Here is a 123,083-nt window from a genome sequence, read left to right on the forward strand (position 1 = left end):
CTTATTAAACTGTGCTACATTAATTATATATATATATATATATATATATATATATATATATATATATACATATATACATATATATATATATGCATCTAACTTTTTCTTTTACAAAAAATTACAAAATAAAATTATTGAGAAAACGTAAATTATGATCAATAATCCGCTTTTTTTTTTAATCTCTGATACGTGATATAACTAGATTTTGCTCTAATGATCTATAAATGCGGTTTGGAACATCTATGACAATTGTTATAACAAACGATAATGCAATTTATTATGTTTATTCTAGCGTTTGTAAGATCTGATATATCGAGAATGTAAAAAAAGTCATTTTGTTAGTGATAAAATTATTCTCACGTCAATCATTGTAATACTTTCTGTGAAAATAATAAAATCGGATAAAAAAGTTTGTTTTGTGGACTACACAGACTAAATTATTATGATCTGCAACGCGATCATAATAATCATCGCGATCATAGCTTTTATGTGTCGATAAACAAAAAATAATAAATCTCTCTGCTATGATTTTAGAATCTTTTCTGTAAATAGAATAGAGGAAAATAGAAATTTTTTTACAGCCCTTGATAAGATAACAGGACAACGTTCGATGGTCAATTTAAGCTTTAATTGTTATCTCTTTGATATTGAGAGAAAATATTTTTTTTCTCCCATATTATTTATTTATTTTTTCTTTACTTTTATTTTCCTACGTACTTTATTATCTTGTTATGATAAATATATTATAATATATCTATTAAATTTTCTGGAGATGTCAGCAAATGTTAAAATTATGCGTTTACGCTTCTATATAATTTTATATATTGCTATTATATTATCCGAGAACATCCAGACACAGCCAATTAGATATTTAGATTTCTAATCGGATCCCAAATCATATACTTTTTATGTTCTCCTGTTTTATGGCTCGTCTAACATAAAATCGTGGTAAACTAGAAATTCCTTCTGGCAATCGTTATTAGCTATGTATTAAAAGTTGACGTTTAGGACAACGATATAAGCCACATCCAAAGCTATAACATGGAATACATCTTAAGTAACAAAAATGATGTTTGGACGATTTTACACAGTAATTATGTAAATGTATAGTACATACCATTGTCATTTTCTCCGAGATGTTTCAAGAAATGTATTTTTTGAGTTATGTCAGCAAAATAAACTGAGTCCTGGAAGCATATTAAAGAATTCATATTTAATAAATTTATATATATTTGGAATTGATATTTCAAAAAATATAAAATATATTTTTACATTATTAAATAATTACATTATTAATAAAAATTTGAAATTTAAAATATATATAAAATATATATCTATATTAAAATTAATAGTAAAAGAATTTTTCAACATAAATATATTAATACATATAATATATATATATATATATATATATATATATATATATATATAAATAAAATTTTTGTACAAAAATAATTATTTAACAAAAAATATTAATAAACAGACAGTGCTCGCCATATTTTTCGCGCTCCCATATCCCGAATTTTAAACGCATTTCAGCAAAAGCAACTCACACGAATGACACACGTAATCCGCATATACTTCGCATTGTTATATTAATTATGTCTCTTAGAATGGAAAACTTAAAACACACTTTGATGTCTCTACTTCATCTCATACTCACGCCTTGTCTCTCTAGAAGAACTGCGTTCACAATTGAAATTCTCGTTGGTAAATTTTCGCGAAGATCCGAGCGGACGCGAACAAAGGATTTTTGCGCCTCGTTCTCGTCGGCGCTTCGCGTTTCTGCGCGCCAAGACGAGGAAAGGAGACCGTGGACCCGTAGAGCGGGGGACAAGAGCCGGTGCGGGACGCAAGAAGAAATCGAACCGCGGTCTCGCATGGTGGATCGACGACGCATCGAAAATTAATGTGAATACCACGAAACTGGTCCCCGCGGTATTCGCCCGCGGGAACGGTATTTCTGTATTTACCAATAGTATCGATAATATTTCTTCGTTCTCTGCTCTTTTTTCTCTCTCTCCCCCTCTTTCTCTCTTTCTCCGTCCGACGAGATAAGATCTCTCTCGTGGGAGACGCGATCTTCGGAAATTATAGGTTTTCGCGGTTTGAATTATTTCTTGCTCTCGACTCGCGCGAGTAAAACCATCGGTAAAGAACGCCGCACGATGGGTATGGGACTGATTGGGGCTCGTTATGGGCCTCTTCTTCTCCTCTTCCCCCCCCCCCTCCCTCTACGTTGCGCGAGTAAGATCATGCGAGGCTCAGGTGCTGATACCCTGAATTAATCCTTTCAATACCCGTTCGTGGATCATCTCTTAACTCTTCATATTAAAATGAACTCGAATAAGAAAGAGGATAAGAAGGATGTTTATTTATTTTTTTGCGCTATCGATTGTCAAAGATATATTTGATATTTTTAATTCCAGGTAGCAGTTTAATTGCTTTTTCTCCACATTTTTATTTTATGTGTCTTACTATGATAATTATTTGATTTTTTTATTTACTTATTTACTTACGTATTAGCTGTTATGGAGGATCATTCAGTTCTTTATTACGCTTGAGACATAAAATAAAATAGCTCGAAACGATAAATTGATAAACAAATGTTTTACGAGATAATTTATATTCGCGTTCTCTCTTTATAATTCACGACACAATATCATTTTTGCTAAAAACTTGCGATCTGCGATTGTCTGGCGAGAAGATGATGAGCGGTCACCTACGCGGCGAATCGCGATTAAGATTCGTGGAAAGCGTGTGAACGAACTTTAATTGTATCTCGCCGCGACAAACAAAAGAATCGAGAATATCTCGTCTCTCGGAGATGCCCCTCCCCCCTCTCCCCCTCGGCCCATCTTTTCTTCCCTCTCTACTCCTTTATCCCGCGCGTACCTTCCTGAACCCTTCATCTCGCACGTTCACGAATCGAATCCAGGAAGGGAGAAAAGAGGAGACGCAGGAGAGGAGGGGCGGGAGAATGCTCAAGGTTAAGGCAAATCGCGCCGCGAATGACGTCAGGATGCAGTTAAACTAGTTTTAGTTTTAGTCCAGCCGCGCGCTCTCCGGAACCAGGCCCGGACAAAGAAGAGGCTGTATGGGAACCATCGGTCCAGATAGAGTAGGGAGAGCGCGGATGATAGAGAAAGGGGAGAGAGAAGGAAACGCGGTGGAAACGCGCGATCTTTTCCGTCGCGGGACCGACGAGATCGCTCCGTTTTCCCTTCATCGATTTTTGGCTGCACGATGATACCGAGACGAGCGCGCGACGATAACGAAATCGAGAGACGAGAAGAAAAAGGCCGCGGGTAACCTTGAGACGTCAGCGTCCGGAGAACGCTTGATTAACTGGTTCTTTGTTGCTAACTAGACGCCGCCGTCGTAAAATGCCCGTTTGCTGAAATTACTATCGGGCGAGCGACTCTGCTTGCGACATATAAATATTAATGTATAAATGAGAAAGAGAGAGAAAAAGAGAAGAGAGTGCGTTTCGATGTGTTTTATCCTTTTGTCGGTTCGAAACTCATTGGATCGAAATCGCAAATGTAAAATCATCACATGTCCTGTTAAAATTATTACGTTAAACCGTCAAAGAGAGAAAGAAAGAAAGAGAGAGAGAGATTAGCATTTATTTTATGCTTGATATGTTACGATATATTAAAGCAAATTATTACGGTGAACTGTCAAAGGAAGAGAGAAAGAGAGAGAGAGAGAGAGATTAGCATTCATTTTATGCTTGATATGTCACGATATGCTAAAGCATTTTTACATGTAATGGGGCTTTGATATTTGATACAAATTCAATTCTCTTTCTTTGAAAAAATCTAAACATGTATTTTACATGAAGACACAATATATAATAAATCTGAAGGAAAAAACACATGTATATATATATATATATATATATATATATATATATATATATATATATAGGAAGATAAAGCTTTAAGTAGAATATTATTGGATTAAAAATTAAAAATTTGTATAACTAATTAAATTCTATTTTAGTAATAAGTTGAATACAAATATTAATATGATATTGCAAATATTAATCTTCGTTTGGAGCAGAAACGCCAATTGATTTTAATCTATGATCAAACTATTTGTAAATATGTATATATTCTGAATAACAAAAATCAATTCAAGGACTTCAAAACAATAACATGGTTACACAAAATCTAGTTATTCCATGATTCGATTATGATAGCGATGTAAAATTCATGACTTTTCTTATTGAATATGCTACGTTAGGCAATAATTTTTTCCAACATTTGTACGAAGGAGAATATCATATATTTTATTAACAAATCTGATTAATAATTGGATTTAATCAAATTGCTTAGCGCTTCCCTGAATTATGTATCCTATGATATAAGGAATCTTCGAGAATTGATCCTCGGCAAATTGAGATATCGTTAGACTTTAGACATTTAACAGCGATGGATTCTATATACATGGAGCGAAACGCCAATATTCAATTAGCACTGATCGACATTGATAGACTTTCTAGCTTACCATCGTGTTCCGAGTCCCTCGGCTATCATCCGTTCATGATGTACTTACGAAAAAGTCGAAGATTCCTTTCGACCACGAGATTCGGGAAAAAAAGGACGCAATGTGACACGTGCCTGAGCAACACCGGTCCCGGAGTCGTTGGCCGGCGCGCTAAGAGCAGCAGCGCGAGAATAGCCCGCGGTGTAAACCAGCAATCATACGGTGGTCCAATTACCATAAGAAGGGCTCTAATTTCACACAATGCTCCCTTTTTCCTCCTCAGGGCGGACCACGGCCGGTCGCGATCGGACGGGTTGCACGTGGCCGACAATAGCGTCCGAGGAAGGTCGCCTCCAGCCGATCGACTTCCACAATTTCTCAATAAGTTCTCGCGTCAAGGGAGAACGAGCCCTTCCTTCTTCGTATCCGGGTCGCGTCTTGTGTGACAAAAATTTGATACGGACGCGCGGAAAGATGAATCCTTCGGGATCCTCGCCGGTGATCAGCTTTACATTATTAGATGCGCGGGATCGGTGTCATACGTGACCCTATTCGCACCTTTTACGTGCCCTTTAAGAAATAAAACGGTACCTTTCTCTCAGCGAAAAGTCCGTTCGTCGTAATCGTGATCCGCGGACACTTTTGACAATAGCATTATACTTTATAATAATTTCTTTGAATCCAGATAGCTTTAATCCATTAACATAGAATACATTCTGACTATCCTCAATAAATGTTCAATTGAAAAATAAAACGATACATTGAATTGCCTAAATTACAAATCGCAAATTTTTTTTTTAATAATAATGATAGCTTTCAGCTTATATAATTTTCTCTCATATTTTTCACTACAATTAATATTCAATGGTGAACAATGATTTAAAATGCAAATTGTTTCAAAAATATTAATTTAAATACTCTTTAATTTAAATAAAATAGTATTTAAAAAATTATTTTCTGTTTCGTAAATATTGCCCATCATGTGTCTGTATTCACATCGAGTTAATATACGAGACAAGAAATGCGTGAGATTACATATTTACATTTTTTCATACATCCTCTGGTCTCCAATATTTTGATAAATCTCAAGCAACATGAAATGCACAAAGAAACTTTGAGTGGATTCTAAATTACAAATTGAACTTGTGAAGAAGTTGCACCTGATTAACGCGTTATACAATCTTTTCGGGGAACGCTGACGAGAAAAATGTCCAGCGTCAGTTGAAGAATAAACACGAGCTTGAAAACGAGGGAGGGAACATCGGCGGAACATAATAGCGACGCGCGTGAAAGCATTTAGCTCACTCTCTGAGAGAAAAAGAAAAATGAAAAAAAAAGGAAGGAAGACGGAAAAAAAGGACAGAGGTTAGCGAGGGTCGCATCGCAGGGGAGGCTGGGTTAGAGCTGGTAAGGTGGCATTGGGCGCATTTAACGCGGCGGGGTAGGGTGGACGATTAAAATTTCAATTCGTTTTCCGCGCGAACTGACTCAGCCCTTTTTCTATACATTCATCCTTCTTCAACTGCCGACCGCCACCCCGTTCTGCGAACTCTCGTCCGCACCGCCAAATGACAGTCCCGACATCGCGGAGAGAGGAACCACTTTGTTATAATTTCCTTTAATGAGACGCTCTCGGTATATTGTCGTCTCTCTCTCTCTCTCTCTCTCATTCTCTCTGTGTCTTCTCACTTTGCCGAACTCGCGAAATATTTTTGTAACTCTTGGCGATCTGGCGTTTTTTCAGCGAGGGGTCACCTTTCGCGAACTGCGGTTTGCGAATCCTCCTGTCATGTGCTAGAAAAAATATGCGAAGAAGTTTCATTCCGCTAGATGTTTTATTCCTATGTCTTTTTTGCGTTATTATCCTCGCCAACGAAGTTTTGTCGTATAATAAAATTTATGCTACGTTACGTCGACGATGTTATAAAAGCAATCTCTCTAATATGAGTTAAGCAATAACTCTCGTATGCAGTATTAGATCTCTTTGTGCAAAAAATACATGAGCTAATATAAATATGTAACGAGAAATATTACATATATATCAAAATTGTTAATTAGTAGTTTAATAATAATTACATAGATAAATATAAATCATAGATCATAGATTATCTACAATTTTTTAAAGTTTTTTAGATTAATGTCAGACTATTTTACTTGATATCAATTAATTTATTATTGATATTATATATTTCTCTTAAAGAAGTTTTGTAAATTGATAAATCAGAGACAAATCACGTCTCAATTTACAATCGATGAATCACCTCTAACACCTTCACTTTTCCATTCAACGCGAATAAAACTCTCGTTATACGTTTCGTTCTCATCGATATGCGTCACGCATTCATGGATTTGCGAACGAAGCCGCCGTCTTTTCCTCTCTTTCCTCGTATCACAAGAAAAATGCTCGGGAAAAACAATTCCGTCTGTTACGAAGAAGAGAGAGTGAAATCAAAGAGAGAGAAGAAGACAGCGTGCGGAAGGAAAAGCGAGGGAAAAAGACGAAAAAGCGCACGTCGTCGCACGTGTTACGAGAAGACTAACCCCTCTCCCGCATTTACTTCACACTGTAGGACTTCGTGACACAAGGGTCCGCGGGGACTGGGGGGTAGGGTGGGATTTCCTTAATAAAATGGGGCGCAAACGCCACGCCAGCGAATATCTAGCTGATAGTGGTTCGGTCAGCTCGGCGTCCACTTCGAAAATGCCGAGTGGAGACGAAGGAGAAAGATGCCGAGGAAAGGCCGGATGGGAGGGAGGGAGGGAGGAAGGGAGAAGGGAGTGGAATCCGTAGAAGGGTGGCTGCTGCTTAGGCTGATTCAATCTACCGCCACCCTCCCACTAACCGACGGCCTTTTCGCTGTATTTCGACGCGCTGGTGGATGAAAATTGTGAAACAAAAAAAGAAAAAAAATACGAGAGGTGATTCGATTAAGGAATTGAGAAATATAGGAATCTCGTAATTAACAGAGCCATTGAAGAAAGATAAATTTAGCCATAGAATGCTGCAGAATTATCGCGTTTTGTTTCTCGATCTCGAGTTTCTCCATTTATTCTTCCATTTAATTATTTCTTGACGTTTAATAAAATATTACAAAAACTGAAAATGTTTTTATAAAATTGGAAATTGTAATTAATCAATAAAGTTTTGTTTTGCGTTGAAATTAATTTTAAAGGTAATTCTTGTGCAAAATTTTTAACTACAATATGTTAAACCACTTTTCTGAAATTATCAACAAATAAATCAAAATAAGATGTTCAGATTATTAACTTTGAAAAATGATCTATAATTTGCAAAAATCAATATTCTATTTATAATTTCAACGTTGTATAATATAAAAAATATTTTTAAAAAAAATGAAATATCACATACATACAAAATACATATATCAGAATACATAAAAATATATTAGAGTATACGCAGCAGATAAAATTATAAACAAATTTCTGTCTTAATTTTTGTCCCGAATTATAGATCATCTAAAACAGACTTTACATATAATATTTATAATTATAATATTTCTTAAATTTTCATTAGTTTTGTATGCAAATCAGCATAATACAAAGTCTGAAATCTTAGTTAACTGCTTATTGCGATATTCTCGATTCTATCTAGAAGATTAATCGTTCACATTGTATGATTTTAATACCGATCGTTTATTTACTAGTTATGACACCACGTTCTGCCCACACACGCGGCAAGGTTGTCTCTCTCTCTCTCTCTCTCTTTTGCATCAGGTGGCCGCCGCGCAATGCACAATAAACATATTCATAGTTGGAGTAAAGGGTTAGGCAATGGTGGATGCGGCTGGTGTCGGGCATAAGAGGGCAGGATAGAGGGACTTGTCGCATTCCGTATGCAAAGTGCACGGACCGAGAAGCTGGACCACTCGCGTGTTGAGAAAAAAAGTTATCGTAAAAAAATGCAAGGTTACCCACATTTTTTTTCTCTTTTCTTTTTTTTTATTCCATTGGGTCGTTCCGCGAGCGAAGCCAGGTGAGAGGAGCGCGTAAAGGAAAGAGAGCGAAATGGTGAACAGGGGTGGAGAGGGCGAGAAAAAGAGTTTAGTTATCACCAGATAATACCCTCGCACATTTTTTTTTTACGCAAGCACTTACGAAGGGGCTCGTGGCTTGGCCTAATAAAAAGTTAGGCGAACTGCCGAGAGTTACGTTTATTACTTGGTGGAATTAGGTGATCTTCGAGCAATTCGAAGATTCAACCGAGGGGATTTTTTGGTGGAAATAAGTGGACCGGCCCGCACAATGATCCGTAACGCATTAAGTGCCACCAGAATTACATTTATTTCTTCGATGATGTGATATTTTTTATATATCAAAATACTCTCGAGTGTACTGTAAAAATCGATTAAAAATTTATGCTAATCAATTTTTTCCACAAATTTTAATCTTTGATATTATTTAGATAATAAAATCACAAAGTAAGATTTTATATTTCAAAGCACAATTCGTCAGAAAATTGTACAATTTTTAGAGATAAAAATAAAATTATATTTTAATTTTTTACAACGGAGAATTGTTTCATATCTGTAAAAAAAATAAAATCTTGCAACACACACACACACATACACACACACATGATAGATATAAAATACAAAATAATTTTTTAAAAACTTAAATTCAAAAATTTTAAAAGAGATCTCGCTGTAAAGTCTCGTCTGTGTAAAGACGATGCTGGCCGTTACGCGGGCGTGCAACAAACAAGGATTCTCATGCCATGCGCACGTCTGGTCCGATGGTGTTCTCTCTCTCTCTCTCTCTTTCTCTCTCTTTCTCTCTCTGAAGACGTATCACCATAGAGAATCGGGAGAGACGTGACGGGGGTGTCGTAATTGAAAAAGGACACATCGAGGCTAAAGAGAAAAGAACTAACAGAGAGACAAAACAACATAGCGTCTTGGAGAATTTGGAGTCTTATTGAGAGTGAATGAGAGAGATGGTAAGGTCGAAGGAAGAAAACAGCCAAAATACACGCTAGAAGGAGCGAGGAGGGAGGATGAAAGCCAGGAAGGGCAAGGAGGTCTCAAATTTGGTTGGCCGTCGTTTTCCACCGTTCTATCGTGCGTGCCTATCCCTCTTCAGTTCAGGCAGGGAATCAGAGGAGATCGACTATAGTCGAAAGTGGTGGGGTTGCTACGCAGGAGAGACGGGAGTAAGCAAGCGGCAAGAAAGAGAGAGAGAGAAGCAAGGCAGTTTCGTGTTTCTCTTGGTCAAACATTTGGATGAGAAAGAAGGGAGAAGTTTAAGCGAGAGGTAGGAGAAGAGAGAAGACAAGAGTTCTTCCAGCGAAGGGAGAGTGATGGAACGATGAAGTTTTCGTGAGAGAAAGAGAAAGTCTAAACATTAGACGAAGAGAACTGCTATTCGCCGGTGTTGCTGGATGAGAAGGAAGAAAGACGTTTGAGAGAACAACGATACGAGATAAAGAGAGATAGTAATAGAGAATGAGGGGAAGCGTGCTAAAGTCTGAGAGAGAAATATAGAGACAGAGAGAGAGAGAGAGAGACTCCAAAGAGGCAAGTGACGACGAAGAGGGGGTGGCGAGATTGCGAAGGAAGCGGTGAGGGGCGGGACACGGCAAGGGAGGGATGAGAGGAGGAGAAACGGTGCCTTGGCGCGAGCCCGAGGAGTCGAAACTACGGAATTCCAACCGACAGAGTAGTACCGGCGTTCGTACGACACGGTCACAGTTGTAGTGAGCGAGTGTAATCCGAGGTGAGAGAGTGAGAGAAAAGAGAGAGAAAGAAAAGGGAGAGGGGGGGGATTTGAACGGAGGGGTGACGCGAAGCTGAGGTGGTTGCGTCTCATTGTGTTCGCCGGCTCAGTTCCGCTGCTCTCGCAGTACCGGATACGCGACGTCAGGTGATCGATTCTCACCCACGATCAGTCCCGCGTAAAGAGAAAGAGAGACTCCACAAGTGAAAATTATTGCGATATATAGACATAGTTACAGTGAGCAAAGTGCGAAGTATATTTCGCGCTCGCAACAATCGTCGCGAAATTTTCAAAGTGACGATTCGAGGCGTCCCACCGGAAATCTTCTCTCAAAATCAAAGTGTCGATCATCGAAAGAGACTTTGCTAGAGAAACGACGAACGTAAATTTGAGCGTTATCGAACGCCAGCATGTAAATCATGGACTATATGCGCGTTTATTTTCATTTCGTTTTGTTCATCTTGGCGCCGACGTAACCGATAACGTCCGACGCTCATTATCGAGAGCCGTCTCTAGTTCTCACAGCCAAGGAGCCGGCAAGTGGTGGTACCGTCCCGCTGTCGTTGTCATCGTCGTCGACACGCCGTCGAACCGAGGTCAACAATGCCGTACGCGGTGACTGCGATTTATCGAGCAACATTGAATTGGATATTCGCGTCCGCAATCGGTGCGATCATATGATAAATGTAGAACACGTTGTATTCCCGGTTTCTTTTTGTTTTCTCCTTTCTTCTCTCTTTTTGTTTTAAACCCCTCCCTCTTCCTTCCCTTCTATACGGCTAGATCGAAGCGCATTGTTTCTCCCGTTGAACTAGTGAACCCTTGCACGTGACTCGCCACGGTGTCTTTTCGCGCTTTCACGTACGACGCGATTGTTCATGTGTTATTTCGCTACTTCGCGTGTAGTTTTGCTGCGTCATAGGACGCGATCCAAGAGGCGACTAAGTGAAACAACAGACCGGAAAGAAAGGAAGAAGGATCGTCACGTTATAGTTGCGCGCGCGCTCGGACGCGTGTAACGGGCGCTCATGTGTGTGTGTCGTCTAGTTTTATTCTGTTCGTGTTGTGTACGAGTTACTATTCGACGGCTGAAACACGTGACTTGACGATCGAGTGGAAAGAAGACAATATGAGTGAAATGACGAATGTTGTCGAGGCACAGCAACAACAGCAACAATACGTAGGTGGCAGTTCAAATACGAGGCATCGTTGTAAGGACTGCGGTGTGAATTTTGACGGCGAGAAGAGCCTGGAAGTACACATACAGTATAGTCATAAAGAGAATTTGTTAAATCAGTGGACTAATAAGGCACAACAGGAAGAGAGCAATAATAATCATAGTAAGACTGGTAATCATAATAGTCACGTGAATGTCAATCGGGATAGTGTGACTGTGCCGACGGACTCAAGTGAGCCGTCATCGATGTCGCCTTCTCAGGATCCAACATCCTCGCAGCAGCAACAGCAACAACAGCAACAGCAGCAGCAGCAGCAGCAGCAGTCACAACAACAATCTCAGCAACAACAGCAGCAGCAACAACAGCCTGCCATACATACACTTGTATGTCAGCCATATGATCATTTTCAAACATCAATGTTTAGCGACAGCAGCGGCTATTACATGCCAAACGAGCAGCCTTATATGTTAACTCATCATTTTACACCGTCACAGGAAGATGTTCAAGGCAATCGCGACGGTGGCGGCGGTTATCCGCGTTATCATCCATATCAGCATCATCAGCAGCACTATTCTGCGGATCGCGCGACGTCTAATTCTACTAGCCCGCAAAGTCCGCCGCTTCAATGTGACAAATGCGGAGCCGTTTACGAGGATGCAAATCAATTAGGCGAGCACATGAGAACGAATCATCTGGATTCGCCTTCTGCATATCCATCTGCGCCACAATATCAACAACTGGGCAATAGTCCTCAGCAGTTGCATCCATCACCGCCTCTTTCCAATCAACCGCAACAACAACCTAGTTACGATTACAACGGCGGACAAACGAGCAAGTCGGATATGAAACAGGAACCGCCTGAAGAGCAGGCTGAAATCCTCGACTTAGATTCTCATAAGGTGCAAACGCATCGATATGAAGAAGAGCTTGTAAGAATTCAACATCAGCAGCAGCAAGGACTTCAGATACAGATGCAGCAACGGCTGATACCGCAGCAGCAGCACAGAATAGGATCACATTCGGTGAGTTCTATGCTGGGTTGGCCACCGGCCGCCCAATCACATGATTATCATACTGGGCTTGGCTCTATGGGCCCCATAGACAATGTTCCTCCACCGATTGCTGATCAGGGTCAGTTCATACGCGGTCAGCATATGCCCATGGAGCATGGACATCAAAGTTCACCGATAATCACAAGCACGCAACCGATGGCAAGTCATCAGATGCCAGCTGGGTTCGCTCAACAACCACCAAAAGCGCCGTTAGCAAATCAATCCTGGAAAAGCAACGAGCCGCGCCGGCCAAAGACCTACAATTGCACCGCGTGCAACAAGTGGTTTACAAGCTCAGGCCATCTCAAAAGACACTATAATACAACGTTGCACAAGAACGCTGTGAAAAATGGCAAGGAACCTGATCCGGCAAACTTACCGATTAGCGCTCATCATCATCCTGCTAGAGAGAATAATCATTCAGGCAGTAGGGGCGGAGGGGCGCCCGCACGATCTCCGCCGGATTTATCATCTTCCAGGAGTCCCCCAAACTTGATGGCAGGTCCCTCGGGCGAGGCGACGAGGGGCCTGCTTCACACGCCCACCACGCACTGCAATTCCAACAGCAGCAACAGCAGCAGCGACTCTTCGGTAACAACTCTGCAGCAACAGTTGGTCCATCTGCCGCACTCGGGAATAATGCCGGTCAATTCTCCGATTCCATCGTCGCTGGCGGGACATCATCAGCAACAAATGGGTTCTGCGCCTCATCAGCTGGGCCTCCAGCAGCAGCAGCAACAACAGCAGCTTCACCTGCCAACGGATTCGCCGGGCCAGCCGGTGCATCATACCACGAGTTCGCCCATACCCCCACAGGCGGCATCGCACATGAATTGCCCTTCACCAATGGGTACATCCCCCCACCCGCATCACATGAACTCGCCACCAGGCTCGGTCCATCCGGCGATGACTTCGCCCACGGCAATGGGGGGTACTACGATGCCTCATCAGCCGTACCCAAACGCCTTGCCCCCCCACGTTACAATTACTACCAACACCCCGGCGGTCCTACTGGAGTCTACCCAACCAGTTACCACCATGCAACTAACTACTATTGGTAACGAGCAAAATGACCAACAACAACATCAGCTGCTGCCTAGTTTTACGATCTTCGATCAGAAGAATTTCACGCAAATCGGTGTACTAACTGGGTTTGTAGTAGAACAAAACCAGATACAAACCGTTAACGTGGGGGGGCTAAGCGCGGAGGAGATTGCTCCTCAAGAATCTTTTGAATCTTCCACAACGTCCTATGACCCGTATTCACCATCGCGCTATAAGTCGTTGACCGATATGGACGTAACAACGATACAAACAAACGAGGAACATGTATCTTCGCTTTCCTATCAGCTTGAGCAACAGCGTATTGATCTCGAAACAAATAATAATCATCTATCACACTCGAGGCAGGCGAAGGAGGATGTAGACCCGAACATCGGTTTGCAACCTAAGAAGGAACGTAAGAGTAAGACCAACTCGAGTAAGCAACGTCAGATCACCAGCACTGCAGCCAATTTTATTTCGAAGGATGGTGTCTTTATGTGCATTGATTGTAACAAGTCTTTCGTGAGAGGTTGCTATCTCACGCAGCATAACAAAAGCTTCCATTCGGGCGACAAGCCATTTAAATGTGCCCAATGCGGCAAGCGATTTCCGAACAAAGAAGTGTACGAAAAACATGTTCAGATGCATACCTGTGCGAGGAGGCATCAGTGCGACGCTTGCCCGAAAGTGTTCGCCCACAAGACCGACCTCAAGCGGCATATCTGCATCCATACCGGTAAACGGCCGTTTAAATGTGATACTTGCGGTAAGGGATTTATCCGACAAGATCACATGAAGAAGCATCAGGACACGCACAACAAGAAAGCACGATTGACCGCGCAACGGCAGAACGTCCAACGGCTAAATGCTCAGCGGCTCAACGGTTCGCGTTTCAACATTCAACGGTTCAATACTCAACGATGCAATGTTGAACGGCCCAACGATGTCCATAACAACTACGACAGAAAATTGTAAAGACGTGTGTCTCCGGGATGTCAAGCCCGATTGGGCTGCCCGACCACTGCGCGGCTTCGAGATCGTCTCGATGACAGAACGAAAGGTAATGTTCGTCGATCGACAAATATCGTTTTTGTCCGCCTTTTTCTTTTTCTGTTCGTTCAATCCAATATATATAAAAATACAATATACAATCATTTGCTAATGATTTGATATTTATTTTGTAATTCTCTATAAAATGCAGTATTCTTAATAAAATGAAGCAAATAACAAATTTTTTGTCTTTGACTTTCTGTGAATAAATACTATTTTTAAAAGCAGTTTTAATTAGAGATATGTACGTAGACGCTGTATGGTACTGTCAGCATTTTCTCCATTTTTTTTCTATTAAGGTAATATTTATTCAATTTTACTCTCAAACAAATTTAATGTTCTCCAAGTTTTTATCTAAAAATAATTTAATAAAAAATAATCAAGGCGAAACGGATTTCACAATGTATCGAAACTGTGTTTTTTTTAACACGTAATACAAAAAACTTATCTGCGAAACTTTCACGTGGTATCGACCAAAATCGTAGCGATAATTGAAAGAAATACTGCGAAATCTTTCTTTATCTTACTTTCGTCGCACCAATTCCTCAACTCAAGATCGCAAATTCCGTTAATGTTTTTGACGACGATCTCGAGAAAGTTGTATAAGCGTAACATTTTCAAATTGGCAATAAGTGATCGGAGACTAAGATATCGATGTTGTATTAAGTCGTCGAAGCTTATAACAATGTGTACAAAGTATTAAATATATATTAAAAAGTGTGTATATTATTATTATATTATAATTATTACAATTATATAATGACATAAACAAAAAAAGTTCTCTATAATATAAAATTTACAATCATAAGACAAAGGCCAATCAGCGCTAAAACGCAGAATTATTCAGCGTTTTTTTATACTTTTTTATGTATTTTTAGTATATTATAAATATATATAATTATGTTATAACTATGCCTTCTTTTCTATGTTTCTTCAATATACGTTTCCAAAATCATGGAAAATTGTTCTCATTTATCTCATCACACATTTTATAATTTGTAATTATATTTTTCTTCTTCTTCTCTCTCTCTCTCTCTCTCTTTCTCTCTCTCTTTCTCTCTCTGTCTCTGAGTAAATTACAATATTTATTACAAGGTATCATCTTACACACACTATACACACCTACAAACATACGTGTGTGAGATATAATAGCAATAAATTTGCAGATAATGTTGGTAATAATATAATTACATTAAATGTATGATAATTATTATAATAAAGTTATAAAACTGTAATATAATATTATTATAACAAAGAAATTTTATTGCTATTTAACTTAAATAAAGCACAAAAGATGAAGCATAATAATAGATTGTGAAATGAGATGAATAAAAATACAATTTAACCGATGTGAAAACGTATATGCTGAAGAAGCAAAAGTTCATTTTATCTTATTTTTAACAAATTTTTCTGTGTTTTTATTCTACAACTGAGCGATGTTTTGTCGTAAATATATTTTAAAATATTTATAAATAACTTTTTCCTTTTGTTATATGCGTTTATAAAAAATAAAAATAAAGTTTCTATTATATATATATATATATATATATATATATATATATATATATATATATATATATAAAATAAATAAACCAATAAAACACTCTCTATTGTGAAAACATGCCCAATATCGATTAATAATTGAAATATATGTAAAAGTCGAAAAGAATGTAAAAAATATATTTTTTATTTTAGATAAAACTTTGGTTTTAAATTCTCGCTACTTTATTGTGAAAATGTGCCCAATATTGATCAATAATTGTAATATTAAAGGGAATAATATTAAAGGAAAAGTAAAAAATATACTTTTTATTTTATATAAAACTTTGATTTTAGATTTGCTGAAAGTATCGCAATCGCGGCGATTTTACTCGTTTCGCTACAGTATTTAATCAAATATCGATTAATCAGTGCCATCAATATACAAAACGATTTGAGCTACACGAAAATAATTAACATTAACTGAGAAACTTCAATAGCAAGAACATATGAAATAAGAGTAAATGTCAATAGCAATCGCTGTGAGCAAACGGCAATGAATAATTAACATATCATATATTTTTAATGAGAAAATGTAATCTATTAATATCAAGACAGAAGTGTAATTCTTATTAATAAGAATGGCAATTAAGCATAACAATCCAAGGAACAAATAAAATATATAATTTATTATAATTAACTTAACTTATTACATTACTATATTCATTTTTTTTTACTTTATCTTATCAAATTTAAAAAATATGTTAAAAATATTCAATACATATATATATATATATATATATATATATATATATATATATATAATTAAGTTTTAATTTCAAATTATACTATTATATTACAATAATATACTATTATATCACAATAAATAAATATATGAGTTTTGTAAATAAAATTATAAAAAATGTATGATTATATTATAAATAGATCTCATTTATAGTGAAATGCAATTACAGAATAACAGAATAAATATTTTACTCTCATTTATTTATGTGTAGGATCAAGTACAATTAAATAAACTTGATCGAAAACATCATACACACAGTATGTCGACGTATGCGCATTAAAGATAATTCTTTATCAAAATCAAAGTTTTTATAAAGTGAAAAGTATGTCTTTTTGATATATGACATTTGATATAAATTTCAGGTAATTTTGATATATGACATTTGATATAAATTTCAGGTATTGATCAATGATGGGCACGTTTTTACAATAGTGCCTCATTTGTTTATTTAAAAGCTTAAGATAGTCTAAGTTACGGCGTGTTGCTCAAAGTGAACTTTGCTCGCACTTTTATATTGCTTATAAGATTTAAGTAAATCTTCTTATCAATCGTGCAAAATTGGTATAATTCGAAATTAAAACTCGGTTATATATAATACATGCTTATGTAAACGTGCACATCTAGTGAATTACATCTGAAATAATATAAGTTCTTACATCAATTTACACATATTTTTTAAAAATTGTTTAAATGTTTATTATACATTTTTAATATACTTATTACTGAAATTTACCAATAATAGTTTGCGCACCCCCGCCTTGACTTTTATTTGCCATTTTTTGGTTAATTGTTAAAATATTTACATTTTTAAAATAATATTTAAATTTTTAAGTATAAAAGTATTCTGGTTAATTAATTTTTTGAATGTTGAATTTGTGTATATTGTAAATATAATAATCTAATGAGTTAATTAAATTATATATTTTATTTGTTCTGCAGATTGTTATGCTTAATTATAAACATTTGTCACCCTTATCAATAAGAGTTAAACTGTTGATTGATTTAATATTGATAGATTCTCTCTTAAAGTTATTGATATGTTAATTATTAATTAATTGTTAACATTTACTCATTTACTTTGTATGTTCTCAATTTCCTATGTTATCAATTAATGTTAATTATTTTTGCTGCTCAATTCGTTCCGCATATTGACGGCACTAATTAATTGATGGCTGATTAATTACTGTGGCAAAACGAGCCAATCGCTGCGACTGCAATCCGAGCCCTTGCAGCGAATTTTCCTTCGAGCCACGCGTCGTTCAATGCAAATACACATTATGAGTAAACGTTCACCTTGCTATAACGAAATAACAGGTTATTGTTTTCATCGGTTCTAGTTCCACTCGAGCCATTGATTTTAGATGTGCGAATAGTTTCTCGCTCAATATTATATTAATTATCTAAACCCTGCATCGTGCGCGCGTACACACACACGTACAAAACACACACACACACACACACATTACTCCTCTCCGTGTTGTCATTTAGAAAGAATTATACAATTCATATACGTTGAGACACTGTATGTATGATATTTTGATCAAGTTTATTTAATTGTTCTCGATTCCCTTCCCTCCCCTTACACGTAAATAAATGAGTAATAAAAACATTTTGCTCCATAATTGCGTTTTACTATAAATGAGATCTGTTTATAATATAATTATATATATATTATATAATTGTATTCACAAGATTCATATGTTTGTTCATCGTGACAGTTTATTTCTATTTCTAGAAAGCATGTTTAATATTTAAATAAAAAAGGAAAAATCAGAATGCTATCAGATAATTCTTTGAAACTTCTTTATATTAGATAAAGCCGTTTTATATTATCTAGAATATTCTTTTCACGCGTATTAATTGACATATTATTAATGTAATAAATTAATTTGTCACAAGTGCCACAAAAATTGTACGTATCGTCATGATGAATATTACGTAGAATGTTTCTAAAATAGTAACATGACAAATATTAACATGACACTTACACCGGCAGTATTGTAAAGCTGGAAAGGCGAAAGATCCTGATAAGCACATGTGGATAAATCTAAGTTTTTAAGATATAGATCGCTTTAAGATATTGCGTATTATTTCGTAAGTGATTTTCGTCGTTAACCGCGAAATATAATGACATTTTAGATATATCCTATATAAAACAGTGCACGGATGTAAAGATATATTTTCAGATACACACAAGAAAATTGCGAGCGTATACACAATAGTACATCATAAACTTGGCGCGAACGTAAACACATGTACACACATCGTTTCATCAGCTCCGTTTTGTTTATTATATTAAGAAAGAGTAGATATCAATACACACGTAAACATTAATGCACGTAAATAATATCGATGTATAGCGTATAACACGGTAATACACGGTAAACGATATGTAGCACTCTTGCCATTTATACTACATAATGTCACACCCGGAACAGACTACCTCAGAGTTCAGGAATTTAACGATGAATAAATGGAGAAAAGAAAAACGATGAAAAAACCAATGCAATAATAATAATAATAATAATAATAATAATAATAATAATAATAATAATAATAATAATAATAATAATAATAATAGTAATAGTAATAGTAATAGTAATAATAATAGTAATAATAATAGTAATAATAATAGTAATAATAATAGTAATAATAATAATAATATAAATAATAATAATATAAATAATAATAATAATAATAATAATAATAATAATAATATTACTAAAGTAGCGAGAAGAGTGTCCGAGCGGACAAAACGATGTACTTTCATACATTGTAGTTTGACTTGTATTTTCTATGCGTTACGCTAATCATATTTCTTGCGCACGAGGTATAACACTATGAGAAAGAAAGGGAGAGACAGAGAGAGAGAGAGAGAGAGAGAGAGAGAGAGAGAGAGTAAGAGAGAGAGAGAGAGAGAGACAGACAGACAGAGAGAGGAGGCCAAAAAAGAGAGAGAAAGAAAGAGAGAAAGCGGAATTCGTTTAACGTAATATAAGATAATTTATACTGAGCACAAATTTTGAAATCTTTACGTGCATTACTAATATAAAATTCAACTAAATATCAGAACATATTTCTTCCCCTTTCTCTCTCTCCCTCTCTCTTTCTTTTTACATCTAGAATCTAATGTCAAGCCAAACAAATAAGAAAAAATGCAAAATATAGAAAACAAAGAGAGAGAGAGAGAGAGAGAGAAAAGGGGAAGGAAAGACAATGTAATCTGGTAGCATGTTCGGTTGGATGCTGCGTTAGTAATACGCGTGAAAATTTATACATAATTCATATTTCGGATTAATTATCATCAATGTCAATTTTTGATGGAATATGAATGTTGGGCATTTTTCGTTTCATCGATCAAAGCTACTATGTACGTTACGTTCCTATATCTAGTGGATTAGCGTACAATTGAATTGAGAAACGGAGAAAAAAAATTGACGTTTTCTAGAGACATATCAAACAGTGTTACTGCACGCGGTTTTATTATAAATAATAACGCGGCGATATTAGACGAGAAGGCTCCGATATTGCGCAATCGAATGTACTATATCTAGCCATATCATCGTTTTACGATCCAACGTCACGAGAAGAACGGGATACAGATGTTCGCGATTTTGTTCATCTCTGTATCCAAAGACGCGATGACGAAATAAATAAAAAAAGGAGAAAGATAGAGCGAAGCAAATGTACGTAACTAGAAAATTTCAGAGCGATGAGATTTTCTTAGTAGTCAATATGAAAATTTCGTGACGATTCCAGAGTATATAGTTGTTTGAAACATCAAGGCGCATTTTGCTTGTTTTTTTTTTTTATATTATTTTATATTATTAATATTAGGCCCCCCACTCTCCTCATTATTGACTATTATTATATTAATATTATTGATTATTATTATATTATATTAATATTATTATATTTTGTGACAAAACTATCGTATTAATTGTAATACGTAATTTTTGTACATTTTATTCACTTGGCGAATGTCTGTTGTGAGAAGAAACGATGATGATCCTGGCACATTCTACGTGCTACGTGTAACACTAACGCGTATGTATATGTATGTGCGTGTGTATATATACACTAGGGGATTATTTTTTTTCTCAAATGCGCGTCTCGTTACGACATCTTAGATCAATGGTATGATACATATCTTAGGTTTTCGATAGTTCTCTTTAGTAAAAGTTTTAGCTTCTTTAGACGATGGTGTTTGGGTCCATGTATAGATTTCTTTAAAAGAATGATCCCCTAATTGTTCTGAATAGTGTATGTCACAATGTAAAAATGATGATTCGCGACCAATAATTAGTGCGCGCGATTTTCCCGAGGTTTTCAAAATACATATTGACGCATTTACCTAATTTTATGACTGTAGTTTTTCACAAATTGCTTTACATACTCTGGAATATTTTGGAATATTGTTTCTATATATATATATATATGCATGTGCTGCTTTCTACTATAAATATATGTCTCACAAAAAAAAATCAGGTAGATACGTTGATGTATTTTGAGAATCTAGAAAAAATCGCGCGCACAAATTATTAATCGCGAATCATTAATTTTGAAGACGAAGAAGAAATGTATGGGTAAAGATAGCGGCATAAATTCATATTTGAAAATCTCTATACGCACTGAAAAATTTGAGGAGAGAATTGTACACATTCCGGGACATTGCATCTTCATATTATAAGGATATTGGTAAAATGTATATATATATATATGAACAGTCCCAAACACAATCGCGCGAAAGAAAGGTATCGATAATATTGTGACATTCCCTTTAAAAATGTGATTCTAATTTCATGGGCATTTTCTTCGAGAATATATTGAAAAGCAGTTAATTTTCGTGCGAGAGAAAAATAACTTGAGAGAAATTCTCTCATTTCACAACACATAATTCTATACACACACACACACACACACACACATACATACTCACACATACACATGTTTATATATTTCTCTTGTGCCATATAAATATATAAATATATATATATATATATATAGATATAGCCATGCGTGTCGACAAATTTATAAAGTTCCAGAGAAAGGAAGAGAGAGGAGAGAGAATGTATGTGACGATTATGACATAGTGATATTTCGATTATACATATATTTAATGATCATATACAATGATTACATACCGCACGCGTTTTCCGTTTTTCTTGAAGGGGCATACAAAATCCCGGAGAAAACATTGAGAAATTCGAAAAATGCGATAGTCCGTTAGAAATCAATAATTATATTAAAGATATTAATATAAGATTTATAAAGATGTATGGGTGTACACATTATGGATAAAGGCTTTTCGCCAGATTATCTTCGAGCATTTCTTTATATTAATGTCACGAGATTATAATTTTTTCCAGTACATTAATACATTTTTTTAATTTCGAAATAATAACTCTCCAGGATTTTGCATGCCCATACACTGCTGTTTTATCCTTGTTTTAAGAATACATGTAACCTAGGATGCATAATAGCATAATGAAGAACCACAAAAAGTGAATTAAGTAAGAGAAAAAATAATTTTGATACACAGATATCGCTTTTTTATTTTATTATCTTTCAAAAATTATCTACAGAGTAAGAAAAAATTTAATCAGCAAGATTAATTAACAAAATAAATTTAATTGAAAGCATAATATAAAAATAGATAAAAATAATTGTAAAAAAAGATATTCAATTCTATTTATGCATCTTATGGTTTCCACCGGTGTTGTGGACTTTTGTCCCATATCGCAACTAGTCAATGACTTTTAATGTTTTAATTCTTTGAAAAGCAGTTAATTTGCGCCAGAGTGCAAGAAAAATAACTTGAGTGAGATTCTTTGAAAAGGAACCGCTCTTGTATTTTTGTCCTCAGTATGTAAGATCTTATCTTTGCTTATAATTCTTTTCTTTTCTTAAACATGGAACAGCTAATTTATACCAATCTGTACCATATGGCAATGTCCTAAAGCTAGCAGACCGAGAATGAGAAGCAGGAGAAAGTATGGCACTCGAAAACTAGTTATATGTATCAGTTCTTGTTTTTTTATAAGTTACTTATAAAAATATACACATGTATAGTATTGTTTTTATAAATATATTTTATTTCTTCGTAAAATAAAACCTCTTGATTCTTAGAAAACATTTTTCATTTTATTTTCTTTCTGCGTTTCCTTCTTTCCTTACGTTTTACCTTATGTTTTATAGATTACGTATATTATTTTATCAGTATATCGTTAAAAAATGCATACGGATTTCGTTGATAAAATTATCTCATGGAAGAAACAAGAGGTGAAGAGGGAGATATTAGATGTGCGAACTATACTTTCTTCAAAATGCTTTATAAAAATATCTTTTTCATGTAATACAAAGTTAATTTAAGCAATTTAAGCTTGTTTCACGTGCATACCGTATATTCGATGAAATCACCGAGATACGGAGTATACGATACACGACGAGTATCTAACGAGTTAATGCACAGTTATGTTTACTCGCGTGTATTCGTGATCGGACTTCATTAATCTCGACGAGCAGAACATCTCCCCGGCCGTTTTGCGCTTTCGAAATCAACGGATATCTTCCGTTTCGTACGTTCTGTTTGCACTTTTTTTCCCCCTCTCCCTCCCCCGCTCCGCTCCCTATGCTCTTTTATCGGCGCAATTTAGTTAATGTCAGAGTATACGGACACACACGCGAGAGATTCCATGAAGTATCCCGATCGTGGCGAATCGCCCATCCTCCCGATCTGTACCATTACACCCACTATTCCCCTTTCTGCGATCCTCTCTCTCCCTTCCTCCCTACGGATCTCCCGCTCTCCCGCGCGTCGTCCTCTCGTCGCGTACTCGTAACCTTGGGCATTCTGTAATTTAGCAAATTGTTGCGGACTCGACGAAAGGAATCGCTCGATTCGCGAGTGCCTCGCCAATAGCGATGGTATCTCTCGCCGCGCTTCGACGACTCGAACGAAAAAAGGATAAATAAATAAATGATGGAATAATACATATCTTGAGAAGAGATAAGGAAGTTTCGTGCTAATAATTCTTGACTCTTCGAATTCGCGATCGAGAATTTAATTAAAGTTAAAATGGCAAATAAAATCATGAAAAAATTTGAACATTCACTCTTACACATATATTTCTCATACTTTTAGAATAAAATTATATATAATTACATTCCAATATATATCTTTATATATAAATTTGATTCGGAAAAATTCTTGGCTTTCAGAGGGAACGAAATTGCGAATATTATTCCACTTGTAATTTGCCAAATTGCGTATCCTTAATGTTAGTTTATCGTCGGACGAATTATACACCAATCTGCCGCTATTTAAAGATCTACAATCAGCTGATAGCGTACCGATAGGGAAAGCTAATCAACGTCGACGAGATTGAAAGGACTTGGCGAGGCATAAGCGCGAATCTAGAGAGAATCGCGTACACAGCGGCGGGGTAGAAAAATAAAGAGAACGAGCGGGCCAAGACGATCACGAACGAAGATCGATAGTCGCGTCGACTTAATTGCGGATTACGCGGCAATGATTACCGATCGCCCTTTCCTTGTTTCGCAGCAATAATAATTAATGATCGGCTCGTTGGACGCCAACCCCTCGCCGCTGCTATCAGCGAGTCCGCATCGTTGTTAGACTTAGGCAACATCTACCTGATGATGAAGCAATATATTTGTGCGATCTACTCGCGATTTATAAGACGAAGGTGGAAAGAGAAGAGCGAGGAGAGAGAAAGGAGTGGAGAGTAAAAGAGAAAATGCGAGTGAAAGAATATAGGAAACCGAATGTATCTTTTCGATAAGAAAAAAAGTAAGTCGAGAAGCGATATGTTAGGTATATAGTTCACTGTATTATGCGTCTCCTAGCTAAATTTTTATGTTTTCTAATTCGTTGTGAACGAATGTTTTTTAGTATATAAATATATAAATATATATATATATATATATATATATATATATATATATAAATAAAAATAAATCTATATATATTATATATTTAAATTCTAGATTATATATGAATTCTAAGTGAGAAAGAGAGAAAGAGAGAGAGAGAAATCAATCAAGGAGCTGCGTGGCGGCCGCCGTTATATCTCGCTGCGATAGCTCACGAGAGCGATTATCTTTAAGCGTGACAATCGAGATCCAAGAAGCGCGCGAGGTGCTCGCTTACATGTCCATATCCTGGGCGCACGTTCTATCGCTAAATGCGGCTAATTTGATAAATTTTACTTTTGTCACATAGATCGCAAAACTCGCGATAAATCCGATAGTCGCATCTAGCGATAACTGCGCGAGAGAGAGAATCAGAACTCTCCTCATACTTGTCTCGCAGAAGCGAATCATTCTCTGGAGATGAAAAAAAAAATCCGCCAAATTACCGTAACGTATATACACGTTCGTCTCGTTGTCCCGAAAGGCAGAGATCGAAAGGGAAAAAGCCATCCAACCGCGAGTCGCGCATATTCGACTCACTAAAAATTTACACAATTAGCTTTTCGTATAACTATATCTATGTCCTTTCGAGAGGAGCACACTGCCGCCACAGGAGGAATTTCGACTCGGAATTAAGAGAAAAGGGGAAGCAAGTGAAATGTACTCGAGTGGATCTCCCGCGGTCGTAAATAGGCCGCGTAATACAAGATCCGCGATATAAATATACGACGGCGCGTCCGCCACTGGTGGTACACGCGATGTACATCATGTACCGATTATGTATTTGACGCGAGAATACGCCATACACAAGTACCTCATGATACAAAACACATGTACAAATGTTCATACGTTTTCAGAATAATATTAGCTAATTAATAAATAAATATATCCAGGAGAGAAAATCGGCGATCGACTCTGTGCCTTCAATTCCTCCATTTATCTCCAGCCTTTCCTTTTCTCATATATGTTATGCGTCTTATTATTATATGTTTTTCTCATTACATTGAACGTCGGAAGGATAGTGATTTGCGAGGACAATCGTTGTACGCGCGAGCGTGAGACGATCGGCGAAAATATACGACGGTAAGTATTCGTGAGGAGGAAAATTATGGTATAATAACCGTAATAGAAGCTACAGTATCACACAATATGTGCTTGCATTATAACGCGCATAACAGAGTAATTTATTTAATGACTTGTGTCGCTGTTTATAACATTTAAGCGGCGCGGCGAGGCCGTTAAATAATTATCGGCGTTTAAGGGGCACGCAAGTCGATCCGTAATAAGCGACTCTCTCGTCGGCGCGATGAGTGAGAGAAGGGTGAGATAAATCTACATGGATCTTTTAAGGAAATGTAAGTATGTATTAGCGGAAAGTATACCGTTTCTCTTACAGGAGACAAAATTTTATTTGCGATGAATAATTGTGATCGATGTAAAAAAAATTAAAGAACTTATTGTTAGATGAGTTCAAATTAAATCTGGTAAATATATTTTAATTAAAAAAAAAAAAAATTATAATTCAAATTTTATAAAACCGAATATTTATTTATTTATTTATTTAGAATATAAGAAAGAATCCACTACACCAATAAAAGAAGAAAAAACATTTGATTAACATCATAGAAAAAAATAAAATAAAATATTGTAAAATAAAAGTTGAAGTAAAATAAAATAAAAATATAATAAAAAAATATAATTACAATTAAAATTTAGAATATTATAATTAAAATTAAAATTTAGAATATTGGTTTATCTATGTTGATAGAAAGTAATATTAAATTTATGAAATATAAAAATTAATGAATCATCATCGCTTACAACCATTTTCTCGGAATAATCGCTACTATTGTGCAGGAAAGGTGTCACACACGCAGTTTCAAATGGACGTTTCTCGTGTATTTATATATTTAGAGCAATTTTTCCGACGCGTCTTACCGGCGAAAAAAAATTATCCTCCCTTCCCGACTCGGACAACCCTCTCCACCATCGGCATTTTTCAACCGATTACCGCGACCGGCTTAACGCACCAAGATTACCGCCGCGCGCTCTCGCATCCCGTGATAAATAGCAAGATTACGAGTCTGCGTGTCGGCCAATGAACGATGCCCTCGGCCCGTGGACCATATGTTCCTCCAAGGCTGTGGGACCCTCGCCAGGACTTGAATCGCGTTAACGTACAACGAGTTTTGAGCGAGTCGCTTCATCGCATTGCATCGTATCGATGCGACATCACGTCACTAATAAAAAGCGTAAAAATCACAGAATTGTATATTTAATTAATTATTTAAAAATATTACTATATTCAATTACATTAAAAATGATGATCGGATTTTTTCTATTTTAAAAACTTTTAAGCAGCTGCAAGAGTATTGAAACAAAAAGTTTCATGTAAGAAAAGTTGTTTTTCTAAATAATTTATTTAGCAAACCAGAAACAAAACATATATTTTTATTTTGTTTTATCTCGTAGATATATTCAGATTTTACTACATCGATTTGCTTTTGTACAAATTTCAAAAAAAGGAAAAAAAAACATATTTAACGAAATATTTAATGGATCGTAATATCGAGAACTGTGCAAATTTATATTAATAATTTCAACTCATTCATATGAACCCCCGCGGTTCGGGGAACGGATATCCCAGTTTCCGATGCGAAAGATTTTTCCCACAGCGAAGACAGCTGTCGTAATGAGTTGCATCCTCACGTCAGCCTTCCTACCCGTCACCACTCTTCCTTCGAGCTTTATCTCGCTCCGTCGCTTCTCTATCTAACGCCGAGTTTTTCGTTAAGACGATATATGCTTCGCGTGACAATGCAGGTTTTCTTTTATCGGCCGCTGCAGTTCCCGCGGGAGAACGTGGAACAGCGTCCTTTAAAAGAAGGGCTCGACGAAATTTGAGAAACGATCCCTTCGACGGGCATAAATCGTGGCTGATAAGCCGCGGATAAGGACGAGGCAAAACCTTATGCCTTTTATACGATTCGCGACGCCATTTTTCTTCGTTCTCCTTTAGATTAGTCGCTTACCGCGTATCTCTCCTCGAGACTGGCTTCCGCCGATGAATACAAATTAATCGCATATTTAACGTATGTTGGGGAAGAGGGGGAGAGGGAGAGCAGGGCCCATCGATTCTAAACTTTGCAAAATTTATCGAGAATTTCCACAAAAGGATTAGGATACAATTTCAAGAGCGATATTTAATAAATCTGAAGAAAAAATGTGCAAACGGAAATTAAAATAGCAGAAAAATTTAAGTGATTATAATCTCTTGTATAGCGAGTAAACCCTTCGGCGTTTCAAGATATCGAAATGTATTCAGATTACGTAGGTCACGGACCGAATGGAGACTACGAGGAGGAAGAAGTTATGGGGAAATGCTTGAGGTAGGTCGCGCAGGATGAAAGTTACTGCATCAAGGTTCCCTTGAAAGTTCTCGGGGATACTTCTGGCACACGAGAGAGAAACCGAATTAATACGGCCCGTGTTACAGTCTCACGCTCACTTTCGTTTTGATCTCCTTACAGCGCCTCTCGTCTCGAAAGATTCTCGAAAATAAAGGGAGATAGGCTTCACGTACGCTTGCTTCTGTCCATGACCGTGACACACGTGACATTTTTTTATTAATTTTCCTTCCGATCATCTCTTCTCTCTTTCTCTCTTTTTCTCATAAATAATAATGTCAGAGAAAATTAGAATTTAAATATCATTAAATTAATAAATATCAATTTTGAAATAATTTTGATAAAAGTTGTATAGAAGTAGATAAAATGTAAATTCAAAAAACGTAGAATAGACACACAATATTTTTTCTATTCCTATATTTGCTCTTTATTCTCTCTGAAAAGTTTCATTTTTGACACTTTGGCTATTTTTTATGTCAAGACCTCAATTATCGCCTTTGCTGCATGAAAGGGGCACAATCTTAAAGTTTTTGCTTTCTATAAGAATATTATTGAAGTTTATGACTATTTCATTTTTTTATACGTATATATTTGTTACCAAATTTATTTAATTTTTGTTTTATTAATAAACAATATTACGTTCTAAATAAAACGGTTAGATAAGATAAATTACTTATTTAAAAAAATGTTGATATAGTAATTAAACTTCATCGATAAATATAAAATGGAAAAATATATAACACAAAGTTAACTTGGAGAGAGAAAAGGGGAAAGTATGATAAATTAGTATTACATTCAAGAAAAAAAAAGTGATCTTATGTCGAACATATGGCAAGTTTCGGTCGATCGCTCTTAAGTCACGCCGTCTGATTCGTCATCGTGTTGCTGGCTTCAAAATTTTTGGACGGCAGTCAAATACGACACATATGTTACTTCTAATTTCACGATACATTATATAAAGTAATAATCAGAAACTCATAAAAAATGAGACGTAGCGTATCTATTAAAAAATTTCGTGATCAAGAATCGTTACTTCTGTTTACAGTTAAGATGTGAGGCTCCATATACATATCTATTAAAAAAAATTTGACTTATAAAAATAAAATAAAATAATAGTATATGCATCAAATAAAACAAATACCAGTTGTCCTCAAAATTAACATTCCTTCTTTGATTAATGAAATATAATTAGATCCAGAAAATATTTATGATAACGTTATAGTTTTATTAGACGATTTTCCGTAAATTAAAAGTTAAATAATTAACTTAAAAAATTATGCGATGCATCATCGAAAGTTTTAAGATCTGTTTTTTCACACGCTATCTCGGTAGTCCACGTGGTGCCGTGAAAGCGTGCTCGAACGATTGCGTAACAGCACATGCTAGTATATAGCGCAAATAATAAAGACGATCGTTCGGCCGCGATTGTTCCCAATGGCCACGGTGAAAGTCACGGAGAAAGTACGAGGATATAAGCCGGCGTTCTCTGTGTAATAAGTGACGAAATGGCCGGACGTAATGCGAAAAGACACATTTATTTTCGCGTAACACTTTCGATCTTTGGAAAGAAAGAGAGAATATGATGGAAGAGAGAGAGAGAGAGAGAGAGAGAGAGAGAGAAAAAGATCTTGCCGGCCCATTAACGCAATCATCCCAGCGTAATGAGCGTTTCTTACACGCCTTTAACGATGTTTTTATCACTCAGAGATTTACTCGAGAGATCGATATAATTAATACCAAATATTTCACGGTATTTCTGTATCTCGATATGCACGAGCATATTTTTTGCTTTACAAAAAAAAAAAGATTCTTGTGCGCAACTTTCCGTTAATTCTGATGAAATTCTATTTAAAATTAACTGTTTCTGATGACTTTAAGAGACTGTTAGAATCTTAATAATATAATTAATTTCTATTCAGTTATAATAGAAAAAGAATGAATATAATAATAAGTAATCTATAAAAATGCAATACTTTTTAAATACAAATATAAATAAATATGAACACATCTTCAATATTTAAAAAACTACATATGAATGAACAAATGATCGTCCACATTATATAAAAACTATATACGATCTATATAACGCGAGAGAAAGAGACATAATTTCAAATAATTTAAGAACATACAAAACATCTATACAAAATTCTAATCTCTGTCGGGAAATAATTGAGATTTTTCACGATCGGTCGATTCGGTGACTCGAGAGGAGAAGAATCCGAATCTCCGGCGCTCGAGCGCGCCGACGCGACGCACTCGTGAGCAAACAAAGTCGGCGACGTGGACGGGATGCGCCTTGTTCATATATGGACGACGATGTGCGGAGGACCCGCTCGCGGCTTGGTAGCATCTGCCGGCGTTTTCATTCGCCGTAGTTTGCGCTTCCCAGGCTCCCGGGGATGCACCTGGTCCTTACTGGTGCCGGTGCATTCGTCTCCTCTCTCTCGCCTTCTCCCTCTCTTTCTCACTGTCGTTTCCTCTTTCGGATACTCGTTTCACGAGATCCGTGCCACGGACATGCTCCCGTGAACTTGAATAGATCGATGGAGATACGGCCCTGGAGATCGGCTCAATAGCAAGACACCCCGCCGTAGATGCTCCGGCTCGTCGTCCCGGAGATTTATCTACGTTCCTAGGTTTGTACGAGAGTCGAAAGGACGTTCTGGCGTGAAAGATACGAGATTGGTAATCCGCGGATATATCGATAGGCGTATCATGCTGATAATGCCGATCACGTTTGCTTGATATACTAATGTTAAAAAATATGTAGAATTTTGTATAGATAATGAGAGAGATGTTTGTTTGCACATGAAATGAAATGGGGAAAGTATTTCTAATAAATATGATTTACGTTGATTATTTAGGATTTATTCAAACGTCATTTAAATGTGCTTACGAAACAGGAGTTGCTTAATTTTTGTCATTAATCCGTTGTCAAACTACTATGTTCGACAGAGGTACTCGATTTTTGCCATTAAAATATTGCCTGCAGGCTCTGTCGACATAATAAATATAACCTGATGCGAATCTGTCGTAATATTCCGATCGCATCTGTTGTCAGTCTATTAAAAAATTATTTAACAATTTATTATCTCTCTCTCTCTCTTACAACCTTAATAAAATATATTATAAAGCCGAATAGTATGATTAATATATGTACATATGTCGGCATTAATTTTAAAAATAAAGTTAATACGTTAAATTAATTATATTAATATATTTATAAAATTTTAATTATATAAAATTACAAAATAAAATTAAAAAATTACGAGAGAAAGAAAGACGCTTTTATGATCTTTATAATATCTTTCGTAAAAATATTTATTCGTACAAAATGAATCAAAAAGAATTTACGCGTTAAATACACGGCTGCTTGACACGTGTGATCATTATAGCGCGAACGCGATGAATTCCGTGAATTCTGTCTTTGAATCATTTTTTTTAGCATGAATGAAAATGTCGCAAAAAAATCGTTATAATGATAAAAGTAAATTTAAATATATAATATATAAATACAATAATATCAATGTATAATATATTTAATAAAATTTTCAGCTTTGACAGAAATCCAAAAATAAAATAGAAATTTACACAAAATTAAAATTGAAAAGATTTTCAAGATTGAGAGAGAAAGAAATACGGATTAAGAATTACACGACCCGAATAAAAATATTTATCTGATGTAAATATAAAATATTTCCTTGTCAAGAAATCATCGAGTTTTATCACGCGCGAACGCACCGCCTAGCATATATATATATATATTATGATAATAAGGTAAATTGCGGAAATAAATACTAGAATGCAATATGATATTTTTCTTTCATCGATTTTTGTATTTCTGTAACTTACAATCAGTTTTAATAAAAAGAAGCTAGAAATGAATCTGTAGAAAGAAGATTAAATCGATATAAGAAATATATTGATTAAATGTTTTCATGGGATGTTGAAACAAATTACATTATTTATTTTTGTCTCTTAATTCCTCGCTACTTCTGTACAAAGATAAGCTTTCCACCCCGCGGATTTACAGGTATATTTCGGAGTTAATAATCCCAGACTCAATAATAATGATCCCGAATTGGGGCTGCGGGATCACGGCAAAAATGCGGCCACCCCCTCGATTCTCCGTGTCGGGACGACGATGTTGGCATTAGTAAAAACGCGATATTGTCTGACTCAACAGGTTGTCGCCACCCCCCGCGCCCACATCTGGCGGCAGCCGAGTGCCACCCCACACACCCCGCCCAGCTTTGTATTAAATAAACCTGACGATGGGGTGATTTCTCTCCCTTTTGTCGGACTTGTCGGAGGTGGGGAGAGTCAGCCACGTATATAGTTCATTAATATATTAGTGATGATATTATTAAGTACATGTCTAATTCAGTGTTTTTCTGCCAATCTCTCTAACACTTGGTATGTAACGAAATTCTACGAGAAAAAGTTTCTTTCCAATATTGTCATGAAAATATGAATACATCTTTACATTCGATAATTTAAATTATTTCGTAGAAATATTTAATTAGATTAATAATAAAAATAAAATTTATCTAGATATAAATGATGAATAAGCATATCAAAAAATGTATAATATCGATCTCTGTGAAACTTACATATTCAAATATATAATATTTTTCTCATAAAATCGAATTTATGCGAGTGAGATAAAGTAGCCTATGCAGTAAAAATATAATAAAACTACAGCGGTGGTGCATTTATTGAAGAGTCAATTTATTTAATTTTTATTTATTTCTCTCCTAAAAATTTTGTTATAAATAATCTCTCATTGTTTTTTAATAAATAATCTTAATAAAATAATTTTAATGAAATAAATAATTCAGAATAAAATTTTTTATTTATTTTATAACAATAAATATTAACTTTAATTTTCTTACTTTTCTTTAATAATAATAATATTATTATTTTATATATGGAACTATTACTGTATTTAAAGACAGAAAAATTTTATTCTACGATTATTAAATATAACTGAAACATAGCTTCACTTTGTTATTTTAATTGTATAAATATAAAATTTTAAACTATTAAATAAAAAATAATATTAATATCTCAAAGAGAAACCGTTCTCCAATCTACACTGTTTGTTCGTTTTCGAGTTTGCAAACACGAGAGCGTCATCATTACAAAAGGGACACACCATGTGTAATCTGCAGAGCTCGAGTTAGAAAATCCCAATCAGCTGTTCGCCAGATATTCGAGCAAACAAGGGATTCACTCTGACAATAGAATTGTGCACTTCATCGTCTACGCATGCTCGACTGCATATGCGTATATATTTTCCATATGTTCTCCGGAGTGCGTAGAAACCCTGAATGGAAATTTGAGAATAGTCGACTGTATTTCGTATTTTTACAACACGTGTCTTCACGATGTCTATATTTTAGTGTGAGTTTAGACAAAAAAATACAGATTTCCTATGTGCAATTTATATAAATACGTGATAACAACTTTTTATTGGTCTACTTTAATTAAAGATATTTAATCAGTCCAATTCTTATAAAACGTAAAAATTATTTGCATTTTATCATTATTTTTTTATTCTATATAAATATAAAATATAATTTTAATTATATAAATCTTTTAAAGTTAATTTATTTTATTAATTTTTTTTTGTAATGTTTAGTGTAGCATTGCTAATATCTCTTCTTATGCTTGACTTTATGTTCAAAAAGTTAAATTCTAAAGAAAATCTATTATTAAATTCTGATGCAGCTAAAAATAACAAAAAATATATGTGTTTAGTTATATATCTAGGTATATATTTATATTTAGTTATATATCTTCTACAAATAATTAAAAAATTTTGCACTTATATATTACTGAAAAATCAATAATTTTAAACTAAAAATGTGATTGAACGAAATTACTTATTCAATGAGTCAATAATTCGATTTGCTAACAGATGTAAAAATTTACTTCTAAAAAGTATTAAAAATTAGGTTTTTCCGAGAAAACTCTGCGTGACACCAGTAGAAAGAAATCAGAATTCAAAGAATTATCTACAGTTTTATCTCAAAGGATAAAGACATTTTTTAAAATAAAATTTTAAATTTCTTAAAGACTATATTATTATAGTGAATGAAATGAAAACTTTCTGTCAAATGTATCCTTGAATTAAAAAAAATATTACAACTCTTTTCTTCCACACAGCGTTTTTTTATTGAACCATTTTTAGTTAGAAAAGAATCTTTGTTTGATGGGTTAGGAGAACAAGAATTTTCATTGCCTTTCGTGAGTCATAAGAATGTCAATCCTTTCCCGAGAAATAACGTGAAAAAAGGATTTTTTTTCCTAAAAAATATATAACGTAACAAAAGCCTTTTTTTATAGAACCCTTTTTTTAGAATCTGCCTTCGCCAATTATTCGACACTATGAGTTTTGAATCCTTTCTTAGTATATTTGAACTTAACCCTTTCTCGACGTATAACTCGCCAAGGTTATCAAAAATCTGGCGTTTCGTCAATTCATCTTTTTCGCAGCGCCCTAACACGCCCAAGAGACCCCCGTTTCACTCCGAAACCGTAGAAAAATCTGCGACGACCGTTTCATCCCCCTTTCCATCGACATTATTCCCCCGTTCCCCTTCCTCCCTCCCACCGCGTCGATAATCATCCTCAAACACGCGCAGACGGCCTCCTCCTCTTCACGAAATCCAACTCTTGCTTGCTCTCCCCACGTTCCCACGGAATCCTTTTTCCCGAAAATATGTTCAATCTTCTCTCGTTCTCCTTTCTCCCTCTCCCTGTCTCGCTCTCTTGTGTGCACACATGTGCTCCGGGGGTTGCTTATGCCTGGTTAGAAATCTGCGTCGCCGCAGAAAAAAAGGCTCTCGCGCGTATTGTCACGAACTAAATCCGTTCTACACGAGCAAATCTTGATGGACGTGAAAACGAAACTGGTTCGCTAGGTGAAGAGAACTTTGAGAAACGACGCGCTGGAAAATCAGAAAATAAAACTATCGCGTTGCCAGAAAAATGAGAGAATTTTGTAGAGCACTGAAATTTATAGATTCTGCACAATAAACACAAGATGAGCAAAATAATATCGCAAGAATTTAATTAACAAAGAGAGAATATATTCTCTTAAATTAAACAAGTATTGTTTTATAAATAAACATACAAAAAATATTCCAAAATATTTGGTAGCCAAATATGAAAACTTCAATAGAAATTTATAATCTGCACATTTTTTGTTCTTTTTTTTTTTAATAAATAAATAGTATTTTTAATAATTTATATTATTCAATAACTCATTATGTTTTTCTGAAATTTTTGAGATATTTGTTTTTCTACTTGAATTTTTAAAGGACCTTATTTTCCGAAGCTGCACACTTTCGAATATTTCGAGAAACCTTTCAAATTCGAAGATTATATGACTTAAAAATATCAATGATGTGGTTAAACTAAAAAAAATTTTATAAAATAATAGTTTTGAATATCCACCGTGTCTTAATTATTGCATCCGTTTATCGTTCGTAATTATCGGTGCCGCGGAACAATGATGGAAAGGAAATCTTGCTCTTCCCTCGAAAATTTAAGACGACGACTCGTCTCGGGATATCCGGCGCTCGGCAACCCCCATAAAATCGCCCAACCGGAAGGGGGTGTCTCCGGAAAGGAGGAGGGGGGAGGGAGAAAAAAAGGGGAGGGAAACTGGTGGCGGGACGCAAGTGCACGGAATAAGGTCCTCGGGGCTCCGCATTCATGAGCGCACTTTGCGCTCCTTCCTCTTCTTCCCGCCGATCTATAGGCAGGATATCCTCGGGACTCTGTTAAATCGTCGACCTACATTCCGCGAGAATGCATCTCCACCCCTCCTTTTCTTCTATCACCGCCGGTTTCATGGGAATGCGAGCGCTACCTCGCATATAACATTAGAGATTTTACGTTAAATCAACTCTTAAAGAACGAAGTCATTTACCGAGAAATATTTTATCGAATATGTAAAGCGCAGATGGACGCAGAATAAGACTACTACTTTTAAGCATAATAAATTATATCGAAATGGATAATGCATAAATTCCACGTAAGAATTTAAATAAATATAATATTATTTTTTTGAGATTCTAAAGAATTTTATAAAAATTGTTATTTTTTTGGACATAATACTTATATATACGACTATTATATTAAAAAATAATATAATTGCCACACAAAATAATAGTCAAGACAGTTCACAAATTTCATTATAAAATATTATGCTTATAATTATAATGTCAATAATTTTATCAATTATTGACTTATTTATTTAAAAATGCAATGCAAATATATACAAGTTTTATAGTACGTATATTGTGATAAATACATTCTGTCCATCGAGCTTAGAAATAACTCGTATAATGCGTCTTTATATATTCGCCACCTACCAAAGTGGCAGCTTGTGAAGTTGAATCAACTATTAGATAGCCGCTCGATAAGACTCTGGTCGAATATTCCCAAAAGATAGACGAAACACTTTAACCCGAACGACGAAGCCGCAAGCGTCCGTCTCGATGCAGTTCGGTACGACGTACCTGTGTTTATCGACAACCTGTCGTTCTGACCTGAGGGCCAAGCCGGAGGGCAGTAGCGGCCCTTTTCTCCCCCTAAAGTTTACGCGGGGCAAACTATCACGTTACACACGTCCGCAAGTGTATCCGTATAAAATTAGTATCGTATCAAAAGCGCGCCATGATTACGGCGTAAAGCTGTGTGTATTAATCCTACCTATGTCAGGATTCTGTCGTCGGGAAATTACGGCCACTGTTTGATGTGAAAACACCTTGTGCACCTTTTTGCTCTATTTTTGATTCTCTCTTGTTGACAGAAAGATTGTTTTAGGGAAAAATTATGCTTATCAATCGTAGTAGCGTTTTCGCAATTCGATAAAGAATCAAGTTATATTATTTTCGTGATTCTACGGCGATAATTATACGACGACAGTTTTGCGAGTATTACAAGTGACAAGTAAATGGAAGATTGATGTAATAAAACGTGTGGGCGAAACAGTTTCACGTGTCCCGAAGAGCTCGTCTCATTCTTTATTTTATACAATCTTTTTACTTCTTTATTACATGCTTATTCGTCCACGCCGGATGAGATATAATTTCGATAACGTCGTTATCGCATCGAGCGATCCGCCATCCGCGTGAATCGACGCGGAGGTCGACAGCTCGTAACTGGCTATCGACAACCTGTCGTTTCAAGGGCCGCATGACGCGCGCGTTAGAGGAGCCAAGGAAGAGAGTTGCCCATCTCCCACGAACAGGCCCTTATGGAAGGCTGCTTCTTCCTCCTCCTCGGAGGAGGAGGAAGTTATGTTAAGAAGCCGTCCAACTCGCTCGCACGTGCGTCCATATATGTGACGTGCGACCTTTTTGTCACTCTGCTCTCTGCGGTTCTGGTCGCGTGCCGGACCGGAATCCGTCTTTCTCCCTCTCACATGGACCCTCTTCCCTCTTTCTCTCTTTATCTTTGGACTAACCTGCATTGGTTAGGTACGAGGGTCAATCGAGGATTAACCTGGTTACACCCAGGCTCCGATGTAGGAAGTGACCGACTGAAGGCGAACCGCAGGTGCCCTCCGGTTTTCCGTGAAATAGGGACACCACGTGCCTCTTGAATGAATCGTGACGCATTTTTTATCATCATTCAATGTAATTTTTTAAAGAATAAAAGGCAAAAATACGCCATTGTTCTTGGTTTGTGGTTTCCCGAGTAAAAATTATTCTTCTACTTTTCATGTCGATTCTTAATCTAATATCTACGTAGATACTTTAAACAGACTTAAATCAATCTCTTTTAAAATTATTTAATCTATAAATTTTGCTCCCCGTTTAAATCTCTAAGAGGAAAACTCGCTTAAATCTATCGAAATCTTATAGAATCCGCAATAAATATTCGAGTTTCATTTTTGTATAAACTTTCGAGCAGTTGCAACGTTAAAAATTTCATCAATTCAGCTATATTTTGGATTCCGCGAGAACGATATGTAAGATTCCGCTATCGCGATTTTCTATTTATTCGTAGCAACACAAGTCTTGCGGTATAAAATATTGCGGAAAATGAAATATGTATTTTCCGATATATATAGCTGGAACGGGAAATTTAGTACAGCCAAAAAAAGATGATTCCTCGTGCAAATATAAGTCAAAAATGTAGAATAATGTAAAATTTTTAAGACATTCTTTCACTTTTTTCAAAACTTGAACTTAACATAATTTTAATATTGAAATGTCCGGTCTTATTAATTATATCAACTTAAAAATAAAATACGAGCAATTAAAAAAACTTTCGGCTCTCTCTTATTTTTATTAAAATAAATTCAGTATAATCTGTCAACGCCACTTGTGTTGACTTCATCATTCTCACTTTAATTTTTCATGCGACAAACAAACGTCATCACACGATACTTCTTATCGACTTAAATCTACGATATGAATTTCCGAAAAACACTTCCGATTCAGATATTGAACAAATGACATTTTTTCGTTATATGGTCATCCTGTTATCTAAATTGCCGACATAATATACGGAAGAGAGATAACGATCGCTCTTGGCGCGGTAAGTGCGTCTGATTAAACACTTCCCCGATAATTATTAGTCAGGAGATCTTATCGTCCTGCCCATCTTTTTTATCTTTCATAAAGGAGGAAGAGAACCGAAATCGAAAATTCATACCAGACGCTTGCTATATTGAGAGAGATTATCGTTGTAAAAAGAATTTTTTTTCTGCACAACATAAAATCGCTGCTTTGTCGTTTAGTTTCCATTCTACTACAACGCGTTTCAGTCGCACGACGAAAATAACATTGCCACCTTGTTGCTCTCGGCATAAAGTTTACAACGGGTTAGAGTAAAATCGGCTTTTATTGGCTTTGCGCTGCCAGAAAGTGCCGGGTAGTAAAGCAATTAAAGCCGAGTTTCACTTTAGCCCGCGCTCTCCCTTGCGGCTTTGTCTCCCTCCCTCCCTCCCTCCCATCGCTCTGGCGTAGCTGCAATTCCAAGTTTCAAACGGAAAATCGTAAATCAATGCGCGCGGATGTTACGTTTCTTTATTAATATCATAAAAATAGTTCTGCAACCAATGTGTATTTTAAAAGTTCTGCGCACCGACGGTATTTTTTTAACTCTTCATAATCTATATATATATATATATAATTGTCTTGGATGTGTTGAAAACATCTTGGATTAATTTCTCGATAAGATGTTATAATAAGAGCTGTCAAATATTAATTAATTGTAAAATAAAAAGTGTGTATCAATCATACAAAATAATTAGATTCGATTTCGTGCCAGATGGATACTTTTCAGCCATCTGACGTTACTTTTATGTTATGTAGCTTGATATAATTTTGCGTAACATATTCATATTTTTTCTATCGTATAAAACAGGAACATTATATTATAGAAAATCTTAAACACAATTAAGATTCTGTAACGTTTCAATTTTTAATAATTCTTTTAATAAGCTATACAACAATTATTCCAATTTTTTAAAATAATTTTTCGCACAGGACACATTAATTTTATAACATTTTTTCTTTCTCGTCCTTTCTAATTTTCACTCGATTAAATAAAGACTATAATAAAGTCAAGTTGCATATATTTAGTGTTTAGATAAGCGCATGGTATCAAAGTTAAATTGAGTTAAAATAAGAAATGATAATTGACGTTTTATAATATCTCATTTCTATGCAATTGCAGAAGGTATTAATCACTCCGGATCAAATTATTGTGTACAACGTTGTACAATAATTTATTTTCATCCCTAGAGAGAGAGAGAGAGGAGAGACGCGCGTCTCCCCAACGTTGAGGAACGTTACGCTAACAAACATTAATTTGCGCCTCACGGTCGATGTATCGAATTATTGCGGGCTTTCGAGAGGTCTGCCCTCGCCGCGTCGCTTAGGCCAATCGTGAATCAAATCGCATTAGCCTCGCAGATGCATATTCATGGGGAACGTATGGCGGATTACGCAGGTTCCGTTGTACCCCGACGGGGTGTTTTGCATTTTCTCTCCCTTCCTCCTCCTTCCCTTCGTCGAGAAAGGGCTCCGCGTCATATTTATCTCGAAGTAAAACGACACGGTTAAACGAAATTGGTCCTCCCTTCATCTTCTCCTCTCTCTCTCCTCCCTCTTAAGTGCTTTCAGAAATTGCGGTCGTTGAATGCTCCAACGGATAAAATTTCATCGATTTACCAACACGTTGGAGAACGAACCTTTTTTTTTTCATAGTAATTGTAACTTGAAAAGAGAAGCCGGAAGATAATAAATTAAATAATTAATAATCTAACATAATTAATAATCTATTTCACGTACAAATATTTTAATCTGTTTATCAAGATGCGAAATTAAGTTCAAAATGTAATCCACAGATTAATAATTTTCGTAAATAAATATAAATGTAACGATGTCTTCTCTTTTCATAATTTAAATAATAAATGTTTATCTAATTTTGAAAATTGAAATTTACAGATATATCTAGTATATTCTACCTAAATAAAAAATTTAATGGACATGTTTCTCTCGTTTGCACCTGACTAACCGTGGTAAATTGAAGCCGATCCACAAGTTGTAGATATTCGACGAAACTGGGGAGGTAAAAAAAAGATCACATGATTATCCGAAGTTCATCGGTCCTCTTCACGAACTCGTGAGCTCGCTAAGCCACGCATTAGAAACATCCGGGCAGAGTTATTCAGGTCGCGCGACTCGTTCTCTCCTTCCTTTCCTTCTAGCTCGTGCGAGCTCACGAAGCGTGTGTGTCCTGTCTGATCGCGAATGCTCCCGGAGGATTATAGGACGCCGGAATGACGAAGTGGCAGTCCCCCGAGTTCTTTTCTCTTTCCTTTCTGCTCTGTTCCTGTCCTCTTCACAGGTCCGTCCTTTTTCACCGATTACGCGGACATTGTGTCATCCGAAGGATTAACCTTGGCCCATCTGGAGACCACGAGAGTCCCCACGAATAGAATCGCGAATCATGGAACAGGCTTTATAAAAAATCTTAATGAGACTAATCGCATCGATTTTCGTTTGATGTCGTAATGAAAAAATTTTATTTAAGTCTAGCTTTTCGTTTCGGGGATTCTATTTTTTTAAATGCATATAAAATTCGATTACACGAAAGTATCGAAATTTATTGTTGTCGTAAGTAACAAGTTTTATATATATTTTTTTAATTATTAATATCTTTCTCTGTTTAATTAATACACAAAGCATTTTTAATTAGTTTTTAAATTGATTTGTATCTGTATAAATGATACTTAAACAGAGAGAAACATCCGGAAAATCGAAGCAAGGACTCGTGGAACGTCTTTCTTCCGCATAAGAGTTCTAGGGTTCTAAAATATTTATATTCTTGAGAAAGACAGCTGTTCGCAAATGTGAAGGGATTATCGGCGCTCAAGTCGCGATTTGCACGTCTCTCGCGACGGAATGACGGGCGAAAAGGTTGTGGAAGAAGCGCGCGGCGAGAAACTCCGTCGAGGAGAGCAACAATCTCCCCCCGGGGGATGCTAATGAACCTCGCCCTTAATGAATCCATTCCGAGACCGCGGAGAGGTCTCGAGATACAACGCTGATGGATACTCTTACGTGCGCGCACGCGCGGCCCCGAGACTCTCTTCCAGGGGTCCAGAGCGGGAATTGTGACCCCTCGCGCCCCACGGGATCTCTTCCCGGAGGGTTTTACAAAACCGCACAACCAAGAATGTCTCGGCATTCGAGTAGAAAACTCGTCGAAGAAGCGTCTTCGTGCGCGAGCGCCGACGACAGATTTACGGTTTACTTTCTGTGACGTAATATATTTTCACAGAACTCCTTTTCTTGCTGATTTAAACTTGTTCGCGAGAGAAAAACTTTTACTAATATCGAATAATTAACTTGGATTTTAACTAAACTTCATTCAAAAAATTTCAATTTTTTTATTTCAATTAAGTTTTATCCAGAATTTTTATTCAAAAATTCCATTCATATATTACAACTGAATAAAATTCCGAACATGATTCGCTTCGAACAAGATCACTTTTAATATATATAGGGATATAATTTGCTACTATCTTTAGCATTGGTCAATCGAGCAACATTTTATTAAACTTAAAAAATATTGACATGTTATTGCTTAGAGAGATAGTTATGTATAAAATTAAGATAAATTTAGAAAAAAATTGATTAAACTCATAAATATATTTTTCTCTCTGCATTTTATTCTTTGGTTGACGGTATTTTACCGACGATCCAGATCCTTTAATGTGAACGTGACTTTACATGTGTGCGTGTAACCCGTCGGAGATGAATAACGTCGGCGCCTTTTGTCGCGGGAATCGGGTATCGGGGATTTTTCTTTAATTTAGTCGCGCCGGCCGTCCGAATAAATCGTCAAGTATGGCCCGGGGGGTTAAGCGAGATTTATAGGATTATGAAATGCTGTCGGAGAATTTACGGCAGAGCAAATGATGTGTGCACGATTGTAATCGTGGCCCGCTATCAGCATGGATGCTAACAGACAAATACAGAGAAAAAATATTTTATGTAATTATTTAATAAAATTTATATAATAAAACTTTCTTTCTTGTACTTAACATTATGCATTTTAATAACACACAATTAATGAAATTATATTGAGAGAAGTTATTATTGAAAGAAATTATTATTATTATTATAAATATTACATTATATGGATATATATTTTTTAATGTGATAATCCTCTTAATCAAGATGATATAAAATTGAGAAAAAAAAGATATAAATACATACATATATGAACATGTAGAATAGAAGAATGCTAAGACTAAATTTTAATTAAAAGTTAATTAAACACGTCGTGTCGTGGCGGCAAGCATTTTATTTCCGAAATCGACGCGATTCCGTGAATCTAATTGCGCGATTTTCATGCCTACGAAACAATTGTACCAAGACTAACGTGAAAGAGGAGGAAGAGGATGAAAGAAGATGAACGAGGAGAGGAGAAAGACGGCGAGTTTTCGCAGCGTCTGCTGCGAGAACTCTCGACTTACGTCGCTCTCTGTTATTTGCCGAGCGATCATCGGGTGAAGTTTCGCAGGGCCGGCTATGAGATGCCAGCCTTCCGCGCGCGCGCGCGCACGGCAACGTAATTACCAAAAATCAAGCAAGAAGACCGAAAAGCCATCAGCGGCTACGCCACACCGGTGTTTCTGCAATTTTGGCGCGGCGGCCATTGACACGCAGTCGCGCTGGAACTAATATGAAGCCAAGTGCCATGCATGGCAACGCGTCGTCCGAAAGAAATGAAAAAACGAAGGAAGAAGACAAAGGGGGAGGAAAGAAAAGGGAAGGATGACACTGTTGCGTTGTCTACGCGATGATGTTGTCGGACTTTATGATGCGTGTCTTCCTCTGTTATTGTTGATGACGCACGGTATGTAAAGTAAACACAAGCGCGAATGTACATCTCAATTTACTGTTGATCCTTAACTAGTGAAAAAGGCGAATTAATTAGTGACGAGGGGTTCTTCAGATTCGTTATTTTACCAATTAATAAATTTTTGCCAAATTAATAAATTTTTTCTAAATTCTATTTTTCTTAGATATAATGTCAATTATTTTTATTAGTATCATCTAAGATATCTAAAAATTTGAAAAACAAAAAAGAATATTATTGCACTGAAATTATATCCGATTTGTTTATTTTGCGTACACAGAGTTTTAAAATTTTTTTAATCCTATTGAGGATTGTTTTTTAAAGCGACTGAAGAGAGAAGAAATCGTTGTGTCACTATTTTAATTTAAGCAAGTATTTTAATCAACCTCAAGTAAAAAAAAAAAAAACACACTTTCGACATAAACTTTTAGACTACAAACTTTCTAATATAATGTCTTTATGATTTCTGTTAAACTTCAAATTATATTTTTTTATATCAAAATTGCAGACATATCTACGATTTTATTTATTATACTACTACATCTACCGTGTATCTATTATATTATTTTATTTCATTCCACAGGAAACTAGTAAAATGATACGTCACACTAGGCGCAAGCTTCTGAGAGAAACGGATAGAAAAAAAACACTGGAAATTTGAAAGCGCGAGAGAGAGAGAGAGAGAAATATAAGAGAACATCGTTGGCGAGCACACAATAAACGCGATGGCACTGGGAAGGGAGAGCCTCATCCTTCGAAAAGCTTAGCCGTTTGCCGTTTCCTCCTGAGCCTTTCTCGGCTTCTCTCTCTCTCTCTCTCTCTCTTTCTCTCCCCCGTTTTTCTCCGCCTTCGGGGGCGAATTTCCTAACGTTTGCCACCCGCTGCGTTTTTTTTTTCCTCTTCTCCGACGGACACAATGCTTGTCGGACTATTCTGCAGCGACAATCGCACGAAAATCGTGACGGTTTTACTATCGTCAGAGATCCATGCCAAATGTGTACCGGCTGCATTCAGTCGATCGTTGTGCTTCTTTATCTGCCCTTTTGCATCTCACGCTGCAGCCCGCCGCGTGAAAACGTACGAATTTTCTCGCGATATTTTACCTTCGCGCGGACACTTTCCTGGAACTCGGCGATTGTTCCACTCGGGAAAAGATAAGATTTCTTAAACCGGTATTCTTTATCGATCCGGCCAGTGGTGTTTGAGCTTGTTTTATTGCTCGGAATGGCACAGCTGATGTGAAATTTTTCAAATATCGGAACTTTGCATATCTTCGAAACGCGACGTATTTATTGTACATCAAATTCACATTCATTAGACTTTTTCAAAGCCCATAATAGTTTCGAGACACAAATGGGTTTGTGAAAAATTTTATGCAAAACATATATTACAATACTTAAAAAAATATATATATATATATATCTAAATGCATTAAAATAATTAGATTCATGTTTATCATTATTTTAATATGCGAAGAATGAAGAAAGACATTAAGACAACATATTTCTCAAACGTTGACATCTTGACGATAACAAAGTAAAAATGTTCTTTCTTTCTCGTCTCCGAGTTTTCGAAATTGGTCGCGACAAGAAAACTCGTTCATCTCGTTCATAAATATTAATCCGCGTCCGGAATAATTTTCGCCGGACCTCTTTGCGTTTCCCATCAAGGTTGACTCCGTTACGGAAAATTACGTTCGGACTTACTGGAGGATGGAAGAGGAGGGATTGAAAACAAATCCCGGGTTCTCGGCTCTCCTGGGACACGGCGTCCCTTATCCCTTGGCCTACCTTCGTGGCGCCTCTCTCTTTCTCATCTTACTCTCTCGCTCTCTCATACTTCACTTTTCCCTTTCTCTTCTTCTTTCCATCCCCGATATGCCGTACGTAGATCGCTGCCGCAAACGACGACTCTCGTCAAGAATAACGTAAATAATTCTACTGCGACGCGGTCCCACCGACGGCTCATACAACCTCCGACGCGAGAATTTATTCTGCGCTTTCTACGTGGGAATCGAAATGTACGTCACTGGCATTCGTGACATTTGACGGAACGTGTCTCATTGTTTCCATAATGAAACAGCTAATTTCTCCCGTTGTCGTTTTATTGCACAATGCGATATATAATAATGTGATGATCCATTTCGCGAGAGAAATCAAGAAAAAGAATCAAGAATCTGCGAATAAGAGTGGATTCGTCGACTTTTTATTATTGCATTGTAAAACTTTTAATCGCTTTGAAATTATATCGTTTGAAAATGTGCAACATTTCTTTTTACCTGTTTGTGTGAATGGAATTATGTATGCCACGTGCGCACAGAGTGGAATTAAAGATCTTTCCATGAGAAAAGACTTTTTTCCCAAAAATATGATGGGATTCGCAGAAGTAAAGAAAATTACAAAAATGATATTTGTAAGCTTCACAACATACATCTCTATTTTTCTCGCAAAATGTCGATCGCAAGATTTTTTTCACGAGTGGCTCTAATTAATCCGATTAATTTACCACATATGCGTTTACCATACCAACCTAAGCGTCTTCGCTCATCTCCGCGCGATATAACCAGGCTTCCGTAATTTAATAAACGTCACTCACCACGCGACGTATTACGATTGCGGGATTTAATCCTCATCGGTGTACGAGGCGTAACGCAGAGCAATAAAAATAAATCAGACGCGAAGTTTCCCACCGAGATTTGGAAAATCCTGCCATTACCGAATGCGGCTAATGGCGACTTTGGGAAATTTCCGCCGCAAATGTGGAGAGAAGCTTGCCAAAGGCAGAGATCGAATGTGCGCGAAAGAGAAGGGCGCAGGGGAGACCTAGTAACGGGGAAAAGAAAAAAGGAAGAGAGAATGCGTGCGGTCAGGACGTTGCACGTGTTCGCAAAATGTCCGCGCTAAAGCTGACGGTAGTGTTTCCCTATGCACACAATGCTCTCTGCAAAGGCTGCGTCGCGGAGAGAAAGAGGGTGGCGCACCAGAACGTCATTTTTCTCATCCCCGACGAGTTCGCAGAAATACGCTTGCATGGTCGCAATTAGTCGAGCGCATTCGGGCAAAAAGGGAAAACGACGAATGTGCTCTCTGGTCGCGCCAGGAAGTAGTTGTTAATCTTCGTATGTCGTAATGGCAGAGAAGAAAGTAATGTCTCTCTCCTTATGAAAAGTGCATCTCGACGCATTTAGTCGCGACTGTAAAAAGACCGAGAATTCTCTCTCTTTAACGCGTAAAATTTTTACATTCTCATAATCATAGTCATATTATCTTAACCCTCTATGGGCCGAATTTTTGTTTTAAATCCTGTCCTGATGTTAATTAAATTTAAATAAATTTTGTTTTAAATTTAAAAAAAATTTGTTTTAAATATTTAAATTGTTTTAAATATTCACTATGCGACTTTCAAGTCACGCGGCCTATAATGTTCGCATAATTATTTGGTAAAATATCGATAAATTGAAATGTGACCTGAAAGTTACACGGGCCCATAGAGGGTTAAGATATATATCTTAAACTGCATGTATATTACATACATATATAATGTTGATTTTTATATTTTTATTTAGTATCAATGTCATATATGGACCGATTTTAATTAACTTCCTAATTCATTCAAAATAAAATTATTATAAATAATACTAAAATTTTTAATCTTACTTGCAACATTTTTTTACAGTTTTGATAAAAATAATATTTTTTAAATAAAAAAAAACATATTGTACATATAAATATCATAGAGATTAAATGATTATTATTACTAAATAATAATGCAAATCTACTTGACTATTTTACAGATTATTTAAGGAAAAAAGTTCTTAGTTTTTACATACACTTTTTAAATTTTTGTGAAAAAAGATGAGCGATACATGATTTTGTCGTTGTAAAATTTCCAGTTATGCTAATGCCGTGCGATTTGGAAAAGATTTCAAATAGATAGCAAAGTACTGCGGAAAATCTGAATCGGAAACTCGAACTAAGCTCTAATCCTTGGTGGCACCTGAATAAACAGCGCCGAGCGGCATAGCATCCTTGTCAAAGAAGACTAATGATTCGAAAGATTCTTCAAATGTAGAAACTTGTATGAGAAAATTGTAAGAATTTACTTTGACGTGAGTATCTGAAAATTAATGATCCGCACGATACAGGGACAAGTGACAAAAGCAAATATCTTAAATATCTGTCTCCGTGACATTTAATTTATATATATATATATATATATATATATATATATATATATATATATAACGATGATCATGCAAAAATGAGAAAAGAAATTGTTTGCGTGTGTAAAATAAAAATGTTACTTCTTAGAAAACAGAAAAAGTTTTGTGTGGAAAACGACGTAAAAGTTTGGCAAAAGAAAAATTTTAAAGTTTTTGAGATATGAAAATTTTTATGTATAATTTTTGTTCACGTATTGCTAAAAATTTTAATTTCTGTTCGCGTATTGCTAAAAATTTGCATGTAAAACTTTGCGGATAACAATAATCGCGTATATTAATATTATCGTTGAAGAAATTCCTCGATTTTCAAACTTTCGAAACTAACAACCTTGTCGCAAATACATCCCGGAGCATCTTCATTACATCAATCCGCGCAACTTAATATCGTCTTTTTTTTTTCATCTCCATTTACTTTATCGTCTCTTCCCGCGTCCGCTCGCAATTTCGTAAGCTCGACGATCTTCGGTAGCCCGCAAACTCCGTAGAGCTTCGCGAGCCGAGAGCTATCCGACATAGGAAGAATCCAGGGATCCGAAGGTGGTGGTGGCCGAAGTGTGTGGCTATCGATCACCGGTCCACCCCTGTGGTCTCCTACTCGCTTACTCCCCCGTTTTCTCTCGCTCTTCTCTTCTCCTTCTTCCTCCTCCTCGTCCAACCTCCCCCGACCTCATCTCAACCTGCTCCTATCCTCATCCCCTCGAGTTACACCGAATTTACCTAACGTAGGCGCGCGCGATGGCTAGCCCCTTCCTCGTCTCTCTTCCTCTTTCCTCCTTTCCACCCTATTTCTCCCTCTTGCTCGGTGTTTACTTTCTCTGTCTTCCACACCGGTTCTCTCCCCTGGTACCAGCATCTCCATAGCTCTGGACCCTTTGAGAGCCAAGCCTCGAGAAGGCCTAGAGATGCTAGATCGGGAGGGAACGAGAATGGAAAGAGGGACGCGCAGATGAAAGAGAGAGAGAGAGAGTGAGAGGGGAAGAAAGAGAGATAGCTTGTTATAGACGTGACGGACCCTTCTCGCTCGTCGTTGCTCTAGGCCAGCGTGGGGAGAAGAACGGTCCGGAGGGAGAGGGGAAAGCTTTTAGAGCTTGGAATATTCACGAGACCGAAGGCTTGGACAAGCGAAACACGTCTCTCCTACGCGCCCCCGATATTCGACGCTTCTTTCGACGTCGGCGCCACGGAATCAAATCGAGAGGGTCAAGATCAGATAAGTTATTTCCTCAAGAATTTATTCCCGTTATTTCCTTTTTCCTTTTGCGTAAGAAATCACAATAATTACAAACACGCGAAAATTATGTAAAGAAGAATATCTTAAGCATTTCTTTAGCTTTACGAAACAAATCCTATTAAAACAAATTATTTTAAGGCGCATATTATTAAGAATTAATCATAATTATTTGACAAGAAGTCAGTGGGCTTAACACATTTCGATGTATAAAAATTTTCTTTTTTAAACCTTTGTGAATTAAAGTATAAAATAAAGAAAATTTTTTTCTAAAAAAAAATTTCATAAATTGCTTGAAGAGAATATAATTATACACGTTAGTTTAATATCGTTTAATAAAGAAAAGCTTTTTCAGAGAGTGAAATTTTCGTTAGATCCCTTCAGAATCTCTCTTCAAGAGGAAGCCGCGCGTTAGCGTAAACCCGGCTGTCTTTTGATTTCGTATTCAGGGAACGCGGCAGTGGCGAATCGCATCTACCGCCAGGACACAAGCTCCTGGAAGGACTTCTCTGGCAATCAGCGGCGGTCCGCAGGACTGTTTGCCTTCGCGCGTGATTGGCGCCTTGCTTTTGCTGTTCCTGTTTGGTCCGCCGTTAAGGTTCCTACGCGCGTTTATTGACATTTTCCGTCGACAACACATGCAACTTACGTCACTACAGACCGATCTAGAATATTGGAAAAAATGTATATTGTCATGAAAAATGGCCACAATCAATATACTTATATTTTGCATAATAATTTCACGACTTATATCACGTTCGCTGTTTTAATAATTAATAAAATATTTTTTTTTTTTTTTTCATTACGATGAAAAAAGTTATAGCACTTGTCAAAGAAATAAAGTAAACGAAATATCTTTAAAAATTCTTTATCGCTAATTGATTTGACGAAACAAAAGAGATTACACTAAAAAAAAAAAAAATAATAAAAAATTAGTTTATTAACATAATTAATTAAATGTATTAAAATATTTGAAAAATTTTGTTAGACGATGTATACCTTGAATAATAAATACATAGTACTACGTATCCCTCTTCGCATCCATGGCCTCCCCTGGAAAATCATCTGTATTTAAATTATCGCATATAAAACAACGTGATGTCTAAGGTTGCGTGCATAGATGCGTATATCTCAAATATTTCATATATCATGTCAAAACCTTTTACAAACGTACGCAACTTCGACACTTTGTTTTATCAGCCATCTTCGTTGAAGCAAAGAGATAAAAAAATCTATTATGATAAGTCCGTCTCGCGCAAGATGCCAACATAAGATTTGTCTTGCAAGATGTATGTGTGTACGCGCCTTAAAGGAACCGCTATGCGCGACACGTGTAGCGCCGTACAAATCGTGCATCGTGCACAGCCGAAGAAAGTGGTCGTCATGTGTTTCCAGGATTTATAGAGCTCCTTTGGAACTAGCTGTAGAGCCGTCCGAGGACGGCGTGCGAGAATTTTCCGAAGCTATATACCATTCTCTATGCGTGTGTGTGTACGCAAGGGGTTCCCCTTCCTTTTGCGCGTGTGTGTCAGTGAGCGCGTATCCACGCACTTGCGCGAGTCACACACGCGCCCGCGCGCACGCGATATGAGGTCCTATAGGAATTCACCGGGGGACGTAAATTCTCTTGTGTTGCCTCTCTCGCCCCCCTCCCCCTCCCTCTGACCCTTCTTCCTCTGTTCTCTCTCTCTCTCTCTTCATCTCTGGGCACCCTCCTCCGCTCGTAACCACCCTTCGGGTGGACTTTAGAGTCCATCCCCTTATAGTCGGCCGCTCCACGAGTAACCCCATCTCCCTGGCCATCGTTGCCGCCGCCTCCAGCGACAACATTCTGCAGTCCGGCGAGGGTGACCACCCCTACGAAGAGCGTCGACCATCGCAGTGATGCTCAAGCAACCGAGTTCCTCGACAAGAGACGAAATTGCGAGTCTTAAACAATCTGATTTCTTCGTCGAAACTCTCTTTCGACGCCTTGCAAGCAAGTTTATACTTGCAAACGCGAATTAATGCAAAATTCTCCGATAAGAAATAGACTGCGTGAAGGTGACGTAAAATTTTCGAAGACAATTGTCAAGGCATAGAAAAGTGCATTACAGGTATAATTTGATTAAAATAATTAAAATATGCCTGTATTAGAGAGATGCAGATATAATAAGCACAACAAATGTCTAAGAGAAACGATCTAAAGAAAAATTCGAGAAATCTTTAATTTTAAACTGGCTCTTTTCAAATATCTTTCCAACGTTCCTTAAACTTTCGCGTATTTCTACAAAAGTTATTCCCAAGGGACGGGTTGAACGGGATATCGAGAACTCGATAGATCGATGCGCGCCAGCACATAGGCACGATAAAAGCGCCGGCGGCGATATTGATAAAAGCTACGGGTCGCTTAACCGGGTTCATTTTGCGCGCTCGCAGATTCCGCTCACGTACGGCGCGGAGAACATCCTGAGCCCAGTAAGTGGCGTATGGAGATATCCAGAGGGGTTCGGATAGCTCGGATGGTTCGCGAGGGTGCTGGGCAGGATGGCAGTGGTGGCGCCGGGAAGGAAAGGAGGGAAACAGGTGGACGGATATGTGCGTAGGGGCAGAAGGGAAGACAGGGGGAAGACGCGTGAGGGCGAGGACGAGGACGGGAGAAGGACACGAGGTGTAGGAATCGAGGCGAGGGGACACACACGGGCAAGGGGTGAGCGAGAAAGCGGGTGGTGAAGAAGAGGGAAGGAGAAAGGAAAACGAGAGGGCGTCGAGAGAAATGCGGACTTGGAAGACCATTCTCTGGACTTCCGCGTCACCCCATCCCTTCTCTCTCTCTCTCTCTCTCTTTCGTCCCTGCCTCCCATCCTTGTTGTGTCCTTCTTTTCCTCACACCCTGTATTCAAACTACGTCAATACTACACAGAATTCCGATTCGGGTGTCCCGATGCGTGGAAAAGGGTCGAAGATTCCGTCGCGCGCGAGGTGGACGGAAGAGCTGGAGCTTACACTTAGGACTCCGGAAGGTTGTTTTAAGAATAGAGTCAACATAGTTAAGATGTAGCGGTCGCTGGTTGACACATTGTCCATTGTTTCGTGCAAAATATATGTCCACGCTATTTTGATTTTGACAAAACTAGCGAAATATAGTAGAATATTTTTTCATATATACTTTTAAGTAATCAAGATGTCTTAGTAGCGCTATATTTTATAAAATAAATAAATTCAACGCGCAACAAGACCTTTAACATTTCTTCATGAGACACAATTTGGCATCTTATATCGACAAGAATAATGATAGCCAGCGATCGCGCTACCTTGTGAAAGTTTCAACGGCGAGAAGCTGTGCCAACAGAGTTGTCGCTTGTCGGTCGAGGTAGGGGTTGGCACACTGACACAGTGACAGTCTGCATTATTAAACGGCGAGGAGAGCGCCCAAGGACGCGCGGTCGGCTCGCGCTCGGAATTGGCTCGGAGCAAAAATTAGCCGGTTCGTCGCTCGGGCGTGGAATTAATCCGCGACTCTCTCAAGGCCTAGTTTCCTCGCGTAGATCGAGACATTGAATCGCTAAAATCGCACGGTATCTCACTAAAAATCTCGAAATATTTTCTCGGCTCAAAGTTTGAAGCATGATATTGCATATCAGAGCGCAAAAAAAAAAGAAGCTGTTAAATATTGCTACTTTCACGAAAAAAGGATCAGTTAATATATCTTGTTTAGAATAAAATTCTATTGCAAGTTAATTGATACAGTATAGTTTCTTTTCTTAATATATTTTCATGATATGTAGCTTTTTTTATTTATGAACGATCGTATTGTATTCTTCAAAAGAAGGTAGACATTATTATAATTGAAAGAAAACGAAGATAGGGAAGGTTACGATTATTGATTTTGAAGCGGAAATAAATATTCATATTACTTTTCCGACACTTTAGCGCGATTGATATCGCGATTTGTGGCGAAGGGATGAGTTGCCCGAAGAGGGATGAGAGAAGAGCGCGTTCGATTTCGAGACAGACTTGTTACACATAAAGAAGTACAGCTGTTGCTCGGGTTCTTTTTCTTCGCGAAAGTCCTGAATTTATTTATCTCACGGCACAGAGCTTCGAGGCACAAGATGGGTCCCGGACCTCCTTGTTTGCCCGGGACAAAGAAAGCGTTCATTAGGGAAACGCCATTAGCGGCGAACTTCTTTTTCTCCCTACCCCGCCGCCCTCTTTCTTCCTCATCTTTTTTAGCTTTTGAAAGAATGCGACGAAATATTGAAAGCAAATTTTCGCGCTTATTAAAGACGTCATTTATACGTCATTCCCTCTCTAAAACGTCATTTATACCTCTTTCTCAAGATTTAGAAATTTTAATATAAATAAATATATTTAAAAATATAATATATATAAATATTTTTTTAAAAATATTTAAAAAAGGGATACGTGTGCGTGTACAATATAGCGTACACCATCGATCGAAAAACGTTAAATACACGCGTTTCGTGCAACACGCCCGATAAAAGTAGTCGTGCCTTCGATACTCGCTCATTACTCGCCGCGATCACGCGCCGGCTTTTTTTCTCCAAGTCTTCCTCGCCGATCGGAATCAGCCGATAGCGGCGACATCGACGCCGTAAATTACAGCCGATCGACGTTGGCGTCTACGTGATACCGAGGAGATGAAACAGGCATCTCTCCCGGGGACTTCTTCCAGCCGCGCGTAAGATACCGCGGATAAGGTAAAATCCGTGTCGATACTCTTCTCGACTCGTGTTCTCCTACCCTAGACCTCGCGAGATGCGAGATAAATCGAGAGCATGCGGCGTTTGCGTTCGGTTACGGTGTGAACAAAGAAGCGCGGGCACAAATATACAGCCGAGGAATGCACGAGATGGATGCGCACTCGTTCAATTTACATTATAATCTCTCGTAAATACAATATCGATACGATTCTAAAGTTAAAGAGTCTACTCAAGAAGCAATCTTTATAATTCGTGACTAAAGTTAAAATATGAAATTCTATCTATAATTTTGTATATGTATAATATAGAGAAAACGAAGAATAATTATATATAACAATACATATATTTATTATATTTTTATATTATATTATAATATTATATATTATATTATTATATTATAATATTTTACGCGCATATTGAGGATATTTCGATCACATACATATATTTGTTCTACATCTTCGAATGTCATTACAATTACATTGTGAGCTCCGAGCTCGACGAATTCCGAGATTAGTCATTGACGTCGGGATCTCTTTCCTCTCATTTTCGGTGATCGATCATGCTGCTATGCCATCTGCAACATGGGAAAATATATTGCCGGCAGGTGAGACGTTTCTCAAATTTCTGCCCTGCAAGCATGAATTTCCGCTAATCTGACTACCCTTGGCGTACAGTGCAAGTGCGTTTCACCAAAAATCTTGCAAATATTTTGCAACTATTTGCGCGAGAAGAGAAAGAAAGAGAAAAAGAAGATAAAGATCACTTGGGTCTCTCATTTTTAATTAAAATTTTTTTGAGATAATTTTTTAATCGACGCGAAATATTTGTTGTTAAATTGAGATATCAATATTATAATATTAAGATAAGAAAAATTAAACTTTAGACTTTTTAAATAAGCAACATAGGACGTAAAGTACAATTGACATGCGTCTATAGAAAATTTAAAAATACGAGGATAAAAGATAAAAAAGAAATTTTTTTTTTTTTAAATATTGTACATTATTCTGTCATTAATAAAATACGGGGAACTTGTAAACCTTTGTTGGAACTTGTATCTTTTGCTAATAAATTTCTTCCTACAAATAAAGTTCTTTATTCTATAAAATATGTAGAAATTGTATAGCAAGCTACATAAAATTTCAAGATAAGGCTGTTAAACAAAATACTATCTTGAAACATATATTACAATTCGACAGTTTATAAGACAATCTTGCACAGGATTCTCTTACAAAAGAAATCCCCACAGATGCGAGTTCACGCTCGCTGACCGACGTTCGCAGCGGGAGGTAGGGATTTAACGTAGCGTCGGACACGCCTAGCCTTTTCCTTGTTCGCAGATCTCGATTCGTAGATAACGATTAAATGCATTTTCGGTAACGTAGCGCCTAATTAACGGTTTCGTCTATTTTTCTTTTCCAGTCCCTTCGGAATGCTGACACAAATGGAAGAAGCATATCGCTGCCCACGAGATGTAAATCATTGGATATAGAGTAGAAGAATACGATAAAATGCGCATTATTTATTAAATGCCTGGCGGTGAAGTTTTTGATAAATTAGCGGCCATTTCTTCTCGGACATTAATATATTTATACATATATTAATTAAATTTTTATATATTTAATCTTAAAAAAAAAATTATGAATGCTTCATCCAATCGTCCCTTTAAATATCCTGTTCGACGCAATTACAACCGTTTAATTAAAACTATTTTTCCAAGAGAGTCAATCCCATTGAAACGGTCCAATGGTCTATATGGAGGAAGGGTGATCGCGCAAAGCGGTCCGAATTCTTTTTATCTCGCTAGCATTTAATTTGAAAACACTGTGCAATTAACGTGCCTCGTGTGTTCGAGCTATCGTTGTCGGATGCGCGAAGCTAGGATGAACGATTTCCATGTTTTGTTGCGCCTTTTTCGGACGGCACACCCAGGGCTATCGAGGGGGAGAGGTGAAGGGGGAGGGAAAGGACAGGGGGTGGAGAGACGCCGAGTGACGTTGACTGACGTCCAACAGACGTTTCCCATTATTTTGAATAGTAGAAAATCGACGACTCTCCGACTCTCTCGAGAAATAGAGGTCTTCGTTCTACTACGAGCACGTCTCCCAATAAAAATGGCCGAGTTTCGAACTTGCGAAGCGCACAATGCATACTCTGACGCGCGTTTTCTGAAAAGAATGCTTGTGTATATGTATAAATGCGTGTAGAAATGATCACTTCAAACGCGCACCAAAAAAACGCCGCTTCCATTTTTCTTCGGCGATTCGTTACGCGTGGGGCACGCTGTAATTTACATCGCTTCGCAAATTTCTCGCCTCGCGTTCCGGCTTGTCATTTTAATTGAAAATGCCAAGAGTTCGTTTAAAAGAAATATCGTTAAAAATCATTCTCAGATAAAGTATATTTTTTTTTTAATCGATATAAGTCGGAATTCTTGTCAAAAGAAAAACAATTTTTATAATTTTGACAATAATTTCTTTATATTCTCAGACATGTTTTCTTTTGTATAAATGAATTTTTCTGAAAATATATCATCCAAAAACATTCTCGATATCGCTTTTCAAAATGTTTATCTCATCTAATATTTCTATTTAACTCTCTATTAATCAGAATACGTTATAAATTTGGGGAGGTAGAAATCATGAAAATATTTTCTAAGATTTAACGATCGGTCAAGTACGGATGGAAAATGCATTGATTAATTAAATGACTTATTGATCGTCTAAAGAATATTCCATCAGTAACATTAGTATAATTCAAAGCGCGGCAGAAAATCTGGATCTCTGGCATTAATTATCTAATGGGATACTGACGATAGCTTTTAATAGAATGGATATAGATGACGGTGATTTGATCCCCTTATTGATAGAACATAAATCCTCGTCTTCTTGTATTTTCCTCCATGTCTCTCCCCCCCCCGCAGTCTGCAGAAAGAGAGAGAGAGAGAGAGAGAGAGAGAGAGAGAGAGAGAGAAAGAGAGAGAAAAAGTGCTTCTGTTAATTATTTCCAACGATGCGCACGACGAGCTTACAACGCGCGGCGACGCGTACAAATCTCATCGGGCCTTTAACATTTTCTCGTGATATTTCAATCCGAATTTGCATTCTCCGTGGAAAATCCGTAGGGTTTTCCCTTTCCCCGTATCGCAGCGAGAAGCATGAGAAATGTGCCGCTTCTTTCCAGCCTCGCCCTCTCTCCATCTTTCGCTCTCTCTTTCTCCCTCTCTCTCTCTCTCTCTTATATCCCTCCTTCTCTAGTATATTCTCGCGACCGTTCTTTTTCCCTCAAAATAAACCCGAAGCCCCGTTTCCGTCTACGGGGACCACGAATACTAGGCGGTACATATATTTCTTCTATTGTCTAGCCCCGGAGTTTCCTATTGTTTCTAGAAATTTATCGCTTCACGGTAAGTTTGGCCACGCAGAAGCGGGTGCTTTCATCTTGAGGCGCAGATAGAGGAGAACCGCGAGAGGAGAAGGAAGAGGGTGGTACAGAATTGGAAGGAAAGACGGAGTAAACGATGAGATGGTAGTTGGAGGAGGAGGGATGGCATGGGAAGTTGGTGGAAAAGGGGGAGAGGAGATAGATCCGACCGGCGATAATTAGTACTTCTACGAAATTATTTATGCCGGGAATAAATCAGGGGAAAGCTTAATTGCTTTCCACCATGGCTGACGACGACGCTGCGCGCGAGTGCGATGCTCGCTGACGCTCTCGGAGATTTTTGTTTTCTTTCCGCCGCGAGAATCGAGAGAAAATCCGAAGAATTATTAGGCGAATAATCGTTCCGGGACGATTATTTCGTCCCGGGAATTTATTTTCGTGACGTTGTGCGCGAGACGCGACACGAGAAGACCGTATCATAATTTGTTCCCCTCTTTCCCCCCTCGTCCTCCTCTCTCCTTCCGCCCCCGCATCCGATTAGTAGTCCCGAATAGTTTTCTCACTTTTATTCGCCACGGTGGATCCTCGCAGACTCCTCACGGCAGCCCGCGTGAATATCCGTGACGCATCGAGTCATTAGTGGCCGGCGCCGATATGATGTATCGGCACGTCGGGTTCCTAATTTCGTTCAGTAATGGGTTACGAATTCATTATCGCGCTCGCTCGCCTGAAAAATAAATCTCATTTCCGTTAATGCTGTTAGTTCAACAGCGAAGTCAAGGCACGACGTAAATAACGTATGGACTTGCAGCGCCAGATTTTATTTCGTGAGAGATCTCGACCGTCTCGACCACAATATAATTTAAAATTACGTATCGGCATCTTTTTTTCTTTCTGTTTTTCATAAACTCACAAATTCACGTATTCACCTTTATATTCGTTCCTCATATAAGTTATAACTATAATTAATCCATTATCTTTCTTCGTATTCTTATGAATAAATTCATCGAATTCGGGATCCTCTTATTTTAATAAATAACAATTATGTGAAAGATGTATTATCCCGATATATTAAATGGATTTTGTAATATATATGTATGTATTTAATTAATAATTCTTATATATATATATATGTGCGATATATTAAATGGATTTTGTGATATCAAATATATGTATGTATTTAATTATTAAATATAATATGTATGTATTTAATATATTCTTATATATATGTACGTAACATAAAATCTTTAAACAAATGTCATAATCTTAAATTTGATAATGACTATCAATTTCGGTTTCAATCCTAATCGGAATAAGATATCTCCATTTTTGGAAAAAATGAACGGGGCAGGAATAAAAATACAGAGGGACAAACAAAGAGACTATTCGCTCAATTGACAGACATTGAGACTTTTCTGTTATCCGCGAGATCTGTAATCATGAGGACTCATAAAGACTCGCGGATAGCATATTTGTAAAATCGCAAAGAAACGGGCGAGGGAGTAAAAAGTCGACAGGGTTGGAGAGATTCTTTTTCCTTTTCTCTTGTGCGCGCAAAGGTCAATTTACATTCCAGGGATTAAAAGAAGGAGGGGAGAAATAATTTTATTTCGTAAAGCAGGAAAAATATCCACGCAACTCTTTCACGACGAAATGTTCGAGAAACGAACAGAGGAGAGGGATGAGGGGAAGAGCAGGCGAGAGCTTCGATGGACTCTCTGATGTATAGATAGCTAAAGGGAGCAGGAGGAAAGGCGCCTTGGCAACAGGTTTCACCCCCGTGGCAGCCTGCCGTTGCGCTCTCTTTTCCTCCTACACGTTCTCTACGCGTTTCTTTTGAGAAACATTTTTTTTCTCCTTCCTCGTCCTTCCGTCGCCTCGGCTCGCATGCGTCGTCTTCTTTCGCAGGAAAACCGGTTTTTTTCCTACGTTAAATCCGCCAACGAGTTTCCAGCGAGTTTCCCGCCCCGTTATGGGCCTTCGCCTACGACGGACCGCGCACATTTGTCTGCGTATGAAAGCGTTTATATACTACGTTATATTCTACGTCTATTGGGATGCAGAAAAAATATATATTCCAACCAGACAATGGTTATTCTAATAGCACAGCAAGTATCAAGCAGTTTTCCACAAATTGATTAATGAGATATCCATTATTCTTGACGTTTCTTTTTTCTTTTTTTTTTTTTAATATTTTTTTTACATAGAAAAAAAAATATATTTATGAGAAAAATTCATTACGTTTAAATATTATTGATTTTTTTAAGCAGAGTATAATAATTATTCCCGCGAAACAATTTGTACATTTATCTCTGTGTCGTTAACATAATTATTTTTATTTATGATTTTGAAGCTTTATTATTCAAACTCGGTAAAATATTATTGCGTCGCTCTCGTTTTCTGGCACAGAAAGAAACATTGTTGTAAAGATGCGCAGTTTTTTTAGCGTATCCTTTAGCCCGAGAAAAGAAAGGGAAAAGTGTAGAAAAGGACAGAGTTAGCTGACTGAAACGGTGAAGAGGAAGGGGGACGGTTATGGCGGGAGGAAGGTAGAGAAATCGAAGCAGACATTGTGTGGAAGCCTCCTAAGTTACAAGATCGTAACTCAGCCACTTTAAAGTTTCTCGATTCGTGGCGCGCCATTAGGCGTTCTCTTTAGAAAAATAAATCTTCCCTTCCAGAAATTTTGTACGCACAGAACGACTCGACATCCCTGCTCGGACAAATGGACTCGTCCAATGGAGGGTGGTGGCTAGTCCAAGCATTTCCTCTCCCTTCGTCGTTGTCTCTCTCTCCCTGATCCTGAAATTTTCGCGAAGAAATATGTTAGAATGCTCAGCGTGAAATTGTATTTCCCACTTATTTTTCTCTCGTCACTTTAATCGACTCTTTAGTATTACCATGAAAAAATTTGGCTCATTTATTGTGAATAATTATATTAAATAATTTATAAGAACAATTATATTATAAAAACAACTTTATTATGTACATTATATTATTTCGAGAAAATTTTTATAAATGCAAAATGCGAAATGTATCAAATGATTTAAGAATTATCTAATATATGTACGAATAAAAATAGTTTAAATATATGAACTAGAATTTTTAGACAGCCAATAGAAGATTAAGTTTTCGAATATTAATAAGGCCTTTTAACAACCCATTTGTCTAATCTCAAAAAAAAATTTGAACAAGACAGAAGAAAACGTGTAGGGAAAAAAAGTATGTTTCGTTAAAAATATATTCTCATAATTTTGATAATTTAAAAATGAGACTTGTGACAAAATAATCTTAAAAATATAAACTATTTTTCAGGATAAAAAAAAAATTAATACTGTGATTTTCTACGCAGTTCTAATCCCTAAAATTTGCAAAGAATGAAGTTATTGAATGCAAAAATTTATTCGGTCTATAAAATTGGATTGACCTTTCTACAAAAACTGCATTTCACTTCTTGCACTTCAATTATGCTTTCTTTCAACATTTAGCTAATTTAAAAATATCAAAGTTACGAGAATTATCAAGCTGTGTCAAGTCATCCTTGCATAAAAGTTGATGATCAGACGACGGAGATGATTTTCATTTTTCATTGTTACTCTTCCTTCTTTCCGAGAGATATTCTTCTATTACAAACTTGAATTTTGTGTAGAAAAAACTTTTTATCTCAAACTAAGCAACTAAATTTCTATCCAAAATTTTTCTGTTGGTTTAACTAATTTATTAAAACCAAAAAGTAACTAATTGTGCATTGTGTCATAAAATATAAATATTTTTTTCACCAACTTTAACAAACAGTCATCGGACATTATTTGTGATAAGTGTCTACGCTATAAAAAAATTATTATCGATAAAAAATTTTCCATTAATGATATTACATGGCTCTATGTTGAAATCGCGTCATAAATAAATTTTGATTTATACTGAAACAACATATAATATATCCTCGAATTTATATTTTATTACAATCTTTCTAATTATAAAAATTATTATTATATTTTAAATATTTAGGCAAAACTGACATATTTATTAGAATGTAAAATATAAGATAAAATAAATATTTTTTCTTCAAAGAGAGAAAAAGTATTCTTTTATTTTTTTTTAAATCCCCTCCAAGTAAAAAAAAAATATAAAGGAAGACTATGCAATTTTCTTTTCTTAAACGAAACAAGGATAATCTATTAAGGCACTCAAAGAGAACAAAACTAAACTGTCGAGCGAAGGGCCCGGTGCTCACCTTTGCGCGACGCGACGCGACGCGACGCGCCAACGCGACCGAGAAGATGCACGCGAGATAACGCGGGAGGATATTTGACCGGCGAAGCGTCTCACGACGAGAATGCGTGCACCGACAAAGAACCTCCGCCAGGGTCTCTCGCCGGAAAATTTGAAAAATAATCCGGCTCCGGCTCCAGGTCCGGGCCTGGAGTCTCGTCTCCGGCCCGGTCGCGAATATTTTCGTGCTTCGTCCGCTCCGATGAATGGTCGGTTGCCAGACCGCGCGCACAATCGCGGCATTGTCAGGCCCCTGGGACCGTAGTGCACCTCGATGCACCTACGAGAATAATATTTACTTCCGGTCGGAGGCCGCCATTCTCGCCCGACGCCGACGGCGCGGTGCCCCGTATATCCGGGCCCCAACGTATCCCAACGTATCCCCCTCCCCCATCATCACGCGAGCTTTTCTGTAAGGTGAAACCTTCCTTCCGCGCCGAATTTCTCTCACTTTCCCCCGCTGCCTGAAACGGGTCGCCGTTATTCACAATGTGTGAAAGAGAGGGTGGCAAGGGGTAAGAAATTACACGTTCCCGATTTAATCCGTTTTGAAGGGCGACACGCCTCTAGGTCTGCAAATTACGCGTCAACGCGTGCTTTTTCGCGGCACACGCAACCCCTATTTCGGTTTACCGTTTGCGGTCCGCGGGGCGCAACTGTTGCACTCACGTTGTAATTTGTACGTAGGTTTTAGAAATCTCGAGGAGCCTCTTTCACGGCGCGATTTATCAAAACGTCAGAATGCGCGAAACTGCACAATTGCTTCGAACGGTATTTCTCTCTCTCTCTCTCTCTCTCTCTTGATTATTACTGTCAATTGTGCTGCGCGCGCGCGCGCAGTTTCCCACGTGTATCGACAAAATCGGTGGTAACGTCAACTTTCTTTTCTCATGCGCTTGTATATTATTACATTTATCTATCTCAATACTTGTCAAAAGTGCATTCAGTTTCAGAAAATCGTCAATAAATTTTCTTCAATGTACATTACATAAAAATTTTATAAATACGCCATTTGAAGCCGAGTAACATTTATCATTGCAGGAGGATATTTTCAGAGCCTCGGGATATCGCGAAATTTATATTAAAAAAAAAAAAAAACCGCGCGATTATTTTTGCCGCGGCGATAATTGGACATGTGACCTTGACATTAACGCGGTGAAATAGTGAGTGTGATTGCGGAGAGAGAAATCTAACGAAATCGCGAGCATTTACTATGTTGCGCGCAAGAAGCACTGATGTATTCCTCATCGCCAAATGATAGAAAAAAATAGAAAGAGAAAGAGAGAGCGACTGATTGAGTTAAAAGCGCAATCCGAGTTGCAAAACGCGACGGAGGTATAAGGAGGCATTACGTCGCTCGCAAATTGCCAGAGGATGAGGGAGGGAGAAGGAAAGGGGAGATAATCATAATGCGATCGTAATGCAACGCGAATGACTTGATTTCCAGCATGTAACTCCGACGTTGCGGGACGAGCCGCCCTCAATCAGCCGGCAATTAGCGATTAATGGCGGTTACGCGTAATTATTTGTCGCAATGCGAATGCGAAAGGTCGCGATCGCATGCGATGTATTATAATCGCGGTTTCGGAAAAAATATATTATCTCTTCGTGAAATTATAATAGATGAATTAAGCTAATAAAGCTTCGAGAGAGAAAGAGAAGAAGTGAAAAGTATGTACGTTAAATTTATTCGCAATTAAAACTGAGTTAATGCAGCACATTGTATCTAAATATATTTATTTTTCTGGAGGGATATTGTTTTTCGTTCTTCAGCGAAATTTATTTTAACTCCAATTTATACCTATATCATGCTTTGTATCCCGTGTATTTTTAAGTAAAGATTTTTACTTGTATTATAAATTGTTATTGTTATTATTATATTAATTATTTTTTTTAAATAAAGCTCTTCGGCAATTTAATATTGTTTTAAACAAGCAGAGTTAAAAAAATATATTATTTTGTGTAAAATGAAAGAATCTCTTCAAAAACACTTTGCAAATGTATGTTTTAGTTTTCATCGTTGCATTTTATTGCGCGCCGATAGTTTCGTGGTCTCATAGAATAAAACTCTTGAGCGTACTCCCACGTCTTGGGAATGCGTAGGAGCACGCACTTTTCGTACGCATTCGTCACGTGTTGGCAAATGTTTTCGGGCGGGATAGTAAAGTTTGGCAAGCCATGAAGAGGAAGGGGAGAGAGAAAAGGAGATGAAAGATCTCCTTCGAACAGAAAGCGCCGAAAGAAAGACGCGGGGACCTTGGAGGAGCCCGCGTGCACCTATACAAACAGGCCGCGCCGAAAAGCAAATATTTTGTTGTGATGCAAGAATTCACAATGCGTTATAACGAGGCCCACGGGACGGATCCGAAGGTTCGCATCCTTCGTGTAATTGTCAATTGTAATCGCAATCGTGTGATTAAATGCTCCAAAATGACTGTCCTTCGAAAAATACGTATATAAATTCCAATACGCAGAATCGAAGATTATTAATAATATGTTATAATGAAAGATTCTACGATTACTCTAATAGCAATTGCGCGAACAATCGTTTATTTAATTAATTACAATTTCGCGATTATTGATGCTAACTGTATGAAAAACCATCCTTTAAAAAACCTTCTAAAGACCAACTTTAAAAAAAAATATATAAATTTTAATAAAAAATATCGAACTACATAATGTATTAAAAAATTTTTTATGATCTAATTCAAAGTGGATTTTTCTACTAAATCGATAGTTCTTTTTTAAAATAAATTTTAATATCTAGTACTTGATGCAATCATTCAGCTCCCGAATTTTGCTTCAGAGAGTTCAATATTTATATCGTTCTCATTTTTCTCTTCAAGTTTGCGAGATAATTTTTCGCGAACCGGTTTTTTTTTTTTGGATTGTCATCCCGCTTTTCGAATTTCGGGATTTACTTTTGCGTCGGACATAGCGACTTCTACCTGAATTGCACGTCGCTGCTATTCGTCCAAGCTAACGGTCGAGACGACTTTGCAGCTCCATCAGCGATTACAATGGATGCTGCATGAATGGCAGCGTTGCAAAATCTCTTGCCACCCGCGTCGCAGTGAATTTTCCTAGCGCAACGTTGCCGAGAAACCTTAGGAAATTGCACCTGCACGTTGTTTGCTACAGGAATACATTTCTACTCCTTATGTCGAGTTTTCGACTAAATTCTAAAAATAAACTTCCAAAAATTCTCCAGTCTCTTTCGATCTCGGATTTGATAAATTTATAAAACGAAAACTTTGATATGAGAATATTGAGGAGGTAAATTGTGTCTTTGATATCAATTTCGATCATACGTTATTAAAATCGATAAATTTTTACTTCAGTGTAACATCCGTAGATGATCTTGATATGTTGTAAAGATTATGATCATGAATAACTTCCAAATGATTTTAATTTACATTTATCCAAGTGTATCAAATATTAATGTTTCGTCATAAGTTTATGTTTAAATCTTGATTTGCGTAATAAATGTTCATTTGTTAATAACTTTATCTTAAACAAAAAGCGACGAAACAAAAATAAAATAGATTTAGAAGAGAACCTATAGAGATATGTAATATAAAAAAGTACTATTAGATATCATACATAAATAATATATTGATTTGACAAACCTATATATCAGTAAGTGCTTGTTTTCTCTTTATTCAAAATTTATTTTGTCGATTTTTAAACCGACTTAATTTTATTTAAATTAGTTTCCACGAAATGTTTTCTCATATTTCTTATAAAATGTTAACTAATAAAAGTGCTTGTTTGGAGTGCAAGATCATAGATAACATAGGCAAAAAGCTGCGTTATCTTGTATAACGTCATATAATAAATTTCTCTTATGAAAATGTCCATGAGACTTGTAAAACGAGAGACAGGAATAAATTTACTTTCTTAATTATGTATTTACGTTCCACAATCTCTTTTATAAACAAGAAATAACGATTAAGGTATACTTCACTTTTCGTTAAAATACTAACCGGCATTATCATTTTCACGGTCGTATCGAGACGAGCCGTAAATTATCTTAATTTGACGTGGCGTTTGCGGCGAGATATCGCGGCCGCGGGCGGTAGGTACTTATATCCCGCGCACGTGTGATGAAACGGAAAGCGACACTCACTCTCTCTCTCTCTCTCTCTCTCTCCGAAATGATCCCGTTTCCGCGGCCGGGCGCAGAATCGCACTGAGCAGCGCACTTGTCTGGGTGCCGGATGCAGCGCGGCAACCTGTTGCGGGTGTACGACGGGTGGACCACGGGAGGAGGAAGCCGGCGGTAAGGACGTCGTAAACGCACGGTAATAACGCGCTGGAAGGAGAAGGGGGACAGCCCGCCGTTAGTAATTTTAGCGCGCTGCATCTCCTGCCGCCGTTTACGGCACATTGACACTTTTATTGTTCGCCGCGCTACATCTCTATTTATGATCGCGGTGAGAGATGAGAGACGGGAGGAGAATGAACGCGCGCGCGATTAAAGCCGCGTAAAATGCAATTGCGCCTGATAATCGGGGATCACGTACGTCGCTCTCGGTCATTGATCACGATGACCCATCTTAAAATCCTTAGATTAGAGGATATACTTTAGCTTCTCTCAACGATCTTTTTTCAAATTTTCATTAAAGATAAGGTAAATTTTTATGAATAATGTCATTTAAAATATAAATATTTTAACAAAATATAGCGTAAAATTCTGTGAATTTTATTTCATTTCTAATTATTTTAAAAAAAGAATTAAAAAATTAATTTCGAAATGTGGGTGAACTTTTTAACTAATACTGGAGAAATAATAATATTAAGCAGCGTTTTTATTTATTTGTTTATACGCTACGAATGTTTTTATTTGCATCTCACGCGAAGCGTATACTAAAATCTGAAGAGTGAACATTCACAATCTCGTTAACTCCGAATATTTCGTGCATGACGTAATTTGTAATAATTAGTTGTTAGAAAAATGACTCACAAAAGTACGCGATGCACACACACATATACATTATATAGTTCTTTTTGAAATATTTTTTTATCAACAATCCAAGAACAATAGCAAGTTTCCATTATCCGTAAGATAATGTGAGATATCGATATCGTTTCCTTTTGTTGCGTGCATTTTTTATTCCATTAAAATTTTTGAGATTTCGACTTTCTTGGAAAATTGTGTGTAGCTTTGCTTGGAGAAAAATTTGTTTCGGAATATTTCAGAGGATTTCGTTTACTTGAATATCTTGTCCTATTTATAAGATTAAGATACCAGCATCGTATTTTTCTCTCATATATTTCATATTTTACGTTATTTTATTGCATTAAAATTTTTGAAATTTGTTGTCGATTGTATGTTTTCAAAATTCCCAATAAATTGCATATACATGGAAAAAAATACTTGAAAAGAATTTCAACATATTATCTCTCTATACTAATTTCGGATATGGTTTCTCACTTTATCTCATCCTTTTCTGAAGTCTGCATGTTTCTCACGATATATCTATATAACAATAAATCTCCGTATTTATTTAGGAAATGATATTTCTCCGAGAACAATGAAATAGAGCGCATTTCAAGTAGCGATTCATGTCCTCATAATCGAGATCTCGTAAATTTCATTCGCTTGTTAAGAAAAAAAATGCGCCGGTTAGCTCCTCGTGTTTCGAAGCACGATGACGAGCCGTGTAAAATGCGGTCTCTTTCAGTGAGATAAGCAAACAAAAAAAGGGCGAATAGGAGAGGAACCTGTGTAGTCATACGGAGATTTTAATCGCTGCCGACCGCAAGACACACTGACTCACTGAGATGGAACTCGGTCCGTGAACGCGTGAGATCTCGCGAGATGCCCGACGAGGGGGTAAGATAGGAGGATCTCGGATCCAGGCTTCCAAAAATTCCCCGTAGGCTACTCGTGATTGCACGGCAACGAGAAAATATAAAAGTATCTTATATCCTAATCGACAGATCGATTACTTCCCGATAAAGTGAAGATTTTTTTTCCATCCTCGATAAGAAAGACAAAGCTCTCAATCTCTTCATTTTAAATGCGAAAATAGCGAAAATACATGTTTGCGATATAGTTCGTCGATGGACTGTAAATGCACGTAAAAGGACTTATATTCTTCTAAAAAAAAAAAAAATTTAACTTTTCCATATTATATCGTATTGAAAAAATAATTTCATATTCCGTAAAAAAAAAAGGCCAAATACAATTTTCTTCCATTGAATCTCAATGCAATTGCAATTACTCTAAATACAAAGATACATCTCTCTCTTATTCGTAATCGATTGCTCAAGATCGATTCGTCACGAAATCGCATCCACGAATGGGACCGCGCGAGACACGCGTTATAATCGAGCAAGTAAGGAACGTTTTGAATGAGGAGTTCTACTCTCTGAAAATAAGCGAGGAGCTAGAGGTTTAAGAGGAAGGCGAAGCCGTGAAGGAGGAAAGGGGGAGTAGAAAGGCGCCGCGTGCACGCGGGGAGCGCATTATATATGCGATCAAAGAGGGAGCAAGAGCGCGAGTACGCGGGAACATGTCGGACAATGCCTGTCATCTCATTCACGTCAAGTGAGCAGCTCCGAGGACTACCAACTTCAGCTGTTGATGCTTCGTAGCGGGGATCAAATTGCGTCTCAATTCGTGCGCCGACTTTTCTTTTTAGCGCCGCCATCGTCTCCATCTTATTCCACCTCCTCCTTCCACCCTCTCTCTCTCTCTCTCTCTCCCACTTCCCTTGCCCGATGTGCACACACGTTCTCTTCTTCTTCGTCTTCCTAATCTCGTTCCATATTGTGGACCGCGTCCAAGAATCGTTCGATCGTGCACGACCGAATGGAGGAACAACGAGGGGCGAGAGGACGCAGGAGTCAGCCAAGCGTCATGACGAATTTTTACCAAATCGCAGAAACTATCTCGTATTTCCCTCTTAAAAAAAATTCGACAAAATTTACGACTCCCTTTTTCTCAAGGCGATTAAAACACTTGGCAAAAATAAAGATACGAATATCGTTATAGAAAAGAGAGATATCTATAATATATTTTACATCTCGACATTTCCTCGGATAATTTTTTATTTAAATCGATTTATTTAGGAAATTACATGCCAATCGCACAAGATCAGATTTTTTTCCGTGCGAAATATTTTGATTTGTGTTTCGCGAAATTCGATTCATTTCGATACGAGGCCGTTTACATGTCGAACTCTAAATTCGATCGGTATTAACGCGAACTCGTATCTTACATTTGGATCCTTCCGAAAAGATCTCCTCGCGTAGGCAACCGTTGGTGCATACCGGTTCATTGGAATCCTAAAGATTTGCAGTTTCATGCACACCAACGTTGCCATGATGCGTCGCCTTTTTTTCTCGCTTTCTCCCACGCTCGCGCTTCTTTTTCTAACTCTTCTGTCTGGCACACGAAAACACGTTTCTGATTTCTCCTTTTCTGTTTTTCTTTTTTTTTTTTTAATTCCATGCTATACATTTTATACAGCACACACTCACACATTCACGTAGAGTTATCCAGTTAGTGTGTAGTAAGTCACGATAACATCACCATTCAAATTCGGAGTTGAATCGACTTGTAAAGTCATTTAATCATTCAACACATTTCCGAGTCGCTATTTCCACGGTTATTTACGAACCCTAGTCCAGATGCAGATTCGCATTTTTATCTGGCATCGTATGTTAATACAAGATATTCTCATTAATTCCAAACGAAAGAAAAAATAAAATAAATAAGTCTATTAATTTTATAAATATTTATGTGGCAACATATGATCGGCGAGCAGATAGAACGAAAATTCTTATATAAAATTAAAAACAAAGCACAAAACGAACAAATTAATTCCTTTGTTATAAATGTATATACATATGTATAAAAGATTATACTATACATCTACAACTGCAAACTATTAGTTCGCTACGTCTATTTGAAATAATAGAAAGAATAAAACAATAAAACAATATACATAAAAAAAAATTTTTAAATACCTAAATGTTTAAAGATGAGTTGACTTTCTAAATTATTAACGCAATTGCATATATATTAAATAAAGATTTATGACTATGACTCAAAAAAAAGGAATTGTTAGAATTTGTCAATAGAGCGTCACATGCTGAGAAAAATTCCACAAAGGCCGAGCACATACAATTCGAAAGAATAATTGTCTTTCTTTCTTTCTCTCTCTCTCTCTCTCTCTTTCTTCTCTCTGTCTTTTACCGAGACTTCATGCTATCCACGGCATAAATTATTAGATATTACAACTAATACATCTTTCTAAACAATGATTATATATTTATCGAATCTCGCCGCAATAAATTATTGTTAAGATCAAACATTTAATATTATTAAAAATCCAGAATTATGCAAAAATTTTTATTGTTTTAAATCTAAATTAAAGAGCTTTCTTTGATAGCAAACAATTAGAACTGTATACTATGTGATTCCCACTCTTTTGATGTAAGAAAGATTTCTTTCCGTTTTTCAATTCAAATTCTTTGATAGCAAACAGCAAAAATCAATATTTCTATTTTCTTAAGAAAATAAAATGCATTTAAAAAGTAAAAGAAATATACTTTTTAAAAAAACGATTGTAATAATATTTTTATATTATAATTATTTTATTGCGTTTTTATTTTGTAATAATGTGTAACTCTTGTGCGATATTATTTGTAAAAAAATAAAGAAATGATATTTTTATGTGCTCTTTAACAGAATATTTGGAATTTTTTTTAGAAGATGATCTCCGGACAAAGATTGATATCAAAATGACGAACCTCTGAATATATAGAGCCTGTACCTCATGATATCGTACGGAAAGGAGGCAAAAAGGGGAGACAAGACGAGCAGCGAATTAATTTCTCGAGACGCCGGCGAAATCACGACCTATTCCTCCTGTTTATTCTTTTCTCGGGGCACGCGGCAAGCCGAAACACGTTCCTGAAACGCCTATTCATCATGTCGGATTTTTCGGCCGAGTGGCCGAGGAGAGCGAAGAGTGATTCGCGCCCAATCAGCGTCGATTCAAATTTCCAGTTGGGTCCTCGCGGGGCCCTGATTTTCCAGCTGGAGATCCCGTCGTTACGGGCCCGGTTCATTAATAAAGACATCGATACACGTGCTGGCGAGGATTTAAGCGGCGAGGATGCGAAAAACCGCCGCGAGAATGTATATCGTGTTAAGAGAGAAATAAAGTGATCTCTGTTCTCTGTGTTGTTCTGGCTTTTTCGAAGCACGAATCGCACATTTTTTTAGCAAATATCGCTGTAATTAATCGTTATTAATAGATCAAGAAGAAACTGAAAATTATATGAAAGACATCTATTGTAGTCATAAACAATTGTTCCGTTTCAAGCATTCATAAATCTTGCAATGATAACCGTAAAATCCGGCAAACCTTGACAAAAGCTTGAAACATGAATTTTTGACACATACACTATTATAAACAAGCTATTTAACACAACTTTAAACAATAATATATTTTTCTTTTGGATTTATAACAGGAAGTTTCAGGGTCACTTAAGAGTTACAAATTTAAATAAATTTTATTATCGAAATAAATTTTTAATGATCTTTTATGAAAAAAAGTTTAAAATATATTACATGTTTAAAAATATTTTCTCGATAATGTACGAAAAATATATATTCTCTTCGATAGTTTATAATTTAGTAATAAATATGTATATGTAACTTCGCGCAAACATACCTTTTTACTTATTATTTAGAAGAATATTAGCGCGCTAATCGCGCTGCTTAAAAAAGCATCACGTAATTTAGCACGCTAATAAACTAACCCGTGCAAGGTGTGCAGCATGCCCGGCCGCGCTTTTTCTCCCCGGTCACTAATTCTCTAGCCGCTAGCTAAAAAAGCATCGTGTGTAAAACTCGGGCTAAAGCCGAGTCTGGTTCCGCTCGGAAGGAGCTAGGGTTCCTCCGAGTCGCCATTAATACGAGAGCTTTTCTGGGAAGCGGGGCGCGAAATTTATCGGGCAATATAATTTTATCGCAGGACGCGATGTAACCGCGTTGTAATGTCGGAATGGTACGAGAGAGAGAGAGAGAGAGAGAGAGAGAGAGAGAGAGTGTATTTATGCTCCAACACGACGCTTTAACGCGCTAAATAATAATCGACGCGATCGGTAGTTAACGTCCGAAGTTCGAGAAAAGTCATTAGCTCTGGCCGACCGAGCGTTAGATTATTAATGGAGCGAGCGCCGCCAACTACCGGTGCTTTCCGACGTTTGACGTATTACAAGAGCCTCAAGAGTTATGAGGGCTGTCATTTTTAACTAATAAGCAATACTGAGACCGCGCACCCCGCGCGCGAGCGCATTCCTGAATTAACCCTTGATCTCGCGTACGCGCGTTATGAACTATGACCGTCGAATATATCCTGGAAACAGGCAAAGATTGAAAACTGCTCGCGAATTTTGCTCGAATAAACCCAGCATTTTGTTTATATCTTTTGTTTTTACCGAGTCTACCTGGATTAAAAAAAATAAAAGCATGAGACAATCTGTGAATGGCTATTTTTTTATGATAATAAAAAAAAATTTATTTTTTCACTGATTTCAACTTGATCTTATTTAAAAATAAAAGATGATTAAATATCCTCTCAGAAATAACGAGAGAGAGAGAGAGAGAGAGAGAGAGAGAGAACAATAAAAATTAAAATATTATTATTAAATGAATATTATTATCGAATAATTGTTTTCAAAAAAACTTAGTTTTCAAGAGAATTACGATAAAAGAATCATCGTATATAGAAGAAAATAATAAAAATTATTAATCTTCTAAAATTCTTTATATGTATAACAGAGATACGCGGGGCGATAATAAAAAGTTTCGAGAATCGAATTACGAGATGCCTTATAATCTCGTAGCGCCTACTGCCTCGGGCGATAAAATGTCGTGGCGTTAATCGAGGGGAACAAAGAAGACGATAGAAATTAAGAAGAAAGTGCTCTTAAGAAAACCACGCGCGGCCACCGCGTGGTCGCTTCGACCACGGAGATCGAGAAATAACGATGCTTCTTAATAGATGCTGCGAAATTGCATTTGCATTTAAAATGATAATATTCTCTCGCCGCGGCAAGTGTGCGCCGGCTGTATAAACTTTCCTCTCTCCCCCATCTCCGTTATATTAATCGCGACGCTACTTTCCGGGGAGGAGGAGGAGGAGGAGATATGGACGAAGGAATACACGCGGTAAGAATTCCGATCCGCGCCATAAACAGAGAATCCGAAGCTACACTTATGCATAATATTTCCTCGCGATCGTAAAGTTCCATGACCGCGCGAATAAATTTCGAATTTTATTCTCTCTGGTCCAAATTCTTATCGCGTCGTCGACACGATGACAGCTTTTCATTTTATAAGATTGGGAGCTAGGTGGGAGGGAAAGATGGCGCATCCGCCAAATTCCAGCCACAATTTCTGGCTTCAAGAATTGGAGATCGATATAACCGAGTGAAAGATAGAGATATTTTCGGCGATTTTTTTAGAAAATTGTAATGTGTAGATTAATTTTTTTTTTATTTTTAATAATAGAATATATAGTGAACAATTTGATAAAAAAGATTGATTGTAAAAATAATTGTTAATGAAGTTAATAATGATTGAAAAAAAGTTTTCAGAAAAAACGTTGTCATTTTCAGATTAAATGATTCATCTGTGAATGTGTGTATAACAATTCTTGCAGTTAAATTAATGTTAATGTTCTATTTGTAAATAAAGTTTTTTCTCGAAACTAGTTAATGCCTTGCGTGTGGCGTGTTGAGTCTGGCGCCCTGCATGCATATACAATGCATTCAATGTTGATCTTCATTATTTGCAATATACCCGTACGTCTATCATTAAATAAGATTATAGTCATATCAGCCGCTATTTTAATAATGAAGGTATAGCTAAACATTATCTTTGAAGTTATTTCCCATAGGACAGCGAGATTTTCATTGAGGTTTTCATTATTTTGATTAAAATTGTCTATATCGTTCAAGCCGATTTTCTTTGCTAAACTCTTCGTAAATTGTCTTAATTGCATTTCTTTTTTCATCAAACATATTTTTTGAGACGGCGAGATGCATTTTGTTCGATAGACAACAAAAGACTAGACTTTCACATTTTTACAATATTTTTTCATGTACCATCATGCTTTGATGTACCGCGTTATATACGTTGCATTTCTATTTATGTACAATTATTTGAAAAAGATTTACACAAGACATAAAAATAAAAAAAGTATATATTTTTCAATGAAAGATATTCTTATATTTGCATACAAATACAAGAAGCAATAAATTACAATTTATTATGTTTTGTGTAATAAAACTATACTTTACGATAAAAATGTACTTTCTTATATTTTTATAGCCTTTCTCGAAATACTTTTGTACTTATTGGAACAGATATGTATACAAAGACTGCGTGTTATAAATATGTGGAAACTGTTACTTTCTCTTAATAAAAACTATCATTTTGTGCGTTCTCTTAATTTTTAATACTTAATACTTTGATTCGAAAATTTTAATGCTAAGTAAAGATTATATTTCTTAACACTATTATTGATATCGATATAATACGGATAAGGATTTTGTGGCCGGAAATAAAGAATGAAAAAATATTTGTTATGTGAACAATAGGCACAAATAAATCCTGTGGTGGGATTTCAAAAAATCTATGTACACGTGTGTGACTTATAGGATGCAAACAAAAGATTGATACGCTATTCTAACAACGTATTCTATGAATCAAACCGAATCGAATAATTCTTTACCATTTTCTCCGGCAAGTATTTATTAAGATATAAATTAAAGATTGAAGGACGTCTACGGATGTAAACGTAAAAGACTCTTTATCTTAATTTGCTTCCGGATATGCTGTTAGAATGTCTATCAATGTCTCAGCATGTCTTAATAGTCATACAATGTTTTATATAGTTCTATATCCCAACTTTTCTTTACATCCTGTATAAAAAAGTCTTAAAATAAATATTAAAATATGTATTTAAATAAATATTTAAGTATATATGTATTTATAATATTAAATATGTTATATATTGTTTAATATTCCCATATAAATCTCTTTTTATGTAATTATTTTCCAAATCTAAAACATTAAGTGTCTTTTCAATATATTTAAAAATGTATTCTTTTGTATGTGTGAATAAATTAAATATATATTATATTTTATATATATTCTTTTTAAATATATGACGTTTCTCAAAAAGTTATGTCATTTAGGCATTAGGCTGCTCCATATGACAAAATTTAAAATGCTACCATGTGTCATGTAAATAACGATAAATGTTCTCTTTCACTTTCTCGATATTATCGACTCGAATTTCACGTACAGATTTTTCATACCTCAGATTTCTGACTTTGAAGTATTAAAACATAACGTCACATACACACACACATATACACCGCGTGGCGCAGAAAAAGAAGATGCACGACGCGACGAAAACTGGTTTCGCTCTCTGAGTCACCGTCTATAATGACGAACCGCACAAACGCGCTGGAGATTCACTGCTCTGCTACGCAACTTTTCGTATCACAACGAGACGATAGAAGAAGAGAAAGAGATGAGCGGACATAAACGACGTCCGTGTGAAAGTGAGAGGGAGAAAGCGAAGGAGAAAGATCGAGGAAGCACGATGAGAACATGACTGCGATTTCCGGTTGTTAAAACGTCCGAGCTTGTGTCGAATATTAATTTCTATATGGGATCGAATCGATTTATACGCTTGGTCATTTTATCATTATGATTAACATCTTGTTTTACTTTCACGTTCCGATCGATGCATATATTTTATATCAAAAGATATATTCTTGTTACACATTAGAGATAATTATATAGAATAAACATTTTCAAGAAAAGAAAAAAATATTTTCATGAATTAGGTGATGTAAAAATGTTAAGGTATATAATTACGGAAACTTTTATAAGAAAAAAAAATTAATAAATTTCTATTTAATTCGATAAAAATTTAATTACGATTAGACGTAAAATAAAAAAAAAAAGAAAATACGTAATGTTCTTATCGCGCTCGCGATCTTTCTCCGTGAGTGGAAATATTCATTTCGGAAAGTGGAGCAGAGTGGAGAGGAAGGGGGAGGAAGAGAGAATTGTTCCAACTTGTTGAAGACCGCGTAACTAGATACGGGGACCGAATCGTCTCAGATCGCCCTGGGAAATGAACGATTTCAACCGACAAAAATCGAGCCACCTCCGTCAAGTTCGAGTTTCACTCCATTGGAACGCCGCGAAGTTCCCTTGGTCGACTTCTCCTCTACATGCAGTTTCCTCTATTTTCCGAGAGATACCCGTTATACGGCAGACATAAGGAGATTTCAAATCAAGGGAGTGCGTGAGAAAAAAACTGCGTCCCGTTATCTTTGTAACCCTTTCATCTTTTTTCTTTTCTTCTTTTGAGAGATCTCTTTTATATAAATTTCATCTTGGAAGAGACAGAATTTCAAAACTTTTTTTAATTGCAGATTTAATATTAAAATCTATTTTCTTATATATTCTTTCTTATATATATATATATATATATATATATTATACTTTCATTAATTTAATTAATTTAAAAATTGTAAAATAAAGATTTTATTTTACAATTTTTAAATTAATTAATCTTATTTTATTTATATATAATATATATATATATATATATATATATATACATATATTCTCTTAACGGGAATGTTGCAAAGACATAATGCTATAGTAAAGATAATTTTATTTTTTTAAAACGCGATCGAGTCTCCAAGAGAGCGAGCGAATATAGTTCGCAGCGATATTAGAAAACCGCCTAAGCAAGGACATTAAGGGTACACGATGCAGCTGAGATATATATATATATATATATATATATATATATATATATATATATATATAGAGAGAGAGAGAGAGAGAGAGAGAGAGAGAGAGAGGAAATTATCGATAATGGCACGGTCGTTTTCTCTCATTCATTACATGTTATCGTGAAGATAATAACAGTACTGGCCGGCAATAATGATAGCAGGACGCCGGGAGGATATTTACCTTATCCACATCCAGTTCTCCAGGCTCGCAAGTATTCATTTTACATGGCGCAGCAACAATTAGACGATTCCGGTGGCTTCTCCATCCTCCATCCCCTTCCCCTCTCACCCTCGCCATTCATTTCGTTAGGAATATTAATTATCGGCAGCACGTCAATACTCAGCCGCCAATTAGAAGGACATTGTTTCAAATTATTATCCTCGAGCATAACAGGAGACGTCTGTGTACGCTGGGTGGTCGCTGATTTATCGTACGATTACCGACGAATCTCAATCGCGTGAACACGCTCCGATAATTTACCCAATCTCTCTGTGATGTTCGTGATTTAATGTAATGTTTTATTCAATGCCTCCTCTCCTTATATCTGAGAATACCTCTTGTATAATAATATAACGGTCGTCTTAATCAAAGGGAATACAAAAGAAACGACAAAATATTAATGAATAAAAGCACTAACTGTAATCTCTCCTCAAATACTTCGCTCTTTTAATCAAATTATCTTCTCCAATGCAGCTTTTATTCTAACCATTCGCGGTTAGGCTCGACGCGTGAAAATTCATACAGGTTCTCGAGCGCATTCGTTCAAGAATCGCGATCAAACTCGAGCAGAATCACTGGAGAGATTGATCGAATAAACGAGAATGCGTACTCTCTCATCTTTCGGAGTATAAATATGTCGTCGCCGGATTACGGCGAGTAACCGATTTCACGGGTATCTCGCCTAATCACGGTGTTTCGCGCGCGCGCGGTTCATGAATAAAATATGCGGGCACCGGCGGTCGCTGCTTGAGAGAGCCCCTCTAGAGAGAAAGAGATTAACTGATACATCATAAAGTGCCGTTTACGGCGTCGGCGCCGTTATTATTCATAAGAGTTACGACAACGAAAACGACAACGTAACATCTCCCCCTTTCCCGCTATAATGAATCCCTCCCCCCGTAATGAGACAAATACTTGCGCGCCTCGAGCTTGCAACTCCCGGAGCCGTTGGATTTATACAGAACGCGCTTCCTTTCCCATTCCCCGAGTCATCACTTTCTATCTCAGCTGACACAAGATGATTGTATTGAAGATGGACGAAAGCAGGATGTCAAACGCTCCAGTTTCATATTTATTAGAGTTTTTCGATAAATAATATTGTTTCACATTTTTGGTCTTTTGTTAAAAGCAAACAAAAATTGAGGTCTCAATAATTGATGCGCGATATATACTCAAGACTATAGATAACCTGATAAAAATGGGGGGTTGAAAGAATATATAACGGATTTAGAAATCTAAAAGCATATAGTGATGTAATATTGTTAAAAAAAAAAATAGTTTGTTATTTAATTTATATATTTGCCAAAGAAAGAATCATAAGAAAAATATTTTTAAATCTCAAAAACTCTTGATAAAAACTGAAGAAAGAGAGAGAGAACTGAATATCTTAACAAATACATAAATTATAATCTTTTGACGAGTAAACTAATTAAGTACACTAAGCTGTGATAAAGTGCAGCTTGTTGAAACAGTGATATGAGTTGATTTATGAGATCCATACCAATTCTTTTAATACCCTTTTCGTACCATTTACTTATACTTATATTTGTGTTGATAAACTAACTGTTGCTTACTTACTTGCGGAGATAACTTAAAATGCATTCGAAGATTGCGTAGGTCGCCGTTAAGAGGGTAGGTCATCACTCTTAAAACGCTCTATTCTGTAACTAGCGATTCTAGAGAACATCCTTCACTCCGTTCGTGAAGGCGCCGCGACATCCACCAGACGCAGCAGCACCACCAACACGCGAAGGACGTACTTGGATGCTTTACGGGCGGATTTTAATCGAATTTATGAAGCGCGCCGGGAATTATGCATCGAGTAATTCGTTCGACGTGGAATAATTCATCCTCTGTAATTACATCCAGACGCTCTGGCGCGCGTTTCGCATTCGATTATTAATTGGCTTATAATGTTTAATTACGGGAATAATAGCGACGCGGATAAAAACTCTGGAGAGGATGCCGCGCAAAAATATCCACCGAGATCTTGTATGAGATTATTCGCGAAAGGTAAATTAAACATCCCCTCTCTCTCTCTCTCTCTCTCTCTCTCTCAAGAGATAGAGAATTGTTTCTTGTATTTTACATCTTTCGCAGAAAAAAAAAGAAAGAGAGAGAAAAAAATGCATTTGACAGATATATATATTTAAAGAATTATCATCTTATTCGGATTAAGAGATTATCAATTATTATATAATCAATAAAATTAAGCGCGTTTTATCTACTTTAAATATTGCTCATCTGTATTTTCCCTCTCTGTTTTTAATTGCAAAATCGAATCAAAATAATCAATCATCATCTCGCACCTGAGTTCTCGCTGTCATTAATTACGTAAATTAAAAAACATTGAAATTACGCTGAAACGACTGAAAACAATCACCTGTAATGTGAGGGGTCTTTTCCCCTTATCTCGTGTATTAATTTCCGCGAATGATTTTAACGTCCCCTTAACTTCGGAAGTTACACGCACGTACATGCATACGCGGTGACGTTCATGAAAGAACATTACCGAGCAGTATTTGCTGCTCGGAGGAGGTGGAGGACACGATTATAAATCACGCGTATAACATATGAAACGATCGACGTCGCAGGTGTTTGCGCAAGGTGAGTTCACGGCTTTCGAGCCTGTAGAGAAAGAGACGACGACGACGACGACGACACCGCCGCGATAATAACCGCAATATTACGAGCCACCGGGCCACACTACCACCACCCGGTTTTACTGCATACGATCTGTCGCATTTGCATGTGGCGTATAGGAGAGTGAGTACATACACGGGCACTTAAGTCGGCGATCGGTACATATAATTTCGTCGCAATCGCCATGATCTCGCCAATTTGTTTGCATCCCGTTGTTGTAACCCGCGGTATGTGTGTTCGTGTCCCGCGCGAACGCAGGATTTAGATATAAAACGTGCCCCGCATACACAAACGATATCTGCATCTTTAACATTTGGCCGACCGCCGAGTGCTGTCATTAACGGTTTCGCAAGCCGTCAGTGAGCGACTCTAAAGACTGTTATTAATATATTTATAATTATAATTATTGCCTTCGGAAATCGGACGATATCGAGGATATCGTGCGTGTTTATTGATCCAAAAGTGTGGTTTTGACGTTGTAAACTTTTATTAAACTTTTTTGCAAGATACGCATGTAATATATTTGCATATTAAATATATATTTAATAAAGAAAGATATATATATATATATATATATATATATATATATAAATCATTTAATATAATTACATATAAATATTAATATATTTTTTATTATAGCTATTAAAGGCGTTATCTTTTAATTAGCAGAGCAGCATTTTTTTTACGTAAGATACTCTCGAAGTAAATCGCTTTATAAAGATATACGAATTGTCTTCATATTTGCTGATCTGTCGGGCCTAACTGTTTGTGACTTGGAACAAGTGTGTCTTCTAACTTTGGTAAAAGATGCGTTTTGTAAATCAAATCTAATCTATTGTTTAGCGCTATTTACGTTGATTAGATATTGTGTTATCATTATTGGTTTCCATCGATAGAATACAAAGAGAAAAATTGGAATTATTCCGTAAATCCGTTCAAATACCAAAAATAAAGCAAAAAAAAGATACTCTCATAAAATGTTATCTTTTCTATTGTTAGGATTTAGGATAGTCTTTCTTGCTTGGGAAAAACAAATAATATAAGAGAAAAAGCAAAGGCCGAAATCCCATTCCATGAATAAACGATTTGATTATAAATAACTTCTGATTTCATTCTCTTATCGATTCTTATTTTACTTTTCCTCTCGCCACATCCCCCTCTTGAAATGTGATAAGACGTGAGATACGAGCTTACCCTTTGTACGATCGACTCACAAATTTCTGTATTGCGGCAGGTCTCACGTCCGATCCGTCGGCTGTATTTTACTTTTTCGCGTGAGATGCGCCGAAAGGGACGGTTGTTCGTGGTTAAGGAAGGGAAGGGGGAGGGTTATCGAACGGGGGCAGAGGAAGAAGAACCCCGTCGTCCCTCGGCACGTGGCGGTCGCGTATTTCAATAATAGCAGGAATTAAAGCCGGGGGGCTTCCTTCCTTCCTTCGACCGCCACGTTCCGCTTTCTTTCCTTCCTGGGGTCCTTACACCCCCTCCCCCTCCCCCTACCTGCCTACCTCGTTCTTTTCTCCTAAAGGTCCTTTTTTCGGAACACATAATCGGGACTAACGCGCGTGCGGACCTCAAACCGCGACAACTTTTGCCTCACTTTCTTATAGATGTCCGCACGTCTTTGTCTGTCATCCCTAAATCTTCCCTTCTTTCCTATGCTTTCTTTCTTTGCGAGAATTAGTGAATATCGGTCCGTATTTAATATATAAAAAAAAAAACGTTAATCAATAATTTTATATAAAAAATTATTTAAAAGAATTTTTTTGGAAAATAAATAGTTAACCGTTTGCAGAAACTCGGCTAAAATAATTAAGCTACCTTCGCACTTTATCATTCGAATGAAAATTATAACTTTCGACTAAAAAATTTCACTGTAAAAATACAATCTACGAACTCAGATGACTTGATATAAAGAGCCATTTCTAATAAAATACTTCTAATAAAATATATCTTAAATAAAATTTTCCCACATTCAAAGTGCAGTCTTCTATTCCTTCCGCATTTCATCGGTTTTGGTCTACTGCACGGATCCCGCAGGTAGCCCTCGCCTAGCGTTCTGATTATGAAATGAACGACAGCAAACGCCCTGGTGAGAGACCGCCACTTACCTTATCTAACCCCCCGTTTCTCTCCCTCGGCCAGGTAGACGGGGAATTTTATTGCAACAGGTTGCATCGTTGGTTCGATGGCCTATTGCATCCACCTGTGCGCATCGCGTCAAAGCTGCCGAGTAGCAAATAGTTTCTTCGATCAAAGTTTCAACATCTTGTTTACCTCAGGTTGTACTCCTCGTTTTATGAATACAATAGAAGGACTATTCGTGTGTGAATGATTTACATAACTCTACGAGAAACGGAAAAGAAAAATATTTATGTTAGTGTAAAAAATATATAATAATGATACAAAATATACAGAAATATAAAGTGTAAAATACGGAAAAAAAGCTTATACAAATGATTTTAAATAATTTTAATTAAGAATATTTAAGAAAAATTCAAAGAGAATAATAACATTGGAGAAATTACATAAAGTAAAAAAAATTTTTCAAATTGTGATAAAAATCAAGCGGACAAAATCATGTTTGAAGATTATTTCACCAAGAAGAATTCAAGAGATTCAACTCTCATCGCAGCTTCTCATAATCGAACGAAATTTAAAATGAATTCTGCATATCTGACGCGATTAAGTTTTTTACGGTAGATTATTCTTCAGAGTGAAACGATCATTATATTGCGGGAATTCTCACGGATGATTCTCAAATGCGCGCTCATCAAGCCTCGGTTACAACTCCGGATTCGTAAGGCGCTGATGACAGCGTATGCGTACACACGCATTATATATATATATATATATGTGTGTGTGTGTGTGTGTGTGTGTGTGTGTGTGCACATATTCGCGGACCACGTGATAAGTGTTAGCATCGCAACTTGCCCGGGCGGAAGAAAAATTGAGCGGTCGGCTTCGTGCGTGTTCCTGGAATTGAATCAAACAAGTGTTACCACCCTCTTCGAGAGAGCATAATATATCTTCTAACATTCAGCGGAGAGACCGAGACGGATAGCTCCTGTACTAAGGATATACCTGATCCCACGTAGAGGATCCGACGCGCTGCGGCGCGCCTCGCGATTTCCTTTTTGCGCCGTGCCGTTGCACATCTCCGAAATTAATGCACTCGTGCCCCCCTCGCTCCTCAGTTTCCCCTGATCACGAAGCTCCGAGGTATGCGGATTTTGATACCGTATTAACGCTTTCGGCGCGAGCAACGCGTGTATATTCCCGCCGTGTTATCAACAAACGCAATTTATTTAGATATTTGAGAAAGATATGCAAGCGACTATTAATATTTAGTTTTTTTTTTGCGGTAAGATAAATAAAACAGACTATTGTATTAAAAGACAAGCTAATTATTTTTGTAAGCAAGCGAGTGCATTTGAAAATGATTGAAGAATATCAATTTTTTAATTTTTTTAAAGAAGTAGAAAATTTTCTGAATATTTTCAACTGTATAAAGTGAGTTTTGAGTGCATCTAAATTTCTAAAGAAAGATGTTGAACATATAAAAGAAAAATGATACAAAACATTTGAAATGCTCTTCTGTAAAGTCTCTTAGTATTCTTCGATTTTTATGTATTTTTTTTTTCAAAAACTACTCGTCCAATATTTTTTAAATATATTTAGAAATAAATAAAATATTCTAATTGTCATTGTTTGTTTAATTGAATATTGCAATATGTGTGATTGTAACACAATTGTTTTTAGCTTTCATCTGGAAAAAAAATTGTTCTTGGATCTCCTTATACTTTTTATATTAATGTATCTGTTCTATAATTTTATTAAGACAAATTTAATTGGAACGCATTTAATAAATATTCATGTCCCTTCACGAGGATATTTCGTCTTTGTAAAAGTGAGCTGTGGACACGCTAGATGTCTTATCTCGCGCCGAAGAGATCTTCAAGAAAGGAGATCAATAAATCGATAGCCGAAGAAGAGGAGTAACATCGACAGCGCAGAAGGAACACTAGAAGCATAGGATGGTGAGGGGACGCGCGGGTGTTTTCCTCGAGAGCTATAATAGCACGAAACATAATCCCTGAGTGAATCTAACGTCCTGGAGGAGCGAGTTGAACACCGAAGAAAAAAAAGAACCGTAGAAAAAGAAGAAGGTTCAGGGGGAGACATTGGAGTGATGAAGAGAGAGAGAGAGAGAGAGAGAGAGAGAGAGAGGGACGGGGGATGGGTTTCTATTTTCGAATGTCGGTGCAGGAAGAAACGACGGATCGTTGCGAGTGGGAGAGGGATGACACGACAACGGTGGATCGAGAGAGCCTGAGGATGATGAGACGAGCAGGAGGAGGAGTGGAGGAGAGGGGAAAGAAAGAGAGAGAGAGAGAGATGGCAAGAGCAATCGAATCAGGTTCGGCGCCTCTCCGATCATTCTTCAGTCTAGCGCAACGACTCACCGGCATTTTTTTGCCGCCCCGAAACGGAGAAGACGTTCAAATTGCTCTAATGGTGGACCAAAGAGAAAAGCTCTGCTCCTCTCCGACAGGTACTTATCTTTTTCCCAGCTTCGTGCGTCTCCCCCCCCCCAACGCCACCGTTCCAAATGCGACGCCGACGTTTGTTGCCCGAGAACTCTGGGACCCGCGCGTTAACGACATCGTCACAATGTTACGATTCCGTGTCACAAAGGGATTCTCTCCAGTGGTACAGGGATTCTGTATGCTTATCCGATAAGGTTGCTATTATTACTCTAAATCAGCTTACATTGAGGATCTCTTAAAATTCAAAAATTTTTTTTCTTTTTCAACTTTCTTTGACGGATTACACAATCTAAACAGCTGTAGATTTTTTTAAATCTGTCTTGTTTTTATTTTCATCTCGTCTGCCTTTTATTGTATTTCTGTTCTATTTTTTAGTAGATAAAAAAGTATATTCGCTTTAAAAAAATTATTCAAGAATTTAAAATGTTACCAGAATTGTAATATAATTCTGCATGAAGCGCACAATCTCTGGCAAATATCTGCGAGCATAAATTTTCATTTTGGACTTTCAGTTATGCATTTCCTCTATAATCCACGCCGCAAATCCGCATCGTGATTTACGTATCGTATATATCACTCTACGAGAATTCACCGTTATTATCCTCGCGCTTTTTCCACTCCTGTTTTGTCTCTTATTATTGTCAATTAACCCGGTCGTGGGGTGAGATCGTTGAGAGATCGGCGAGGGAAGAGAGACGCGAGTTACTGGACAAACTATAATCCTAAGACTGTCGTCATTATGTCTACATCGTGGGTACGCGAGTTGGGCCCATTATCTCGTTTACGTCACGAAGACATCGGCTCGCGCGTTCGTGCCCCGTGCAATTCAGAAAATCACTAAGAAATAATAAGTCAGCCGAGATCCCGGGCGCTGTGGGGTCCTCTCTCTCTCTCTCTCTCTCTCTCTTTCTTTCGCTATTTCCAGCCGATAATAATTATCTCCCGCGGGATGTGTACGTAAGAATATCTACATCGTTTTCACTGTGGAAAGAAATCACAAGAGAGATCTCTATGATTCGCAAAAGTGTTCCTTCACCACGCTTCTCTTCGCTACTTTCAGGGTCAATGTAACCGGCATCGGTCAGTCGACGTATTTAACCCTTTAGGGATACATAATTGGTTTCATACATAATTTTTTTTGGCGAGATTTCTATTTTTTTCGGCAATCTTTAAGTTTTCTTTTGTACAGTATTGGGGAATTTTGTTTTCAATTTAAAATTGCAATGAGTGAAGTTAAGTGGAATGAATTAAATTAATTAAAATTTTTCAAAGTTGCAAATTTAACATGTAATTTAAAAATCTGATTAAGAAATCGATAAATTTGATCGTTCATTGCGATTGTTACTTACATGCAACGATCTTTCAACAAGCGTTTCGACTCGCTTTGACTAAAAATAAGCAAAAAAATCTGCGGCATAGGTGGCATAAGTAGGTCACTGTCGTTTTTAATTAGGCGGAAGAGAAGAAAAGAGAACATCGTTTCGCACATTTGGCGGCGACATCTCAGACGAGCAAAAAGCTACGACTCTCCGCGAATTCGGCGTCTTGTTCTCCCTTTTTCCATCTCCATTAAATAGACCCTCGTCTCTGTTTCTCTCGTTCGAGGGATCCGAAACTTTGAGAAAGATCAAACGAGAGATCTCGCGCTCGTGCTCGTCTTCCGCTTTCTATTCGTTGTTGTAATAATGTTCACAGTGTCACTTCGCCGTGTTCATATTATAAATGTGCCTATGGTCTTTTCGATAAATTAATATCGCATGTAAATATATGATTTTGTGTTTCGTGTACGTACAAGTCTAACTAAACGTGGATTCAGCATGACAATTTATCATCATAGAAATGTATTTTAATGTCACTTTTCAAAATCATGTTTTTAATTATATTATCTCTGTTTTTCAAGTAATCTTTAGTTTCCCTTAAATTGACATATCCCACTCGGTTACGGTAACGGGTCACAAATTTTGTTATAAGCCCAAAAGAAATCTTTAAGAAAGAATTAATCCTTATTTCTCGTCCATCAATTATCCGGAAATAAATCCGATAGACTCAGCGCACGCGAGCGCGATCCGCTCAGAAGGGAAAGAAAGGCGTCCAAAGTCCGCGACCATAGACTATGGTGATGGTCCTGACCGAGAGATACACTTTTTGTGGGTTTCTAGGCCGCCAAGGAGCGAATGAATGAACACGGCTCTTCGTAATCCATTCATGCTTCAAGAGGGTTCATCCTCCCTCCCGCCTCTCCAACTTTCTAGAGAGGAAGAGGCGAAGGAGAGCGACAGAGAACAAGAAGAACGAGAGGGAGAGGAGAAGGAAAGAGAGAGAGAGAGAGACCCTTCATCTCGCCGGGATCTTTCCTTGTAACTCGCGCTGTTATATTTTGTTTGTCTGCTCCTGAGAAACCCTCCGGACCTCCTTCTTCGCCCCCTCCCGCTCAATATTCCTCTTCTTCCTGGGTCCCCTTTTCTCCCTCGTGTTAGACCTCACTTAGACCCTGGGATCTGGGTCAGATTATATGTATACAACTTGTTGAGGCGTCGGGAGCTCATCGAGAATATCCACGCATCATCTTCGTCGGCCGCACAATTCGCAAATCGAATTACACGCCGGTGTGCCGCGTCCCTGACTTCCGCCTTCTTCCCGTAACATTTCCGCAAGATTAGTTAAGGGGTTGCTAGCCGTTTAGCATTCTATAAGATTTATTTCCTAACTGTCACCCTTGTTTTTAGCGACAGCAAAGTGATAGATACGATTGTCGACATTTTCAATAAATAATCTTTCTTACTCGATAAGAGATTTTATACTTTTTTATGACTGTTCAATCTTTGATAGTAAAATTAAAAGTTAAAATTACTTTTCATGCTTAGTCAGACCAATGTCAATTAATTTTAATTTAATATTAATATTAATTTTAATTTTAATCAAATTCGTCTAGTACTAATTTTAGAAAGACAAACACATGCATATCCTGTATTTTTATGTCCTATAATATTAAATTTATATTTAATCTTTATATCTTATATTTTTATTTTAATAATCATGTATTAATTAATTGTAATATGTATATATTAATTGTAATTAATAATAAATTATCTTAATAATCACGTGTTTCATGTCACAATATATATGCCTACAAAATATATCTTTTCCTTTTACTTTCTACATTTATCGCACGTTCATGTACCGTTCATTTATTATTTATTAATTGTAATTCTGTTATTCATCAATTCTTTGTTGTTCTATTCATGCTCTGTGAATTTTTTCATATCGTTATTTTTCACATCGATCCTTAAGAACGTAACATTGGCGCGAGACGCGCGTGGTTACCAGACGCGCCCAATTAATTCGGCAAACCCGGCAATTAGCGAAATTAATAATAAAATTCCTAATGAATCTAAATCAACGGTGATAGAAGCCTTCCTGTGCGGTCGGTGCCGGGCCGCATTGTGCGGACCGTGATGCACGATTTAATAATCGGCCAACGTCATTCTCGAATTGCATGCCAATTGACGCGGACGCAGAAATTTGATTGATGCCAAAACACGCGAACAATTGGTATTTCAAGCGTTCAAAAAAGTTTATTTCAAAAAAGATTTGACAATCGTTACGAATTAAATAACTTGCATACAGAGATAATTTTTTTTTGTAAATATGCTTATTATTTATATATATAAAATATTTCTTATAATAAAATTTATCTCTCTTGCAAAATATATAGAATGTTACAAGAAAAAAAATTACAATCCAATTACATATTTTTTTATCATGTTCCTTATATAAAATACTCTCTATATACAAATATTATATATTTTTATATTTTATTTATATTATGTTTATGTTTTATAAAAAATAAATTCCCGACTTTTTACGTTTTTTTTTTTTTGCACCTATTGATTTTGCATATTCAGGAAATTAGCCTTCAAAATTATCAGAATTCAGAATAAATCATGCGTTAATAGAGCACGTATATTAAATAATGTTTATTGAGGGATTCATAAAAATGGGAATAGGATTTCGGAAGAATATTTCCTTCCCTCTGTCTCTCTCTCTCTCTCTCTCTCTCTCTCTCTCTCTCTCTCTCTCTCTGTCTGACTTCTCATCCAATAGGTTACGAACGATAATAATTCCGTGCGACGTCGAGACGAGAATAATTGTCGGAAGGAAAGACCGGATACAACGCAGAGGGAATGGGCAGAAAGAGATGAAGAAGACGTGGAACGCGAAATGGCGGGGACGTCGTCTCTTGGAACGAGTGAGACCACGCACATCTAAAATTATATTCTCATTAACCCGGCCTCTATCTTGAAGAAGAAAATTCATCGGAATGACAGAAAATTGCCAGAGGTACGCAAGATACATACGACGCCGTCTTCATCTGATCATGTAAATCTGCTGTCAAATTGTATTACGATCTAATATTATAATAAAATTATCTCGTAGATTTCGCAGAATGAGTTTCGAATAATTTCGGCAATATTCAAACACAATCAGCAATCGAAAATAAACAAAGGGAAAAATATTGAGGCTTTTTGCATAATTAATAATCGCGTGTATAAATATTTGTCACTCTATAAAGATGAATAGATGGATATTGTATAATATTACAATGACACCCATCAGCATCAAAAATATTGCATCGATATATAATAGCCCTTTGAAGTTTCGACGAAACGCCGAATCCACCTTCGTAGGCGGGAAATCATCGGGTTCGTTTTCCACTCGGCTAGCGCGATTCTGGAGATTGATGGAAAAGCGAGGTTAGTGATGGGGAAATTGAAATTCTCCTTCCTCTTTGCTCGCGACTTCTCCGTCGCAAGGCAGCATATATAGCGGAATCGTGGAAATGCTTCCGAGCAGATCGATTGAAATAAATGAAACGAAAAATCGAAAAAGAAAAACATATTTACTTAATCGCGATCGAAAATGGACAGAAGGATTTTACATTTCGTTTCGATCAATTACACGTGTTACCAATAACTTTGAACGATTATATTTTATTTTTGGTAAAAAGGAAAATTAATTTCCGAAAATTTTGCTACAAAGCTTGAATGCAAAATCAATGTCGATGATTGAGAGAGCGCGTGAGATTTAATTGGGAATAATTACTTCGCGTCTGCTGCGTAGCCGAGGCGAAGATTAATGTGATGGCGCGAGAAAGAAAAGGCGTCGACGCCGGAAACAAAGCGAAAAAACTGCGAGCGGGAGAAAAAAAATTCGGATAAAACAAGGGAACCACTGTGAAAGGAGCGTGGCCGGCGCCGGTATAATCGAATTATTCTTCTTACGAGCTAAACATATGCGCCGCCGTGCGTGACGTCACGTCGTTTCGAGATAAGCGTCGCGAGGGCACTTCGAGATTAGAGGAGGAATTCTTGTCGGTATGTTCTCTCTTTCTCGAGTCAGCGGGATTTCGTATCGGGAAGAATCAAAAAAATAAAAAAGGAAAGAAAGAAGAGAGAATTCCGTGAAAGACGCCACGAAATTGGCAGTCTAATAAAAGGAGCCAAGAGGAATCGACTGCCACGAATCGATTCGAGACTGCATTTTCATCGTGATAACGATCGCTCATCAAGGATGTATCTACTACTTCTTTTCTCTCTTCCCAATTCTTCTCTCTTCTCCCTCCTTCCCTCCAATCACCTTCTGCTAGATTTTTCAACGCGATAAACATTTTGAAGTACCATTTCCTTCGTTACTTTGTCGTCTGTTAATAAAATTCGTTTGTATGCTTAATTTATATATATCTTGCAGAGTTCACTAATTTATTCTGTTTCCGTTGGATATAATCTATTTAAAGGAGTACATAAATTGATTATATAATTAATTAGATTCGTTCTATTGTGAAAATAAGCATATTGTATTGTCTTAAAAATAAAATATGTCAAAGCTCGATATAAATATTAAAAATATTTAAAAAAATAATAAATGTTTGTTCACACAGCACACAATAATCGATTCAAAGAATTGACGAAATTAATCGAGAATTATCAACAGAATTAACCGAGCTAAACGAGACCTTATCATTCTCGGCCGGGATCCTCAAGTGAGAAATCCATTTAAAGGAAGAATCTATCCAATATCTTCGAACTCTCGCGTTCAAGTAGCATGCATTAATAGCGAACTTATATGATTCGCTCTTAAGATCAATTTTCAAGATCACAAGCATCAATAAAATCTCTGAAATCATTTATAGTATCTCTCCAAAAATTTGATATTTATTATATTATATTTACTTATAAAATTGTGAGAAATTAATAAAAATTGCTTTTTGGAGGGAGAGATAGCACGAAACAAGCAAAATCCCTTTTCCCTCTCGTCTAGCGCGCACAATCGACATACTAATTCCCTATCTGCCACTTCTCCTCGTCTCACCTCCTCCTCTCGCTTCGTTATATCCGACAGAAAGGAAGAAAAACGCGGTGAGGAAGAGAGAGAGAGGGGGGAACATCTCAGTCTCATCAACGAAGCACAAAGTCCCCTTTGTTTTCCGATTCTGCGATCTTCCGCGAACGTCGATTGCGGTCGGCGGCGCGGTTGTTCGCGCGTTTTTGCATCCCCCTGCCGAGATCGGAGTAAACACGTTAATCGATGGCGAGGATGGCGAAAGAAAGAGGCGGAGAGAGAGAGGACAGAGGACGAGAAATAGGCGAAAGAAGAAAGGCGGCGGAAAACTTGACTCGATCGAGCGAGAGCCGGAGGATGAAAGGAGCAGGACACCGCGGCGGGGTGAAAAGTTAAAATGAGACAAGAGAAAGTCGAAGAAATGACGAGGGGGAGAGGGAAAGGGGGCAGAAGAATGGCAGAGGATGGCCGGTCATAAAGGCGTTCGTAGGGTACGCGGTCGCTATAAATATTGCAAAGGGATCATTATTTATGGTAATTTGATCTAAGGGGAAAAAGGACTCTTTGCGATTAGAAACTTACGCGCGCTCGCGTTGTTTCACGCGGCGGGTCCCTCCGTCTTTCTTGACTCTCCCTTCACGATGATACACGCACGCAAAGGATGGTTATTTACGGAAGAAATATCGATCGTCGCGTCTCCTGGCTCATCCAACGCGCCGTTTAATTAGGCGATAATCGCAGAGTTAATGAGCTCCTCTTTAGGTCAGTTATGATATAACTGCGGAAAATGCGTATTCTAAGAAGACTAGAAGAGATACGTGACTTTTAAACGAGAGAGGATTCTTTTCGCAGAAAGAAAGAAGACGCTCTACCTAAAATTAACATGAGCATTTTCTCACAATAAGTCAATCTCGGAGCCAGAAAAAATGCCGTTCGAATATAAAAAAATGTCAAGTAATAATATAAAAGAAAGAAATAACGCAAAGAGATTAAAATGATATATAACTTACAAAGAATACACATGTTGCAAAAAAAAAAAAGAATATACCTCGACAGAGTAATTTACATATAGATGTTGCGAGACTTTTTTATCCCGTTCGCAAGAGACAATGATCTCTTCGCTGATAACTTATACGAGTCATTAATTTCGAAACTATTTTAAGTCGTACTGATCTCTCTCGGCTGATAATTTATACGAGAATCGTTCATTTAAAGAAATGCTCGTGTTTCGCAAGAATATATTCCCGCTCATTACTTGTTTATTATGTTTCGAAAATTGATTTACGACTTTTCGCGTGATAAACGGCAGCCGCATATTGTTCGGCCAATATATCGCCGAATACACACAATACCGTCCATTATAAAGTAACGAAACTTCGACGAGCGACTGCAAGAGGGAGAAAGAGATAGAGAAAGAGAGAAAAAAAAAGGAAACATCGGAGAGAGAGAGAGGAGACGCGACTGCTATAATCTAGCCGGCAGAAAACAGAAATTCCATTACGGCGCGTTAAAAAAGGCGAACGATGCGATCGCGTGCATAAAGAAGGGAGACGGTAATACCGCGATGAAAAACCGCGACGCGACTGCGAGACTTCGCAGCCGGAGCGAAGTAGCGTGGCGAATAAAGCGGCAGGACCAGACCCCGCGCCAAGCCGGGACACAGGCCAGGCACGGGCGCAGGGATAAAGGAGTTAGAGGTCGATCCTCCGCGCAGGATTCGCGGCGAAATCGGCGCTCCGAGAACGGCCATGAACCATTTTCGCCCTACGAAAGACAGAGAGAGAGAGAGAGAGAGAGAGAGAAGGAGAGGGAGAGCAGTACAGACAAAATAAAAACGCGATGCTGTTGCCCTGCGAGAGTGGGAGGAAGACGCGGAGGAGGACGAAACAGAGAGATGAAGGGGGGACGCGGCCAACTTCTCTCACCCGGTTCGGGGCCCAACTCTTGCACGGACCCCGGCCTAGACGCGCGCGATTCTCATCTCGCGCTGGTCCACCACGAAAACTCGTGTACTCGACGGTCTCTCTTTTTCGTCTCTCCGCTCTTCCTCCTCTTCGCGCTCCCTTCTTGCGATCGGCATACTATCTCTCTCTCTCTCCTCTTTCCCCTCTATTTCTTCTTTCTCTCCTCATTCCATCTGTTCTCTCTATATCCTCCTCGCCGCTTCTTCTTACCTTCCGAGTGATCGAGAGAACGAGGACTAAGACGGGGTTGCAGAGGAGAGAGCGATAGCGTCTCGCTCCTCTGTCTCTCCCCTCCTGTCTCGGGCCCGGTCGCGATTTATTAGACGAGCTAATTAATAGGCCGCCTCGACGTATCTCCCGCGCTCTTCTAGCGCGTGTTCGCAGAAATCGAATCGCGGCGATTGCGATTTATTGCCGGCGAGATTCCACCGAACGATTTCGCCGACCGGCGCGAGCTCGGTCTCTCCTCTCTCTTCGCTTTCGGCGCGGTTCTCTTTTCGGGAAAGAAGCGGCCGGCTTTTTGCCAGAGATGTTTCGAGAGCAAATTTAGAAACCCTCCTCGCCCCGAGAATCTCGGTGATTCGGTCACTGAGATCCCGTTTTGCACCGATCGCATTAAACGAAACCGTTGTCGGCAAGAGGAGCGGTTCATATAAGTCGCGTTTACCTGATTTTGGAGAATCAGAGATCCCTAAGAGATATTTGACGCTAAAATCGTGTTATTCCTTTACACGATTATGTTTAAAAAGTCTGTATTCAAAATTATATACAATTTGACAATAATAAATTTTAATTCCTAAATATTCTCAGAATTTATATAAGATTTTTAATTGTCTATCTATTATTTCGAGCTTAAATAATTTCATAATTAAAAAATTTAAATACGTAAAAATATATCCTACATATAAAACCAATATTTGCTCGCATAAATTTGCATGATATAATAATCTATATTTTTTTCATACATTTAATAATTCATCTCGTAAAACAAGCAAATAAACAGAAAACTCTAAAAATCTCAAACTGCAGATAACTATAGGAGAAATATTTTTTATCACGATGTTATTTCAGTTTTTTGAAATTTTTATTTGAAATGAATCCTGGAATTATGAATATCTACCTGTTTTTGCAAATTATCGTGCCGATCCTGTCGTTAATTCGACACTCGAGCTATCCATCAAAATTCGTTCTCACGCATTAAGTTTATTGAAAAAACTCTCGATTCAAGGAATTATGGCGATTAATGTGAAACTAATAATTTATTCTGCTATGCACGCGCGACCTTTATTTTTATATTATTCGATTCTAATTTAAAACTCAGCAAATTTACATCGAAATTTAATTGGAAAATAATTTTTGAGGCATCTTATTTATTCTATTTTGCTTTTAAAAGAGATGAATTTATTATTGAATGTATAAAAAAATTTTTCAGGCAGAAAGAAAGTGAAAAACGAAAAGAGAAAAACAAAAAAAAGAAAAAAAAACATATAGGGAGATAATTGCTAATAGTTGGCAGCAAAACCCACTTTCAAGAGGAAACCCACGCGGTTCGAACTCTGACTCTGGACCGTTTCCGGTCATTCTTACCTCTCGCCTCGCGTCGCTGCCTTCAGGCTCGTATCACGAAAAGTCAATCGCACGCTATTGCAATTTAGCGTGAAGTCCAACGCCGCGTTCGCACCTGCGGCGACGGTGCAGCGAGAAACGTCCTGCTTCACCGGCTCCTTCCTCGCCTTTGACGGACCTTGAGAACCCTTTCGGTCATTCCTCGTCTTCTCTCCTCTTGCCTCCTCCATCTCCTCTTCCGTTCGCCGCTCATCCGTCTCTTCGGGACTTTCGTCGTCGTCTCCTTCGTGCACCGACTGGCCACGATGGCACTTCATCGCGATCCGAATCGTGTGAGTCACTTCCGGACTCGTGGTGCGCGTGACCTCCTCTCTGCCGATTTCGAAATTTCTCGGTATCTCGGAACATATGCAATCCCCGACGTCCCGCCGACTCGATTCCTCGCGGCCCGGTCCTGAAATTCGATATTGCCATTCGAGAATTTCGTGATCTGTGCTTGAGCTCTTCTTCGAGCCGAGAAGCCGGCCGGCGGAAAAATTTCGATAAAACGTCACGAGAGGAATCGCGAGAAAGATACCGACGAGCGATTTCAAGGTCCGTTTGCCATGATTCCTCGCCCTTGAAATCCGATCTTGAGACCTCTTCACCGAATAGAATTCATCTTTAGAAAGAACGAGTGAGATACTTGATGGAAAGGTGCTTTGTTTAGAACGAGTCGAGTAGAGATGGATTTTTAAAGATAATATCTCGTCATCGATAAATTAGTTCGAAGAATAATTGATAATTAAATGTAGAGTCATTAAATACGAAGATATACACTTTCTACAGTTTTTTGCGACAACATATTTACAATCTTAACACGATCAGTTTCACAGATAATTGAATCCAATTAATTCGGAGGCAGCGTTATCAAAATAATTCTCCGGCTATTTTCACATGCGCGTTCATTTCCTTTTATCATAAAAAATATATATATATATATATATACACATATATGTACATAGATATAATCAAACCTTCAATAATGTTTCTCGTGCATTCCTCGAGGGTGGCTAGCGTTTTCGTACATTCCAGAGATTCATCCTGCTTCCTGTTATCCCGCCGACTTCTCCGGAACACATTGTTCCTTCCTGCGTAACTTTCCTTCCCCCTATCCTTCCCGGCCTCCGTAACCTTCTCCAGAAACTCATCCAAGATATCATCCTTGTCGCTTGTGACTTCATCAGAACCATTACGTCTCCAACGCGCGTTCGCTTGAGACTCTATCAAGGGAATCGGCGATTCCGGAAGCTCCAAGGATACTATTGTTAAGAAAGCCGGACTCTCCTTCCGGATCCTTTCCAGCCACGATCTATAGCTAGATATATACACGTCAAACGATCAAAAAAGTGGATGACATGATTTAAATAAAAATTATAAAAACGTGTATATAATTAAATAATAATTATATTATACCACGACTTTTTTTAAAATATAAATGTACTTTCTATCTAAGAAATATTTTTTTATGCAAATTTGAAAAATCAGAAGTGTTGTAAATTTCGAGATTGTAAAGTTTCGAAAGGAGAGAACATATGGCAAAGTATATGTATAATCAAATATATTCGCGAAGAAATAAATATACGTAACGACGTATCTTTCAAGCCACAGATTCATGTCGTGACAAAGTTAGCAACATTTTTCGTCTCGTTCATTTTGCAATGATTGTTCGCCATAATGATTACCATAATGATACGTGAACGGCGCGGAAAGGGCTCATAATGACAATGGGAAAGAGTATTTGCCTTTTTCAACTTCAGACAACTGGATAACTAGATGTGATTGCGGGGCCCTGGAGGGCACCACGCTTCAAAGAGGAAACGCCGATAGGAAGGAGGAAAACGAAAGAGACGGCGAGGAGAGAGGCAGATATCGATGAAAAGAATAAACGAAAGTGATATACGAAAAGAAGATCAGTTATCACATTCAAAAACAGAAAGAAAAGAAAAAACTAGCATGACAAAAAAAGCGACATATTAAAATATATTAAAATAATGAGATTCAAAGAAAAAATATTTAAGAGAGAATGTAAATACTATCAAAAATAAAAAATGACAAAGAAAAGAAAAAGGGGTGAGAAAATAAAAAAAAATCTGATAAGAGCGAATTGGAATAAAGTTCTCGAATCGGAAAGCAAGCAAGTTTGACAGTAAGTACAACCTGAAAACAAAAAAGAAAAAGAAAAACAACGAAAGAATACGTAAGATAAGATTTGGAGAAAAATAAAACATGTGATGGAAAACGCAAAGAGAAAAGGGATAAAAGATTGACGAAAAATATACTGGAGTACACGAGAAAGAAGTGTCGGGAGAACATATTCAAGAAGAGAAGGAAGGCCTTGAACTTCGAAAACGAAGGCGCAGGAACAGGCCGAAGAAAAAGATTAAAAGGGAGGCAAAGCGGAGAACTGGTTGAAAGAAAGGAGGTCTCGAGAAGATTACGACCTTGAACCGCAAGCTGAACGAGAAGAGGGGATGAAAAAATATAGCGAGAGCAAAAAGGCGAGCGCTCGCGCTGGAGAACGAAGAACGCACGGGGAGGAGAGAGAACTCGAGGGGAAAAATAATACCTTGGACACACTCTTGGAAATAATCATGACGGGAGATGATTCGGTAAATTTATCAGTCCACACTGTGCATTTGCATTCCTTCGGGAAAGATAAATATTGCGATTATAAATAAAATCTACAATGAAAGTATAATTTAGTTGCATGTTTACGAGATTACATTCGGGATAAATTAAAATCAAGTCAAAACGCGAATGCTAGAATGATAAACGGAAATAAGAAAACGCAATGAATGAAGAGTAACGCATAATATTCGAAATAATAATGATAAAACAAAGAATTGATGCAAAAAAAAAAAAAAACTATGATGTCGACTTCTTAAAAAAGTAAAAATAATACTAAGCATAAATAATGCGTGTAAAATTTATAAACATTTAATTTACGTAATGTCTATTTTATTGAGATTTACGATCAAAAGCATATTATCTCGTATTCCTATTTCTTTTAGCAAACGCGGCAAGAATCCAAAACACTTGACACTTCACAGGCTGCTCCTCGGATTATTCGATCGCCCAATAGATGTAATTGCCGAAAGAAAGCAAAGAGGCGCAGCCTCTGAAAGTCGTTACGTGCACGTAACGATTTCCAGGTAAAGAAGGGGAGAAGACACGCGGATCAAAGAGAATTCAAGTGAAAAGGTGGAAAGATTCGGCCGCTTGACGGGAAACGAGAGCACGTTCTAAAGTTGCGATATATGTATATAAACTCGGTAACCTCGCCCGGATATATCGGGAGGTCAGGTGGCCTTAAAGTTTATAGGAGAAAAAAAAAAAAGAAACATGAAGAACGATAGAGGGAGAGTGTGAGATCAAATGTCGATGATAATGACGTACCGATGTTGCTCGTATTTTAATGCGCGAGCCGCTTTAATAACGTTACCGTGCCGAGGTTCGGCCCCGTAAGTCTTTTATTAAGTCGCAGCGAGACGATCGTCTGCGTACGACCGTTAAATTTTAGTACGTTTAATTACGGGGTCCTATATAGAGCGAGAGGCGTCCTCCGAACGACGCTAGAGGTGACCCACGCAATGATGCTCGTCTTTTTAGCGCAAACATGTTAATACATACGCGGTATGATGTTAATCATTCAATAAGCAGATCGGGATGATCGGTTAACCCTCCCGAGGTTTATATCCCGACTAAGTTTGTTTCACTTGCTCGAGCCACACGATAAGAAAATATATATTGACAGAAGCGATAGAATATAAATTTAAAAGAGAGAGAGAGAGACACGATTTCTCTCCTAGAAAACTTTCTTCCTAGAAAAATACAACGAGCAATTAAGACCAAAAAAAAAAAAAACAAAGAATTATCCTATCGCGTAAATAGCGATGAAGCGAACAATGTGTTAAAATATGTTCCAAATATAGAATATAGATCCTACAGAAATTCCTCAGAAACCAGTTTCTTGATCGCCTATAATTGCCAGTTCGTATTATAAGGAGTTCTCGCAGGAGGAGAGAAGAACAAAGAGGAAAGACTTGTCAATCATCGTGCTACAATTAAGTTTGTTTGGTGCGGGACATCTCGAATTTTTATAAAAATGTTATATATATGTATATCGAATCCGCCTTTCTCGATACCTCGAGGATCCTCGTGTCGAACGCGCGTAGCCGCTGCTACGCGGATGACAGATATGGCGCGCCGGGGACTGCGACCTTGAACCGGACGGTTCCCTCCTCCTCGGATCCTCGAGCGTTAGGCGCCGAATGTAGAGTCCCGGCACCTCCTCCGCAACGTGATGTCTTCTCCTGTACGAAGCCACAGTGACTAGCCCGGTCGATTCTCACCATCGATCATCCCTCTTCTTTTTACCGCGCGAGCTAACAACGAGAGAGCCGAACTTGAATTCCAGACGAGCGACCTTGAACCGCGGTTCTCTTCTTCCCTTTCTCGAGCAACTCTCGTGCAGCGTCTTCATCGAGCGAATCTGATCCTCCGTCGTTTCCGTCGCTCGTCACTGCCGTTTCCTTCTCCTGCGAGTAATCGGGAAATTGTCGACTGACCGAATCGCGGCAAGAGATCGCATTAATGATGAACATAAGCTAATTAAGAGGATCTACATATAACGCAAAATATTTACATTTAATGTGGTAAACTCTAACAAATAGAATTAAAATATAATAGTCAAATATAAGCCACAAATGTCAAAATTGATTTTTAATGTGTGATATATATTTTTGTTTTTTTTTTTATATAAAAATAATATTATATAAAAATTATAATAAATATATCTCTTAAATCATTTAAAATTTTATATTCTTATCATATTTTTATTGCACAATAAAAACAGTACAATTGTCAACTGTGAATATTCGATTCAATCATTATATAAATTTGTATACCATTTAATTTGTTAAAATTTCTCATAAAAGCAACACAAAAACTTATTAATAAAGATTGAAATAAAAAATCGTTAGAAGAAAGAGGATAAAATAATGCAGAATTAAAAAAAAAAGATAAAAACGAATGAAACGGGAGAGAGAAACGGAAGAGGAAAGCATATGTAGGTGTGTTGAAGAAAAGAAGGGGAGAGTTATCTATCTGTCGTTTTGCGATCCAGTCGGTCAATCAGTCGGGGCCCCGCGGCAAGTAGCTGACAGTCATGTGTGAGCGAAAACTAATCTATTCCACACCTCGGTTACGTTGCCGGAGCCGCGGGAATTAAAATTCAAAATAGCCTGCTAAACAACGTTTTAATGCTGTCCGACTCTTAATGCGGCCCGATCCCAGTCTCAGACGAATGGATGGAGAATGGGGGGAGAGAATAGGGGGAGGGGGGGGGCTGCCGCATCACCACCTCACCTCCGACCGACACGCTGGACCACCCGCTAATCCAAAACGATCCGGAATCACACGACAAATCTCACGAGATACGATTGACAAACGTGAATAATCAATTGATCAAGCCTGTTTTCAGTAGCGAGAAAAATTACTCGGAGAATCGTTGTAAAATCCCTGAGAGAGAAAATTTCTTTATTAATTATTTTATTAGTAATATATAATGTTTGTTATACGCTGTTTTATACGCACAAATTGTGTAATTAAAATTAATTTTTTTTAGGTAAGTAGTTAATTAATTTAATAATAAATTATATCATTTTATACATTTTGTTTAGCATAATATAAACGAGCAACGAATATACAAACTATAAACTTCTCTTGATCCGATTAAGTGAACCAAGTTTATATCAACTCTGATAAAATGCGGCATTTAATTAATAAGAAATAAAAGCATGTTGGTTTAAGAAATGAATTATTAATTTTCTCGTATTATGATACCTTTTTCTTCTTCTATATTTTCATATCAAAAGAAATTGAAAAGATTCAAGATGAAAACTATAGCGACATTATCTCACAATAAATATTTTATTATATGTATATATTTAATTGTGAACATGATGATTTCTCGCGATGTAAGACACATTCCAGATAAGAGAATGTGTCGCACAGAGTTATATACGCGCGATTTACGAGCCGTGCAAACTGAGTAGGTGAGACTTTGAGATTGTCGTTTCGCGAGAAAATGCCACCGTAACAATCTCGTGTCTAATCGAACGAAAATAATCGGATCCGCGCCGTGCGTAATTCGATCCTCACGGAATCCGTGAGTCCGTCACCGCCATGCTCGATTAGCATGACGAATTGATAATGAGCGCGTTTCAATTTTAATAGTCGTCACAAGTCTGTTATCCGGTCGCGCCGAATTAAAGGAGGGGAAGGAGGCAGCTCCACACCTTTCTTTCTCGAGCGCAAGATTCGAGAGAGAGAGAGAGAGAGAAAGAGCAGAAAAAAAAGAAAAGGATACGCGCGCGAGTCCTCCTCGATTCGCGTAACTCGATCCGCGTGCGGACGCCTACAAAATCAAATTATGCCGCCCGGACACGCCGTGAATTTTAATCAGCATCTAATCTCTCTCTTTCTCTTTCCAACCGGATCGCCCCCCCCCACCATCCCCCTTTTCCGTTGTATACCTCTTCGATCGTATGTCGCATATCGATCGTATATTTTCGCGGTCATATAGATCCGCATTCTCATCGTGCAGTTAATTAACAATAAGACCATCCGGTTCTCGTGATTGTCGCGAAGTCGAAATCGCCCAATTCGCGGGCGAAATAAAATTCGGAAACAAATGGCCGTGCATTTAGCAAGGCTAAATAGAACGAGTTTTTCCAGTCGCGAGATTTGAAAGACGTGGGACATTTCATTTCGCAATAATTTTCCTCGAGGAGAAAAAAGAAACAGAAAGAGAGATTTCTATTTGTTTCGCGGTTTTAAAAAATGTAATCATCTTATGCGCTGTGTCGTTTCTTAAATTAACGTCCTGAGAAATTCAATCGTGGGTGGAATCCAAATACCAGAAACCAGGCACGTAATAAGAAACAAAGACGCGCGCAGCGCGTCTGGGGGAGAAGAGGGAGAGACACAGCCGGTAGGAGAAATAAAGAAGAGGAAAAAGTGATACGCGCGCCCGCGCCTATCACATACATACACAGAGAGACAAAGATGTTGATCTCTTCGCGGAATATGTTTACGCTAAAGGCGCGCCTGGGTGGAAAAAAAGACAGGACGCGAACCGCAAATTGCTTAACGAATTCTATGCTCCCCCGCGTCGTCTTTTCTCACGATGTAGATGCACGTGGGCACGTGCACCGAGATATAGGAGGAGAGATTTGATTTTGCCAATGTTTACCTTTTCTTTCGAGCAAATTTAGAATAAAAGTCCCGGACTTTTAGTTAGAAAGGATTTATAACAAGCAGCGGAACGGGAGAAATAGATCTTTGAATGCAAAGATAAATTTGTTATTTTTGACACATTGGAGAGAGAAAAAAAGAGAAAGAGAGAGAGAGAGACACATTAAAGAAAAAATAAAATAAAAATGTTTTATAATGTTTTTTTTTTATGTTTTATTGTAAAATTATTTCAGATTTCTAAGAGTCTAATTTTTTTAAGTGAAAATTGATTCTCAAATCCAATATATTCGTAATAGCATTACAGAAACATAATAAAAATCATAAAAGAATAGAAATAAAATGAAATAAACATAAATAAACGTAAATCAACCGCAAGTAAAATAATATAAAATTATAAAACAATAATTTTTTGCTGCCATCGCGTCTTAAATTATATGTTATTTACGATCAAACTTTTGCACAGTACTGTATCTCAGGGTATCTCGCGAAAATATCGCTACACCCGCGACATGTCGCACGACCACCTGGATCTGGACACGCACTCACACGCGTGACCGCTGCTGTACGAGAACGTCGTGTACGACCTCCGGGCGAATTTTAATTTTCACGAGCACGGCGCCCGTGTATTGTCATTAGACGGTCCTCGGTCCTCAGATGAGAGATCCTGGGATGAGAGACGAGAAAACAGAGGGAGAGTAGTGGGGGAGGAGTTAGAGAGGAGACCGCGGTGTTATTAGATTTCTTGCAAATTACTCGCGTCCCATTAACGAGTCCCATCTGTCTGGATTATCCGGACGGCTTGGGCGAGCCTCGCGATTTAAAGCGCCCCCGCCGGCCCCTCTTTCTTTCTTCTCTTCCCCCTCGTCCCTTCTCGTTTCCGCTCACGCGAAGAAATGGTCTAGACGGCAGTCAAATTGATATTTGTTAAGAGAGAACATACCGGCGGTCAAAGTCGGAGAAAGAGTAGAGGTGGGGGTAATCGATTGATGGATAGTTCAATGGGGATTTCATGCTTTATGGGTTGAAACGATCCCGCACATTCCGTGTACAATTTTCTTACTGTGAATATAATGATATACGTGTTTGGATATATCGATATGCGTAATTACGTCCTATAAACATTTTTAAAGATAAGAGAATCTTTACGCAATTTTTTACGCGAGAAAAACAATTTGTTCGCGATCCAAAAATCAGTATCGCATGCCGTGTAAGGGAAAATTAAGAGAGCGAAGGGACGTCGAATAAATTCGCTGGCCGGGCGGTCCACGTAGCCAAAATTAAATCAGTCCCAGAAGTCGGCTGGACTGCGCGAGATAGACCACCCAGGTGATCGTGAGAGGTCCGCGATATCGTATCGATCTTCGCCGTGACCCGAAACGCGAGGGTGCGAGACGCAAAGAAGGGAAGAGAGAAAGAGTGAGATAGAGGAAAAAAAAAACAAGGCAATTTCCGAAAGGAAACACGTGAAATCGATAGTCACCGGCTTCCCCTCGAGGATTTTACGACTCTCTGCGCGGAAAAGCCACAACCAATGCGATATCCCTGCCCTTCATTCCGGCAGGAGGATGTAAGAGGCTGGAGAAAACTGCGGAGATCGCGGAGGTGAGATTGGAAAACCGAAATGGCTCGCGTTAAAACTTTCGCGCGGGAATATCGCGACACTACGAGGCACATTGGTCGGTCCCTCGAAGAACCTTTAAAGCGAAGAAGTTGTGCTATGTACACGCATCATATTGTGTCGTGTTTGTTACTTGCGCGCACGGCAACTTGCAATTTCTGATGCAGTCGGTTTCTGTTACGGTAATTAGTGAGCAAATCACGCGATTCACGTTTACCTCAATTTATCCGACAATGGCACGCACGTTCCTGTACGTATTGACGTGTAAATCTTCTCTACGATAGTTTAGAGACATTTCAAGAGTATGGATATCTTTTTTAATTTAGCAATGTAATGATTATCAATGGGATTTTTCTAATAAACATTATAACGATATAAATTAGGTCAAAAATTAAAATTATACATCGAAAGTAGTTATTTAAGAAAGGCAACTAGAATTTGCGTATTTAAAAATTATGTTACGTGTATCCTATATTACTATTATATATGTAAATATTATATTATTATTATAAATAATAAATTAAATTTTATATTATTATATATTATTATTATTATCATTATTATTATTATTGTTATTATTATTGTTATTATAAATATTGTTGCCAAATTATCCATGTGACACATGTTTTATTAATTTTATTTTATTAAGATTAAATATTATTACTTCAATATTATGATATATTAAAATTAAAGAATGATATTCCAATAATAATTTTTCCAACAGTGGTTTATTTATCCCGAAATTATTCTACATGCGTGTTAAATTTTTTATCGTATTGATTTATACATCATTATTAATAATACATTGTTTTATCTTAATCGATCTCGTCCAGCGTTATTCGATGCGACGAATTCCGAAATCTCGAAATCTCCGCGTCCGCGGCTTTCGAATCTATCGAACATGGGTTTATTTATTCGATCCGAGGCCGAGGGGCATCGATCGGATCCAGAATCACAATCGCCGGTCGCGAGAAAGAAAGAGAGAGAGGGAGAGAGAGAGAGAGAGAGAGAGAGAGAAACAACGATATAATGCACATACACACGCTTTGGAGCTTCTGTCTCGCTCTCGCGCGAATTTGATCGCCGCGCCGACCATGTAATTTCGATTCGCTGATTCCGCGAAGCTCGTCGGTAATTGGCCAAATTGGCAATCCTGCCAATCAATCGCTAAATATCAAGGATAGCGCGATCGCTCTCTCGCTCGCTCGCTCTCGCGCGCATCGGACGCGATCGCTGCTGTCATCCTTTTGCCCGGCAGGCTCGACGTATAAATTCAAAGAGATTTCCGGGAAATAAAAAGGCGGCGGCGGCGGCGACCGACGTCTTACGCAACGCGATTTGTCCCGATATTCGATGCTCGCCCGTCGCCTTTGTTTCATCCGCCGCGGCCTGTTTCATAAAACTGGATGTGTAGGTCGATAGATTCAAGATACAAAGTGTTGAAAAACGAGTGTGTTTTGAAATATAGATCTCTGATGCAAGAATGAAACAATAGTGCAATATAATAATATAAAAAATATATTATATTATATCAATAATAAAAAAGGAATTAGCAAAAGTTTGATACACTGCGAATTTTGTGTAGAAAATTCTTTAAAATAAAATAAAACTAAATTATATAATTCTAATATTCTATAAATAAATAATTAAATCAATAAAAAGAGAGAGAGAGAGAAAGATATTTTAATAAATAATTTAGTTTGTCTTTGATTTATTCAAACTTTTGATTTTAATTTTCATTAAATCTAATGAATCCCAAACAATAAATCTTTTTGATAAAAAAATTGAGAAATTTTTCCTCCAGGATTCAACAAAACATATTCTCATAAAATTTCATTCTAAAAACGTTATAGAGACAGAATCGTATTTTTTTTATCAGGGTTTAGGAATACCAATGGAATATCAATCAAAATGGAATATCAGTTCAATAGAAATTGATGTAAATCAATGGGTTGATGAAAATTGCGTAAATCTATTGAGAAATCGATAAGATTGCTTGTTCTGACACGATATGTATTTGATTTTTAATTTATTCCGATCTCACACGCGGTGGTTCCTCGCTTCGACGAATTTGCGAATTTCGGGAAGGAAACATGCCTGAGGGAAACGCGTTGCGAGGTCTTGAAATTGGACAAATGATGGAATTTGAGACGGTGTTTTTGAGAAGAGAAAGATCTACAAATGATTCGATTGTGATTTCGTAAAAAGCAACGAGATCTGCATTTTCGAGAGAAACGAACGATTAAATTGAGAAACGCGTATTCTAAATATAAATCTGCTGTTGAAACTTTAGCATGATTAAAATGTTTCGTTGTAGTAAATGTAAAAATTGCATTAAGAAAGAGAATGTACTAAGAGAAAATAACCATAATAAACATTTTTTATTTAAAAATATATAATTTACTAAATATTGCATATTGCTGTTACAATGTATTTTATTTTATTTAAAAAAAGAAATAATTATGATTCGATCGCTCGTGCGGTTTAAAGAAATTATAAATTTATCAAAGTTAAAAACGATCAGTCGCCAAAAAATTGACTGTATCCAAATTATATAAAAATTATAAAATTCAGAAACAACTTACTCGGCAAAAAGCATCGAAAAAAAAATGTAATTTAAAACGTAAATATATGAAAAAAAAAAAAAAATATATTCGAATATGTTAACTCAATGTTGTGAGAAAAAGGAACATAAAGATAAATAGTTTTGCTGTATGATTTCGCAACTGCATTCTCCTCCTTAACATTTTCAATGCCACGTCTCGCTTTCAACGAATACGATCGGTCGGTCGGTCGGTCAGTTGATCGGTCTCAGTTTAATATCATGTTTTCTCATTTAATGGAACAATAGTTTAAAATAAACATTTAGCGCACTGCAAAAAAGCAATATCCTTTTCCTTCTCACGCGAATTTGCCAGTTTTTGTCGCCTAATAATTATAGGACTCGCGGGCCTATGCAGCCGATTTTCGAGAATCGCGTTTTTTCACTGTGGTCAACAGTATCGCTGACACAATGTAGAATTCATCAATAATGTTGAACGGTTTGACGTTTTTCATAATGGCTACATGTAAAAAAAAATAGCCGCAAGAAATCGCCAATCACGCAGACTATGTTGCGCAGATCGATGACTTGCACGATGCAGATAAAGTCATAACGCGCAACAGAGAGCAATTTCGGTCTTGTTTTTCAAATAGCTACTATCCATGCGATCATCACAATATACACATGATCTGGCAAAATCTCACAAATATTAACAAGAATCGTATAATTCTCATCATCGAAATTGTCATGATATCCACAGAATTTATGATCGTATTTAGTACATTTAGTTAATAACTGAAATACGTGAGCCAATTGATATTAATTTATAATGTATGTGTCGTATCTAGGAATTCTCGAATTTAAATTAAGCAATTAAAGTAGAAATAATTTTGATTAAACTCTCTGGTATTTTTCCATTTCGAAATTGAAGCGCTTTATAAAATATGTTTTTTCACATTTCGAAACTAAATCAGAATTTTAGTTCGATATTAATACTCTGTCACATGCTAACAGCTTAACGATCTACGATAATCTCAACGATGCATCAAGAATTCGTATTTATTATAATTGACCATAATAATACATTAAAAATAATATGATCGAAATGTTTTTAAAATCAATAATTTCAATAATATATATTATGAAACATTACATACCAATTTAACTCATTTGTATCTTTGTTTACTAACGCGGAAGACATTTTCCAACTCGATCAAACAATCTTATTAGTTTTTGCGATGCCGACAGCTGATCGGATGACGTATCAGGACACTCCAGCGTGGAGAGCAATGTCGCGAGCACGCGATAAGTTTACGTACCTCACCGTCGATATATCGGGACGGGGAACAAAGGGAAAAACAGTTCACGGGGCGATCAAAAAATGAGGGTTGCGTCGCGAGTCACGTCTGAGCACGGACTGGCGTGCTCGGCCCTCGGCGTGCGACCACCCTCGCCCGTATTATCGAATGCTCTCTGGCTGCACACACCTGCCGACATTTCGATATACCTATATGTATACCCGCCTGTATCCACAGATACCGGATACACGCTCGCAAAAGTACGCACTGATTCGCGGGATCGAACGTTCAGATTTCATCATTCTATAAAATTCTGCATCTATTCGCGGTTTAAAAAATTTAGCAGATCGCTCACCTATCATTACCGTTCATTAGCCTTCCCCAGTATCTTTGACAATTTTAATTAAAATAATGTTTTATTAAAATTATTATTTTATTTTTATAGTTTCTTTTATGCTGTTATTACAATCCTTTTTTTATTCTTTACTTTACACGTTTAATAATATAAAAAAATACTTCTCTTGTGTAAACTTATTAATTAATTTATTATTATTTGTGACGGCAAAAAAAGAACACTGTCAACTTTCGTTAAGAGCTTCAATATCATTCGCGAGGATGGTCGCAACAAGAATAAATCGAGGATTCACCACGCTTTGCGATATTTCAATTGAGAAATTGTCACCCGTGTCAAACGCTATTCGTATCAATTCCGTGTCCGTCGATCATAAAACGTAGCCGCGACGACATCACGAAACTCTACCGACTTTACGGCTTCCCTCTCTCACGCGACAGCGGGATAATAATTATTACAATTAGGGATGCGCACACAGGATGGGGGGAGCCGGGGACATGCGCGCGTTTGCAGCGGACGCTGTAAACTTTGAGCAATAATTTACAGGGCTTTTAGCGACTTGGCAGGAAGCAACCCGCGCTACCTCGAGACTTACGGAGCTCGGGCTTTTCCCAAATTGCACGGCTCGTCGCATGATAGTCCTTTAACATCCCGGAATTAACTTTACATTATTTACGGCATTGTGATTTTTGTTCATCAACGAGACGTCCGATGTCTCGAAAGTCTCTCTCTCTCTCTCTATGTCATTATGGAAAAGTCAAATGCGACAATACATAAATAATACGCAATAAAATTTTAAATATGAGATTTGGAAATGCAAGAATTAATTATTATAATTTTCTGTTTAGATAGATGACATTTCCATCTGATTATTTTTTTAATCATAAATAAATCTTTAAGAGAAAAAAAAAAAAAAAACACTATTTTGAAAAGACATGTAGAAACATGCGCGTATTGAAATGTATGAACGACTTAAAACACTTAATGTAAATACTATTTATTTGCGCATTGATATACGCTTCTTATCTTAAAATCAAATAAATTAAGTATACTATTGCAAAAATGAGCAGTGCAAATTCTTGATACAATAAATAATAAATTAAAAAAATTGTAACGAGCTCACCTCCAGGATTGCTCGATGCCGCTCCTTATCTCGATGCTGCTCCTTTCCTCTCTCTCTCTCTCTCTCTGTCCTTCACTGCTGCATGATATAGACACTCACATTCACTCGCGAAAATCTTAGAACGTATATACGTATACTAAAAAGGCCATGTAATCGATCTGAGCCATGAGCAGAATCGCCATCATTTATCTTTATCTGTCCGAAATTATCTGGGCTTGCGCGAGACGACAACGAGCAACATGAAATCATCTCTCTTTAAAAATCATTTTTCTACTCTATTAAATTTACGATTGACGCATATGCGTGTCACAGTAACCAGGTAGACAAAGACAGATATATGTTCAGGACAACAACAAAATTAGCCATGGGCCTTATATCATATATATGTGTATATATATTCTAAGATGATTATTGCGCGCGTACACCAATCACCGGAATATAACAATCGCTCGGCACTTTTCGTAGCACTCCCGACATTAACCGAAACGACGCGCACTTTGTTTTATATCGCGAAAACTTCATCACTTCTCGTTGTAATTAATCGCAATCGTACTAATCGTAGAGAATCGTAATGCTTCGTAGTTTTCTAGTACTTGTCGCTGCGCGTAGTTCGAGAGATAATACAAGGAGACACAGAGCACAGAGCGTTTCGCGTTTTTTATGTACCTTCCCGTCGAATCTCTTGAAGATGACAACAAGACAAGACGTATAACAGCGCGCGCGCGCTGGCAACGAGATTATCGCGTATAAACAACAGCTGCGTACGCCGAAAGAATCTACGCGCCTATATACTACTGTAATATGATACGTATTATCTCTCGACATAACTCTCGAGTGCTGGAAAATACCAAGTGCGACGATTCCTTACAATTGAGTACGCATAATAAGAGATAGTAAAACTGTCGTACGAAATTCGCGGATATATACTATTCGTAAGTAAGAGAAAGCGTATTATGTGAATTTGGTCGCGCCATTTTTCAACGCGGAACAGATCGGCCAACTTCGTATATAACAGTAACCTTCGCGTTTTTCCGTCGCGATACAATCGTACCAATTGCAGAGAATCATCGTCATGCTAGTTTCTCGTACTTGTCGCGAGCGTAGTTCGAGAGATAATACAAGGAACGCGCAGAACGTCTCGCGTTTTCGAGTACCTTCCCCGTCGACGCTCGTCTCGAAAATGACAACAAACCTACGGCGTATAAACAACAGCGCGCGCTGGCAGCGAGCCTACTGTATGTAAACAACAGCGCGCTGCGTACGTCGAAAGAAAAATGTATACATATGTTACTATTATATGATACGTATTATTTCTTCAAATACAATAATGAGCTTTTGGGAAATATTAAGTGCGATGATTCTTTACAATTTATAATGAGTATAATGAGAGATAGTAAAACTGTCGTCTAAAATTTGTGTATATATATATTGTAACGGAGAAAGCATTGTTTGAATTTGGTCACGTGATTTTTCAACACGGAACGGATAGTTAACTTCGTATAACCGTCATTTTTATACTTTGCATAACCGTAATTCTCGCGCTCTTTCGTTGCAATATAAAATAAAGTGCGCGATAGATCGCGTAGATTTGTGTGTATAATTAATGTCGTTTTCGCGAATAAGTGTCGTGTAAAGAGTGCCATGAGAAAATGGCAAAGGAAAAATAAAGGAAAAGCAGATAAGACGAGGCATCGACAACGAGAAGACGGAGCAACTATGAGGGTGAGCAGGTTATTTATCAAATAATAATTATCAAATAATAAATTAATTTGTTTAATTTATTATTTGATATTAATTAGTCGCTTGTCTCTGCGGTGGTAGCTTGTCGAGTCACAAATATTTCGATAATGGCGTATCCCTGAATAGAGACAATAATATTAGATGTATGATAATATGATTGTATGAATTTCGAAATTTTATAAAACTTTGCGTCTCCACCGCGAAAAATTCAGATGTATGACAATTAAATGCTAATTTATTGCAACAATCTGTGATTTATTATTCACAAAATAAGTTTAAAACATAATAAAAACACTCCAAGAATAAATTATATTAATGCAATTAATTGTTCCTCTTTTATTGTTAAAACATTTCTTAAATTATTTGTTCTCGAGATATATTTGTGCGAATTAATTTCTCATCGTTCAAATTCAAAAAAATAATTTTAAAAAATAAGGAAAATGTTTTATCGTATCGTACAAGAATAAAGTTTATTGAAAAATTAATTTTTTTTTATTCTGATATTAATGTTTTTTGAATCAATTAATTCAAGAAATCTATGGCAGATAAATTAACTATTGTATTTTTCGAACACTCAAATTGAGTCTTAAAATAATTTTTTATAAAATGGATTAAAATAAAAACTAAAATAAAAAATTACACATTATTTTTAAATAATAATTTTGTATTAAAAACACAAATTATTGTATTTATAATTAACTTAATTATTTAAAAAAAAAAATCATTTTTTTAAATTTCAAAATATCTTCCCAAAACAAACTTTATGTCTATTTCATAGCCATCGTATATAATAGATAATTATTATTATATTATTTAAAGTTAAAAATATTTGACACCAAAAAATAATTATTATAATTATCTAAAGTTTAATATTCCATAAAGTTTATAGAAAATTGTTAAAATTTATCAAAGATCTTTAAAAATTGTCAAAATTTAAAAATTACAAAAAGAATTCATAGAAACTGTATCGAAAAATTGTCAGAAGCGTGAATATCCAGAAATTATTTTATTTATTCCTCTCTTAAATCGATATGTTAAGATAATATGTTGATTACATCATTAACCATTAGGTATTTTAAGCATTATTTTGTGTTGATACATTTAGTTAAATTCTAACAATAAGATAAGGATCGCATATGCGTCGCAGAGTTAAATTTGAGTTTCCGAGAGAAAAGAAGAGAGAGAGAGAGAGAGAGATCGCACAATGTGCGCACGTGAGCGGTCTCGTGTTCGCGAAACGAAGGTCCCTGTACTGCTGTCCGCCACCGCATTATATATGTGTACGTATATGTGATATTATGATACCCCGGGCCCACACGGTAGGCGTCGTTTATGCTGAGAGAGACCGTAGGGTATGTAACTACCGTATATACCTTGTGTGCTCCGCGTTTTTAGGACGCATAGCTACGTTGAAACACGAGTCGCGTGAGAGAGACGCCTTTCCCTTTCTCAATTCGATCGGCTAATTATAATCGCGCGAGGGTCGGCGGGATGTTAACGTCGGAATGTTTGAGATGAGTAGGGGGAGAAATGATTATGGCGCGCATAATTGCGAAACTGAAGAAAATTAATGCCGACAGGGTATATATGCGTGTATATCTTCCGCTGTTGAAACGGAGACTTAATTTGTCTTCTTTCTACATACGCGTGTCTTTCTTTTTTTTTTGTACAGTCAAATTGAATGTAACGATAAAGTTCGATTTATTATCTCCAATATCATTTTGCAAAATCTATCTACAGTTTATCTCCTGTTTAGATGAAAAATAACGAAGGCGAAACTAATTCTGTTTAAACAGGCGAGGTTTCGAGAAAATCTTATCTATTCAGAAATAACGCGAGGATAATTGCGTTCCCTTATAAAATGACTACGATAGAGTACAAGGAATGTAGAAGATGCATGTATATATACGAAGTAAGATAGAAGCGTCGATTATAGCGGCTCTTATCATCGATCGCGCCGCCAAGTTGAGCCGCGAAATGAGCCAAACGAGATCGATATAGCTAACGCCAGGCAATCTACGTGCTGCCAAGTGGCGCGATTCGCGCGATAATTGCTTGCGAACTGGCGAACCTCCCTCTCTCCTTTTCACCTACTTCTCTTTCTCTCTCTCTCTCTCTCTCTCTCTCTCACTCTCTCATTCGGAACAGCCACCCATCACTCACGCGCTCGTTCGCGACTGCTCGTTTTACTGACTGAATTCGAGCCCTCGAGAGAACCAGAGCCTGGCACGAAGAGCTCTATAACCCAAATCGCTAACACGTGGATCCTTCTTGTCCCAAGATGTTCAATGAAAACTTTACCCCGACGATAATCGATAATGTCTAGAGGAACGTAGAGGAGTTTCATTGAAGGTGTAATAGCGTAATTTAGGATTTAAAAGATACGAAAATTCCATCGCGCAGATCCACTTGAGTTTGCGAAAAAATCGTTTTATCGAAAAATTTTAACATTATTACAAAATAATCTGATTGCAATAACATTGTTCTTATTAGTTTTCTTGTTTGTAAATAGAATTTTTTTTTTAATGATATCGATCAAATATGAAAAATCTAAACTCTTCAGGATTCATAACTTCTGAATTTTATTTATGAGAAAAAGTCTTTTAATTTGAAATTAAGATATCCTGAGAGTACATAGAGAAGATGCTTTAATAAATAATATATTTTTGTTCACTGCCCGAATTTACTTTAAAAGAATAAAATTAAAAATTAAAAAATTAAAGAATAGACTGATTATTTTATTAGATTTATTTCATTATTTTATTATTCACAAACATTAAAAGATGATATAAAAAAGGTTCTCAAATTGCTTGTTTTAATTCAAAGCTTCTTAATGTACTTATGAATTAGTCAAGTAATTGCAAGTACATAGTTGATAAATAATTGTTTGTTTAAAGCATTAGCTATATGAAAAACGCATATAGAAATCTGAAAGAAACTAATCCTTTCCTAAAAATTTTTTCATATGAATAATAAAAACGAGGAATAGCTCAACTTGCGGGAATTGATTTTTTCACTTGTCAGAGTAGAAATTATTTCGGGCAGCAATCAAAAATAATGTATTGCTTACAAAGATACTCTCGTATGTCAAAATTTTATACGTTGGAATTTTCGAATTCAGAGATCATCTTTGCTCATATAAATCCGTGTGCAAAATGAGCGATTCGCATAATACGATTACGAGTTATTAAACGGCCGCGTATAATATTGACGAGAAGCGCCCCTGCTATCTCGTCGTAAATCACGGAAACGACATCGGATAGCAAGCGGCCGGCTGTCATTTCCGAGTCGCGTGCTCGCCGATCGTAAGGACGAGCGAAACGTTCCGCCCCGCAACGCGACGCGACGCCAAGTTATGGCTTGGCGCACGCGACGAGACTTCAGGCGCGGTGACTTTCTTTTGTCACCCGTTATTACTTCGTGTCGTGTCATCGTTAAAGGACGTGACGTGGGTGTCGGTCCTCGGATGACTTTCCGCGTTCCTTCTGACTTTTGGTTTCCGTCAACTTGATTGGAGAACACGACAAAATCGATACTGGAACACGCTACGGTATGATAATAATGATAAGAGGGAACACAACGGAGAAATCTTTTTTTCGCAGAGAAACAACACGCGAAGGAATTTTTTGTGTATTACTTTATATCATTATTATTATCAGTATTATTTCTATATTTCTTTTTATTTTGTTATCAATTTTATTTAAGATCTCTTTTTAAAGAAATCTAGAAAGATACTAAATAAGGCTAATAATAATATAAAGAGAATACTTAAAAAGATTCTAAATAATACCGATAACGATATAAAATAATACAAAAAAACATTTTGATATTAGAATCCTCTTGTATTTTTTGATATGATTGAATTTATTTTTTATGTAAGAATGTAAAAAATAATATATATATATATATATATTATTGAGAGATATGAATATTATTATTCAGATATGATTTGTTCAAGCTGATTTTTGCTTGAAAGAAAAAAAAAACAGCATAAAAGTTTACCAGCAACACCTTCTTCCTTTTACCTTCCGAAATAAGTATTGCGTCACACTTGTGCACGGAGGTTCGATTTACATTCACTAAACGCGGCATCAATTTTAATTACTCGGTCGGGCCAAGTTGACGTGCCAAAGCCGAAACGAGGAGTCGTAAAGTCGTCCACGCGGACTCGAGACATCTCACACGAAATTCTATGCGCCCATTAAAAGCCAGTTCCCGGAACGCGTTCTAACTAACGAACGTCTTCTCTCTTTCTCTCTCTCCGACTGATCTTCGACCTGACATAAACTATATTTAATAACGGAGCTGATAATTGCATACCGAACGGCCATTCTATCCAGAGAACGAAAAAGTTCCATTTTCGGCCCAAAAACGCGTCGTCGTTAAAAATCGTTGTCGCGAGAACGGAGGGAATATTTTTGTAGTCGCACTTTTATAATTTAGACTTGTTTGAACGATTGTCCAAAATCTATGTATCCATTTTGACAAGTGTGTCATTGATGACATTCATCGATATTAATGAAACAAATTGTTGCATCAAAGTTTTATATTTTTTTCTCAGCGATTTTTTTTTGCGTCCACATGATTCTCGTGGAAATATAAAAAAAAAATTGGATTTAATTAAGAGTCTTCAATCAAGAGCGATTTAGCGATTACGATATTATATGATGTTATGTAATATTATATATGCTGTATCATTTTTAACATTAAATAATTATTTTTATTAAATAATTTAATTTCTATTAATCTCAGCACTTTATTAAACATATTGTAATTTAGCCATTATTGAGAAGTTTAGCTAAATTATGATATATTTCTTATTGAATATTATTATTATATCTTCAAGTCATTTTGGCTTCTGAAAGAAAAACATTATTTTCTATACATGTACGTATCTGTCAAAAATCGTCTGAATTATATAATTTTTCATTATTTCTCTTTCTTTATACAATATTGTGAAAGAAAATGGCATCGATAATTTATAAGGCGAGCAAGAGATTCGAGATTGCTCTCGAATATTCCGCAAGCTACCGATATCGAGAAGTCCAGACTTCTCTTCCTCCCTTTGCCTTTTGATTGAAATACGATTATGTAACTGTCGCATTACATTGACGCGATTTATCGGGCAAATTTATTAAAGAGCGGGCGAGACACACGTGCGCGCAGGCGTTTATTGGATTACGCGCGCGCGTTTGCGTGTGTATGTATGCGCTTACATAACACGGAGGGAAAGGGGAGGGAGGGGTGAATTATGTTCACTCTCGGCGAACGGCTTATGGCATTTATTAGAAGTCCGATGGGGTGCGCTCCAGAATTACGAGCTTCCAGTCGCGGTGCGCGGGACTCTCCTCACTTTTTCATTTCTACGCCCGCTAAACGGCCGGTCGTTATCGGCCGACACCTCTTGGTCGGTTCTCAAGAATTTACTACCGACCACCGAGAGGGATGACGGGACTAGTAACGATTACGGGGGATAATTTCCTACATAGATACTAGATTCTCGCGTGAGAAAACTCCGATGAAATAATCGGAGTGTCTTATCGCTTTATAACGAAATTGTTATAATTGTTTGAAAACAAGTCACGTCGTTCTCTTTATATATTATAATCCGTCAATTATTATAATATTGAAATCTTTAATAATTTTACACAATATGGCGTACGATTGTGTCATTCGTTTAAATTTACGATTGCAGATATTAAAAAATTCATTTTTTCATTACAGCAAACTTTTTCAATTTAGCGAGAACGTAATTATTATTCCGATTATTTAAAGCTCATTAATCAGATGCTATATATTTTCCGTGAAAGATATGGAAGTTTTGTAATAAACATTAAGTATCAAAATTATAATATTCTTTTTATACACCTCCCTAAATAAATTAAATAAATAAAAAACTCTGAACTCTGAATAAATTAAAAGAATTGATTTATTTAATATAAAAGAAATTTTATGTTATTAGCTATAAATAAAATTGTGTGGAAAATATCAAAGAACAGTCAAAGATAAATATAAGAGTTGATTCTCCTAATAATTTATAACCGAGATATCTCATTAATTGTCGAAAATTTCGCTCACTAGGCGAATCGATAGATAGCGACTCTGTACGATTAAGGACGTTTAATCGAAAAGTCGATCATCAACTACGAGTGCGGTTGATGCTTTTGATCTATCTAGGTTCCGAGAGGAGGAGGCCTGTCACAAAGAACACATCCCTCTCTGTCTCGTTTCCTTTCTCAATATCTCTTCTTCCTCACGAGCCTTTGCACAGAGAGAATCGCCTATAGTCAGCAATCCGGATTGGCTCATTGAATTTTAAAATCTCAAATAGAGTTAAAGCAGACGTCAGATGATTCAAGAGCGCTACATCTCGACCGCGGTTGCATCGAGATACGAAGCGTTTTTCCAAGGCCACTTACGGCGCATATATTTTTCAAAAATTAAAAATGAATAAAAAATGTGTGTATCTTTAGAGCTCGATGTCCCTTCTTGTCATATTCTTAATCTTATTTCTTATTTTTTTATAATTACATAATCTCGATTATTATTATATAATCTCGTATTTAGATAAATGTGTGCTTTATTGTAACGCGATAATAACAATCGATGATTATTCAAATACAAACATGGCAGAGTGTCGAAATAAAAATTTATATAGAAAAAAATTTATTAAGATATGTAATTAGAAAAAAATAAAAGTAATCAAGTATCTTCAAAATATGCGCATTTTAATGTTGCTTAAATTTAGTTTTGGAACGATACATATACAGGATCGTTTTAAATAATATTTTACAGTTTCAATAACATGTTCTTTTTTATACGCACATTTATAATTTTTATTATCATTAGCTTCATTCTAATATGATTCGCGTAGAGAGAAAGAACGTAAAATTAAAATTTATTGTGACGTCTGCGATATCAGTTTTAGCCTTGAAAACAGTATCGGAAGTCACAATGACGGGGGATTCGTGCGACTGAAGGGTTTACCTCGTTAAGCACACAGTAGTAACGCATCAACCTTCGGGTCTCAGACAGCATCAAATAAATCGCCCATCGACCTAGCTAACGACGCCCCGAACATATCTCTCATTGAGGTAGGGTAGGTTCCTCCTCTCCCTTTTTCTGTCGGGTGCGAGGGTGGCCTAATTCGTCATATCCTCGGGACGCCATATCAGGAAGCCTTATCTATCCTCTGTCCGGCCGCGAGACGAAAAGGACGGACTTTATCGGCTGTTAAATTGCCGTTTTCGTTAACAGCCGCGCCGGAAGAAGCAGAAGAGACGATAGGATTCTCTAGAAGGGGGGAGAGGAGGGGCACGGCCTATGGATTTTACGATGCGATCAAACGCGTCCGACGCTAATTGCTTTCTTTCTTTTTTTCTTTTTTAACGATCACCCGAACGAATCCGCGAGCGCGAGTATCGGCAGCGTGATTTCTCCGACCGGAAGTGAGGGGAGTCACTGTATCTCGATCGGCATTATATTTAACTCTCGTAATATTGACGAGCGGGTGTGTTTTCGACCGCTGTCAATGCGAAACACTTTGTACTCGAAGCGGACGATCTACCTGCTCTTGACGGCGCGTAGTAAAAGCAACTAATGAATCTAATAATGTTTTTAATATCAGTTTTTGAATATATAATGTCAGTGTGATCGTTAACCATGCTAGACAGTTCTCTAGATAAATTCCGGGTGGGCCTTCAAAGATAGTTTGACGTGAGATGCTATCTAGAATAATCTAGACGATACGACTTCATTCTTTAATCTTCTTTAACGCTCTTTTAAATAAAAGCATGAAATTTGAAATAAAGGAATTTTTGCAAATTGTGATAAACGTTTAATTTATCGGATTTACATACTCATCCCTCTATTTTCGTAGCATATTTCTTTCCGTCACATTTGGACTTTGCGGCACAAATTACACAAAGCTGTATGTCCAGATCTCAACAAAATCCGCGAAGTAATCCGTATATTTTGAATATTTACGTGAGGGATTTTTGCGAATAAAAATAAAACCAAACCAAAAGATAAAAGATCGCATTTTATACATAGTCAGAAATAAATGCAGCATATCCTTTTCGACGAGGAATTTCAAGATAAATTTAACATTAATAAAACATTTTGCCGCGCGTAATACATAATTTCGCTAATATCGGATAAAATGACGAAGAACGCGCTTCGCGTTACAGCGTTTATGTTGTTTGCGACATTCTTGCAATTCCGTCGTTAAAATCCGAAGCCGCCACCGTCGCATTCCTCGCATTCGCCAACACATTTCGAAGCCCGCGAGTGAGAAGCCGATAAAAGGTCGGTACCTCGCATGATTTGCCCCAATTATCCCAACTACCGCGCCGCATAGCCGCACTGGCCGCACGCGAAAATTCACGCGAAAGTGCTCCGCAACATCGTTTAATTGTTTGCCAGAACCAGCCTGCAACAAGAACATTCGCAGCCATGCGAATTAATATCAGATAAATGCGTGTCTCTTTGAATATAGAGAATATATTATAGCATAGATTTGCTGAATAGAGACTGACTTGGCTTAGGATTCATGAGGGTGAGAAGAGAAACATAATAATTAAATGCAATAAAATAAAAGATTAAAATTTAGAGTAAAAAGAGTAAAATTTTTCATAATTTATTTTAACATCTAATTTTTTTGTTCGCGTTGTTGTCATATCGACTGTGAGAACTGAAAAATTTACGAAAAGTAATTTAATTATATTGATCATATTTTTTATAATTTTTCTAAAATTTTTCATTAATATTATTAAATAAATAGTATATTTAATATTTTCACATATATATATAATATATTTAATAGAAATTTTTTCTATATGATTTTTTTTTTTTGTGGGGGAAATTAACTTTGCGATTTGTTCACGCTATGATAAATTCGATGTTCTCTATATCTTTCCGATTTATTTTTTCTGCCGTGTATCTTTATATTCTTAAGCTAGAGTGTCATTCATAACACTTATCGCCTAAAAGCACCATTACATCCACAGTTCTATTTTTGAAAGCCTCAAGACAATATTTCATAAATTTTAAAACATATAATCGGATATGTTTCCGAGACGCGCAAGGCGTCGAATAACTGTAATAATTTTCGACATGAAAACAGGAAACGCGCTATTCTTTTTCAATCCTTTGTGTTCAACGAATTCTTCATTATGTGTCCAAATATGTATGAATGTTAAATGTCATTTGGAATGAGAATAGAAAAGGCAAGGATCCTTATCATACATATTAATATGTAGTAATCAATTCGTGCGGAAACATAAATTGATAACCGATTATATTCGCGTTCTATTCGCATAATCCAATAAAAAGATCGGAAATTGAGAGATGCAGTATACATATATCGTGAACATGTCTTCTCGTGGTGTGGCGTCACGAATTTCCTGAGCTAAATAATCCGCGCGGATTTCTGAGTTAAGTACTCCACGCGGACTCGATCGAAAAGCCAATAATCATAGTCGTTTCAATTTTCGATCCAATAGAAAATTCGGACTTGGTCGACTCGCGAAACGTCTCGCGTCTTATTGGCATTTCGGACTTTCTTCTCGCATCCTTCTCGCACTCTCTCGTCGCACTCTTCTCGCGCCCTCCTCGCATCCCCGTCTCGCTTTATCTTATCTTATCTCTAACTCCTAAAAAAGGCACGCTCGAGCCAGCGCCGCACTGCTTCACCGAACTCTCGGTGCGCGGAAAAAAAAAAATCAAAACAAAGTACATACCGACACTTTCTTTCGCAACTTTAAGATTTTAGGTGTCGCACATCGCACCGAAAATGTGAAATTAGATGTTCACCTGTCATCGATTTTTTTATCGCGTACAAGTGATTTATGTCTCAATTTAGTTGAAACTACTCACTCACATAGAAGTTTGCTTCATACGTTTTACTCACACATTATAACATCGGTGTATATTCCGCCCGCTTTCTTGTAAGTCAGTTTATTGAAGGCGTGCTTAATACGTGTAGTATTGATATATTACGATTAAAGCAATTAACGTCATTTGCATAAGAAGATAATGTGTATGTATATTATTTATATTTTTTTAATTTTTAGCTATAAATTAATGAATATTAATATTAATCTATCGATTCATTTAAAGTATATTTAAAAACATCTTTTAACTATATTTTCTAAAAGAATATTATTTGGAGATTTTAAAACATATTCATATCTATACAAAAAATTCACAAATAATGTTATAACATTTGAGAGTTATATAATATCTTTTTAAATAAAATCAGTGTGTATCTTTCTCTGAAAAATTCCGTATTACTGTTTTAATTGAAATAAACTGTTTAATAAAAGTGATTTTTTCGCTGACTCCATATATAAGACAGCATGTTTTAACATATATTTAACAGCACATTTAAACATATTTCTTATCCAGGCCACTATTATTTTTTAGTCGTCATTCGTTCTTATTTCGGGTGTACATAGGAGCGGAAATAAATAATAAAAAACAATTTATATATAACATCAACGTCGTTAGAAAATTGAGAGTAGCAGTAATTTCCTCATTATTATTTATTATTTCGTAATATCTCTATAAATTAAAATTTTAATTTTCTTTCAATTGGAGCAAACATTATCATTGTATATAGCAAAAATTTGAGATTTCTGAAAAGACATATATATTTCTTATCTTTCTGCTACATCACAATTATTATCTTTATCATATCTCTTAGTATCATTGATTCGCTAATCAATTTCTTAATTTAAAGGATTACTCTTCTATCGCACTTGTATTTTTCATTAAAATTTCACAAAAAAAAGCAAACAGATAATTTTTTAGAAAAATAAATTTTTTAAACTTAGCTGCAAAAGAAATTCGGCAATATATTCATCAAGCGGCGAGAATCCGAAAATTTCCGCGCCTTCCTTGAAATTTCAGGGGCGGCCGAAGAGGAGAGCGAGAGCCACATGGGGGTGGTTTCAGGTGGCGCTCTCTGGCGATGCCTCTGCCAATCGATACGGAGTTTCGAGGGTAGACGTATCTTTGAGATGGGGATTAGGGTGCGGCGACGTGCGGAGAAGTCGTCGTCGTCGTCGTCGTCGACGGCGGCGGCGGCGGCGGCGGCGGCGGCGATGGCGGGGGGGGAAAGGAAGGAACGAGCGAGCGGCCGCGTGGAATCGCGCGAGGGTGAGCGCGGAGTAGAGTGGAGGTTGCAAAGAGGGTCGATTCAGCGCTGGACCAAGGTCCACTCTCACTTGCCTCCGAGGAGTGGAGGGGAGGGAGAAGACGCCGGGCGAGGGTTGATGTAGAAGGGTGCAATGCCGGGGGAGGAATGGCCGCGGTGGAGGAACGGAGGAGAGCGGTAGGGCTCAAGGGGGAAGGTGAGTGAGAGCGAATCGAGAGCGAGAGTGAGTCGGATTGCCGTGTCGAGCCAAAGGGGATAGACGCTAAAGGGTTCTCTCGCCCGGAGAAAGTGAACAGTGGTGGCCAACCTGCTGTTTTCCAACTTTCTTCTACAAAATCAATTTTCTTCTTTAAGCAGATTAATTTAACGACGATAAAATATAGTTAAAAAATAATGGTAATATTAATAATTAATAGAAATAATACAGTGTGACTCCAAATAAATACTTTGCTCTATACGCCATCATTTATGAAATTTTGCATTATAATTTTAATTATATACCCTGTGGAATAGATTCATAGTTTGAAAGTGTGTTATTATACGCATTTATGTCGAATGAATTTAAGATCGCATATCCAATTAATGATTTTTATGAAGATGGTATCACTAATTAATTAGCTTAGAAATAAATTTATAATAAAAAAGTGATTTTTGTTTAACATAATTAATAATTTGCTCAGTGTTGACCATATCCTTTTACGTTAACTTTTGCTTCTCTTCTGTCAGCTCGCCTTCGTTGAAATGCACAAAAATTCTTTTGATTTTCGGATGCAACTCGGAACACGCAATTGCACATCGCGTAAATTGTGTGTAAGCTGCAGTAATAGCGCCTCGTTTGTTGGTGCACGCAATTACGTTTGTATTTTCGTCGGGCATATATATATATATATATTCAGGGAATGGCAATCAGTCTTTAGTTTTTTCTTACAGACTATCAATTTTCACGCTTTTTATCGTGAACCGGACAAACAAGTGTATCAGCAGCTAAACTGCTCTCATTCAGATGTTTTTGAAAAATATGTATGTTTATCGTTTATATATATTTGTACATATGCATTAAAATAGAGTGGTTAACATTTGAATTTTCCATCTGTCAAAACATCTTGCAAAAAAGTGATGTAAAAGTAATAGTTAAAATTTGTAATAATTATTCTGAATATTCGAGCTATAAATAATTTTTAATTAAACTCTAAATATTAATTATTAAAGTTTAACATATAATACATTTAACATATTTGATATAAATACATTTTAAATATATTAATTTAATTTCTTTTTTTCGTGGATTTAAAGATTTTTTTAAATAAATATTTTTTTGACAGAATTGTATAAAAAATCACAAACATTATCTCATGGATATTTTTCAGACAAAATAGATATTTAAAAAGCTACTTTCGGAATAAAACATTTGTACAATTTTGAAATAGCAGCCCTATTGAAAAGAATTATCTTCGCAAAGACGTTTCTAGAATAAAATTGACAGGCGCGCTGCTTCAAAGAATTAATAATCTACAATTCATTCCTAATTGAGGAAGAAGGGATTGAATTTTAGCTTTTTGGCGAAAATCCGACGAGAATGCCAACTGATACTTTTATCTTAGGCCTGAATAATATTTGAGAACGCGGCTTCGCCGACTGAATATCGCGGGGAGGCCGAACGAGCTCTCGGAGCTGGAGGGGGAGGAAGTGGTGAGAAATTTTTTGGTTATTGGACGACCGCAGATCGTAGACGGAATTCGAAAGGAGGGAATATCCGAGATCGGGAAAAGACGAGCATGCAAATGGACCGGTCGAATTTTCTCGGGACACGTGCGCGCTCGTGTACGTGTGTATATGTGCGTAAATACGCGTCTCTCTCTCTCTCTCTCTCCCTCGACCTTTTCTATCGCGCGCTCTCCTTCGTTTACGAACATGTAGAGAAGAACGGTATATTCGAGAAGGCGAGCGGCCATCCTTCCTTCGCGCGGGAGGCGAAACTAAGGGGAAATTGACCGACGTGCAGTGGTTCTCTATAGCTCAAGAAGTTGACCAGCCTTGTTTCTAAACCTGCAAGGGATTCATCCTATTTGATCCCAGGATATTGACATATGTTTTATGAAGCGTTTTAAACTACTTCTCACTACAGCCGTATCGAATTAAGACATTAGAGGCGAGAAATGTTGTGCAATTTTTTCTTACAAAATACGTTGACGTAAATTAATTTTCTTTTCGTATTTTGCCATTTGTATTTGATAATATACATTAAAATAAATTATGATGATGAAAAAAAAAAAATTTGTTTTAACATCATGCATTAATAAATGTATGTGCAACTCATGTGTAGACAATAAAAATTCTGGGAAAAGAGAGAAATTGTAACAGATACTTGAACTATGGTTGAAAAATTAAAACGCTATTTTAAATTAAAATAATAGAAACTTTTTT

General features: G+C 37.0%; 2 protein-coding genes across 2 annotated transcripts; one reads left to right on the top strand and one right to left on the bottom strand.

Moving 5' to 3' along the window:
- Positions 1-845: 845 nt before the first annotated feature.
- Positions 846-98,175, bottom strand: LOC126851626 (uncharacterized). Its single transcript, XM_050595775.1, has 7 exons — positions 97,998-98,175; positions 97,717-97,918; positions 94,546-94,886; positions 93,551-93,983; positions 59,816-59,921; positions 1,118-1,187; positions 846-1,034 (listed from the first exon to the last, which is right to left on the bottom strand). The coding sequence occupies exons 1-7, from the start codon at positions 98,173-98,175 to the stop codon at positions 991-993; spliced, it is 1,374 nt and encodes a 457-aa protein (XP_050451732.1). The 3' UTR covers positions 846-990.
- LOC126851382 (probable serine/threonine-protein kinase yakA) lies at positions 10,129-14,732 on the top strand. The gene has a single exon (XM_050595294.1). The coding sequence runs from the start codon at positions 11,357-11,359 to the stop codon at positions 14,474-14,476; it is 3,120 nt and encodes a 1,039-aa protein (XP_050451251.1). The 5' UTR covers positions 10,129-11,356; the 3' UTR covers positions 14,477-14,732.
- Positions 98,176-123,083: the final 24,908 nt, after the last annotated feature.

Source organism: Cataglyphis hispanica, chromosome 8 (genome assembly GCF_021464435.1).
Source record: "Cataglyphis hispanica isolate Lineage 1 chromosome 8, ULB_Chis1_1.0, whole genome shotgun sequence".
In the NCBI taxonomy this organism is placed as follows: domain Eukaryota; kingdom Metazoa; phylum Arthropoda; class Insecta; order Hymenoptera; family Formicidae; genus Cataglyphis; species Cataglyphis hispanica.

Excerpts from the sequence above, each read along its gene's own strand:
- LOC126851382 (XM_050595294.1), top strand. The coding sequence starts at position 11,357 with ATGAGTGAAATGACGAATGTTGTCGAGGCACAGCAACAACAGCAACAA.
- LOC126851626 (XM_050595775.1), bottom strand. The coding sequence starts at position 98,175 with ATGTTCATCATTAATGCGATCTCTTGCCGCGATTCGGTCAGTCGACAA. Across the intron at positions 97,919-97,997 it reads GAAGAGAACCGCGGTTCAAG|AATCGACCGGGCTAGTCACT; the intron begins GTCGCTCGTCTG and ends ATCGATGGTGAG. Across the intron at positions 1,035-1,117 it reads TCTCGGAGAAAATGACAATG|CTTTGGATGTGGCTTATATC; the intron begins GTATGTACTATA and ends TCCATGTTATAG.